At 45.5% G+C, this 144,179-nt stretch overlaps 1 protein-coding gene across 1 annotated transcript; it reads right to left on the bottom strand.

Annotated features, from left to right (window-relative positions):
* Nucleotides 1-24,451: 24,451 nt before the first annotated feature.
* LOC148820749 (uncharacterized) lies at nucleotides 24,452-140,320 on the bottom strand. The gene is made up of 66 exons (XM_088931864.1): nucleotides 139,898-140,320; nucleotides 118,699-118,866; nucleotides 116,178-116,391; nucleotides 115,176-115,338; nucleotides 102,202-102,330; nucleotides 95,488-95,607; nucleotides 94,475-94,603; nucleotides 94,237-94,293; nucleotides 93,152-93,193; nucleotides 91,679-91,741; nucleotides 89,127-89,201; nucleotides 85,386-85,469; nucleotides 85,186-85,242; nucleotides 82,796-82,849; nucleotides 82,478-82,531; nucleotides 80,008-80,061; nucleotides 78,707-78,760; nucleotides 77,686-77,739; nucleotides 77,060-77,104; nucleotides 73,532-73,585; nucleotides 73,139-73,183; nucleotides 72,636-72,689; nucleotides 72,195-72,239; nucleotides 71,630-71,683; nucleotides 70,837-70,881; nucleotides 70,278-70,331; nucleotides 68,823-68,867; nucleotides 68,622-68,675; nucleotides 68,248-68,355; nucleotides 67,957-68,010; nucleotides 67,420-67,473; nucleotides 66,865-66,909; nucleotides 66,077-66,130; nucleotides 65,938-65,982; nucleotides 65,517-65,570; nucleotides 64,935-64,988; nucleotides 64,368-64,421; nucleotides 62,120-62,227; nucleotides 61,716-61,805; nucleotides 61,136-61,189; nucleotides 59,734-59,841; nucleotides 55,449-55,556; nucleotides 54,741-54,794; nucleotides 53,899-53,952; nucleotides 53,504-53,611; nucleotides 52,729-52,782; nucleotides 48,397-48,450; nucleotides 44,546-44,599; nucleotides 44,270-44,323; nucleotides 43,207-43,314; nucleotides 39,949-40,002; nucleotides 38,323-38,376; nucleotides 37,330-37,383; nucleotides 35,804-35,857; nucleotides 35,264-35,371; nucleotides 34,326-34,379; nucleotides 33,549-33,602; nucleotides 31,792-31,899; nucleotides 31,045-31,098; nucleotides 30,300-30,335; nucleotides 29,963-30,016; nucleotides 29,108-29,363; nucleotides 28,551-28,663; nucleotides 28,384-28,452; nucleotides 27,399-27,635; nucleotides 24,452-26,767 (listed from the first exon to the last, which is right to left on the bottom strand). The coding sequence occupies exons 1-66, from the start codon at nucleotides 139,995-139,997 to the stop codon at nucleotides 26,621-26,623; spliced, it is 5,202 nt and encodes a 1,733-aa protein (XP_088787990.1). The 5' UTR covers nucleotides 139,998-140,320; the 3' UTR covers nucleotides 24,452-26,620.
* Between the last annotated feature and the right edge of the window lie 3,859 nt (nucleotides 140,321-144,179).

Here is a 144,179-nt window from a genome sequence, read left to right as displayed (position 1 = left end):
ACTCCAGCTCCCTGCCCAGGGCATGAATGTTTTAGTGCATTTACTCCGCCATCTCTGGATTAGTTTTAGAAACCTTTGCCAGAATTATTATTTTTATTTTTTTTTTACAGTCTGCAAAGTTTGTGAAAATCATTGTACACAACTGTAAATGCGTAAGTGCAATTCAGTGATACGCCTCACAACAAGATTCCCTGGGTGATCTCTGAAAGAAGACGGGGGTGGTTGTGCTCCATTTATTATTTCTAGCACTTTGTAAATCACATTACATTAAATTGCTACATTGTAACCTTATTTCACTCCTATGGGTTTTAGCTGCATTTATAATGCATCATTTTTCTTGTTGTATCCCTTCTGATTTGCCTGAGATTAAGGTGTCAGTCAGATAAATGAATAACACTTGCACTGCCGCTAACCGTGGGGATAGAGCAGACTTCCCCCTTTCTGTAATAATCAGTTATCAGTTTTGATATGCAGTTGCCTAAACAAGACTAATGCCAGCATTCAAACGAGTCATTGATCCCCCTGGCCCATACAGTCTAATCCCACAGAGGAGAGCATGATTACAATGCGGTAGATTTCTGTGCCATAGTGGAGAGAATACGAGCACTTGTGTGCAGAGCACATGTTTTATTGATGTTTCTTCAAGCCTTCCGGGCACCTAATAATTACAAATCTAAATAAACTCATTTAAGAACTTGCAAAGTGACAAAATGAAAGCAATTACAGGCCCTGAGCTGGAGTAGAGCTTGTCTTCCTGCATTTTTAATAATTATTTGACTGGGTCTTTTTTTGGGGGGTTCTTGAATGATTTATGCACAGATCACCATTCAGATGTTTTTTGTTGCAAAATCTGCATTCTCCTCTGTGTGCTGTAATGCAGCAGAGTGGAATGAAATGGGATTCTGAAATACAGCTTTAACACCACCCCGATTAAGAGTTAGGGGGAGGAAAATCGAGTGTTAAAGTGTTAAAGTTTGTTTCCAGTTACACGCCAGTTAATAGCTCTGCTTTCTGTCTTTCACTAAGTCAGAGATCTTGGTGAAAGACACCAGGGTGTAGCAGACATATTTGCCCAGGAAATGTCATTTGTTAAGGTACGGATGGTAATGTAATGCAAAATGCTGTGAAACAAACTGGTATTACTCTTCACACAACTCCTTCACATGATGAGGTGTTTAGATTAATTTACTGATTATTTGTCATGTTACAGTGTGATTTGATTGGACCCTGCTTGGCAGCACTACACCATAAATTAGCCAACACATGCTTATGTGTGACTGGTTTCCAGCTGGAGTGCACTGTGCTTTTGGGGGCTGTTTTTAATTCCTCAGAGTACAGTGCTCCAATATGCCTTTGGAATAGGAGTTTCTATGTATATAAATGTGTATTACATCATGTAAATAAGTCGAAGAGCCATTAATACTAGAAACACAAAGTCAGAAGATTGCTGTGCTCTGATATGCCTGACAGTATTTCGCTGTCCTGCAGCAGGACCTAAATTAATTTCCTTTTCTAATATAATCCTGTTAGTTGGAGTGATACATTCATCCACAAAATCATGCATTCAATCATAATTGCATTGAAAAAAGAAAACAGGACAGCTAAATTAAGTGACTTCTGTTTCATCATCTTTTTTTTCCATTCTAAAAAAAAGATGTATTAAGCAGTGGTGTCACAGACCTGTAATTGAACTGTTCTAAAACACCTGAGGCAGCTGGCCCTGAATTACATTTTTCTTCAGTTAGTTATATATTCATTCACTGAATTTCAAAGCATGAATTTTCTAGTTCAGGAACAATGTTCCTAATATCACTATTATAGGAGTGGGTCTTCCAATTTTATCCTTCAATTGTACGTTTAGATAAGGATTCTAGATCGGATTCTAGAATTTTGTTGATGAACATCTCTCTTGCCTTCTGTTATCATTAATATAATGCCTGTTTAATTTGTTCATATTTCATGCCTTTTTCTGCGGCATGTTCCAAATGGTTAGGATCAATGTCGGTCTTGCTCAGCATATTCAATCCTGCATGTCATACAAGCGTGGCTGAAATTATAACAAAGCAGTTTGGATATGAGGGATAGCATCTCCAAGATTTATTGTGGACATGCTTCATTAAGAAAGTACCTCTCCTTCAGGCATCTAAATCTCCTGTGGCTTTCAACCCACAGCTTATGTTGGCAGCATATTTGGAGGGCCTTTTGAGATGTGGGCACTGATTTTTCTGCATTGTATTTCTGGCTCTTTAAAAACAAAAAGGTGCTTGCTAAATCTACATTGATGGAAAAGTTCAGCATTGCTATGCTTTTTGCTCTGTCTTGCCTTGTGTCATCTGCAGGCTCTGATGTAACCCAGTATTCTGTGCTGCACGTTACAGCCAAAGTCAGAGTTTTTTTTTTTTCAAATTGGATATTACTGCAAGGCTTGGGCAGAATGGAAACAAAAGTAACTTCAAACAGGACAAAGGGCAAAGTCAACGAAAGGGATGTGAACCAAGCTTGCAAATAGAGGAAATGTGAAACCACATCAAATGCTTTTGGAGCACATAACCAGGCAATATCTGATGTTGCTCATGTCATGATTTCCTCCCATCAGAAAAACAGTTAATTAAAGGTTTGTGTTGAATGGGAAAATGTGTGTTAGTTCTGTTGTTTTGTGTTTTTACATTATTATTCTGCTATCAGCACGAAAGGTCACTTTTTATGACTTGGGCTTTAGGTGTAATAAAAAATTGATCGTTGAAAAAGAGACGGGAAAGCCTTTCTACTTATTCCAGTGATAACCTTGATAGAGGTCCCAATGGGAAAACGGAGTGGCCTTGTTAAAATAGGACAGGGGAGGAGAAGAGAGAGTGGGGAAAGAAAATAAAGGAAAGCAGAAAAAAAATCAATCAGGTAAGCGAGTGTCCAGCGCAAAGAGACAAGGACACCGGAGCTCATTTCCACATTCATCACTGCTGCCAGCAGATTATGGGTCATTATTGATTGGGCTGAGTTACTCCTGGGTCTTGGGAGCCTGTGGCGCCCCAGCACTGCTCTGTCAGGTCCCGCTGATGAGGTAGAATTAATCACACGGCACTGATGAGGAGCCTCCGTTGAACAGAAGAAGGCAGCAGGAAAAGAGCATCAGAGGACCACCTGTACGAACAGTTTAGCACATGTGACTTTGGGTCATTTTGTCAGTTTTCCCCAAAAAAGGGCCTTTGTGAGGGCACCCTGAGTGTTTTGCAAGCATCCCACCTTTGAAGGCAATCTACGTTGATTCCTGGAGGTTTGCCTTGGAATCATAACAGAGGCCCACACTTAATATCCCAGAAACTGTGAATGGGATGCTCTCATTTCACTACCATACATTACAGGAATGAGTATGAACTAGAGAGACACTGCAGGCAATACTAGTCTGTTCATCCATTACTTATCTCCATCCTTTGTTTTTGAACTTTTTCCAATTCTGGGTCGCAGGTGAGCTGGAGCCCATCCCGGCAAGCAATAGGCGGGATACACCGTGGAAAGGACACCAGTCTGTCACAGGGCTCCTTTTTGATTAATAACACAGCATTATTGAAGTACTGTAGTAGTTTGTCAGCTGGGTTGCAGAGGCTCATTAAAATCCCTCCTCTTTTACTGCAGCAAACAGTTACTCCCATTTTGAGCTAGGGTGTGGATTGTTTGGGGTGGGGACAACAGGAGCGTTTAAAACTAAGAACATAAACAGCCACAGTGCAGATTCCAAGGCCTGCACCTATGCTGCTGGCCTTAGCTCTCCTCACCCCTGCAGTGCTTCAGTGCGTGTCTGCTGTGAGCCGAGCCAGAAGCAAGGATCTCCAAACTTGCGGGTGACCCTGGTTGATGGTGGTGGGGGGGGGGGGTCGGCTCCAGTGGACTGTGCCTGGGTTTTCTGTTTCACCTGTTAAACAGCCTTGATGCAGCACAGACGTGTTGGATCACGATTGTTTCTCGCCCAGGTCCAGGTCGTAGACAACACAGCACAGTTATGACCTGAGGAAATAACTGCTGAGACAAACAATTTTGGCAAAGCGTCCCCAGGTACCACACCTATACAACTGCTTTGATTTTTCTCTTCAATGTTCATGCTGCCTTGGTGGAGCATTCCCAGGGTAGCTCTTCTCATGAATAACAAGTCCTGCAAAACAGTATTATACAGTATGTGCTAAAAAAAAGCAGTTCCAGACTTAAAGGGATGGACAAAGAAATACCATAAGTAGTAATTAGAGCATAAATTCTGGTTTTGGCCGTAACTCAATTATATTGTACAGCATTTTTATGTGCGTCCCCCAATTAACCTTAACAAGGGAAATCTTTAATACCAAGACACTAAAATAAATGGTCTTATCTGGAATTGCTTAATCTTTTCTGTGCTCCATTTGTCTCCTTGCATCACTAGTGACAGTTTGCATAAATGGCTGACTTGCGTTTTTACCTCATGTTTTTAAGGGAAAAAAAGATTCTCCGATAAAGAAGGCAAATGGAAAACTAAGCTGAAAATCATTTTGGCAAGGGGCTATGAGCTGTAATAGAAGATTAGAAAATGTTTTGTATGGTTCCCTCTTGGTTTATTTTTAAAGCACTGTTAGGTGGGGTGCTTATGACTTTTTAAGTTCTACAGCCTGAATTGATCTTCTTCTCTGTTGTGATCTGTGACCAGATCGCCTTCTCTGAGACCCAATCTGATTTTTCCACCACCTCCAGAGGTATACGAGTAAGAAATGATTAGAATAAAAGTGTCTCCTGCCTTTATGAAGCGAGGCGGGTGTGATAGATAGTTTAATCTCAATTTTCTCCTCGCTTGATTGATATTTGTGCTACAAGTATTTATCTTTTTTAAGGGCTGAAGTTCATCCTTTCCGTTTTTGTTAAATACTGTCTTTTGTTCACTTCTCATGCAATAAATGAGCAAAATAAGTGTAGCTGCAATGTCACAATGGGGGCTGTAGTGCAAGTGTCTTCCATATCTAGTTATCTTCTCTGAGTTTCAAGCAGGTGTGTGAGTTTCCAAGAAACTCAAGCAGTATAGGTGCTGGTTGGGAAAGATACAGGGGCCCATTCTGTACTTGAGCACATTACAATGACATACTCCCTTAAGTAAGTCAGTACTGTTGAATTCCTTTGCGACCTAAGGCCTCTAAATATTTGTTTTGGCCAATCCTGGTGTTCTCAAATTTTTTTAGTGCTCTCCTCCGTGTTTAACAGCCGTCAGTGACCAGTAGGCATCTACAGTATTTCTGTATTATGATTCACCACCAATACCACTGTGGCCACCATGACTTGTCCTCTCTGACAGGATTCAGTCGCCCTCCTCCAAACCTCGCAGTCCCTTTTTCAAACGGTGGTTAATTTCCCTTTCTGGACAGGCTGACCCTTCTTCCCATTATGGGAGAATTCAGTGCTGTAAATTTTCCTGGGCAATTTTGCCATTACAACAGACTCAAGAGCAGAATGAGCCCCATTGCACAGGTATCGTATAAGATGTCTGTGACCAGTATTCTCCAAGCAATGACCATTTGGCACGGGTGGGTTTGAGACTGATCTTGCTGTGCTGTCAGTGAGGGCTACGGTGCATTCTCCTACAGTGTGCGTGGGCTTTAACTACATCCTACTCCTGCCCCTTCCCCTCCCCTGGCACTGGCACAAGGTTCATAGAGGTGCGCGGAATTGATTAAAAATGAGGGATTTCACATGTTTGAGTAGGGAGTGGCAGAGAGACAAACAATTGCCCAAAAATCAATATCTGCCCTACCTGTTATCTAATTTATTGAAGCATGGAAAAGATAAGGAAAATAAATCAAAACAGCCTGTGATCAGGTTACCCTGCACTGTTCAGGTGTTCGTCTCTCACTCTGAAATGTATAAAATTCAGGAAACATGTTTTTTTTCTTTCCCCCTTTACATGGGTTTTCTGTTCTCACAGCGGGTTTTCACTAGCCTGTTTGTACCCCAGTGCATGTGGTCGGAGCACATGCGACACAGTGAATAGGAGTGGTGCCGTGAAATCGTCGCTGCTGAGTTGGTGATCTTCCTCGACTGTTATCGCAGAGCCATGAATTATAGATTGCGTAATTGAGCAAAATAAAAGACATTAACTTCAGAAGCACCTGGCACTGTAACAATTTTGCATTAACCTACGTCAAGCAGGAATAATGGAACTGTGCAGTCATAAAAATACGCCGGAGAGAGTGACAGCAGGTTGCCCGTTAAATGCCTCCGGTAACGTTGATTAACCAGGCCTCACTCATGCAGGGGAAGGCAATTATCATTTTTATTGATCAGTGATTACCAGCACATGTGGGGTGTTCCCAGGACTGATTAGGAAGCCCTGACTTGACAGTGTTGTGATGGGAAAATCAGAATTTTTGGCATTCTGATGCATCAACCCTCAGACACAGGGTGGGAGTGGGGTGTTTATTTGGGGATCTCGAGTTATATAGGTGATCTTTCAGTTGGAATTAAAGATCGGGTAGTAATGAACTCAGCTGTGACTCGGAGGTCTTTACAGTATAGGTTGTATTACACTAAGTCAAACTTGCGATTTTTTTAACCAGGTCTATTGCAGAATAGTATAAAAATAGATTAATTGTTACTTGTTCCTTACAGGCACTATTTTCAATCCTAATTGCAGCACTGGAAAAAAAGAGTTGATTTTTCCTTTCACCCTCTCAAGGAGAAAAACAAAAGTTAATTAAAAAAACCTGAGAATCAATTATAGCCAATTATTAGAACATTCCTCTCTCTTTCTCTCTCTCTCTCTTTGGTAGCAGACATATGTTGATTAATAAATAGACTTGTCTTTCAGCCTCCCTTAGGGACAAAAAAAAAGTTCTGTTATTGCAAAGCACTAAGCACAATGGCCTTGGAGCCTTGAACAAGATGCTTAATATCATTATCAATCATACATCAATGACAATGCACACAAAAAGCATGCTAACATGTCTTTATGTATGTGAATAGAGACAGTTGTCTGCTAGGATGCCTTTTGTAATGACTTGACCATCTACAATTAGACAATCAGCTAATTTTCTAGCAGACTGTACTGCTGTATAAAGCTGAAGTGAAATCATGGCTTAAAGCAAATCAAATGTAATCATTAATCTTCTGATGTCTTTTAATAACATCACGTCATTGATATTGATAAGTCATTGTCTTCTAATGTGATTCTTGCAACTTTTGATTTATTTATTAATTCAACTTACAATTATTTTTGTGCATTTTACCATTTTTAATCTATTATATTTTTATGAAATATGGAATAAATTGAGCAAGTGCGTACAGATGTAAATGAGCTTTTAGGTAACTCTGGTGCACGGCTGTGCACTGTACCTGTTAGTAAACTAAACTAAGATCCTAAAAACAATCACTGTAGTAGACAACAATAGAACAAATCTGAAACCACTCAGCACTATTCAGGAAAACAGGTCAGGTTCTCCCTGCACAGCCACTTGCTCCATTTTATTTGCAGGAAGCTTCTATATAAGTCATCAGAAGATGATAATGGGTGTTTTGAACTTGTTACCTTACTGGGGAATAACATAGAAAGTTGTATTGGTAGACATGGAGCTAAAGCACTTTTAAATACATGCCTTCTGTTCTTAATTCCTGCAGTGTGTACAAGAACCTGGATGTAAATCTTGGAAAGTATTAAGCTGCTCTGGAACTGGGTTCTTATTTGATTCCCTGTTTTTTAATATTTTTCAAGGATTTTCACAAGTGAACATTATTGTTTCCCCAAAGTGGTCTGTCCCTCCTTGATCACCTTGTGAAAACTGGGAAGATCAAGACTAATCTAGCCATTCAGGCATTGAGTTTCTGGTAGACAGTCATTACCCTATTACACATTAGACACTTGTCCATGAGTGTAGAGGAGAAGAAGACAAACTCTAAGCCCAGTATTGAAGCCCTAATAAGCAAGCTGTGTCATTTATCATAGCGAGGAGGTCACAATTTTCTGATAAATTCACGAGCAGTCGGGTTCGAATTTCACCTTGGACTTGGTAAAAACAACACTTGTTCTTGTAGACCTAGTGGCATGATAAGGCAGTGCTGTTGGACTTCACGCAAAGCATTTTCAGTAATTTCCCATCGTATTTACTCTAAAGTACAGCATGTACTTGAATTGACCTTTTCTATTTGTGGGCTTTAATTTGACACACCAGCAGTGTCAGTGCAGAATGCACTTACCTAGAGGTCATTGGGGCATGAGAGAATCTCAGTTGTAGGTTCATTACTCAGGTTAAATGAAGGTCTATTGATTTTATTGGTCCAATCGATTGATTGCTAAATACTGTTCAGAGTTGCTGATCCTGGACCCTGGTTCTCCATAGTCTTACTTCTTGCCAGCAGGTACTCTGGCTGCAGTGTCCACCCATTACTTAATTGGTGTTGGCAAGCCCAGCTGTCAGAGGGAGCCGGCTGCTGGTCATCAAGGTATTGAGGAGGACAGTGTGTAATTACTTGGCTGCTCAAGCTCCATAAATCATCCGATTGGCTTCATTAATCAGTCCTTGCCTGCGGTCCCCACGTGCAGTGGGAGGCTGGTATACTGTGCACTGTGTGTGCCGTGTAGATTGTGGGCTTCTCATGCATTCCGAATGACTTGGCTCACGGAAGAATCCCACTCGGATGCCCTCCCTGCCTGAGTCATGTTCTGTCCTGTTTCCGTGCACACCACATTCTCACTAGGGACGTGTAAAGGTGCAGGTATAACATTGCCAAGAGTCATATTTTTTTGTACAATAGTTTCTGTTATTTTTTTCCTGGATTCAGTTGAGTTTATTTGATTTTTTTTACTAAACTCTTTTTACTGTACTCTCTTCAGCATAGGGACTTAGTAGGGTGTTAGTGATCTTGAACACTGTACATTGTACCTTTTTTATCTCTACAGTGTCCTTCCTGTATTGGCTTTTAAGCTTTGACGAATAAAAGTGTCAGTGTCAGGCCAGGAGATGGAAAAGCTAGGAGGTTGTGTAATTAGCAGATAATTGCATAGTCAATCAAGGGCCAGCTAATGACCTGAACCCTCCAGCTTGCGTGAAGACTCCTGATTGATAGCATAAAGATTTCTTAAGGAACCAAGACCTGTAAAGGTTTTCATTGATTACTCTATCTGTATCATTTAGTTTCTATTTACAATATCAGTTTCTCCTCCTCTCATCTCTTAATAAAGAAACAAATAATACAGAAGGAAATGAAGCCTTCTGTGCACATCTAGTCCTGGTGACTCCTAAAGTATAAAGAATGTGTCACTGAAATGCTTTACATAGACATTTTGTTTACCTTTCACCATTCGTGAAAATCACTGGATTTGAGGGAATCAAACTAAAGAACAGGGGAAGTGAAAAACTTCCCTGTGAAACACTCTTTTACACATTTCAAAAGGAGATTTGCAGAAATGCAAATAAGCATGTTTTTATCTGATTCTTGTGGTGGAGTGTTTTGACTTACTGCTGCTGCTTGTGTGATGAGGCCTGCAGGATGCTGTTCTGTTCTGAACCAAGCGGCTCGTGATTGTGTCCAGCGAGGGCGGGCAGAGCTGGTGATGAATAGCCTGTCCCCAGAAGACAAGGTGTTGGATCGTGGTGGGCTCTGGCGGTTTTGAAGGCAGGCTGAATGAGCACTGCTCTGTAATGAAATTGGATGGGAGAGAGTGTCTGATGGAGCACAGGCCCTGGGGCATACTGTACAGAAAGACCGAGACAGGTTCAGGTGAGAGCTTTGAAGAGTCCCCCGCTCCCTGGAGAGAGACCTTCCGAAACTATGGCACAGCTGCCTGGGTCTGCTGTTTAAAGATGTTGGTGCCAAATAGCTAATTAGCTTCTGTCTTTCTCCCTGGAGATTCTGCACAGATGTCTGGAGGTGTAAGGCTCTCTGACTGTACGCCATGCTTAGTCTGAGACAGATGGTATTTTTCATCTCTTAACTAGGCTTGTGCTGAAAGCTGTGGACTTGTGGTGAACCCTTTATACAGGTGCCAGTGCTGTTTGCTGTTAAGTCTGTCTAATTCACAACCTAGTTGGTTTGATCTTTTCAAAATGTTTTAAAGGGGAACTACAACTCTGTTTTCATATTTCAGGGTTAGAAAGAATCTGCATTACTGAGTGTATTTCAAACTGCAATAACCACAGTAAAATGTACACAGTAACGTGTAAAACCTCCAATTTATATCACACAATCGACGAAATTTCCAGGTAAGCGCAGCGCCATGTTCTGTGATTCAGAACGAGGCAACATGGCTCAGTGAGGTTTTGCTGACAAATTCTACTTACTTGTTAGCTCTGCATGCAGATCATGGATCACATTGGAACATTTCTGTGGTGAAATGTCGGCTGTACAACCTGTATTTAGTCTCGTACGTCACATTACGTTAGGCATTGTGGAGACTAGTGAGCAGAAAGGGCCGCATCACGTCGCAATTCAATTCATGGGAACTCGAATGCAAGTTTTACAACATCATGACTTGCAGTACTTTTACAAAGTTCATGATTTTGTGCTTAGTTTGAAATTTGTACATTTCTTCTATAACGTCAATGAATTAATTTTGTTACCAAGATTTAAAAACCAGCCTGAGAAATTGGGACTGCACTTCCTTACTTCCTTTTTAGACCATTCTGGGATGCCTTTGGGCAATATGTATGATATAAATTAGAACTGTACTGTATTTTTTATAATGTGTGAGCTGGGCTTTTCCTGACTGATGCTATGCATTGATTCATAGTTTAAATATGATGTGTCAAAATACAGAGGCTGCGTCTGTAATCTTTATCGAGAAGAGCAGTTTGTGTAGTTATTGACTGTGAAAGCAAAGAAGTCAGTATTACCAATATGTAGTCCATTCTTAATCTGATGAAAAAGATACAGCAGAGGTATTGTTCAGAGTCTAGTTTGAGCTGCGTGATGCTTGTTCCCAAAAGTCATGTCAAAATTTCGACACAGGTGCTGTTATGATTGTAGCTAAAGTGCTGTACTCTTGCACTTTATATTTAAGACCTTTCAGGTGACCTCTAGCTAGGAGATTTCATATGATATATTAATGCAATGCTCTGCATTTTTTAGTGGTTAACCTGATCTTGAATTCTGCAGCATAGGTGCAGGTGACACACCCAGTCATGCCTATTTCCCTGAGCTGGCTGGTATCTTATTCTATACCCTACCTCAATTTAGGGAGCCCTGGCAAACTGATTTGCAATTCTGAAACATTCTCCATTGGTACCAGCCATTGAGTTAGCTGTTTAGCTTCGTCGCTTAGAGCAGTGTGGAAGGAGGGAATATGAATCATTTGATTCCGTTACAGTAGCACCGTGTGGCTGGAAGATAGTACTCTCTGGATATGCAGGGCATCTCTGGGTCATTGGCAAGGCTGAGCCTGAATTTCAGTGATTTCTTCTCACTCCTTCATCTGCTATTACTGACACATCCCACTGTGGAGCTACAGTGTACTGCTACAGCTCTCCTAGCCAGAGCTATACCTTTGTCACATTAGTCACCTGTAACTTGTGATGAACACAAACATTTTGTTACGACGCTTGTGCAGAAACTTCATGGGAAAAGCCATGATGCAGTGCTGCTGCACTGTAATTAAGTGGAATGAATACTGCTTGCTGCACTATACAGTACATTGTTTTTTATGATGTCCCTTCAAATTGTATTGTACTCATAGCAAAGTGGCTGTTGATTGAACCATTTACGATACTTAGTGTATTTCTGCTGTTCTCTAGACACCTACTGTATGGTAACACATTTGTGACAGCCTTTATGTTTAGTACCCCTAAATTGTAGATGGCACAATTACAGTCCTTGAGCGCCATCGTCAAGCAGGTTTTGCAGGTGTCTTCCAATTATCAACAGCTGATGTCCTTTGAAAACTATTAAATTGGTACTGTACATTAAGCTCATTTTTAGCTTAAATAGGTCATTAAGGGCAGTACTGGAATGAAACTTGCAGACACCGCACTGGAGCTGTGCACCACTGCAGTAAATAGTCCATTTTCTTTGAAATATTAATTTAAAGTTCGATACAAAAATATCACAGAATAGGCCTAATTGCTGTGATTACAGCTACAGCATACAGTAGATCTGTGGAGGTACAGTATGGGATCACATGTGGTTTTCACATACACTAAACATTAAATAACATTATACATGACATCCATCCCTTTAACTCAGTATCAGCTTGTAAAACTATTTCTGTTTTTTTATATTTACCAAGCAGTACCTTTTAAACCTTTGGGACTGTCTGAATTGACCCATTAGCCGGGCCTGCTGTTGCCCTCTGCAATGCGCTAGAGGTGGGTGCACCAAAACCAAGTTTCTGGTCAGACCATTTGAACTTTTCACCTTTCCTAATACCACAGAACACTCTAGCACATGCTAGTAAAAGTTTGCTAATAATTTACAGTCTTCGAGAATCATGGAATGCATGATTATTCGCACTTTGTTTGGGATTATTCAGACTTCTTTGGACTGGGTACTTCGTGTACTCTGTGCTTACTGTAGGACTGTACTAACAAACCCTTTTCAGCATAAAAGGCTGACTGGCTGGTTGCTTTGTGGCTGCAGGATTGTGCTTATCCAGATAGATCTTTACTTGAGCTTGTCCTTGCAAGTCAGGACGCACTTCTCTGATGTCTCTGAAGTTGTGACAGGAAGTATAATAAAGGACAGCATCAGATGTGCTCCCTGAGCTGTTAAATCCATCTCCGGCTGCCATGCCTCTGATTCAGTTGTTCATTACCTAAACTCTTAATCAGAGTTTTGATCTGAGTAATCTGAATATTTTTTATGAATCTGGGAAAAAAAGCCAAAATGCAGAAAATGTTGCAATTTATCAAGTGTAATAGGTTTTAAATGCTTCTTTAAAAATACGCACATTAAGAAATGTAGTTGAAGAAAGTTAATCATAGTGATCATAATACGTAATGTCTTATAATATATTCTGTTTTAAACAAAAGCATATCTATATTTTATTAAACACTGTGGTCATGGATGAGCCATTATCTCCGTCATTATCCTAATAAGCTTATTTTAAAATAAATTAACAGGCTCTTAGTGATCAGACGAACAGTGCATTTATTATATGAAGTCCTTTATTCACCCCCAAGGACTGCTCATTTGTTAATGAGAGTCTGTCCCAGAAAAGTCATACATGCCTTGCTAACAGACATGCTCTCTGGGGTTGAGCACACCAGAAAAACCTAAGAATGAAACACTGTGGCATTTGACCTAGACATGTGGTGAGATTACTTGCACTGCAGACTTTCTACACCAAGCCATTTCATTCATTCATTTCTTTTCACTTTTGCTGTGAAGTTTCGAGCCAGCCTGGACAGATGTTGTGTGTTTGTTACTTGCTGCAGAAGATTGGTCAGGCCTCCGTGTGGTTCTCTCTCTCAGGCCTTCCCCTCACAAAGCTTCCAAATGCGGATATTTATGTTTGCTCCATTTTGTGCATAGTGTTTTGTCATGGTATATTATATGTCAGAGTTGCTTTCATTAGCATAGCTTTAATCTTGTGAAAATGCTTCTCGGTTAAGCTAACGGTTTGCATTAATTGAGTGAACTTACTGAAGAGTACATATCAAACGCTTCAGTGAAGAGTGAGCTGCATGTGACATGCTCTGCTGCCCACTGTGTGGAGCTGGGTTACAAAAGCCAGAATTTGAAGATCTGTGTTCAAGACTATACTATACTAGTGGAGGTAATCCTTAAAATAACCTTGACCTAGATCATTTAGTGCCTTATATGTGATCAGGAGAACCTTAGTTTACTCTAGATTTTACAGGGATCCAGTGCAGCTGACATGCAGTAGGTTTTATATGCTGATGGATATAACATTATTGTTCCTGCAAAGTTGAAATCCAGTCATTTGATTTCATTGTTTTTTTTAGTGTTTTTATTTTTTTCAACTTTTAAAAAGTTGTATTTGGTTTGTTGTTGCTGCCAATACTGTGCTGATTCCTGAGTTTTAGAACTACCCCTGTTCAAGTGTGTCAGCTCAAGTGTTCTCAGTTGGACTCATATCAGTTTATTATAAATATCAGTTTATTATGCAAACATAAGCAAGCAAATTCCTAATTGAGGAAAGACTGTATAAAATTATGTAAAATAATATATTTTGATTAGTATTATTGAAACCAAGAACCAGCTTTCTTGTTTAGAAAAAAGTCTAAACAAGCAAGCAGATCAATTACATGAATCAATGAGCTCCGGTGATTAAGGGCCCAGTTGGAATGAAAATCAGCAGACACAGGCTTTGGAACCACAGCCTTAGAGAGTTTTAAGTGCTTGAAGCAGGTTCTTTAATATTATTCATTTTGTGTGTTGAAGGCCAGAAAGTTTCATTTTTCAGTGTAGAACATTTCTTTAAGCCTAGTAATATCCCTAGATGCTCTTCTCTGGTCAGAGTCCAGCACGACAATATCTTTTTTTGTTAAGTGGTACCCAAAATTCTGTATAAAATTGTGAGACCTTACTTATGTGATCCCATCCCTTGATTTAAATTCTGCTTTTTTAATGTACTGCCCAGTCCAGTTCTGGGGATTAATAACATTAATAAAGAACAAAAGCACCGTTTAATTTTTCTGTGGCTTCCACAGAACCGACATTTCTAAGTGCTTCACAGTGTATTGACCAGGACTGATGGTGGTGTGTCTTTTCCTCTACAGTGTGCTTGAGGTTGGTCTTGCCCATCTGGGTCACAACACGTGACTGATATTCTCTGGTGACCACTCACAATGGACAGAGAAGAACAGATCAGTAGATCATGCCAGTTACCACGTTTCCACAAATGATATTTCCATGCCAGCACGGTGCACACACCACAGGGTGATGCGAACGAGAAACGGTGTCACTGTAACCATGGCAACTGCTGTTGTGTCAGAAGCATCAAGTTGCAGAATTTAAATCAAGTTTTGGTTATTTTAGTGATGGTTTTCAGTTCTAATTCTCAGAAGAAAACCCAAAAGTGAAAGGAAAAGCGCTGTCTTGGTGGCAGAGTTTGTATTTCTTTATGGCACTTTCTTAACTGCTCCTTCCCAACACCGGAGAGACGTATTGTTTCTAGTGGCAGTAAATCAGCTGCTTTTGAAAGTCTTATCCCCATGTTTTTATAGACACTTTAATTTTCTAATCATCCCGCGGTGCTGTCTGTTAACAGTCACAGCTAGCATCAGGGCTGGAGGGCTGCCAGCATACCTCCTTTTAAAACTCACAGGAACAGTGTAGCATGCTTTCACAGCAGTGCCTGGGCTCTGCTGCTGTTCCAGGGAAACATGCTGCATGAGTCTAAACAACACCCGTCCATACTGGCCCCAGTTAACAGTGAGTGCCTCTGTTTCCAGGTCAGTTCTAGTGTCCATCTTTCCACTGCTTATTCCACACCATAGCGCACTCCAGCAAATCCAGGTGACATTGTCCTTTAATAAAGTCAGGATCCTGCTACTGTAATTTAAAAGGTGGGAATGTTCTGGACTCGCATTTGTGACTTGTGAAGCAGTGACCAGCAGTGACTTGGCTGTAAGGAACTATTTTAAGAGCATTCTTGATTGCTCTAAGAAATGGTCTCTGAACAAAGTCCACGTCTCCACACGTGGGTGTGTACAGTATGTGTGCTGGTGTGCCCAGATACATTTTTTTTCCCCAAAACTTTCAAGACTATCGCTAGATAAATAGCAACTCTAAGACATTCTGAATTTTAAGAGCAGGAAAAATGTATTTGTTATGTTTATTGCCATGTGCTCTAGAGATCCAAGATGGAGTGTAATTGGTTGCCCAAAAACCTGTAGAGAACACAAGAGGCCATAAACGTCTGTATACTGTAGGCTTGGCAGTAGCTTAAGCACCACTCTGATGGCGGGGAGATTGGTTTGAGAGAGTGTTTCTGAACAAGGGAACAAGGCAGCTCAGAGGTCCTTGCTTCTTCTTCATGATGCTGACGTTTACTGAGGGGCAGAGCGGCCACCTCTGGGCCTCAGTGGGTTACTGTGCTGACCTTGATATTGTGCTGGGAGGCAGATTACTGCCATCATCATTCCTAGGAGTGTGCGGCAGGATGGCTGAGTTGGTTTAAGGCGGAAGAGGGACGCATGAGTAACTGAGCTCTGCAGACTGAAGAGGCTGTGACACCGGGTCACTGAATTTCAATTGCTGAGCAGAAGAGCTGCTTTCCGTCAGTTCCGATCACTGCCTCGGAAACAGCAGAGTTCAGGAATGACTGCTGATATTCACTGTAGGTATGTGAAGGAATGTGCTCAGAAACAGAATGTTTCAGTTGGATTTTGCTGCAACTTTGGCGATCAGTTTCAGTCCCCCTTTGTATTATTGCCTCGGCTCAGGAAGCCTGCGCCGTGTGCGTTGTTCGTTTTTACTGTAATCCGCTCAAACACCTTGAGACGAAGCTGGAAGTGGCAAAGTGATTGCCTGTAATTGAATAAGTAGTGCATGTCCTTTGGGGCAGAGTAATCACACAATTATGGCTTGTATTGATTCATCGCTTTATTAATAATTAGTTGTTATTGACTGGCCCTTCAGAGTGTCATCAGGGTAATTTTCCAGTCATTAGGATGCTAAACCAGTTGTAAACAGGCTAGATACAGTATAGGAAATATCTGTTTCTTTAATGGCAGTTTGTTTTTACTTTGCTTTGAAGTTGCATTTAAAAGACTGAAAAAAAAGCTGTTAGCCAGAGATAATACAACCAGCTGATGTCAGTCTAAGGGTTTTAGAGCCCTGTCATGCCTGGTTAAAATAAAATCTCTAAGGATTCCGCAGTCTATTTGAATAGGTTCAGCTGAAAAACAACTCCTCTACCAGTACTGTATCTAGAACTTGGCCTTTGGTGTATGTCTGCATGAAGGTGTGTTTTACACAGAAAATCATAAACACCTTATTTTATTAAGCTCTTTTACAGTATACTGTAAATATGCATAGTTTTAAGTTGACTTCTGGCTGGTACAGAAAATTTTGAGTTTTTGTTTCTCAGTGAAAGGTGCTACTGTATGTAAGTTTGCTTGAGACTTTTACAAATGTCATCTTAGAGTTGTGTCATCTTAATGGACATTTATTTTTCCTGAAACTGCTGTTTTCGCTTGTCTTTCTTGGTTCCTGAGATTGTTTGAAAAGAAGTGTGCTGTTTGGCAGTGAAAATTATTTTTCAGAACTGTTTTTTGCAGAACAATAGCAAAACCTCTTTCAGTGCAGATTTAGATTGAAGACAGTGATTTTTCCTGTATATTAAACACGACAGAAAATGAAAAAAACATAATTCCCCCTTCACTTTTGAATACTTTTTCTGCTACTGCAAAGGCTTTGTTTGAACTCACAGCAGAAAGGGAGGGCTGTAAAAAAAAGTTAAATAAAAATCAGAGCCCTGTAAAAATAGGGCAAAATCCTCCCAGTAATAATTAAGCAAATTAGAATCCTAATTATCCTTAATGCACTTAGCTGTGCAGTGAGATGAATCGTGCAATTCTTTCTGGAATATTACCGTCGAAGTAAATAATGTTAAGTTTGTGCTGTAATTGCATCATATGAAGTATATTAGGAGAGCTTGTCTTAAGGGAGCAATAAATAACGGATGCTTCCAGGATGATGGTGACAGCACTAATGGCTCCTTTTCCAAAGGGAACCTGCTAAGTTCCCATCTGGCAGCACGGGGCCAAGCTGGGAGTTCTTCTGTCCCGGCCTCCTGCGCCGAGCTCCGGCACGACCGCGGGGAGAAGCCGCAGGTGAGTCACGGAGGGGACGGCGGATTTAGGTTGTAGCGTTTGACCTTCCTGCTTAACCTGCTTTTTGACGTCGCCGTGTAGCAGCGTGACGTCTGCAGGCCGCTTTTTACCAGGGGCAGCAAACAGGGCCGCTCGGAGGTACCCATTCTTGCTCACGTCTTTGCCCATTAAATAGCAGCCTCGGTTCTGCCTCCAGTCCGCACTTTTGTTTGCTAAGATTCACACTAGAATTTTTTTTTTAATTAGTGTGTTTGTTTTTTTAAAAAAAAACATGCCGTGAAGCGTGGCAGGATCCCCCGTGCAATGAAAGTGATTTGTTTTCGTCATTTTGTGCTGCTCAAAAATGATCCGAGTTCTTTCCATCTAAACATGAGAAAGATCACAAGTGAGTGGAGGCCCTTTGCCCCATGCAGCTTGTTATGTAGTCACTAATTGACCCAAGGATTTCAACCGGCCATGTCTTGTCACTTTCTTCCAGTCTCCTACAACTGACAGGTTTTCCTTTTGTAGCCGCTGGTTTGTGTTTTACTCTTGATTCTGAAGTCTTCTGGGTTGGCTTTTTCTGATGCCTTTGAGGATTTTAAATATTTGTGCCAGGTCTCTTCTATAGTCTCCTCTGTTTAAGCCTGACTCTTCAGCCTGTGAGTGTAGAAAAAGCAAGCTCTTCTTTTATGTGGTCACCAAACTTGTACCCGGTGCAGTGTGGGCTCTGAGCTGCTGCCTGGCGAGCTGTATGTCGGAAGCAGCTATACGAGGATGAGCCAGAGGATTGTTCTGTGTTGCTGAAAGGCTATTCCTGACATGGGCTGGAGTCTCATCTTGGTGGAAGCGGAAGTCTCATTCCTTCTGCCTGCTTCGTGCAGTAGAAGCCAGGATCAGCACTGGCCACATGAGCAACTCAGCTCCTTGTGAGCACGTGCCTCTCTTTTCGCAGTTACAAGCAGAAAAGCAGCTCAAGTATTATTAGGGGTAGAAATAATTACGTCTGGTGAGGTCCTGCAAGATGCTGAGGATCTCCAGGGAGCAACCATGTGCATAATTAAGTAAATGTTTGTGTTTTGCTTCTTTATTCATTTTGTCCCCATTTTGCATCTTTTATAAATTGGCTTCATTTTTCAGTCGGGTAAAGAGGCAGGCTGGTATTTATGCAAACTGAATTAACTAAGCTAAGATATCAATTGCATTACTCCTCGTCACGCTTTGGCTGCTCTGTGCTTTTTTTTTGTTTGTTGTTCCTAGCAGTGTAAACAGACTTAGCTGCTATGTGCAAATCTGTCTGAAGTGCTAATCACAGTCAAGAAACACACTGCGCCCAGTAAAAGATAACTTTTCAAAAAACTTTCCTTTTATTACTTTCTCAAAGAAATGCATTAAGTAATCAGCCGTGTTTTTATTTACGCAACTGCACAGTATACTGTAAGTGCACAGAAGTTCAGAGATCTCCTGCGATTCTTCAGGAAGTGACCAGGTGAAATATGCAAGACTGGTCAGGTTCTAGCATACATGTACCGATCAGAGAATCTGGCAGACATAACTTTGTCTCTTTATGTGCTTTTGCAAAATCTGTCCATCTATACAGTACATCTACTGGATTATCAGAAAACTGCTTTTTTTCTGGGAATGAGTCACTACACCTCAGACATCATCCCAGAATCATATGGTGCAAGGTGGGACTACTCTCTGGATGGGGCACTAGCCCATTGCAGCATACAAACACCACATTTGGAGACAATAGTTCACCTGGACAGCTTGTGTTTGGAAGGTGGGAGCAACCCGTAGCATCTGGGGAAAACCCATGTAGACAAAGGGCAAACATGCAAACTCCACACAGAAGGCACCAAGCTTCAGAACGGATGTCATTCCACCCCAAAACACACCCTGCCTTGTGCTATTCGTTGGGCTTCACGCAAACAGTAGGAGGGGGTATCTGCATTTGTTCCATGAACCGTACACACAGAGGACTGCTGCCAAAGGACTCATTGCAATGCACAAGACTGAAACGAAAGCCTCACAATAGCTGTAAAATTGTACTGCAGCTTTCCGCACATAATTATGGCTGCTATTGTCGATGAGCACAATGGGGCATTGTTCACTCTGTAGCAGGCAGGAGAGTGTCGTAGATGCGTGCCTTTTTAATCTGCAAACAATAATTGTCACTGATAGCTGCAATGAGAGAGGACTGGCGTTTAGATGTGTGTGCAATTAGTCTGAGTGGCAGTTTGCTCGATGGCTTTCCTGACTCTTGTCGCAGCTCTCCTCCATCGTGGAGAGAGGCGACGCAGAAGCAAAAAAAGCACTCCATTGAGATAATGTCGTTTTTAAGTAAGCGAACACAGAGCTTTCATATCAAACGTTTGCCCTGGTCTCGTCTGCACAAGAGTGTGAGATAAATGTTTCATGTTGGAGAGCTTTGCATGGAGAGCTTGTAAGTGATTTAGTCTAGTCATGTCAGTGTATGAGGGCAGCATGGTGGCCCAGTGGTTAGCATTTCTGCCTGGTGGCGCTGGGGCCCTGGGTTTAATTCTGGACCTGGGGTGCTCTCTGCTTGGAGTTTGTGTGTTCTCCCTTTGTTTGCTCTGATTTTCTCTTACAGTCCCAAGACGTACTGGATGGTTAAATGACTTCTGGGAGAACTGGCCATGGTGTGTGTCTGCCCAGTGATGGGCTGGTGTCCAGTCCAGGGTGTTAACTGTCCTGCACTCTGGCTCCTCCACAGCCCTGTATTAGATATTGGATGCCACTGTATGGTAAAAGCTGCTCCCCACAGAGCGATCTGTTACGCAGACGCGTGCAGTGTCTGTAGCTCGTAACCAGGCAGTCTTCAGCCCAGAGTTACCCGCTACTCTACGTCGCCACAAGTGTTTGAGCAACCCCACGAAATTTCTTAGTGCTGCAGGTTTTTATGTATAAATAAATGTCAGGCTTAATAATTCTAATTTATTTCAATGTATGTATTTTTATTGTAAGTTTTTTTGCAATTTATGCCCTTTCAGTTCCCCATGGCTTGTGCTGCATCTCTGCCATGGTCTGGCATGTTGGTTAGAAAAACTGTGTTGTGCACGGGCAGGTCTGTGGAGGGAGGAAAGTGTACAGTACCAGATCTGTACCACAGCAAGCAGCCAGCCGCCTCCACCAAGATTAACATGCAATTTATCCTATTTTTACTTCCCTTTTCTCCCCGGTTTTAAATCCCCCCTCCAGTCATGCTGCATGCCGCTTGGGACTTGTTTCTGCAGCAGAGCTCTGGAGAGCGGGAATCTAGATTGCTCTCCTCAGCTCGCAGCTCGGTGCCCCCAGGCCAGAGCGTCGCCGGTGCTGCCTCTTCCTGGAAAGCACTCCTTTGATTTTCCAGCCGCGAGTTGGGAGGCTTGCTGATGCTGCAGATAATTAACTGAAGCTCCCGAGTCAGGAGCCATGAGGTTTTCCGTGGATGGAATATCGCGGGATTCATTTTCCCTGCATTTCATTCGCTGCTCCCCTTGTTGGTCATCAAAGACAATCATACGGATAACAATGGTGTTGATTCGTGAATACAAAGCCAGGCTGGTTATTCTGTGATAGTATCTAGAGAGCAGAAAACGCCTGACGTTACCCAGTCATCACACTTGTGTACCTCTCAGCTGATAGAGTGCATTGGAGGATTCCAAATGGCGAACATGTGGCTGTGTTTAATTGATCAATTTGTTTGTTCATATCTGTGTTTCGTTAATATGCAGTTTTTTTTTTTTTGCTGCTTCTACATAGAATTATAAATGCAGTACATTTTTTTTTCCTTCAGTGTAATTCTTGTAATGCTTCCTGACCTGCTGGTTCTGGGTGAGAAAACAAATGCATTTGTCCAGTTTTGGGAATGTTTGGCATTTCAGTTAATAAGAGCAGAAACATTAGTGTAGGATCTGTAACCTTTCCTGGGAAAACAGCAGTCTCTTTGAAACAGAACGAACTGTTTGGTGCTTTTCATAGCCTTTGTAATAGATCAAAATAAATGGCGGACAGAGAGCAGGCAGGTTGTCTCACATAGGATGCAGGGCCATCATTTTGCAGCAATCGATCCACTGCTGATTTTACACATTACAGGGCACTCTTGATGAAAGAACAAGGATGCTGTCATACTGTACATACTGTACCTACTGTATGCAAATCCACTTAAAATAGCATATTTGTCAGTGAATATGTCCTGTTTACTCACTGGCCAAAATACTTTGAGCCCCCACTGGCTCGGATGCAGGCCTCTGCAAGCATCAGAAGCAGTTTGAGGTGGTGTGACTTTTACAGTGACTGCAGCCCAGTCCCATTCTGTAGTTCTAGCAGGAGTGCCTCCAGCTGAAGTTGTGACAAGGGTAACAGGTTGGTTATCAGGGGATTGTTCCAGCCAAGGTACTCGTCTGAGCCCTTTAGCCAGCTGTGCATTGCTCGTGTATTTGACTGGGAGTCAAGTGAGTGGCTAGCAGCCAGCAGCCTGTAAAACCTGAAAAGGGAACAGAGTGTGTCCACTACAGGTTAGGTGATCACCAGCATGACTGCGCACTCTTTAGAAGTGCATGGTACACATTGGTTAGTGTTGCAGTATTTATTACCATGGGGAGCAGTGCTCTCCTGATGTAGGCTGCATCATTGCTGTTACCGTTAATTATTGATGCCCTTCTGCTACGCCTGTCATGGGCATCTGTGCGTCTCTCTGGCAGATGTGATGGGGGGGGGGGGGGGGGAGAGAATGTGCATAGTACTCCTCTGGCAGTAATGGCTGTACCCTGGGAATGGGCAGGGGCAAGGGAGGTTTGCCTACTTTTCTGTCTCAATATCTGCTTAGATTTGCATTGCTTTTGTTTGTTACTGCACATTGGCAGAGTGTAATGCAGAACCTCAACATTTTATTTTTCTCATTTGCTGCTGAGGTCTGTGACGTAGAGCGATGCTGCGACAGTGACTCCAGTGCATCTCTAAACAAGAGCAGACGTGACACTTGGATAAGATGATGGTATCCTTAGGCAACTTGGATCCAGTGCCTTTCTCTTTTGCTGTGCGTCAGAAACCTGGCGAATTCCCCTTTTGAGGACCAGCATGCGGTGTACAGCAGTGTGCACTCCTTCGTATTGAGCACAGCTGGAGAGGGTCCTTCTGTGGTGAGCACATGAGTACTACTCGTCTGTGGGATCAAGGAAACTCTTTCATCTTGCAGCCACTCTCACTGCAGAACAAAATGCCTGAGATTTGAATTTTCTTCCCTATAGGTTATGCCTGCTTGTTTTTTTCTCAGCATTGCAGGACAGGTTATGCCTATCTCTGTTAATTTTTAAACTATTTTTCAGCTCATATGTTGCCTGGCCTGATGATGCCTTGATATCCTGGCTTCTTGCAGGAAATGGCTGAATGAGCGCTTCATTATCAGTTAGCTACTAGCTTCCAAACAAATTAATGAGTTAAATGACCCCCTTTTGGTTTTGTAACCTTCCTAATGTTCTAAAATTGGAACTTCAGTGATGACAATGAGAAAAACTGTCTGGGGTACGATTCACAGTGCTGTTTCATTGCGAGGGACTTCGCTAACCTGGTTAAGTGGTGGCAAGAGTGTGTAGATGTGCACACAGAGGGGACTATGCTGGAAAGAATCATGCAGCATTCTTTTTGAATACATTCTAAATGCTCTTTTCTTATTGGCATATCTTTGTACGTTAACCAAGACTCGACCTGTAAGGTTTGCAGTCATAGAGGACTGCAGCCAGGTGACCCTCTAAATCGTAGGGAAAGTGGTCTTCTGTGAATGAAGAAGGGGGTGTCTTCATTGTCCCTGTCTTCCAAAATGTCCGAACCTCTGACAGTCGTGCACTCCCTCATTAAATGAAGCGCTGCAAAACTGCTGAATGGAGTAAATAATTATTCCGATAAGTGGCTGTTGTGCTTTATGGCGGATTACGAAACGTACGTCTCTCAATTGTTCAAAATGCTCCTCGGTGTGAAATGACAGGCGCAGGCGATGTGTGGAGAGAGTCGTTCGCTTAAGTAATTTGAGCTCGGGAAAAAAAGACTGACACTCGGAAAAGTGCCGGCACTGGATAATTAGATTTGATCATATCTGGAAAGTAATTCATTCAGCGATGCATTTTGATAGAATTTACATTATCGCTGTAATTTATTCTTTCATGCCCTTGCATAATCACCAGTTGTGCACTTGGATCACATTACCCATCTGCTGGAGTCTGGGACTTACATTTGAGTTAGTGGGCCATTCCCTGGAGATTTCGAAGAAACTGATGAAAATAACATTTCTACAAAACAAAAGAGCGCAGCAGAGGAACTTCAGGCAGGAGGCCGAGCGCCGTGGACAGCTGGGCTCAGGCAGCGGAGGGAGGCAGAGCTGCGTTCTCAGACCTTGGGGAGAAGCTGAGAAAAAGGGGGGAAAAAATAAACCGGCGCGTTTCAAACAGGGCAGTAAAGCGGGGAGGGGGCGCAGGCGAACACACACCGCTGAAAGCGAAAATAGAGTTCCTCTTCCTAGACGCTAGGGCGGGGGGGGGGGGGCAATGACTTCTTTGCTGTGGAAGCGGGATTCCCTTTTGTGGCATCACAGCAGAAAACTGAACCAAGACACGAACAGAGGGTCAGGAACTAGAGCCCTTTCCGCAGCACTGCCGCCAACACCAGACTCGCGCCGTCCGCGGAGGACACCGTCGAGAGCGAGACGCCGGAGTACTTCAATAAAGAATACTTTATTTCACTTCTTTTTTTTACAAATACAGTTTTTTTTTTATTCAGGAATCGAAGGTTTGTTGTTTTCTTAAAAGAATAACTGTACAGTTTATAAAATTAGTACCACAGATCGACTCTACAAAAGGAGGGTGGAGACAGAAGGGATTTGGAGGTGTGCTGGTAAACAAAATCCTGATGCATTTTTTTTAATATGTCACGCTGGGGAAAAAAAAAACGTTTAATTGCACTTTTTAGTTTATGTACATGTGCCCATATCCAGTGATACGAACTAGTAGGACATAATTTCTTTAAGAACTGAAGTACTACTACAGAGCAGAGGGTTTCAATCTGGGCTACCTGTTTAAAAAAATTGCATGCTGGCAGCAGGTGTCCAGAAAAGGATTTTATTTTTTAAGAAACAATAGTGCATATCTGAATTTGTATCAGTACAAGGCCTGTGCAGGTATCTGTTCAGACATAAAAAATATACAGCACTTCCAGGGGGAAAGCTGAAATTAAATTAAACTTTCCAGTAATTCCATATTCAAGCCCACATATTTAAATAATAAATAACTGTTTGATTCTCAGTTACTTCTTGTTTTTTTAGCACCAAACGTCATCGCCCCACCTAGGGGTGCTGTTGTACCCCTGAGCAAAGTACCACACCCAGATTGCTCCTAATGAATGGGTGCAAATATGAGTTGCTTTACATAAGTGGTGGCAAATCGCAGTAATATTAGCAAGAAGTTTGGTATTGAGAGCCTCTTGGCCTTCCTGGTAGCAAGCTGCAAGTCGCGCTGAGTTTTAAGTTTTGGAAGTGCTGTTAATGGCGAACATGCACCTTTTCTGTTGTACCAACTGAACAACATGCATGTTTTCAGCGTCATTACATTATCCCTCGTATTCAACCCTCTATGCTCTCTCCCCTCCCCAACATAAAAAATATTTTTATGCTTTAGCACCACTGTTGAGTTTAACAGTAAGAAACAAATCAATGCACAATGAAAAGCGCAAAAAAAAGCAAGATTAGCATACAGTACGAAGGATCCTTGAGGCAATGTTGTACTGGTGTCAAGCTGCACTTCAACTGAAGTCTGGGACTCCCCAGGCGAGACACTGAAACAGTCAATACTGATCACAGGTTTCAAACTAGCCCAGGTTAGCAGATGTATCTCACAGGAGAGAATGAACGTGTTGCCTGCTCTCACCATGGGCAACAACACTGTCACGTGGTTGCAAACTGACTGGAAACTGAGTGTGTTCTGGGTCTCACTCCACACCCCAAGACTTGAATTACTCAACTGACTCTTTTTTTTGATTGCACATAAGTACCTCTTCTTTGCAGGCCTCATTTGCCTGTTTTTTTACAATGATGATACATTTAATGAAGCACATCTTTTTATTGTGTCAGCTGTGGAAGACTTTAAAAAATGCAAAATATGTGCAGATATCACATAGGATATCTAAGCCAATGAGGCACCCTAAATTGTGACATCCCCTCACTTTGAGGGTTGACAAGGACAAGGTAATGGACAAGGTTGTTTTGCTTTGATACAAAACACCTTTTGACCAATTTTTGAGCATTGTGCCTTTTGTGCAGCACAGGCATCTGTCTGGACAGAGCACAGAGAAACCTGATTGTTTCTGCAAAAAGTAACATATTCCTTTGCTCCATTTAATATGCGGGATATGTTGCTTTTTGCTGCTGTGTGAAGTTTGTCTTGCCTGTAAAAATGAAAAAGAACTCCAGTCGCTGTGCTGTATATAATTGCTGTAATTATCGGTTTTAATCGGGAGGATTTCAGAATCTTCTTTTAGGGGTTTAAAAATAGCCAAGCAAATTGTCTCTGTGAGCAGACACAAAGTAACACGAGGAACAAGAACTAGGCTGTCGATTATCCCATAATAAAACGTGCATGTGCAGTGGTGCCCCGCCTGTGCAGGGCGCTGTCCAGTCACCTTGCTGCCCACAAGATCAAAGTCGCTTGAATCCCTGCTAGACGTGCAGTGGTCATGTCCCAGTGATCTCACATCTGTGGGCCGACAATTTCTTTCCTTAGTTTATAAAAAATGTAAAAAACATACCACAAACCCACCACAGAATAAAAACAACAAAAAGATATATAAATATTGCTTGTGGCAATCACAAATGTCTTTTCTTTTTTTAACAAAAAAAATCAGTTTATCCCTTTTTCTCTTCCTTAGCCGTTGAAGCAAACAGGACCGAGCTGGAACCCGAACTTCTGGTTGTTGTTGCCAAAGTCCATAACGGTGACATCTTTGATGGGAAGGGGGTCCGGTCTCAAAGAGTTGATTTTCAACACTGAGTGTTCGTAACCTTTCCGGGACTGCAAAGTAAGTAAATGGGAAAAGGGTTTTTCACTGGTTTGTCTCAATACTTAGATTAACACAAGCGCACTGCTGTGAGCAATGGGGAGCTTCCAAGCTGGTTTTCACAAATAGGAACAACTTGTACAGTCAATTAAAGACTGAGTTTCAGGTGAGATAACAAGTAAGACGCAAGCCTTGGGCTCCTGAGGAAACGTGTTTGCCCTGAGTGCAGGTAGGGAGTGAAGTCACACACTGAGGATGTGGTTTTGTGTCACTTGGTCTGGGCTTTCTTGGCAACCCCTGTGACTTCCCAGCTCCCTGCACAGCAGGCTCGTGGCGCCCTTCATGAGGGACAGAGGACCTGTCTGCTCTTTCTCATGGGGTGGGTTGTCACTGTGATCTAAGATGTTAAGACGATTGATGATTCTAAATGTAGAAAAGCAGGACCACCTCAAGTGGTGCACTTAGTTAGAAAAGAGAGTTAAGCAAACTCTGTCTTGGGTAGAATGCATTCATTTCTGTGCGTATGTGCATGCGGACAAATGCTTTGCCACTGGATTGTTCTGCTACGCTTCGTTTACTTCAACTTGATCGAGACCGTAACAATCAAAAATCTTTCCGAAATGCAGTGAAGGCACACGTGCGTACCTGACAGCCGTCGTACACCGCCTCAAAGACAAGGGGCGTCTTTGTATAGGACAGCTCCTCGTCGTTGATGCCCTTGAAGCGCAGCGCCCTGCTGTGGCTGCTGGAGGTAGTGTCGTACCAGCCGGCGGAGTTCTGGCAGTGGTAGGTGAAGGTCTGGTGAGCTGTGGCGCTGAGGAGCTTCAGGAAAGTCAGCTGGACCACGTGCACCGCGTTCCCATCTGCATCGATGTAGGAGAACTGCACAGGGACACAAGACAAATTCATTTCTAGGCCCAGTGTTTCAGTTGCACTTCATGTATTTTTTTAGATAGGGACATTTTTGTCCTTTTAGAAAGTGCTGTGCATGTCCTGCTTGTCAGAGCACTGTATACAAAGCATGTGAGGAAAGTGGACCAAAAAGTGCTCACAAACTGAGCAAAGTGCACAGCTATACACACTATAAAAAATGGGTTCAGTTAACAGAATTAGACTTTCAGGCCTGGATTTATTTACTTTACAGACAAGACGTCTGAGAAAGTGCTTTGTGAAAGTGTGTTATTTTAATAACAGAACTAGATCCCCTCCATGTGTTTTGAAGAAAGGAGGATTGGAACTGTTTGGCTCAGATCTGTCATTAAGCTGCTACGACGCTTACCTGGCAATCTATTATCATGAGATAAAGCCCACACTTGCTTTACTTTAAAATTAGTTACAGAAATGCCCAATAGGGGATTCATTTACAGACGAAGAAATGTCTGTCGAGCATAGGATTATGCCAGGGACACTACTGTAATGGTTTCGGGCTCTGGCCTCCTGACTGAAGGGTCGGAAGAGAGTGAAGGCAATATACAGCACAGTGCTTTACCCAGATTGCCTCAGCAAACCTGGCTCCATAAACTGATTTTGCATGTTAATCAAGGTAATCGTAACCTGTCAATCTGATGGATGAAACGCCGGATGGAATTGGTTTGTCAGTGTTCAATCCATCCGTGTGAAAGGACTGTACCTGTTTTCCTTTCCTGAACTCGCTGAACCAACTCCCAGGTGTTTCCCGATTCCATGCTGCCAGCTTTACCTGGTCAGAGGAATACGTGTCAGTTTGTGCTAAAATGGACATTGAACAGCAGACATCAGCGTCAGATCTCCCGTGAATCGAAGTAGCTGTTTACTCACCGATTCCACCCTCTTATCGGGGAACAGGCAGGTCTCCCCCTGAGCAGTAAAGTTACAGAAAACCTTGAAGGAGTCACGGTGGCACCCCTGGTTAGGGTCGATCCAGTACTCCCCTGCGGGAGGAGAAAGATGCACGAGCAATAAGAACATAAGAGTATCCATCTGATTCTTGAAGGAAGCCCAGGGTATCAGCTTCAGCAATGTGGTTGGACTCCTACCGCCTTTTGTCTAAAAACTTTGCCTCCTAGTTCTTGTGGGACGGAGAAGGCACATTTCAGACTCTTACAATCCTCCGCTTAAGAAAGTACAACACATTTTTGTTCTTGAATGCCCTTAAATTTAATTTCTACTTAGATCCCTGGTAGTGCTCTTTTCAGTGCACTGTGCACCACATCCCTCCACAGGTCAGAGCAACTTTTTCCTTTCTACATAGAGTGTGTTTGAGTTTAAACCTGAAATCATAAATAAGAAGAGGTGGACCCTGAGCAGCCAGGCTCTGGGAGATTTTAATGAACAGCAGAAAGAGACTTTGGATTTAGAGTAAAGAAGTAGCTGACCATCCTTGTAATCTGGGTGGCACATCTGCAGCTCCTTGCAGGTGCGTGCTGGGCTCTCCTGGGTCCCCAGAGGCTTCCTCATGTGCTCCACGTCAGCCTTCATGGAGTTCAGGGAGGCGAAGACCTCCTCCATGCCATCGATGAAGTCGCTACCCTCCTCCGCCAGCTGGTCACCCTGTACTGTGTCCTCGGTGTGCCGCCGCCTCTTCTTCCTGCCCTGCACCGGCAGAGGCTCAATCATCTGGGCCGGAGGTCCCTGCAGCAAAGACGTCCCACTGATGATCACATCCAGCATCATAGGCATCCCCTCAATAGGGCTAATGGAGAGCCACAGCCCTGCACCTCTCATAGGGAACTCAGACCCCTCAATGTTCAGACCTATCAAGACAACTTAGTCTTTAAGACCTCATGTAGAATGAAAACCAGACAACCCTCTGAATCCCACGGATAAGTAGATCACCTTTTAATTCATCATCTTCTGTAAAAATTTGGAAAAGTCAACTAGTTTAACTGTGAGATTAGTTCAACTAGCCATAACACCTTAAAATTACAAGCAGTTTCCTAATAAGTCCTACTGTCTTTTCCTCATGTTTCTGAAACGCTTCACAACAAAGTTGAATCATTTGCTGGAAAAATACCTACAGACCATGCAGGTTTGACATTTTTTTTTCTAATAATCTCCTCCATTTTATAATTCTTCCCTTTCACTCTGCTCTCTCTTTCCTCATCTCTGTTCTCCTTTCCCTTTTTCTCCCTCTGATGTTTCATTCTGATTTTATAGAAGGCCAATTAAATCACTTCCTATCTCTTTCTGAATGACAGGGAAATGAATTTGGATCTACCCTTCACACTCACCGGGGGTCCAGGGGGGCCTGCAGGGCCTGTGTCTCCTCGAGGGCCAGTTGGTCCCTGAAAGATAATCGCAGAAGACCTGAGTGTCGTCTTCAGAGAACAAAAGAAGACTTTCTTGTACTTCCTAGCTAGTACCTCAAAATACAAAGGCACAGACAGAAGACAGCTCTGAACAGCGCCAGTTGTGCCTCAGTGCAAAAGATCATTCAACAAAGAAAAACTATGGAAACTATTTTGCCGAGGTGCCAACAGAACGGACTATGACTTCACTGGATATTGTACGTAGTTATTGAGCTTTCTAGAGGTGTTATCCTGTCTGAAAAGCACAGAGATTACATACCGCGTTTCCTTTGGAGCCCTTCTGCCCAAGAGGACCCTGACAGAGAGAGAAAGGAAGGTTATGCCATGAGCAAGGGATTCAGGTTCGAGAGAAAGGGCGACTGTTACATTAAACATGTAACTGTAAACAAAGCACAACAACTGTGTTGGGGGGAGTCAATCGAGGCAGAACCAGGTAGGAGAGGTGTGAAACGAATGTCTGGGTAGATGTTGGTTATATAATGTCATGTTTACTTGTACTGCTTGCATTTTTCGTAGGTTTCTATGTGTGTAAAACATAGCCGCGTTGATGCGAGACAGTTTTGATTATAAGTCAAAACTAATAATCTATTAGTTAAAAAGTATCATCGTATTGTAACCGGGAATGAAATTAGCTTAAACACGTCTCCTTGTAAACCTTGTAAAGCTGGGAGCATGGAATAGTATATATTGTTGACTTTACAGCATCAAGGCTGTAATAGAACAAGGCCATTTACAGTATTTTATTACTTTTAAATAATATGCAAAATGGATCATTTGCTTCTACAAACTTTTTGGGGGGGCTTACAAGCTTTATTCAGTCTGACTCAAAAAGGTGACAAGAAGAAAAGTACAGTTTGTATTGACTTCAGTTTAAAAACATCTCCATTATGTCATTTTAATCAGTACAGGCATTTTACAACATTCCAGTGGGGTTCTGAAGTACAGAAACCTGGAGAGGTTGGAGCCCCTTTAATTCTCACATGTAAGGGGAATGAGATACTTACAGGCAGGCCTGGGGTGCCAGGGGGACCAGTGGGGCCAGGAGGACCAACAACACCCTGCAACACAGACAAGCCAGTGACAGTGTCACCCCATGATGTCAGTCTGAACCTCATGCTTACACATGATATCTTCTATAGATGTGCTTCTCACTCCTGCTCCTACAAAACCCCAGCATTACAACGGAGCTCTTCACCACTGAGGCTGATCGATTTCTGCTTGGTTGTTCAACTAGTAATTAGTGTGAACCCTGACCCCATCTCCGGGGTTCACACCTTCTTCCACTGTGTGGCCTTCCACTAACTTGACCCCTGCTGAACACAGGATTGCTTTTCTCCAGATGTTTGTTTTTGGTAAACTGTCATCCCCCTCTGTGTCTGGACACCATTGTCTGTCGCCTGTTAAAGAGCTGCTCACACAGATACAAGGCAGCAACCACTTAAGAAGTGAGGTGAGAAGAGACAGCACTGGTTTTTGCTTTCTATATTTTTCAGCTAAATGCCCGCTGCAGTGTATTTCTGAAACCTTATACTGAGTGCAGAAATGGGTTATTACCATCTAACTAAGCAACAGGTTAGCGTTTACTCAAGAAATAAGACCTTTTCAGCACACTCCAGTTTCATGTTTCTGGAGTTATAAAACTGGTCTGCAATTCAGAGGAGTTACAGGGAAGTAGCTACCCGCTAGCTCTTCTTGGCACTTTAATGTTTTCCTGTGGTCCCTGTGCTGTGGTTCAGCACGGTGGTGCTTACCTCATCTCCCTTTGGTCCCTGTGTCCCCTGGTTCCCTGGCAGGCCCCGGTCCCCTTTCTCCCCCATCTCTCCTGGGGGCCCGATCAGCCCAATGAGACCGGCATGACCCTGGGGGGCACAGTGAACAATGAACAGGATGTGCCAGATCTCACCTGCACGCATCTTGCCGAGCGACCCCTATACCCCGCAAACCAGTGGCACCCCTGACAGAATTTTTCAGGTGGTAGCAGGAGGCCCTAAAGTGTTGGATAAGCTGAGAAAGGAAAGTTCTAAGGAATCGCAGTTCCTTACAAGAGCAGACTCCACCCCCACCACGTCCTTGACTCTTGACCAGTCTTCGTCGTTGGGTTCTGTTCTGGGAGAGGGAGGCTCCGTTCAGCTCTGGCACCGTCAGCGCTCCTTCTGCTTTAACTCCGACAGACTCAAAGCCATTCTTAACACCGCCCACGGCACTGTGCAAAGCCTGATAAACCTCTAACACACCAGCGCACAACTCAATTCCACCTCTGTATACCCCGCATTAACAGCTGCTTCCTATATCACCCAGACTCTATTCAGTATAAATACAAAATGGGAAACTAAGATTGTATGGGCTTAGGCGTGTATGCTGAAACATTAATATTTTCTTAACAATTTGGGGAATCGATAAAAATGGAAAACAAAATCTTAAGATAATTTAAGTTATAGAATTTATTCTGATTTAGAAAACTGTGTACAATTTTGGTCACTGCATTATTAAAAATAGATCTTGCGGCCCTGTAATCAGTCCAGATAAGAGCCACCAGATGTAGCTATGTCCTGCATTGACAGGCGGAAGCAACTGAATCTCTCTTGCACTGATCAGAATAAACTGCGAGGAGACCCGATGCACGTATTCAAAACCTTCAAAGATATCAACATTCAACCCAGATGACTTCTTCAGAATCAACACAGAAACATAAACCAGAGGCCACAAGTGCAACCTACTGTATGTGGAAGTGCATATAAAACCAAAGAATAGGGGACACTTTACCTACTAAATGAGTTAGATTGTAACTTGCAAAGAAACAAGTTAAATGTTTATTCCAGCTGAAAAGAGAAGAAAGGAAATAAAGTTTCGGCTGTATAGCCTTCTTCGGGTGTGAGCAGACTGTAACTTGTTTGTAACCTTATGTTTATGTTTATGCTAAAATGTTACTAGGTTTATATTAATGACTTTGAAAGTGTTATTTGCAACCCTTAGACTAACGTAATTTTACAAAAGACATAACCTATTTTTTTAAGTGTAAATGTAAAACATTATTCAGGATGCTTTTTCTAAGAATCCCCAGGGACAATTACAATGTTTTATTTTGTTTTTGTCTGTTTTATGATGAGTTTTATTTACAGTGTGCTTGGAACTGTAATTGAAAATTCAGCTTTTGTAGCTCTGTGCTGCATCACTCACTTTGGTGAGTTTACAGTGGTTCCTTGATGTTTGTCAGTGGGGAGGGAATGCTGTCAACAGTGTGTAAAGGCAGTTACTCAGGGCTGGGGAATCCTGGGAGAGTGGCAGCAATAAGACGCTAAAGACAATAGTAAGCTGCCAGCAACCCAGGTTTCCACTTATGGAAGATGCAGAGAAATGTGCCTCTAAGGCTTTGATGCTGGTGAAAGGTGAGGGGTAGCACCAACATCGGTAATGTGAGGGTGCTTGCCGAGGATCTACGGCTCTGTTAGCTGGCCTCTGGTGTAAACTGCGACACAAAGCACGACAGGGGAGAGGGAGGCAGACCCACCTTGTCACCTTTCCTTCCTGGATCTCCTTTCAGCCCCGGCAGACCAGGAGGACCCTTGAAGCAACAGAAGCAGATGGACAGGATGACTTCCTCATCACTAAATCACACGGGGTTGTACTCTCTTACTGAACACAGGGCCTCATCGTCCAGTTACCAGGGTTATTTTTGCACTGTAGCATTTCATTTCTAAAAGTCTTTATGTTTTGTTCTTGGTTTTACTGGGTTTTAGTTATGTGTATAATGTGTGTGCTGTTGTATAGCACATTGAGTTTCCAAATAAAACCATTGTTACCATTTTGACTATTATGTTAGAAGAATGCATGCAATATTTTCTGTGCTCACCCTCTGGGATGCAGCAGAAATCTCATGACCTGTAGTACCCATATGGGCAGAGGTCTGATGACCTGTAGTATGTGTATCAGGAGAGGTCTCACAACCTCTGGGGACATACAGTAGCAGAGGTCACATGACTTTTAGTATGCTTTGCTGCGGATGTCATGACCTTTAGTATAGTTGGTAAAGGTCACCACAACCTGTAGTACTGTCAACACGGGTCACATGATGTTTAGTACTGTCGCAGTAGTGGTCACACGACCTTTAAGACGTGTATCAGCACAGGTTACATGAACTTTGGGACACAGCAGAGATCACACAACAAACTACAACAGTGTCTCCTAAAATTCTGTCCACGGTGCAAGGCTGGTTACATTTTCTCATTGACTTCAATAGAATCTTCACATAACTTCACACTCTGAAGTTGATTGAGGTTGACCGTACCAGTGGTCCAGGAGGTCCAGTTTGACCTGGAGGTCCATTTAGCCCTTGTTCACCCTGGAAAAACAATGACAGGAGTAGCAGAGGTCAGCAAGGGTGTCCTGAAATCAGTGTGAAAAGAGCCTGAGGAGCCAGAGCTTACAGCCCAACTATTTCTAGGGTGTACATTTATTCCAACTTGTTTAACAGTTTAGTTTATATGAGGACACCACTCTGTGGCACATTGTTCACAGCATGCTGGCTCAGAGTCACTGTGCTGTTGTTTTTACTCATGTTCAATAACACTCAGATAAATAACAGAATGCACTTGGTATCAGGTTTCCAGTCCTGTTGTTTATAATGTGATCTCTGAAGGAGACATGCCAAAAAACCCTTCAGTCTAACTTCTGTTGCTTTTCAACAAACTGTCGATTTGTACAGCATGGAGCCCGGCTTCCTGCCATGATGAAAGTTGAAGTTGCGCAGCTGTTTGAAAAGAGCAGGCTCCGAGCTTGTGCACACACCGTGGGGGCAACTTTCTCAGGTGATTTTTCCCTTAAAACATCATGCAGGAAGAAAAACTCCGCAATATGTTAAATCTCAGACATCAATTCTACAGTTCATGTCCTGTCCTGTACTCCTCTTTAAACCCACCACACAGACCAGACCTGTTTATTTACTGTGCAATACAAGCCAAACTGAAGCAGTTAGAGGTTTCTTAGATATGTTTTTTTCCCCTCTAACAGCCCTTCAGGCTCTTCTGTGCATCTCGTCAAGAGGCGCCTTTTTCTGACAGAAGTGGAAGAGAAAGAGCGACTCTTGAGACAAGAGGGGAAGAGGTGTAGAGAGCTGAAGGTGGCTGGGAGAGCTGTGAGAGAGTGCTGAACTCGGGCAGGAGACAAGGAGCTTGTTTCTAGCTCCAGGTGGGTCTCTCCCTCAAGAGGGGCGTGCAGTGTACTTACCGCAGGTCCCGGGATGCCACGCAAACCTTGTGGGCCAGGTTTGCCAGGGTGCCCCTGGGGCCCCACTGGTCCCGTCTTCCCCACCAACCCCTCAGGCCCCGATTCCCCCTGCGAGACAGATAGCAGAGGTAACGAAGGATAATCGTTGTATATAAACAGCTGAATGATCTTACTTTCTCACAGTGCTTCTGTGTCTTTGGTATAAATCTTGGCTTTGTCCATGACTGTTTGCACCAGCTCCTGCTTTTGATGCCGGAACAAACCTGAGCTCCCCGATACCACTGTGTTTGTGCCTGTTCCGTTCTGTATTTGGCGTTTTGTCAATGTGGTAGTGCTCCTGTGTCAAGGCTGCTCTGGACATGCAATGCACTAGATGAAATGTGTTACTTTTTTATTTACTGTTTGCTGCTGTGCTGTTGTTCTCCGGTAATCATAGAGGAGCAGCTGTACTGCTTTATCCCATGCAAAAATGCACACACATTTCAGCATCCCCCACAAAACTAACAAATCCACAGAATTTAAAGGCTCTTCTTCTCTTACCTTGGCTCCCTTTGCTCCTGCCTTCCCAGATTTTCCAGGAGCTCCCAGAGGACCCTGAAGAGAGATGAAGAGAGAGACCTCGGTCAGACAGCTGCATTACACACCTACAAGTTCACACATATGTATTAAAACCACTGTGAATAGACAAATGCAAAGCTTGCTGTCTTTTATAGCTCCCAAAGATTGTATTTCTTATTCATGTGATTCAAAACACAACAGCACATGACTTGTTTTTTACCACTGTTTGTTTGTGCTTTAATTGTGAAGTGCAAGACTAACCTCTTCCCGATCTCCTTGGTTCTGTTTGTTTTCTGTAAGAACTGATCTTATAGGAGAGAGCTAAGAGCCAGTATTTACACAATGGGCAGTGTGACAGGTTTCGAGGCAGTGCAGGAAACACAAAGACGAGCAGACTTTCCAGGTTATTTATGATTCGAGGCATTGATTGGAAAAAAAACATCAAATGAGGAAAGCAATTTCAAGAAATAAAGTAGACCTGGCCTGTTCTTCCCTGGCAGAGTAAGAGCAGCAGTCATTTAAAAAAAAAGCTTGATTGAGTCATTTGATCTGAAAAGTTATACACCGCCACAATGTTTCAGGGAAAGGCTTTAACCAGACTATCCATTCCTTTCTGATTTAATTTCATTTTTGACGAACCACAGCACCTGTCTGCCTTGGCACCTCTGAGTCCTCTGGTCCTCTGGTCAGAGGCACCTTGAAGCGCTGTAAGGAAGGGGAGCCAGTCTCCTCCTGCAGCCTAGTTCACTGTCAGTCTCTAGAGAGCAATGCAGTTTGTTTCCCTGGAAACAAGCCAGGAGCTAGAGGCCTGAAGGAGCAGTTTATATTGTCTGCCGCTACTACAACACCCACTTGTTAAATGGCCCATTATAGGTGTACAGTGATTTTCTATGGTCCATTTCTCCTTGAGACTTGTTTTTTGCCTTCTTAACTGATTTCTTTTCCCCCAGCAAAACCTACTGAATGCCTGAGACATTACCCACTTCCCTCAGCTGACTGACTTGAAATTGCAGAGGGAGGAAAATTGGGGTGGCACAAGCCCATAGATGAAGAGGACAGCCTCTCAGATCAGAACCATGTGGGGAGGGCAGCCTGATAAAAAGTCTCCCATTCCAGCGGAAACCCTGGCATTGCATCACACTGGAGGACAATCAAGTCACATGTGCAACAGGCTATTTCAGAAAGACGTCTACTGCTTGAACCCTTTGCGTGAGAAGAGTCCTGCAGGGCACATATAGGGAATCAGAACTGCCTTGGATTTTTCCCCAAGAACAGCTGGTACAGTAGGATACTGCCAGGTGGTGGACAGACAGAACTGGGCAGTATAGGAACTGCTGGGCAAGTGGGGGGATGGGAAAGTGTTGAGAGACAAATTGTACAGGAGAGACAAATCAACATTCAATGTTTTCTTCTTAAGGAGTGTGATACCTTATGATCTAAATTAAGGTGCTTAAGCATCAAGGGGAAAAAAGTCTGCACAGAGTTTTGTGTGGGTTTGTGTCACTTACTCTCTTTCCTGGGGGCCCAGGGGGTCCGGGCTCTCCGGAGGCTCCTGGAGGGCCCTGAAAGGAACACAGAGGCAGAGTGAGAAACTGAGGGAGCGAGAGGCTCCAGACATCCCCAAAGGCAGTATCATGGTGTGGAGTAAAGTGTTGTCAAAGCAGGAAAAATGAAAGATGGAAACTGACTTGCAGATACAATGAGCAGCATCTTGTCTATAGGAAAAAATAGCATACTTGGGAACCTGAGGAAACTATAGAACTTCAAACATCGACAGCAGAAATGACAGGAAGGAGCCCTTGGTCAGCACTAACTAAACACAAGCCTGGGCTGGAGGGTCTCAGTAAATGTTTTAAAACGAATACGGAAGAGTTTGTGTATCGAAGGAACAGACCCCCTGAGAGACAGCAGTACCGCCGGAAACGTGTCAATCCAGTTTGAATTTCCGACAGCTGCTTCTCGGAAGCCGAAACACAGGCAGCAAGCTCCTCCGCAGGAGAGAAGAGGAGCACAGCTCTGGTTTAACAGCATGAGAAGAGGCCGGGGGCCAGAGGAGCAAATAATAGACACTGAGCCTGAGGCCAGAGCCGACCCTGCATGGCACCACGGTGCGACAGCGCTCAAACACAGAAAAGTTTCACACAGCCTTGCTTTTCAAAGTAATTGTGAAACCTGTTCAAATAGAAACTGTCTACCTTGAGACACTTAAACCCCAAAATATACCGAGATGCACTAAAACCACAACAAAGACTACTGGTTACAGTAGATATCTGCTGAGTTTTAATGCCTCCCAGTGTATTTTAGATGTTCCTTAAAGCAACAACTACAACACACATAAATCTGAGCATTTGCAACTATTCGGACACATGAAAGACTAAAACACAAAAAAAAGGGATTAGATTTCTTTTTGCTCGAAGAAAGCGATTTTGTTATTGACTGCCAGAGAGCAGCTAGGTTTCTGGGAAAAAAAAGGGACAGAGTACAACATAAGAGAAGCTTACAGGATTCCCGGGATCGCCCGCGTCCCCCTTGTCTCCCACGCCGCCATCCAGCCCCTGGGAGAGACAGAGCCGGAGAAGGAGATCAAGAGGCTGGTCTCTCAGCGAGCGCTCCCTTGCGCACTCAGGCTGCGCTGAGAGTCCCGTCACGCAGGCTGGCCACTGCACTGGCTTTACATGTGCTGCACGTTTGTTGGGTCTTTTTTTAGATGGGAAGTAAATTAAATAATGAGACACATTGTTTTAATTTTATGAACTACCCAGGACAGAGTGCTTATCAAGTAATGTGTTGTTTCCCACCAGCTAACAGGACTGCTGAAATAGATAAATGGGCCTGTACAGAGAGGAGACCATTACATTGAATAATCATTACCCCTTTCGTACAGATGTCACGGAGTGCATCAGAGAATTCTACAAAAAAACAACAATGCTGAGCAGCTCTTCCAGTCAGACTTCAGTTATACTAGACCACAGCATTTTTTAAAACTGTTCAATACAGGTGAAAATAGAGAAATTAAAAAAAATAATAAGAAACAAACTACTCCTGTTCAACAACATACAGTAGCTACAGACACATCAGCTCAACTCTTTCCACAAAGCAGATTTGGCAGGCGTTGATCACATCTATGGGACACTACAGCTTCCTACTGTTTCTCTGCTACTTTCAACCCAGTATGTGGAAAAAAAAAATATGACTTGGATGAGCTACAAAGAGAAGAGAATTTGAAGAGGACACAAGCCAAGCCATTTCTTGATGAGCAATTTATTTTGTAACATTAATTGTTTAGGAGACCGTTCTCAAAATGTTTCGTGAGAGTTATCCTATTCTGATAAGAAAGGTGGATCACAAGGTTTGAACAGTAACAGCTAATAACAGTGTTCTTTCCAATATGCACAGGGTGATGAAAGGGGGATTATATAATAATGACATTATGATATGGAAACTTTCTTCCTTTTCGGGATCAAAACTGTTCTAACCTCGGTTTTTCAGATCATTTGACAAAAGAAAAAATTACAAATCAAAGAAGTAGAAAGGTTCGTGCATGTACCAGGTGTGTAATTATTCTACCATCTGGATGTGATTGAAATTCTTCCTCATTAGTTTTTAATGACTATTCCTGCCTGTATAATCATGTGAGGGGATTGTTCAGCAGTTGATGTGTCTCCTTTCACTGGCTGTAGGTCAGTAAATGGGAGGAGGTTGTTTCTTATTTGAAGTCAGGTCGCAGGCTAGGTAGGGCTGCAGGTCAGAAACCAGTATTTTCTGCAGGTACTGTACCCCTGAAAGGGACAGTATAAAAGATACTCTGAAAGAATCTACAGATTCCTTACTCTGGTCACTGTAAAAGCATACATCGTGGCATCGCTCGATGCGTCAGATCTTGTGTCCTCACAGATTGACAAGTGTACGAATCTCGATGTGTTCTGATCTTGGTGAAAAAAAAACGTGTTTGATGTTTGGCTGGGAAGCATTCTTTGTGATGTTTGGAAATTCTCCCTCTGTTTATGTACTGCTGTCGATGAATTCATACTGTGAAGCATTGAATTTTATATCTTGAAAACCCGGAGCAAATGTTGCTTGCCGGCCACTGGAAAACAGCGTGGATAGTATTCCTGGGATTTACTCACATTGACGCCTGGCTCTCCTGGTGGACCGGAGTCTCCTGGGAATCCAATGGGACCCTGAGAGAGAGAGAGAGAGAGAGAGAGAGAGAGAGAGAGAGAGAGAGAGAGAGAGAGAGAGTGTCAGGTGTCAGTGGTGTATACAGTCAATCCAGCTCAAAATATTGGCATGCATTCCATAAAGCAGTCATTCTCATTAAGCACAGTTTGTGCCTGGCAAGCTGCAATGTCCCTGCTACCCTTAATACAGCTCTTCCCAATTATTTAATAATGAGTCGTTTTGTGCTAGGATTTATCTTTTCACTCTAAACACTGATAGAAATTAGAGTTCATTAGAACTAAGATCCTTCAAAACATCAACATAGTATCCTACTGCTTAAGCAAACAGTGTTCGTTAGATGCATTTCCGTTTGGCAAGGCTTTTGAGAAAAAGCACTTATTTTCGAGAGAAAAAAATCAGAGCAAGAAACTGTTTGGGAGCAGGTGCTGTGCCTCTCTGAGCAAGACTCTCATCAAACCCATGCTGTCCTGTTCCTATAAATACTCCGCGCCTCCTCGCTCCCACTCTGTGCCCGTGTTAATCCACGGACGAGGGGAGGAAGGGGGCGAGTTGGTGAGATCTGAAACTCTATTGACCTTCTCTTCGACGCAGCAGAGGGAAAGTGAGAGGAACAGAGCATCCAGCTCACCTCTGACCGGCCCTGCCATCACTCCGGAGTCCAGACTCAAAGCAGAGCCTGTGTTGTCAGAAAGGGCTCGTCTCCGGTTTCATTTCCACCCTTTCATCACCTGCTGCGAGGCTTCCTCCACACTACTTTGCTCTGCGTCTGTATTTAAGGTCCTCAAGAACAATTAGGCTCTTGATTTTTTTTTTAATTTGGAGTTTTTATTTTTTTTACTATATCCCTAACTTATGAAGAATCTCACTGTTTAAGACCGTTCTCCACCGAGAAACACAGTGGAAACACGGGTACAGGCAGGATGAGGACCAGCAGGCGTGGTCTGAGGCTGGTCAAAGCAAACGAGCAGAGTTTCACACATGTCTGCTGGCCAGAATACAGACTTCAGCTCCAGCGAGACCGAGGGAACGCGCAGGCGCTAAATAAGACGCAGGAGTCTCTAACCCTGCCCCCAGGTGGCACTCTTCCTCTTCGCAAATTCCACTCACACAGTCGTTGGCGACACAACACAACTACCAGTAAACTCGGCCTGCATTTGGAGTGGGCGCCTCCACTGCTGTAGCCCCCTAGGTGCCCTGTGGTCTCAGTGCCATTATATACTGGCAAAAGATGGCCTGGAATGGTCCCAGGAGGTCTCTTACTCAGTGGCCATGTTTCAGCATGGAGTGCCATCTTTAGCACCACTCCAGCACTGATAGACACACCAGAGTTAATGTTTATGTCTGTCAGGTCAGACAGCAATGTCCTTTCTTTGTGCAACAACAGAACTGAAGTCAGGCTGAGAGCTGCTTGAGGGCTCCTTCAGAACTGAAACACACCTACAGTAAGTTGTTGTTTACAATGGGTGGCTGGGCTACTATTAGTAGAAAAGTTTCAGGTCGTCTCTGGGGAGACTCTGACAATGAAACTGTCAGAGAACAAGGCATTTGGCGCTGGAGTGGATTCTGACAGAGAAATACAGTACATGTACAAAAAAATATATCCATTGGATAGGATACCAGGAACCTCCACTGAATGAAGGGCTGAACCTCTCTGCTAACAGCTTGAGTAGGCCATGGGCCCGTATTCCCCAAGGTTCAGAAATACTCACAGCCCGGTGCTATCCCGTTCTTCCAGCAGAACTGTGTGGGACTGACCCAGTTCCAGCTATTTGCAACAGGGCTTCAACCCGAGATGTTGGCCATCCTGTTCCTCAAGATATCCTGCCCCCGAGTCTATACTGCACATTCCTTACTTCACAGGTTAGATACCTCCCTCTCTCACCCCGGTGTTTTGTATCCTGTCAGCCTAACCCAGAGACTCTTTCGGGTGAATTTCTGTCCACACAGCCCTTGTTCATGAAATGAGGTTAACTGCGTGGTGCACTGCGCTGACATTCTGCAGTGACTGAATGGAATGTGATGAATATGAAACCGTGATTACACTAGACAGACATGTATACAGAATAATTTGCTCTGTGTTTTTTTTTTCACGTAAAACCGTCAAAGCAAGAGAAAATAGAAAAGCCGTCCTTCCAAAGCTCAGTTAGCTGCCGTCTGCACAGGGTTAAGCAGCTGACGTTAAGACGAATTAATGAGAAGACGAATGTGACAGCCTCCTGTTGAAAAGGCTCTCTCCAGAGTGACTCTCTGACAGTCACTGCTCCTAGCACTAGAGAAGGCGACAGATTAGAGATGGAGGGTGAGAGGGAACGAGACTCGGTCGTCAAGGAAACTAACGAGCTCCATGATGTTCAAAGAAGGAAGGGGCAGGCCGGGCAAGCTAGGCAGCTGGGGCAGCCGAATGACTGAGTGAGTGACTGAGGGGCTAACTGAGTGCCTGGCAAGCTAGCTGAGTGACTGAGCAGCCCTATGCAATCGCAGGTCACTGCTGTGCTTGTCTCTTCCTAATAGGCAGCCTGTCGCCAAAACAGGTCTGAGCCATAGCAGGACTGCAGCCTGCTTGCACACGTCAGTAAATCCCTTTCATTAAGCTGGACGCTGTCTACTCAAGACGCTGAGTGCCAGATACACTCTTTGAGCCACTTGACTAGAGATTTGATTGAAAATACAGACCCCTAAGGCCGAGAGCAGACTTTCATTACACTTACGGGCAAAAGGACACAGCAAAGATTATGAGGGCAGCTGATACAATTCATTATTTGGTATTCAAAATCTTTCAAAGGCATCAACAAAGTCAGTCCACTGGACTTCTATAGGACTGCAGCCAGAGGACACGAGTGGAAAGTACATGAAGTACAAGAGGTACTTCTTTACACAGGGTGGTAGGAATGTGGAACAAGATGCCCAGCCATGTTGGTGCAGCTGTTAACCCTGGCTTCTGTGAAGAAAAGGCTGAATGGGATCCTTGGATCAATCAGTTACTAACTACCAAACATTCTTGAACCTTGGTTCTTGCTTGGAACCTTTCTTAGGTTTTTATTAAACTATTTGACAGCTGCTTGATCCAAAGCAACTAACATTTGTGCATCCAGGCTTTTCTGTGTGCAAAGCTTAGCTCAAAGATACAACAGCAGCTCCCGTCCAAGGATCTGAACCCGCAGTCTTCAAGTCACGAGTCCAGAGCCCTGACCACCACTACTTACAGTGTTTCCTTTGGGTCCGTCTTCCCCAGGAGGACCTTTGACCCCGGGGGGACCAGCAGCACCAGGTGGGCCCGTGTCTCCCTTTTCTCCAACTTCTCCCTTAGCACCCTGAAAATGCAAGGTCCCAGGAGAACAATGGATCAATACAGGAGCACACACTGAAGGAATGACTACCTGTGGTTCACATCAGAGGGACAAAACTGCAGCTCTCATGCACGTACTAGAAGCTGTGATCACAACAACCACATGCAAGACCAAGTCAGTAACCCAGAGCCCACAGAGCAGAGCTGTCCACTGTACCCCAGTACCTCAGCACCACCTGCTTTCAATATTGAGCCTTTAGCAGTAATCATCTGCATCAGGCCCTGTGGGATGTGCATTGCCTGGACTCTTGTTTTGTGTTCAATGCTGACCTAAGATGTCATTGGGATGTGAAGGTTTTGATCAGGCTGATGTAATTTAGTAAGAAATAGTTCCTTGATTAAAGAGGTTTGAATCAAGTGTTGAGCTATCAGTGTGTGTTGGCTGCAAAGGAAGAATTAAAGGTTAATTCCTTGGCAGAAAATAGAAGAAACACTGTGTTTCAGCTATTGAGATTAACCTTTACTTGCTCCTTCATAGTTCCTAGGTGTTAGGAAAGCAGGCAGTACCTCTGTCGAGTGACTCTGGCAGTGAATGGTTTTTATTTGGGCTGTGGGAGATGAGTGATAATTTGATAATGCAAGCTCTGCATTTCTAGGGTTTACAGATAGTGTCTCCACACTGGCATTTAAAATCCATTTGCTCTGAATACATCCTTTTTCAAGCACAGTGGTTGGCTCTCTATAAGGGAACACAGGAGACCGTTTTTGCTGTGTCCGAGAATAAAAGCGCATAGACATGGCCTGTGTTTTAAAATTGATCTCTGAGAGAACGACAGGCCTCAGTTCTCGTGTCATAAACTGAATTCAGATCCACAGCGAACTGAACTGTGGCTTCTCATTTCCCCCCACGGGGCTGTGTGTGACAGTGAAAGTAAAGTGGCGGACTCTGTGTTGCAAACTAGGAGCGGCCGGTCACTCACGGTGGGGCCTGGTTCGCCCACTTGCCCAGGGTTTCCTGCTTCGCCGTCCTCCCCCTGGAAAAAACCAGCACAGGTCATGGTCTTCTGCTTGCACTGGAATTGGTTTCGTTATTAGGAAGCGTCTCTCAGGTGCTGCACTGTTCTGCCACACAATGCCTACGGGTGTCAATCTCTGCTCTGGGTTAGAGCAGTGACCATGAAGGTCGGAGTTCACCTCTGGAGGCCACAATCCCTCTTCACTCTTCTCCCCGACCCCCTGCCCATCTGGGGACCCACCTTTTCTCCCACGGGTCCTGGTTGTCCAACACCTCCAGGCAATCCCAACGGACCCTGGAAAAGAGCAGGCCGTGCATGACTGGATGAACCTCTGCTTAGGCTCCCAGTATCTCGACTTACCCAGGAATACAAGCTTCTGTCACGACTGGAGTATATTCCTGGGTGCATGACTGTCACAGTAAAATGAAACAGTTAAATTCTTGTGAAGAGTTCACCATAAGATTCCAAATCCTGTGAAAGAAAATCTTATTCAGACAAGCACAACACAAAGCGCTTTACTATAGCAAGCAGGTTTTGTCTTCATACATAACGAGGCAGGGCGCAGTCTATATAACACTGCACAGCTCTCATTCATCAACTGGAGTAATCCAGGACCTCCAACAGCTAAGCACAGATCAAGTCTGGGAGGGTGTGTGTACGCAGGGTGAAATTTTAAACATTTTTATATTCAGCTTAAAAATAGATCCAGGGTGCAGGCAACATCAGGAACATCTGGATTCCTAATTCCACTTGCTCCCCCGACATGCTCCGAGACAGCAGCTCCCAGCTCTGCACCACAGCAGTGATAGAGCCAGTCTGTTCCTATCAGCGCTGTTGCACTTTGTGCTGAAATTTTTCATGGCACCACAACAAACACCCTCCCCTCACCTTGGCACAGCACCCGATAACACAGCAGTGTTGACAGTGCCAGTCAGGGGCAAACTGCTTGTAAGTGGCAGACAGGTGGCTCAAAAAACTCAAGACTCTGGATGTCTTGGCAACTGGTTCCAAAGCATGAATCCCTGGACCTGAGGGGCAGTGAAGGAGGCGAGGGAGGGCAGAGGTGCAGAGGGACTGTGTTTATAGAGCTGCAGAACTCCACGAGGCAAGGCACCACACCGAATCGTCAGGACAGGACGGGTCATTTTATTTAATGAAACCGGACGGGCACTTGATGAAGCATCCAATGCTGGGAGCGTGAAGTTGAAAGTGTTCAGGACTGCTGTTTACACAACCAGAGCACAGCGCCCTTCAAGACGTGCTCTCCAGACGTGAAGCCCTGGTGCTCTGTGTTCTCGGGACCACTGGAGATCAGAGGAGTGAGAAATCCACTGGCCCGGCCGACAGAAGACCAGCTCAGGTTCTTGAAGGGGTGGGGCACTTTCACATTCGCAGTCTTGTGCATTGTATGGGTTGAAGAACAAATATGCAACGGAAGAGCAAATTAGTAAAGTAAAAGATCAGCAAAGTAAATGGTAGGCCATCTTCTGGAAGGCTTTGTGAAATGGAATCGGTTCTCTTTGAACTACTAGAAAGAACGGGAGCGAATGTCGCCTGCAGGCCCTCTGCTGTGACCGTGCTGACCGGGGCTGTACAGCCTGTCACTTATCAGGGTCCGTTCACTTCGTCGTGCTCTATGGGAACCTTCAGAGTGGCTCCGGCAGAGATACTTGCTCCCCTCTGCCTTTTCAGATCCGCAGATCTGCGAGCACTGCCGGCGCTGGGGAACAACGCGCAGTTTTCCTTTAAATTCTGCACGGAGTTGCTGGGAAGAAAGGATATGCCCTGTGAAGCGTGTATCCCTTACTGCACGGAATATTTAATACTGACTAGATCATCTCTCTCGGCTGAGGGGTTCGGTGCACGGGAATTATTTTCCATGCAAATCTGTTTTTCTGTGCGAGAGGCGACTGCTCGTCTTCCCTTATTTCTCCCCTCTGCCTTCCCCACATTTTGAAACACCCATTTACATGGCTGATGTAAATTAATCACGTTAACCTGATGTATTACCCAACTGGGGAGCAAAACAAATGAAAAGTCCCACTCCCTGGCCTCCCAATCCATCACTCTAATGACTGGAGAAACACAGCCCTGTGTGCTGTAGTCCCAGTGAGAACGCTCCCAAGAACAAAGGCACTTCTCCTTCGCCATCCCTGTGCTCCCCTGCTGTTTATAGATTTTTATCTATTAATCTGTGGATGTGTATCTTCTTAGCCACCTATCTGTCCTCCTGTCTTAATGCAGTAGCATTGCTGCCACCTTTAACTATAGCTTTAGAATTTAACAGTACTTAAGCTATTTATTCATCGGTCACCCATGATGTTGTAGATTATAAATACAGCACCCGGCACAGATACCTCCTGCAACTTTACTGAAACACTGATTCATCCTGGCAAGTGGTAGTTTCAGGCATTCTGGCAAATTAACTTATTTAAGACACACGGTGTCAACACTTAACGTATGTCTCCTAATGTACAGATAGTAAATCGAATTCAGGCCCCACAGGTTAGAAGGCAGTTTGTTTTAAAAAAAGAGAAACGAGTGTGGCTGTGTCTAGGGTGTGTGCGGCTGCTATTCAAGTGATGCTATAGCTGAAAAAGAAATGACCTTAGGCACTGTTCGTGTGTGGGGAGTTATGGATTGTGCCCTGCTGCCTCTGAGCTGCTGATAAATCCCTGTGATGGCACGAGCCTGAGACGTCAGGGGTAAGGACTAACACTGTCGCCGCAGGCCCCTGCTATCTCCCAGCCAGTCTGGAAGACAACCAGCTGGCTTTCCATTAAGAGTGCAAACCAGCGAGGATATTGACAGGGAATATATTAGGAGTGAGAGAGCAGTCCGCGGGCATCTCAGTTTATTTCAGTGACTTCAGATTCTGGTCCTTGGGCTGAGAAAGGTCATTAATCACTCGGCAGATAGGCAATCAAATTTAATAATATTTATTCCTGACACTGTTCCTATCTAAAGGAGCAGCTGGGCAGATCATGTTCAGTGCTCTAACAAGATCTATGGCCCCTGCGTGCCTGCTTAGTGTGCTCTCCTGTAGCCCTGCTCTGAGAGAAACTGCAGCTGATGAACAGTGAGCAGTCTCCTGTTGGAGACGCATGGCAGAGCACGAAACGCCAGCACGGAGGGGTGCCTGGAATGTGTGGTGATAGAGAGGTCTCTCAGCCTGTGCTGTCCTGTACTTGTTAAGGGTCTTAGAGCAAGCATCGTTGATCAAGATGGGCTTGCTCTGCTTTGCAGCTTGCAGGTTTTGACTGTACCATAAGAAGAAAAAGGAAAACAAGAAAAACATAATACAACAAAGGCTTTCTAATTGCCACAGTGTTCTGTTACATGATAAATATATGCCTTTGTTCAAGCGACACATACTGTACAGCGCTGTTGTACACAACACGATAGTGCCCAAGTGCTAACACCGCTGTGCCAAGCCAGACCATACTCCAAGGCCATCCAATGAAATACAATGCAAATCAGCTCGTTTCCATTCCTCCTCAGGTGCAAGGAGGTCCTCTCCTACTGGTTATCTCCATTTCGTAGGCTTTTGAACAGGAATAAAGGGAAAAATGACCTTTCTTGGCACTAAATACAGTACAGGTTTTGCATTCTGTGGCTTTGTATCTCTTGACTGATGGACACTGACTCCATCAAAACAGCTTGTGAGATCAGCTCAACACCCACAGCACCACCGACTGCCTGTATCCTAAACACAGCCTTTTGGTGTAATGAAAGGTGATTAAGGTTGTGCTGCGGTATATCTTCTAAGGGCTAGGCCATCTAAAAATGCTGAGGCCCAGTATTCATGTCTTCGCCAGTACTACTTGCCTGACTTACAGTACACTGCTTGCTAACCTACACTGAACTCTGGTCAGACTCTGCAGAAGATGAAATACTAAGCAGCTGTCACCTACTGTACAACCTACTGTACCTACTGTGGACATTCTTGGGCGCACCACCTTGATCTTGACCTTGTGAGAGCACACCATGCTGTGTGTGCTCTAACTAACACACTACCCTCTAGCCTCCTGCTTTGTTCAAATAGAGCTGATCTGCACATTGGGACAAGAAAAGGAGCCAGATAAACTCACCTCTCCGCCGTTGGGCCCAGGCGCTCCCCGGGGGCCGTGCTGCCCGGGGGGACCCTAGGAGAGATCAGACAAGAGCAGAAGAAACATCAGTAACCAGAGGAAGGTGCTTAACTTACCACAATTGCTCGGTTAGCTTAATGCTGGCTCGAAGCTCAGGGAACCAGGTGTCTCAAAATCAAACGTCTAACAGGGCAGTGTTTGATTTCAACTTTCATTATTTAAAAACTATCCCGTCCATCACTTGTCAGAGACCACTTGAATCTTAATGGGTCATGGGGAACGGTCACCTGAAAGGTACAGAGCACAAGGCAGAACCTCACTCTGGATGAGAGGCCAGTCCATCGCAGGGGGACACGACTGGATGTACTCATGTACAACAATGTGCTTTCTAACACCTTTGTCCATCCCGGGGTTACAGGGGAGCCAGAGCCTATCCTGTCAAGCAACAGGTGCAAGGCAGGATATGCCAGACCATCGCAGGACACGCACAAACACAGACACAAACACACACACACACTCACACCAGGGCTAATTTCCCCAGAAACCAACTACACTACTGGCATGTGCTTGCACTGAGGGAGGAAACCAAAACACCTGCAGCACACCCACACTAACATGAGGAGAACATGCAAACTCCACACAGACAGCAGCCCAGGTCTTGGATTGAATCCAGGGGCCCCGCTTTGCAAGGCAGCAATGCTGACCACTGCGTCACCATGCCACCTGCTCATATCAAGGGAGGAAATGCAGAACAATGCAGAAATGGGGAGAACCTACAGACCCCATACAGTGAGGCCGCAGCACTTTTGTCCACTATACTGCATCGCATGAAAACATCACTGTTAAGAACAATTCTCCTGCTGCAGAACATGCACAGTAGATCCATGAACCAAAATCAATATGGAGATTTTGTGGTAGCGGTTTTCTCAGTTTTTTAAAGCAGCAACCTTACTGAGGCTGATTTAGAGTGGGAATACAGCAACAGTTTTGATTTTTGTACCCTATCGCCCGTGAGTTTGGAACTGCCAGTACCCACATTCCCGCCTCTCTCTGTCTTTCAGACCACTAATCCCAGAGTGGAGAAATGGCACTTTCAGCGCTGTGGGATCATGGGTGAACAGTAGGGGGCGCTGCTGTGTCATGAGTGGGCCTCTGTGACTCAAGCTTGCTCAGACCTGATGGCAATTGGCCAACCATGAGCCATCGTCTGGTTGGCACATGTGACTGCAAACTGACTACGGAGATCAGCCTACGGAGATCAGCCTTTGCTCCAAACGAGCATCATCCTTCAGGACATATTCAGTCTGATTCCCCCACAATTCCCCTTGCCTATCGATTCCCTGCTGTAATCCCAATCATGTGACACCCATTGGACAAATCTCAATGCAAAAAAACCTCACTCGCCTTAAAAAGGTGGAAGTGAATCAGTTGGTGTTACTTTTTCACTTTGTTAGTTTTCTGAAAATGGGCAAGAAAGAATATTTAGAGGTGATACAGACCACAGCAAAACAACATAGTGGCACTGTCAGTGCTGTTTAAAAACCTATCCAGAGCTCAAAGTGAATTGCACAAGCATTAAGCCTGACATCCCTCAAGGAACACTCCGTTTCAGACAATGTTTAATCTTGACTAATCAAGGCAACCATTAAAGTGAGTTTGTTATTTCAATGTACTGTAACTCTTTCCCAGGGTTTTGATCGGAATGATGACCATCGTGGATCAATGTTCCCACTTTTCAGGACTTTTTTTGTTTTCCAAAGCTGAAAAGAAACTCGTTTACGGCGACGAGCTTTCAATCAATCTCGCCTCTTCTCGCTTGCCAGTTCTGGTTAAGAAAGAGCTCGCTCCTTTGCACAGCGCTATGCGACAGCTGCGCACAAGTTAACAGATAATGAGTCTACAAGCCAGGGCAGGAACTGAATCATTAATCGGACTCAGACAAAGAAATCAGATGCTGAAACTCTAGACTGTGTTCCTAACACTGTGCTACATTTCCGCTTTTTTATGTGAAATCTTTTATAATCTGGTCATGCTCTGAATGGCAAATACAAATCTTCACCATAGACACAACCTCATTCAGCCCTGCTGTGCGGTGTATGGGCTGATAGTAATGTTCTTGTTTTACTGTTACAGAATTGTGGAATTAGAGAATATTCTAATGTCTATACATCACAGACACCAAGCGTCCCCTGTTGTTTTATTAAGCCAGGTTATATTAAAATTTCTCCTACACCGTATTCTCACACCCCTCCTCCACAGACTCAGTTATCACTATCCTGCCAGCTCCTGGCACAGAGCACAGCACCATGTGTGTCCCGTATTATTATCATCAGTGTACAATTCCCAGCCGGGTTAGCAACTGCATATTGACTGGAGCAGCAGGGCGGGGCTGAGGAGCTGCTAACCCACCCAGGTGACCTCAGTGACTGACCAGCGTGTGGCCGTGGTGACCTCACAACCAGACAGTCGTCAGCCTGGGAGGCAGGGCACAGCGGTGACCCGCAGCAGGGCTGGACCTGGGGCTGTAAGCAGGCAGCACAGCAGTGAGCTCTCCACAGGTCTCAGAATAGCCAAGGGTACTTCGGGGTTGGGCATCTCCACAGGTACTAGTCAAGACCTCAAAAAACAGGTGGTGTGACATTTTCCAAGATGAAATAAGATCAGAGGATAAAAGGAAAATCTGGTATTTGTCTCTCCCTGCTTGAGCATTTTTTCATCCTTAACCCTAACATACTTCTTGTCCGCCTCCATAATGCCCAGTCACAGTCTGTGTCAGCGCTACGGTCCCTCAATGGCACTGTCGGATGCTGTTGGCTTTCTCTCTGTTCTCCATTCTGCTGGTGGGTATCCGCCTTTCCTGATAAAGACTTTGCAGATCGGGAGCAGAAAATCGTGCTTGGCGAGGAGCTGGGTGTTTCAAGAAAACAAATTCGGAGTTGCAATCAGATCAGTTCAGTGCTGTTCGCCTGTAGGCTGAGGGCTGCCCTTTTCATTTTATCAAAGGCTTGAAAATGGTATTGCAGCTGATCATCTTATCCCTTTTGCTTTGTGGGAGCTTGCTTCTCCTGCCTTTTAGATTCTTTTCCCCCTCCCTGTTCACTTATTCGATTTGCCGTTCTGTAAGTTGCGGACGCTCGGATTGGGATTCGCTCCGGCGCCCCCCCCCCGGCGATTAACCCTGAGGGTTTGACATGACTCCGGAGCCTGCAGCAGAGCGATCCGTCAAATCCTCTTTATTAAAACGGAACAAGATTGGGAGGCGGAGGGGAGGAGAAAGCGCTTTCCTCACAGCTGCCTCGGTGACACTTCAGAGATGTCCAGCATGGCGAGACACGGAAACAATGAGGAGATGAAGGCTTGATGGGGGAAGCGGGAGGCGGGATCTCCGAAATCCCATTCCTATATTCATATATTCATCCCGCTTCTGCACTGGTAGAAATTAGTCAAACGCCTGTTGATTGTTTTTTTCTGCAAGGGATGCCCTGACCTGGGACACAGCGCCCGAGTGATCCCATCCCTGACAGCCCTGCCCAAGACTGACGCTGCAAGGAGAAGCATTTCACTCTCGCCACACAGGAGTGAGAGGCCCCTGCCAGACCTGGCGGTGCTCTGTCACAGGATTTTGATTTACGGAGCAGAGTCCTGTGTGAAGGCCTGGCAGCAGCCTCAGAGGCCTGGGCTGTTGAAGAAGCATCTCTGCCTCGCATCCTCCTAGCTCCACCTATGACCCACAGCTCCCATCCAGTCTGCCCTGTAATTTATAAAGCGTGCTGGTTTGAGCAATGCTCCTGACAGCTTTCCTGGTACTAGACCTGCTAAGTTTCCTCTTCATGATCCTTGCATTAACGAGCACGACTGCTTCAGGGTTTCGATTGCTTGCAAGCTCAAGCTAATCGCAAGCATCATCATAAAGCAGGTAACACACAAAGGTTATCTGGGCATGCTGCCCAAATTCCCCCGGGCTCTGCCAGTGGATACATCCAGCCTTGCCAGCTTTCTACTCCAACAAGGGCAGCCTCGTTCCGAGACGGATGGAAAAACACAGTTATGGGTTTATCTGTGCTGCAGATATTTAGGACGGGTTTGTGTTCCAAGTGGAAACTCCTACAAGGAATCCCTAAAAAGACATACCTTTTCTTTAAAAGTTCTGCTTTAAAAAAAAATAATGCCACAAATGATAATTCATGAGATAAAAATGTCAATTAAGAGGAACAGATATTCAGTTCCAAAGAGTTTCAGTTTCACATATTCCCCATTAACACGGAAAGGGCATTGAACATCTATCTTCATCAGACCTACTACATTAATAGCGAGAGTTATAACCATACTCACCATCAGCCCCGTGTGCCCACTGTCTCCTTTCTCTCCTGGTGGCCCTGGCATACCCTGTGAAAAGAGGAGCACAATAAACAATAAACAAGCATGAAGCTGAGAGAGGAGGATGGGGTACATCCATCAGGACTGCTAAACAGCACAGCACACACTCACACAGACACACAGAAGTAGGATGTACAGTATCAACGAGGAACTGCAGTCCCATTTTCCCAGACCAGTTATTAAATCTCGGTAAGAAAATAAATTCATTGACGGTATAGAAACATTTTACTAATTTTGAATTAAGCGCAAAATTGTGAACTTTGTGAAAGTGCTGCATGATCACCATGTGGACACAAAATGCTCAAAGACCTGCCACCTCACTACTGTCAGTGTAGCCCCCCCCAAAAAAAATCACGGCTCATTGTTGTTAATGAAAAGGTGGAGGAATCATATTTGCATTTTCATTTAAACTGCACCTGTGTGTGCACGCTAGACTGCAGGGTCACAGTTGCCGCTCTGCAGAAAGAAAAGTCTGCACGCAAATCAATACCCAAGTTAAGACAGGCCTCATCTCTCTGCAGATACTGGGCTGTAACCGAGCGCTTCGTGCCAGGCAGTCTGCACCAGAGACATGCCTTCTGGTACTTTAGTGGGCTAATTAGGGATTGCTGGGAGGACAAATGCTTGAAGATAAAAACACTGACTAAGGAATTGCCGCATTTGAGGAATGCGGTATCTTCTGTTCCAGCTACAGACAGTTTTGGTTTGTGTCTTTCTCAGCAGAGCGCACCTGCAGTCCGGTGGGGCCCTGGGGGCCAACGAAGCCCCGTAATCCTTCGTCTCCCTTCTGTCCGTACATCCCTTGCTGTCCCCTGGGGCCCGGCTCCCCGTCGATACCCTAGAAACACATGCGAGAGAGGGGTTCAGCTTCATGATCCAAGACCTCCATAGCCATACTGTACAGTGACATTCACAATCAGGCAAGAAAAAAACGCATCTGCTATAATATACAGAACATCTGTCATAATAGATAATATTATACTAATCAATAAGTCACAGTCTATAAAGAAAAGTCTCAGATGTGAGATTGCTGTTCTCTGGTGAGTAACCCCACACACACTTTGCAGGTACTGCAGTCCAGCCGCGCCCGTTACCAGGTGACCCACATGCAGAGAGGACACTTACCGGAGGCCCAGGCTGTCCGATCGGACCCTGGCTACCTGGGGGTCCAGAGGGCCCCTAAGAGAGAAAATGCCAAGATTAGAAACAGCAAGAGTGCTTCAGTGACTGCAATAATTGAATGGCATGCTGCAGTGCCTCATATTTTGGGAGAATCCAGCTTTTGTTGGGACTTCACTTGAAGAGGAATCCAGTTACCTCAAGTGCACAGATTAAACGGGTCTGGAAACAAAGAATCACAGTGCACGGCTGTTTGAGGCGTGCCAGGGCCTATTAGCAGTGACAGAAGCTGTACTACTGAGACAGAACAGCAAATGTGTCTCTCAACACTCTACACAACCACCTACTCAATCCTCCCTTCCTCAGGTTGAGCCACTGCGACACAGCTTAGAATAACCGACAGCGCTGTTACTTTGTGACTTGCCAGGCGCCCACCGCCCAGTGTGACATTGCTGTAATGCCAGTGACTGATGTGTCACTCCTGCTCTCGGGGCTGAGCTTCTTCACAGAGCTGGGAGCAGCCCTGACAGACGAGCCCTCTGCAGGGCCACAGTTTTCCCTGTACCGAGACAGGGATCGTTACTGGAAAGAGGAGTCTTTCAGTGACTCCAAACTGAGAAATTTTAATAACTCAGCAAACAAATGATGGCAATCTCGGTTTCAAAGCAGGGCGGCATGTAATCGATACTGAATTTCTCTCACTTGCGGTGCACCGTGAAAGCCTCTCAGCCATTGGGACGCTTGCTCTTGTACAAAGAAGACCAAGCCTTCAAGCCGATCAGTCCGCCAGTCCGCGGTGGATTTTTAGGAGTTACGTTTCGCTCCTGTTTGTCCTGAGGAAAACTCACCGCTTCGCCCTTGTCTCCTTTGCTGCCTTTCTGCCCGGGCCCTCCCATGTCGCCCTGGAGAATGAAGAAACGGGGGCAGTGAGATCAGAGTGCAATACTTCTCACCTTCACGCCTCACGTCTCTTACAGCCAGATCTTATCAATGCCTGTGCCTACACAACAGCGGCTACAGAAAATTAAAGAGTGCGATGTGAGGTTTCTCTCTGTTGGTAATGTCCAATTTCAGGTTTTTTCTCTTTCCTTCTGCTTGCATTTCACTTCTTCTGCCTTTCGGTTCTGTTTCTGACACTTCCATTTGCAACAAGATTTCTCAAACCATTAATCCTCATTTGAGTCTCTCTCTCCAGCTCACCCCACCTGTGAACGCAGGCACGGTTCACACCAGTAGCTGCTACGGTATATTACAACGAGCAGGTGTTATTGCAGCGCTGCACTGCCTGGGTTCGGCCTACAAGCAGGAGATCAGGACTGCATGTGTTTTATTCGCTCGCAGGGTGACATTCAAGAGTTTCCTTGCATGCGATTTCCTTAGAGTGCACTGGAAAAAAATACCTTAAAATTCCAAAACTAGCAAGAAACACTGTTCTGTAAGATTCTTTTTTATTTCCTCACTTCAAAATAGTTACGGGGAGTGCAGCTGACTGTTATGAAGACAGAGGAAAGCTAATTCTGCGATTAAAAAAGAAACTGCAAGCGACCAGGTGTTACCTTGTCTCCGTCTTCTCCTGGGGGTCCCTGGGGTCCCACGACTCCTGGGAGACCCACCGGGCCCTGTGCCCCATCCTGGCCAGCTGGACCCACAGGCCCCTTCTCACCCTGTGGGAACAGGCCACGAACCAAAAACAGGACATCAGGATTGATCCATGGGAATATTACGATAGACTTCTAGAATCAAAGTCAGCCATTATAAACTACAGCTTGTCATTTGACTGATGATCCTAGGCATCTTTAAGAGGCTAAAGAGCCAACGATAAAGGACCTTACAGCCTGAAATATAAGCAGGTCAATAGGAACGGCAGAGGCCAGTGATTACTCCTGAACGAGAGGGACTGTGATTTTTCTTTCCGCCACAAGAAACAGCTAAACCTTTTCCCGACAAGGAGGCGCAGGGGTCTATCTTCTCCATCTGGCCTGTTCCAGAGACCTCAGCCTTCGCTAAGACAGATCGCTCCACGTTTCAATTCAGAATGATTAAAAATTAAAGCCAATTAATAACTTCTAACCTTCTATATTTAGCAGGAAACCAACTTGCAATGACATCTCGCTCATTAATCTGTCTGGGTATGTCTTTCAGATTAACTGACTGCAATTAATAATAAATACAAACCTTGGATTCTAAATTTGACGTTTTGTACTGTATATGTAAATAAACACATTAAAGCCACCTTACAGACTCTATTTCTATATTATAATGAAAACACAGCATGATAATAAACAGGACTCTAAGGCATACGTGATACCAACTGAAGTACTCTATACAGCTTTTTGCAAGGCGATACATCGCAGTTGCTGTTCTGCGATACATCTACATGTAAGACGGCTTTGCTGAGCTGAAAGAGCCAAGCTCCAGCACTAGGGCTGTGGCCCCCTGTGCAGCACAAGGTCACAGCGCTGGGCAGGGAGGCAGGGCGGCAAGCAAGCCGGCAGCCTTCAGCTTTGCAAAGAAGAGGTGGAAGCAGAGGCAGAAATATACTTCACTGATCCAGCTGCTTTTCTCTTCCCACTGGCAGCAAATTAGTGCTGGATTAAGCATTAGGGACTTTCCGCTGTGCTTGTTACTAGCTCTGCAGCAGCGAGGGTGAGCTGGAGCACCCAGAGCACAGTGAAGACAGCCACCCTCACCCTCACTAATCACTATGTGCACGCAGCAGCACACCTGCCCGACCGTCCAGAGAGCAGCAGCTCATGCCCTGCTTCCGTTTTTGTCACTTCGCGCGCCCGACCTACGAACGCTGTGTTACAGGTTTACCAGCTCGCGGTGCGACAGAGCTCAGCAAGAGCACGCGGAGAACGCTGTAGGACTCGTGAGCATAATGAAAGCAAAATATGGCTGAAAGGTGCAGGGAAGTTCGAATTAAGCATGAGCATTCCTGCAGTGAGCGTTCTCCAGCTCTCCTCCTCCCCGGTTCTTATTAGATTGTGCATGGCACTGTGACACCCTGCCTTCACCACGGCTCTGTAAGCCTTCAGAACAGAACAAGCCTCTCTCTGACATCACTGTGATCTCCTACAACGCAATACGATCACAGTGATCTTCCATTGATTCTGAAGTTGATATTTAGGCAGCGAAACTCAGTGATGACAGCAGGCTATGAGGTCAGCCAGATGTTACAACACTGTAGCAGGAAAATGCAAGCCAAGAACAGCCCCTGGATGCCCCTGTTCCATGAGAGCAAGACGTGGCTCTTTTGATCAAGTGACCTTCAGGAAACACCTGCAGTCTGATATTAAACCTGAGAAGATCCCTAATGTCAAGCAGCTTTTGCTTGCTGTATCGATCCAGTGGCTTTCCTTATGTAATCAATGCGATTGATCGAGCCATCTACTCTCTCTTCTGAACTTCACTGGCAAATGACATGCAGTTTACATGGCCACACTTTCACTGTGAATAAAGTATGCTCCTCAGTAATGTGTGGCATGACTCCAGGCCAGGTTCAGTTTGCTCCCTGGAATGTGTAACCTGAATTTTCGCTCACTGCTGCAGTTTCAAGTTAAAAATGTACAGTACACCCTTGTTTTAACAGACTGACAGGCGGGAAGGGGTGTCTTTTACCGACGGATAAAACACTATTAGGCAAGAAACAATATATACAGTACTATATGAAAAACTGTTCCTGTGCCTTCTTATCATAAATGTTCAAGCTTTTAATTTCATATCATAAATATACTGTATAAAACTTGCTAAAGCATACAAACCACCAACAACATCCATGTTAAGCGACTGACCCTACCCCTTATATTCATATTCCTGTATTTCACACCTATGTAGTATTTATTTTTACTTTGTTTTACTGCAATAAAACCGATTTTCATCGCCATTGCAGGGAAAGTCAGCTTATTCTGACAATTCTTCTTTAGCAGATATTGTCTGTTACATCCAAAGTTATGTTAAAGCCTAGTTAATTAAACCGAGGGTTAACTGTATCAATAAATCAATATATTCTGCATTTTTAACTTCTCTTCATCTTTCTGACCCAGAACACTCTTTGGTGCGAAAACTGACCCCTTCTAAAGAAGTATAGGCTAACTGTATTGCCTGCATTGCCACCTAGTGTTAGCACACAGAACTATTCATAAAAAGTGAAAGTGCGTTTTTATCTCAGGTTTTCTCAACCCCAGTCTGTAATAGTTTACAACAGTGGTACAGCAGCAAGGTAGGCTACAATGTTTGTGATCTAAACCAGCACACTGTGTCTGTTTTCTATTTATTATTTGATCAAAGACTTAAAGGGGAACTGCAACGCTATTTTTATATTTCAGGGTTGAAAGAAATCAGCACTGATGAGTGCATTTCAAACCACAATGAAAGCAAAATGCACACAGTCATGTGTAAAGCCTCCAATTTACATCACAAAAGAGACTAAACTTCTAGGTATGCGCAGCACCATATTGCTGTCATAGGCTGCGATTCACAATAAGGCAACAAAACTTCCAGTTATGTGAAGCAGCACTATTACATTGTAGAGACAGAGGCTTGTGAATTAATCTCTTTCAATCCGATACAAATTCTGCTCTCGACTTTAAGATGGTTTTGCTGACAACTACTACTCTAACTTTGGAACATGTCTGCTGCACAACTTGTACTTATTTGCTCGTATATCACAGTACATTAGCCATTACAGTGACTAGTGAGCGGGAAGGGTCGGTGTAAGTCACAATTCTCACAAACTCTCGCTCTCGCCCGTTGCGAGACCAGCAGCTTGCAACAACATGGCGACCATACAGTACTTTCATAAAGCTCATGATTTTGTGTTTGATTCAGAATTGTGTAATTTTTTCTATACCATCAATGAATTTATTTTGTTACTGAGATTTAATAACTGGTCTGAGAAATAGGGACTGCCGTTCTCCTTTAAGGCAAATTATTCTCTTTTATCATCTCAAACAGGGGCGTCCAGTCCTGATCCTCGTGGGGTGACATTTATAAAGGTCCCCGAAGAGCTAGGAGAAGCTGTTGAAATGGTCCAATTAAAATCCAGTAACCAGCTGGTTTAACTCGTTATGATCTGATTTGGAATGAAAACACACAGAAACATGGTCCTTCCAAGGACAGGACTGGACACCCCCTGATGTAAAATCTTTGAGATCGACATCATTGAAGATCTGGTAGAAAACAACTCTCATTGATCATGTACAGTTCAACAGGAGGGCAAGCACAGAGCCATCGGTGCAGGAACAAAATACAGCATGGATTAATTCTGCAGCGCTCCACAACCACGCACTGGCATAAAGTCAAGAGCGAAACACAAGCTAACCAAAGCCCAACAACCAGCTGGCTTTGTTTCTGAAATTTCACTGACTGTTTCTATTTCTGTTTCAGCCTTTCAGAACAGAGCAGAGAATTTTACCCATCAGCATCGAGCGATCAAAAACGCAAATCCCACAATAATTCAGAAAAGGGAAAGTTGAACACAAATCCTGTCATACAACCAAAATCTTTGGTGCAAGATTAAGAGTAAACCCGAGGGGCTCGAGAGGGAACCCAAGTCTATTGATCACAGATTGGTTTCTGTTATTTGAAGAGAAAAAAGAATCTCGGTTATCGATCATTTCCAGTAAATCAAAAAGAATCCACATCTTTAAAGAACAAAAATGATCTTCAGGAACCCCACTGACCCTGCAGTAGAAAGAGGATTCTTTACTAGCAGGGAAAAGAGAAAGTTGGCAGTGTGGAAGTATATTTCCCTGCTCCTGAAGGTATTTTCAGATTTTACTAGACAGCAGTAAGCGGCTTGACTCTGGCAGCCAAGAGGCAGGCTGCTCGGACTCTTACCGGCTCTCCCTTCTCTCCCATTGGTCCAGGTGGGCCGACGTTGCCAGGACGACCAGGCTGGCCAATGGCACCCGCTGCTCCGGATGGTCCTCTCTCTCCTGGGACTCCCTGTCCAGGAAGTGAGCAGCAGCACATGTGTCAAGATCTGCTCGTCCGGTCCTTCTGCCCGTCTTCTCCTCTGTCCAGGGTCTCACTCCCTGGATCTGTCTCCATGCTATGTTGGCACCAGCTTTGTCAATATAAACCTCAGTTTGTTCATTATTAAAGGTCTGTTTTATCAGTTGATACACAGTATTACTGAAATACACTGTTTATTCACTTAACCAGTTATCCATACTCCATGTTCTTTTTCTCCCCATTGCAGAGACTGGCTTTCTGACATAAAAGCTGGACACATGTCGTGTGGCCCAGTAGCAAAGTTTGAGCTGGCCGGGACTGTGACACAGAAGAAATAACCGGTACTTCTGCAGGTCAGAAATATTCTTTCCATCCAGTCATTTAAATACACATTCTTTCCAAATCTGTCCCTTTTCCCAATATGGCTGTTCAGGCTGTATCGAGATATAACAACAGCTCACCAGAAATGACAGACCTCTAGAGCTTAGGGAGGGGGAGAACACTGCTTGGCTCTCCAAAACTTAATGATAACAAATAACACACTCATTTCACAACTATACTGAAGTGCACTGTGACTTCTTATATCCTTATACCGCTCGCCCAGTTCCCCCGGAAGAACAGCAGCTCCTGAGCTGATGTTTTTAGAGGAGGGTTGGTCAGGGGACTTCCTCTCTGGACAGCGTCTATCCATGTCAAACACCACCAGCTGGGTTACTAGATTTCACCGTCTCCCCTAGGTACAGCAGCCCCCATTCAACATTTTACCACATCAACTCTGCACTGCGGTCATATAGCTTTCCCATGTCTCAGCATGCTTTAGCACATCTCGCTAAGCTTTCACTTCACTGTGCTTCTGCTACGTTTTCACTGCACTTCACTGCTCTCTAGCCTGTTTTCTACCAGGGTGGACCACAGCAAGCTTTTATAAGGGAAGTCATCCTGGCACAAAGAAAACGAGCTATTGTGCAAGAGCTCATTGCTGGTGACGGTGATGGTCAGCACAATCCTCTTAAATAAATCATGTTACCGATATAACACGAAGGTGGGTCACAAAGCCTGCACCAGCAGCAAGCAGACCGCTGTACAATGACCCTGTGGGAAAAAGAGGCGGACAAGCAGGTTCCCAGACTCGTTCATGTCGGTAGTGTGAAGAACTGAAGACAGCCCCCACAAAGAGGCTCAGGGATGGGCTAAGCCTGACCGTCTGGGGAGGCACAAGTCTGCAGTCTCCCTCACATCAGACACGACACGGCGAGAGGGAAACTGGAAGAGCAGCTGCACTTACGACTGGACCCTGAGACCCCATGGGACCCTCTGCTCCTTTCAGCCCTTGGGGACCCTAGAGAGAGGAAAGACAGCAATCACAGGGGAGCAGGCTCAATGAATCGCAGTGAGAGGCTGTGGTGACACACTGGCACTGACCATGCAGACGGCACTCACTCTCCATCAAAGCCTCTTTGGCGCTTGTGTGTGTGAAGCACGGCGAGTCTGGCGGTGCAAGGCCCTCAGCAAACTAAGTGCCATCAGCTCTGAGTGGCAATCAGCGCTGGAACTGATACTAAGTGGTTTTACAGATGAGAAAGTGTAGGCCGGTTTAAAAAACTCATTTTGCTTTTATTACAGTGGTGCGCTGCAGCTGCAGGCCTTGCAGCTCTTATTAGAACAATTTAAAAGCAATACCGTACAGGAGGGCGATGACAAAAAAAAAAGTAACACCAAGCAGATGAAACGAACGAAGAAGCCAGCACTCTGGCATGTACAAAGCCCGATCATTTCTGAGCAAATCAAACCGTCTGGAATCTTGCAGCTCTCTGCTTTGGAAGGTTGCGGTAGCGGACGAACTACAAAACCCCAAATGCAGTTACCATGGCTCCAGGAATCCCTCTGCTGCCTCGGAATCCTCTCAGTCCTGCGGGGCCATTTTTCCCAGGAATGCCAGGAGGGCCAGGATCACCCTTGAGGAACAGCAATGTGGAGCAGTGGTTAGGGCTCTGGACTTCTAACTAGAGGGCTGCGAGTGTAAATCCTCAACAGGGCCCTGATGTTGTGCCTTTAGAGAGCCACTTGACCTGGTAAAATACCTCATGAGAGCCGTGCAAGTGTGTCAAAATCTACGCTGCTTTGGTCAAAAGCATCAGCCAAACTTAAATGAATAAGAAAAACGTCTTAGGTTTAGATTGCAACCACAACAGTAATGTATGTACAGTCCAGAGGCAGGCATACAAGTGTGCTAAATACATTGAACCCCAATTTCTCCCTCTCCTCTCACCTTGGCGCCCTCTTTGCCAGCTGACCCTGGTAAACCCTGCTCCCCAGGAGGGCCAGGCGACCCTGGGTGCCCTCTGTCTCCCATGGGACCGGTCTCTCCCGATTTACCCTGAAAGCCAAAAAGAGCATTGTTGGCAGGACACAACACGGCACGCTCCCTATCCCCACCACGTGCCTGAAGACCCCGTCACGCCAACAGCCTCCACCTTTAATGGAATTGCATCTCTGCATTACCCTTGGTGTGCAGTGTGTTTATTAGGAGGAAAGGGAGGTAAAACCCTCACAAAAAAGGTCTTTAATTCATCCCAAGAGCAATCTTCACTGGAATCCAATAAACTCCACCTAAATCCCCTCCAAGCAGCATGCTTGTCTTTGCAAACTACAGATGAGAGAGAGCTGTCATTATTTGCTTGTTTGTGCATGGTTCCTTGACATAAGCCCTTGTCATTCTCACCCCCCACACTCTGTGCGGTACAGCAGCTCTTCCGTTTCTGCATTTTAACTCCCGAGATAAAGTGGAACTGTACCAGCGAGGTACTTAAAACAAACCCTAAAGCCGCACAATGTGTGTCAGCAGGTGGGGTACAGCTGCTTAATGGCATTATGAACATAGATCACAGCAAGCATTTCCTATATTGGCACTGGCAAATGAACCAGCAGATTGTCAATGTTGTTTTTTCTTTGCTGCAGAGCAAAATGTGCTGCTTAAAGTTGCAAATCTGGGCAGTCCACTTTAGGTGCTGCTTGCTAGTGTTTTGTGCACTGCCAATGAATGCAGTAGCAGCCCATTCTCCTATTCTCAAGCAGTATCCTTCCTCAGAGAGTGCTTTATACAGCATTAGCCTTCAGTTAGCAAACTCAGCAAACAAAGAGTATAATCCTACAGCAAAGATTCCTCCTAATCCCAGACCAAACAAATGAGAGTACCTTTGCAAATTAACATTAGAAACGTAGCAATGGCTGACCCTGGGGAATAATCCTGATTGGATGTGGAATTTGTCTCTTCCAGATGTTGCGCCAAACTCAATAGAAACTTGTTCCAGCAAAGAAGTTTATTTTCCAGGCCAAACTGGAGGCTTGGACTGTCCACTACTGACCCGACGACTGCTCATGGAGAGATGGCTTTGCCGTCTCTTCACCCAGACCCACTAAGATGTAACTTGTACTAAACGTTTCAACAAAACTGGAAAGGTGAAGTCGTTGAGTACATTACATTTTAAGCACTCTCCAAATAACTTAAACAAAATGCACAGTATTATGGCAGTTTTTTGGGTAACCTGTTTTGGTGTGATAAACAGCCAAGGGGCTCCTAGGCGGCTCGACACTAAAGGTTCTTGCTCAGCACAGCTCGAGTCCCACGACTGAGACATCTCTGGATCGAAGCTGGGTCATGTGACAAGCTGACTGTGGGAGGACTGCAGGAGTGCCCAAGCAGCAGCTCTCAGGAGGCAGAGGGTCTGCAGGATTCTTGCTGAGATTGGCTGGCCAGGGCCACGGCTCTCTCGGATCTCAGTGAAAGAGAGCCTGCATGTTCGCAGAGGCTTCAATGAGAGATGCGACGCCCTGCTTACCAACACTAACCTTCCTGCGAAGCCCTGTGGAGCTTCCAGTGTGTCAAACGAAGAAGCTCGCCCGCGTCTCCCTTTCACTGCCAAGAGTGTATTAGAAGCACCTGGAGAGCCGGGTCTTTAAACAGCTAGTGACTCTAAAAGGGGTGGAGGTATAATTAAAAAATATGGAACCCCTGATTTCGATTCTGGACCCGGGATGCTAGTAAGAGAGCAGCATGGTGGTGCAGTGGTCAGCACTACTGCCTTGCAGCGCTGGGGCCCTGGGTTCCACACCTGGGGTGCTAGCATCATGGAGTTTCTATGTTCACCCATTGTCAGAGTGGGTTTCCTCCGGGTGCGCTGGTTTCCTCTCACAGTCCAAAGACATGCTGGTTGGTTAATTGGCTTCTGGAAAAACTGCCCTGGTGTGTGTGTGTTTGTGTCTATGTTGTCTGTCCTGCAATGGACTGGCATCCCATCCAGGGTGTATCCCACCTTGCTCCAGGTACTTGCTGGGATAGGCTCCGGCTCCCCCATGATGCCGAATTAGATAGAGTGTTTAGAGAATGGATGGATGAAACCCATGATTATGAGTAAAAATGTTAAGGACAAGACATTTAAATATACTCTGACCCTGAGAACATGCCTACAGAAAGGCCCTGTGCAGAGCAGGTGCAGTAATTCCAGGGAGACTCTCACCTGCGGTCCCACCACTCCAGTAGGTCCGGGCGGACCCGTCTTCCCTTGGAAACCCTGGGGGAGACAAAAGAACACATGAGCTCGGCTAACCAAGGATCTGATCTCACCCTCGGTGTCAGTCATGGGCATCACTGCATTCCCTCTGCTGGGAAACGACAAATAAAAACCAGTGGCCCGATCTCATCCTTGTATCTAGACCCTCAAAAAATCTAGCCCTCTAGCCCTGCACTCCTGCAAATACCAGTGCTTGAGCCCCAGAGTCAACAGACTTATTGATTAAGAGACGTGTCCTGTGACACAACCTTCTATACTCATCCAGATGCATGCTTGTACACCACTAAGCATACACACAACTATCAGACATGAGTATCGTTGCACTAACGTACAATTCTGTCCAGGTTTTAACCATTTTTGAGAGCAGGGACAAGAAGGGCTTGAGATGGGAAAACCTGGAGAAAGGAGCTAATATGCTAACATGTTTATTTCCTGTGGCCATGCGTCTATTTGTGCACGGAGGTCCTTGTTTGCTATGCTTGTATTGTTTCTCTCCACCCGTGGATGACTCACCGGCTCCCCCCTCTGGCCTGGATGTCCTGGCAGCCCGTCCTTCCCTGCGGGTCCCTGATCAACATTAAAAACAACACGAGCATTCATCTGCGCTCATCAGCAGTTTTGAAAAAAACATTGAGAGGCATTTTCACTGCAAAGTAGTGAGAAATCATTTTGCATATATGTTTTTCATTAAGAAAAACTAATCACATCATTTATACACAGTGTGTCACTCTTTTTAATAACCCAAGTGAGCTGAACTGTAGATGCTGCAGGCTTGTAGTTTTGGATACGTATGGATGCTGCTGCCTTTGTTTCTGGCGAACATCTGCACGTAACAAGCCCATACATATTCTGATATATGAATAAAAAGAATATTTTTTTCAAAAGTTTGCTAAAGTTCTCTCATTGAGACAGTCTGCAAAGCTGATGACTGGACATAGACAATGGACCTTGTTTTGAGTCTTGTCTTGGGACAGCAGCTCACACTAAGAAGCAGCAAGGAGGTGGGGAAATTCCCCAAGCACTGATCAAAACGAGAAGGCACAAGCCAATACTTGGTACAGATACTGTGCCAAAACATGAGAAAGGCTTACTTACATTCGGTCCTTTGGTTCCAGCTTCTCCATTGCGCCCTTGAGGTCCTTGTGGTCCCTTTCAAATGGAGAGCTAGTTAACACACAGTTCACAGACTCATGTCACCCCATCAAGATGGCATCAGCCTGCCTGCACCCAGAACTTCCCCCAACAGCACCCCACTGTGGAACTGGGGAGAACAGAAGCATTTGGTGTAATCAGAGGTGCACTGTATAAACTCACGGCAGAACCATCCCATTATACAACACCCCCACCCAACCGCAATATCAGCCTTCAGCACAAGTGTCTTTGCAGGGCCAAGACCTACCAGGCAGCACTGCGTTTCCATCCGTTTTGTGCTAGGCATTTTGTTATGTGCGTGTAATTTCAGGGTAAATACAGCAGAGCGCTGATTGACCATAACTGATAAGCTGACTACCCTTACCCTCTCCCCTGGAGATCCAGGCGGTCCATCATGACCAGAGGAACCCTGTATAAGGCAAAACCAGAAAGGTCACACAATCTCACCCACGCCGGCTCCATTTATTAAAGAACACAGCATCTATTTTGAGAGTCTCTCTCACCTTGGGCCCAGATTTTCCGGTGGGACCTCTCTGCCCTCGGCTCCCTCTGGCTCCCTGGAGGGAAAATGGAAAAGGTCGCGCCTAAATGCAAGAGACTGTCCTCGACTACCCGTCTCACTCTGAGCTATGAATGGATTTCTGACAGTTTCAGTGTCACTTTCGTTTCAGAGACAGGACTGCCATGGCTGAATAAGGGAGGGTTTTTCAGCCTATACCCTTCTGTTCGCTGTTATCCCATCCCTTCCATCTCCCCTGAAAATATTAGCAGTCACAAACAATGAAGATAAAACAGATGGAACACCCTTAGTTGTCACACTATAGCAGGGAGCCCCAAAGTTCTTCCCTGAAGTGACAGTGCAGCTGATATCACAGGTTTCCTTAAAACATCCAAGCACAAGACCACAGGAAGAGGGCTTAATTATTGTAATTAAGACTGTAAACGGATCAATTTCATCCCCTTGTACTGGTATGAAGCAGCTGATGATTCTATGCAACCTAAACAACCTTCTGGACTACATCTCTCAAGGACTGGATGCAGAGTACTCTACACCGGCCTGTGGCAGGAGATAATCAAATAGCATGTCTCCAGAAGTGTTATGTCCTCCCACTCAGGACAGCCTGTGCATCTCTCCTGGCTCTGGAAACGTATTTCATTACAGAGAATCAGTAGAAATTAAATTAAATTTACCCACGTATATGACAATATGTCCTATGCTTCTAGCCTCACCATGAGCTCCCATGAAGAGCCCACCAGCTAGTCTTTAAGACAGTCAGAAATCTGCACTTACTGTGGGGCCTCTCTGTCCACCAGACCCAGGCTGACCAGCAGGACCCTAAAACAAAAGTGGAGAGTTAGCAGCCAACCAGCAGACCGCAGTCCCACAGAGCACTCCAAGCACCCTCTTCAGGAAGAGGAGGGCCTAGCTGCCCTGCGGCTACTCACGTGAACCCCTCCATAACAGTGCTGGAGCAAGAGGATGAGCGGCTTTCTGTGACAGGAGTAGGGAACGGCGGGAGCACAGCTGCCCGGTCTGCAGGATGCCCACACACAACTACAGCCAGTCCGAACTCGCTGAAAAACTACATTCCACAGAGGTCCTTCCAACTCCATTGTTTCTCAGTACGCCCGGCCTCCTGGCGTGATACTCCCGGTTGAGAGAGGCTGCCTGAGCAGTCCCTGACACCCCTCGGGGCCTTGCAGACACAAACGAGAGGAGGCCATTTGGACCCTCCAGCCTGTTCGGAAGCTGGGAGTCTTGCCTGTCGGGCACCTGAGCTGGTCGCAGTGTGCAAAAAGCATGTGTCAAGACAAGACAAACCACTTCGCTTTTTCACCCACTTACCCTTTTCCCCTTTTCTCCTGGAACCCCCCCAGGACCCGGGAACCCCAGCGATCCCTGAAACAGAAGAGAGACGTGCTGTGGGGCCGAATCGTGTCACACTACAGCGGTGTCACTTGCTATGTTGATTTTTAACAAAGCCATGTGCGATATGGCAAGTCTTCATCACGGGGAAAAAACTGCAAGATCTTTCAAAAGTCACGACGGGCCTCTTTTATTTGGCAATAAAAGAGTACAGGGCTCCGGACAGCTGCTGCGATTCAATTACATTGCAACAGAAGAGAAACAATCCATGCAGCAATTCCCAAAGGATACTGTAACAATTCCTCAAAAGTGCATAGAGTGAGGCTGCGTCACATGAAGGTGGTAACGTTCATTTTAAAAAAACAAGAGATCCAACTGGCGATATAAAGGAGATTCTTCTTGGACTGAGAGCTGACCTCCCTGCGTCGGGGGTGGCCAGGCTGGGAGGGGGAAAGACAAGCAATCAGGCAGCGCTGCTCTGTGGAGAGGCTACAGGAAGTGATGACATGCCCTCACCTTCGGCCCCTGCCGCCCAGGATAGCCCGGCAGGCCCGGCACTCCCAGCTTGCCCTGGAAAAAAGAGAACAAAGGAAGAGCACCTCATCTACAAGATGAAAACGCAGGGTTTCACCCACACTGCCCTGTGATACTGTAACAGAGGGTGTTTTTGGTCCAATGGTATGACGTACTGTACGAACATTCACACCAAACCCGCTCAGTCTCCCCATCCCACTCCAAAGTCATGGAGTCATGGAGCTCATGCCATATAACTGAAGTGTCACGTTCCTGCAGGGGTCAGTGTGTTACCTTCTCTCCTGGGGACCCCATAGGTCCAGGTTCTCCGTTGGGCCCCGACTGGCCCTTAGGTCCCTCTGTTCCATCTTCGCCTCGGGGCCCCAGCACACCCATGTCACCCTGTAGGAAGACAGGGGTACAGCCAATGAGGGAAACTCCGATGCCATCGCCCACGTTCTGCCCTTTTGCCATTTTAATAAATTAGTCAGCAGTACAGACAAAGATGTTGCATGAAGATCAAGACAGCTCTTTCCTGCTGGCATATGCATTTGCTGTGGCCGTGACCTTGGTCCCCTTGTGACTCGGTGCATGACCTCCAAGTAACCCCGACACGCGCCCACATGACCCACATTGTTTGGGACTGCATGTTACAACGGGTGTCTTACTCTGTCTCCCTTCAGGCCCATGTCACCTTTGAACCCAGGGAACCCGTCTTCACCCTGCAGGACACAAGAACATTTAAACATGAGAAGAGTCAGAGAGGGCTGAAACTCCTGGGAGAGCAGAATTTGATTCTTTGGTGCTTAACTTTAAACGTCATATGGAAGATAATTATGTTTTCACGGTTCTTCCTCACTTCCTCTTACCTTCTCTCCTTTGTTCCCCTTCAGACCTCTAACTCCATCAGCACCCTGGACAGCGAACAAATAGACAGGTCAGCACAGACAGAGAGACCGTGCATTTAACAGTTCAGCACCAGCCCGCACAGAGAGAGACAGAGAGGCAGCAACTTGAGGAAATAATCTCGTGGATCCTGGGCCTTTGTGAAAGCAAGCTACTGCCAGGGGAAAGGAAAGTACTTCAATCAGTCAAGCAATCAATCACTCAGTCAATTAAACGAATCAATTAATTCTTCAAAAACAGGCTGCAGTAAATCATGCCAGCATAGCCTGGTCTTGCAAGATCACCACACATAACTGCAACAGAGATAATTCAACTTATAATAGTACAATAAAGTACTGTGACAATGAACCCTGTGAAAGGGTTTGTTGAAAAAAATGGGAGAATCGAAAGAAAAGACGAACAATAAGGACTCAATCTTTTTGTATGAGCAGCTGATCTGTACTGCTGGTTACCGTGAGGGCAAAGACAGTGCAGCCAGATAGCAGAGGGACTGAGCGCTGTGTGGCCGGGTTCAGTGACTCCAGTGACATGTAGCACGCCAGCCCCTTTTCAAGCACACCAGCCCCTCTACCCCTGTATTCCATCGAGAATGCATGACATGCTGTGATTCAATATGGCATTAAATCTGCACAACACCCCTCTCTGCAGGGATCAGAGAGCGCGTTACAGAGAAATTTAAAAATTCATAAAAGCTAATTGACTTGAAAGCCATCTGAAAATTGCTCTCCTTGTCTGGTTCAGTGGGCCCCAGAGAGACATGCAAATCCCAAATTCAGTACTGAAAAGCGTCAGATGATTTGATTTGAATTTAAAATATGTGCAAATGTAACTTTTTAAAAAACCCAGTTAGAACACCTTTGTCTGTTTTTTTGGTCCCACCACCCAGGAATCTAATTAACAGGAGTCAAAATCAACGTTCCTCAGCGGACTGGGTGCTCCAGCACAGCGAGAAGCTGCGAAAATTCACATGAAGCTAAAAGGCGATTCTTCTCAAATGAGAACAAATGGGGGGAAAAAATGGTTTGATTCCATTTTGTTTCTCAGTCAAACCGCTTTTGTAATGGACGGTAAATGGACCATTCCAATAGCTCAAAGCCCAGGAGGGGGCAGGGAATTAACTCAGATTAATCTCATCACAGACCCTTGCAGACCCTCACCTCATAAATTTGGAGAAATTGCTTTGCACATTAAAGACATGTCCTACAAGACTTGATCTCTGTTTTTGATGACTTGATACAAATTAGTTAGAGTCACTTCTTCCAGACTAATAGGTCATTTATAATTATTATTATTAGTCAGGAAAAATGCTGTAATACAGGCTGGGCTCTGTATTACAAATTCAGTGCTATTTGAGCTACAAGCACTTTGACATGCAAGTGTCAGGTGCCCTTTTTCTGAGCCCAGACAGATCCTCTCACCTTAACACCACGGGTTCCAGGATAGCCAACGGGACCCTGTGCGCCTGGTGGACCCTGCTCAGACAACAGGAAACCAGAAAGTGAGGTTAAAGGTCAAGGGAAAAGACGAGCTGTTTGGAGGCCATTTTTCGCTCCAAAAACGAAAAGGAAGATTTTGTGTTGCACAGTTGTCCACATTTGCTGGGCTGCGGTTACGTTTCTTTATTTCTAAACTGTAGGAGGACTTTGGTCTGGAAAATCCTAAAAGAAAACATTTTTTAAATATTTAAACCTTGAGGACAACCTAAATAGTTTTAATTGTCTGTCCACTGCTGTGCAACCTGCTCCTGGCATGTCTATTGATTTATTACTTATTAATCTGTCCACAGATCGTTTCAATATCTGCTATCTACCCGTCTACTCCAGTTTAGAGAGTACCCAAGCTAGACACAAACACAAGAGGAAGGCTAGACAAACCACTGATAATCAATAGCCAATAATCCTGCATTTATAACCGTTCATATAGACAAGTTCCCATAGACGTAAGAAAGAATAAATCAATGTGTGGAAAAGACTTCACCTGAATTCCTTTTTCTCCTGGTGGACCCTCCCTTCCAGGATGACCCTGTGAACAGGAAGAGAAAACCACTTCCATGACCTCCCTGCACCAAGGTGGAACAAGACTGTCAACCCCACCCCCAACCAATCAGATCAAAGTTGACAGCTGTGCTGCTACAGTATGGAATTCTGGGAAATATGACAGTATGCTCCTACCCATATTCAATACAAGGCATTATAGCAATGGGATGGATTAATGGATTAATTGGCATTAACTGCATTCAATAACAGAATGTACTGTTAATCTTCTTGTCTTCTTGCTCCTTGTTTTCTGAAGATAGCTTTTCATTTTTATGAGGTGCAAATCTAGCAAAAGCCAGTGCTGTTATCACTTTTTAAAAGGAATGTCTTTTGGATCTTCAATGTACAGAATTTGGAAATATAAATTACAGTATAGTGTGATACAGTGGCACAGCAGTTAGCATTGCTGCCTTGCAGTGCTGAGATCCTCAGTTCAATTACAGACCAGTGGTGCGTAATTTGTGTGTTCACATGGGCTTGTGGGAAAAGTGGCCTTGACGTGAGTGTATCTGTGTGTACCCTGCGATTGACTGGCATCTTGTCCAGGGTGTACCCTGCCTTGGAAATTGGAATTTTATTAAACATTTTTATAAATTAGTGTACCAGAAAGCAGAGAAAAGCAAGAAGACTAGAAAATAATGTTGTAATTGTTTTCCATTTTTCCTTTGGACTAACTACACTTTCAGAATGTCCCAGCATTTGCTGTTCATCCCAGTATTATACCAGATACTCACTGGAGGGCCATCCATTCCAGGGAGCCCCTGGAGCCCCTGTTTCCCCTGAGGACCCTGTTAATAAAAAAACAATTATAAGTGCTGGCCCCTTACGCAGTGATGACAGAAACACTGGTTTCCACCAACTCGAATCTGTGTGTGTGCTGACCAGATGAGCTCATTAAGATGGGCCACTGTGCTCACTTTAGTTCTTCAGCATTAATAAGGCTTGTAATAGCACATATTTCACCTCACAGCAGGGCATAATCGGTTCCACTGCACCTGTGATAAGACAGCCAAGCTGTCAGTTCTGGCCAGTAGAGTCCTGGACTCATATGCAGTTTGCTGTTACTGTTGCAGAACAAATAGAGAGGCAGGTAATTTTTAACATTTACGGGCCTACAAGCCTAGTCTTAAAAAAAATATTAATAATAGAATCTGCACCGGAAAGCAAGACACAGATGGAATTCAAACACCAAAAAGAAAACAACTGTGTGCACTACCTTGGCAAGTGATTGCTTTAAAGAACAACAAAGAAGTCTGCCTGATGAACCAGACTGTGACCATGCTGAAGGACAGCGCTCACCTTTTCCCCTGGCAGCCCTATAGGACCCTGAGGCCCAGGCAGTCCCTAAGAAAGACAAGAAATTCAGGTGCTGTAACATACAGAGCAAAACAAGACCAGATGCCCAAACACTACTATGCTGCAGGTCGCTGGGAGCCTGGGCTTGCTCACTCCCCAGCCTGTTTACAAGTGGAGCTGAACAACATTAGGGTTCCAGTACCTCCCAGACACTCCCAGAAACACAAACGACAAAAGACATGAAAGTGACGTCACTTAACAGTTAACATCAGACACGCTGCATTAGACTTCTAACAGGTCTGAACTGCTGCACAGTTTCACAGTTTGTACAGCCTGATGGGCTACACTGATGATATACGTTTAGTGTAAGACAGCCTAGTCCGTTACAGTAGGTCTCAGGTGATAATGGTAGGGAAGCTGATGTTGAGTTAGGGTTGGCCGTACCTGAAGTCCTGGGTTACCCTGCTGGCCGGGTGGGCCTGCCTCGCCTGGAGGACCCTGAGGAGAAAATTGTTTGAAAGAAAATTAAAACCCATAATATTTCCCCCCTATCCACGTTTTGTCAGAAAGCTGCTTTGCAGGGTGAACATTGCAGCGCGGCTCCAGAAGGCAGCATTAAGAGCTCACACCTGCCTTGAGCCCAGTCTCACCGGGATAGTGTGTCTTTGCATTTCTGCGAAAACCATAGCACCTGGAGGACACCCACACAAAAACGAGAGCATGCAAACTCCACTCTGGCAGGTGTCCCAGCTGGATTCAAACTCAGGAGCCAGGAGCTGTGAGGTGGCAGTGCTAAACCCACACCCACATGCAGCGTTTCCCTGATGAATGAAAGACAATTACTGGCAAAACACCAGGCTTCTAAATCCAATTAGCAAGGCACACTGGACGTTAAAACAAAGAACGAAAGAACTACAATAACTACAGTACATCAATAGAACACCTACCAAGTTTCCTTTGGAACCCTGAACCCCATCAATTCCTCGGATACCCTGTGGCAAAAAAAGTTGGAAATGAAAAGGTTGTGTGGCAGAGTGAGAGAGAGCAACAGTCTCTCACACTCGTTCAGCTCAGATTTTTCAGCGAGTAACCCACAGAGTTCTAGTTTCCTGTCTCATGGCAACATTAGGAATCAGTCTCCTGGTATCTGATCTTAAAGCTTAATCCATGTACATGATATAAAACACCTCTAACAGCTGAACGCTTCCCTTAATTGACATTTGTAATATTGTAATATTGTGGATTGTGTGAAACGCATGCCGTGCTGATCCTTCTAGGAAACCCAGGAGAATCAGATGTGTTCGGTCAATCAATGAAACACAGTGGTGCTGTTGTCATACCGGTTGTCCAGGGGGTCCTGGGGGTCCCCTCGGCCCAACCAGCCCACGGGAGCCCTGTAAAACACAGGAGGGTCACAATGAGAGTTTGTGAGCAGCGAGGCAGTGGCTATTGGGAAACACTTCAGCACCTCTTCCTGCAGCATGCGAACATACAGCACACAGCAACTTGTTCCTTTTCTTAACCTGTTAATGAGCCCTTCACTAAATACGTTTACATGTAGACATGTGCACATATATAATTAAAACATACATATTTAGGTGTGTGTAATGTATGTTTGTAGGCATGGAAACATATTTACATGCATGGGACATCTCTCTTTGTTTTTTAATTGTTATTTGAAGTGCTTAAATGGCTGTTAACGTGCTAACATGCGGGCTATTTCTGTATTACAGACAACAGGACAAGTAATCCATGATAGCAAACCAGTAACAGAAATACTGCAGGACCTTAGGAAAACAGCAGTAGCGATCAACTCAACATTTCTCCAAGACATCTTTACTTCCTGTGCCTTGTAAATTACAAAATGTATTAAAATGTACTCTTTGTTACCTTACCATTTATAAAATGTTTTTTTCTTTATGTTGCCTTGGAAAAGCCAGATACATAACAAAAAAATATGTGGGACTCGCAGCTGCGCCTGTTTACGTCAGCTCCCCCCAAACCTAGGTCCCGGTGCTGGGTTTAAAACAAAAGCTGCAGTCTTGAGTCTTTTTAAACAACCTGCCAGAGGGCTGAAGAGGCTCAGTTCCTTCTCCCAGTATGTCTTGAAATGTACATGCCTTTTAGAAACCAGGATTCGTGGGATTGATCCTTATAATCTTCCTGGTGTAAAAGAACACACATTATCCAGTAGATACTGATGTTACCGCCTATCACAGACCTACAGTGAAATTTGCCTTTTGTAGAAGCAACTTCAGGTGGGGTGTTAACAGTGCTCATTTATACTTAAAACAACAAAAAAAACTGCTTTTAGCAAAGATATCTGCTCATTTCTAAAATCACTATGACCCTTGGACTGTGAAAATGAGAAAAATTAACAGTTGAAAAACCTGACCTGACCTGGTTTCATTCCTGACCTGCATAGTATGTGACATTTCAGGAATACCCGAAATTCAGGGATAACCCTATCAGAAACAGACACTGTTCCACGTGTGGAAGTCTCTTGTATAGTCCTAAAGCATATGCAATGATCACTTCTAAACACCCACTCATGGTAATAACAGAGAGTGACTGGAGCTGTAATCAGACTATAAAACATCCTTCAGAACTACTTGGACTCAGAGCACCACAGGAGATGCATCTTGTGTGTGTTCTCTGGAAACTGCCCTATTCCATTCAAATTAAACCTCATTTCAAGCCTTCACTTGACTGTGCTGTGACCTCTGGCATCTCTTACACAGTGACCTTCACAGTCAACAATGAAACTGTGATTTAGGTGGGAACATTAATACAGGGCTGTCTATGGTTTCTGAACATCAACAGTTTTTGTTGGCACATTGGGCTGTATGTCCTGTCATGGACTGGGGGAGTACTTTGCTCAAGAGGACAACAGTAGCACCCTCACCCAGGATCTTAACCTCCAGTTACAACAAGCCCAGAGCCTTAACCACTGTTGTACACTGGTGCTCTCCGAGTCGAGTGGATCCTGACCCCTTTGGGGGAGACAGGGTAAGACAAAAGGGGAAAGGTGTGAAACTAGCAGATCTTGCAGATCCTGGGGCTGAAATTAGGCTCGCCTTTACAATTGAGACAATCGCAGGCCACAGTGACTACTGGCCCATTCCTCCGCCCGTCCGCAGACACCCTCTCCCCAGCACAGATGAGCCCCGCAAGACGAGAGTCTCTGTCCTCCTGCCAAGACACCTGTTCACCGGCCACATCTGCAATCAGCAGGGAGACCACCGACATAGAAATCACAGTTCAGCTCGCTGAAAATAAAAAAGCTGTCCACACTCTGCCTAAGCAATTTGACATTCACCCCATTTCTCAAGCTCGAGGTGGAAAAAACAACTAAAAACCAATTTACAAATCACTACATGAAGTGCACTCGTCTCCAATACATCTGTCTCCCAGACACCTCCCTCCACTTCCCCCACACACCTAGAATTCTACAAATATTCAACAGCAGAAGCAGATTAAGGAAACAGAATGCTACTGACTTGAGACAAGATTCTTCAAATGCACAACATAGTTTTTATTACCTCTGGAGATAAGAGGAGAAAAATCACTGCCAACGTCCGCTCGAATTAATAAAAGTCTCTTTCGATTTTTATTAAAAGGGAGTGACTCAGACTTGTGTAATGTACTGGTTTTGCTCGCCGCGCTGTACAGCCCTGTATTGCTGGCTAATTCTGTGAGAGGATTAGTAACACAATCATATTCCGATGTAACAAGCCGAGCCTGCAGACATCACATACTGAACTCCCTTCGCTTGGCCCGTGGAGGACAAGCCAGGAACAGAATGACAGGAAGCCGCTAGGCTGGGCTTTTAATCTTCTTGACCTACCAGTGGATCTCAATATGGAATTAAAATTTGGAGTGGATAAAGAGGCTACACACATCTGGAAAAATGGAAATGAGGTAGGGGGAAATGGTGGCCACCCCTGTGAAAAGCTGCCACTGGCTTCAACTCTGTGGCACCAGCGTGTGCACGTAACTGGTGTCGGAAGCACTGGTCCTCACCCGTACCTGTGGGGGGCAGCTGTGGCCTCCGGGTCAAAGGAGGTGGCTACACCTGGGCTGTGGCAACACACTCTGTTTTTTTTTTTTTACACTTTTAAACCTTTCCCTGTCAATTTCTGCAAACTGCAAGGCTTCTGCTGCAGAGCGACATTTATTTACTTGATGCTCTGTTTACGCATCATGGGATTGCGACAGCTAGCCCAGACAACCATGGCTTTTCAACACACAGGGATGGAAGCAGCGCCACCCAGAGGAAGCGGTTCTCGCCAAGGTTAATAAATGCAAATTCTAGCCCCCGGTTTCAATGTGTTCCGGCCAGGAATTCCACCGCTCGACAGCAGAATGCAGATGGCAACATGGAAGGGATGTCCAAAATGAGACAAGCACAGAACTGGAAGACATGCAAATCCTGGCACCTCTCTTATCGGGTCGTCAATTCTTAATGCGGGGGCCTGTCTGTGCCGCGATGAATTAAACACTGTTGTGACTGCAGCCCAGTGATCTGTGTCTGTTGCCAGCTTGGGCTCCATGAGAGACGTCCCCTCTCCCTGCCAGTGACTGGCTGCTGGTCATGTGTCTCGTGTGCATTCAGCCCTGTGTGCAGCGCTGATCCGAGGCACAAGCTCCGCTGTGCGCGGCCAGGACATCATGATGAAGTCCTCTATGCACCGTTATTCATTTAAATTCTCCGCCAAATGCCAAGAGCATTTCTTTTTCCCCACTCTGACTTGTCAGCTTGCAAACACAAAAGGAGGAGGATCAGATGCCCACTGTGAACTGATATTGGATTCTTTCTTTTTTAAATCAATGTGTTCCCGCGGCAGATGCACACAAGTCTCACTCACAGGCTCGCCAGGCAGCCCTCTGGGTCCAGATGGGCCGTCCGATCCCTGCAACACAAGAAGAGCAGAAATGTTGAATAGCTGCCAGTCAGGGCCAGCGCACAGCCAATACTATACATGTTATTCACAAGCTCACAAGCCTCACAAGACTCACAAGACTCTGCAGCAGCATCACTGTCTTTCATATTACTGACAGGTGTTTGCATGCAAATGACCAAATATGCCAACTCAGGCATGAGTGTGACCCGGATATTCTAACAGGGTATCTCACAGCATGTAATTAACTAGGCTCACTTAATCACACGAACCTCTTCTCCTTGCTGTACACTGTTTGTTTTGCTTTGTTCCAGTGATGCTCAGAGCTGCTTCATACATTTCCATAAACATTTGCTCTGACAAAAGCCCGCTTTCAAAAGTTTCTTCAGACAATGCAGGGGTATTTGTGACCTTGTGATGTCGTACAAATCGCGACGTCATACTTGCTCACTGCTCAATCCATTAGTAGGAGGAACTGCGTTGCATGAGTTAAGACATCACCTTCATCGTTCTGATGTACAAGTAAGTACCAGTATAAGTGTCTTCCTCAGTGAGCTGGCTTCGGTCTGCAAGGCTAACAGTGAACTTCTTACCTTCTCCCCCGGGTCTCCTAGTGGTCCCACTGGTCCGGGCTTCCCCCGGTCCCCCTGACAGAAACAGGCACAGCCCATCAGTTCCACAACACATCCCATTAATCGCCTGTTGGCCTGCAACAGCCACCAACTCGCTCTTTTCCGGACACGGTGGAGAAACACTTTTAAAAAGCCGAGGGCCTGCCTTGTTGTTGAATTACTACGGCAGATTACTGGAGACGTTTACAAGGCTTCTACTGTGCTGTGACAAATTGACACGGCGCTCCCAGCGAGCAGAGAACAATCTCTGCTCGTTACCCTCCAATGTGGAAGGATCGCAGCCGAGAGTGGGGCTCTCCGCTGTGACCTCCGGAACTTCACACCTTCCCAGCACTACTTCTTAATTCACTCGTACTTTCATTCTCTCTTTAGGTCACAACAGGGCATCCCAAAACAGGCTCAGACAGCTCGCTGAATAAAACCTCATTGTTTACAGCGTATATGAACAGTTTAAAAGCTCCAATTAAGAGAAGGACTGCTTTAATTAAAGAGTCAATTAAGTAATTGAGAGAACATGAATAGCAGTAGACTCTGTATGAACCTAAGCCAAGTGTACAGCACTGACGTCCTGCTTAATTCCTTACCCAACATTACTTTATTCGCCCACTGTACTACTTCTAAAGTAGCATCTGGTTCAAAGGGGACCAAACAGAGTAGAAGAAAACATCCTTAAAAATATGTTCTTGCATTCTAACAGACTGGTTCACACTGTCCTTGTTCTAACAGTGTGGACTTAATGCCTGAACTACAGCACATGGTTTAAAACAGCCAGTGCGTCACAGAAGATGAGAGAAGAGCCTCTTCATGAGCTCCTCTGAAGAGTAAAGAAGAGGCTCAATAATGGGGGAAAAGGCTTTAATGAAGGGTGCCCCTGGGGTTAATTACAAATGCTTTTATGCTGCCTCCGGGGCCTTGGCCTCAGCAGGGTACGCTTTGTAATTTACACCACGCGGAGTAACAAGGGGGCCTTCTCTCAACTCACCCTGTGACCTTTATCCCCCGGGAGCCCAGGCAGTCCGTCAAAACCTCTGTCCCCCTGCAAAAAAACAAAAACAAACAGCATGGGCATCGATAAAACCCACAGACACACCCCCATCAACTCATGAACACTCACTGCACCACCTCCAGCCCTGTCTCAGCGCAACGGGAAACTCCAGCACTTATTGGAACAGGAGTCGGCTTGAAAACGATCACTGTCTCTCTCTCTCTTCCCTTAATCAAGCTCACAGAAGGACTCCTGCATTCTGATAATGCACTGCAGATAAGAGCACAGATTCCTGGCGGTGCCTCAGATCTGTATTTAAAAATAGACTGACACAAACAGAAATGCACAAACTCCTAGGAGCAGGCGTAATGAGGAGTTAAGAGGCTGGCCGACGAGCAAGGCCGCCCAGAGAAAAGGAACAGGCAGGGGAAGAGTCAGGAATGTGGAAGGATTTGAGGACTGGGAGGGAGAGATGAAGAGGAGACGAAATATTGTAACTGAAAATGTATGGCCTGGAACCACAAGGGGGGTTGGTGTTGGTTTTGAAAAAAAATGCAGACATATCAAGTGAGTTTAGGAGGGACCTCTGCTGCTCAAAAGGACCCTCTTCTGCTGAAGTCGGGGAGATGAGTGTGGAAGCAGATCAAAAGAAACAAAGAGAGAGAGAGAGGGTGACCTGGCTGGGGGGTTAGAGCGAGGGAAGCCAGTTCAGCTGGCATTCCGATAGATAATGTCTCTTAATTGGGTTTTGGAGGTAATAGCTAGCCAGACCAAACTGAAATCTGCTAGCCTGATGCCTATTGAAATGTCCATGGAGACTCTCATCCAGAACTGAACGTCAGCAGCAGCCACAGATGATGAGGGAGGCTACAACAATCCTTGTACATTCACACTCTTCTCCTTGAACACTGCTGCCCTGCATAGCGATCCAGAGCCTGGCTCATTTACTCAGAAATATGCATACTACTGTATGTATTGTATAACATAGACATAACCTCTCTCATAAAATGTAAGACCCTCATATGCACCCCAAATCAAGTCAGACTGTAAAATAAGAAGACAGGAGCTGGTAAGTTTCAAAACATGGTGACTTGGCAACATGGCGGTTTGGGAAGCAATGTGAAGGGTTACAGACAGTTGGGCCCTGCAGGAAGGAAGAGCATGATGGGAGCTGGGTTTGGCAGGAAGAAAGAGGATGATGGGAGCTGGGTTCGGCAGGAAGAAAGAGGATGATGGGAGCTGTAGAATGCAGGGGGAGGAGGAAGGGAGATGTACTCTGGTCAGTATGACAGGCTTACCTTTCCTCCAGGCTCTCCGGGGACACCTCTGATCCCATCTGAACCCCCTCGGCCCTGATAAAACACAGAGATGCCCTGGCATGAGTACTGTAGATGATCACACAGACACCTGAGAGGGCAGCTTTTAAAGCATTTTGACACTGTAGAAAAAATTTGCTTTTCCTTATCCCTCTCCGAATGAAAACCATGGCAGGTGTAGTGGCCCTAGGAGATCAAGCCCCTTTCGAGCCGCTGGCATGCGGAAAGAGTTATCAAGAGTCATCTGCTCTTTGCAGAGGGTCCTGGTGATAGCAGCAGCAGTGCAGCCAACAGTCTCTACAAGTCATTTTGGATGAATGATATTTGATAAACAGGGTTTAGTTCATGTTCAAAGCCATTTTAAGTGGAACAAATATACATTTTCATAAATCGACTGTACTCAGTCCAATTTGTATATTTACACTTAGAAAACAAGGGGTTTCAGCAAATCAGGAGCACAATTTTGGACCATAAAAAAATCTATAGAAATCTATGTTTTTAATCACTGCAAAGGTACAGATACACTGACAAAAGAATGAAAAACAAGTTTTTCAACAGAAACAACAGAAAAATTGTTTTTCACAAATCTTCAATGCTGGGATTAAATACTCTGGGTATATGTCTAGTCTAGAATGTGAAACTCTACTTTGGTGACAGCGACAGATAATTAAACCACCCACATTCTCAGACACTATTAACACCTGTCTGAAACATCTGTCACTGAAGGAAATCCACTACGAGATACATACATTTTTAAAGAAAGGTGATATTTCATCTTTCCTTTAAGAAAAAAAACAAGAAATCACATTTAAATAACAAATGAAAATGTTCCCATCTTGCAGAAATCAAAGCTCTCAAGCTCTTGTGGATGATCTATTAGCATTTACTAAACATTGCACAGCAATTACAAAAATACAAGGCATAAGAAGTTTAGAACATATCAGTAACTGTCCTAATTTGTTTGCCTCTGTTCAAATAAAGGACTTCAGACGTTTACCCACAAGTAATTAATGAGGTTCTCTACCAACTCTGCAGCTGGGCTATGAATTATACATCAGATCTGACGGAGGTGTGAGATACTGTTTTATTTAATCATCCTCTTTGCAGAACAAATTTACCTCCAGCTTTTCTGAACGTGATGTTATATATGGAAACCTACAATGAACACTACCAGATAACAGTTGCATTAATGCTAATTCTTTGTTTTGTTTTTTACAACTTACATACAGTACGGCGATCTTGAACAGGCCAGAGAAAGGAATGGCAGTGCATTTTCTCAAAGCGGCAGTGCATAATCACAAACACAAGCCTGTGTCTTTGTCACTGGGCGCCTGCCACTGAGCTGTCCTGCTGGGAGCCCAGCAAGCAATAGAAACGCAGACACTCCAGTGCTCTTGCAGGTTACACAGGCTTTCCAAGACCCTGAGGAAAGTCTCTCACCAAACTCTAGACTACTGCTCAGTTGGGGTCTTGGACTTTCTTTTTGCATTGCACTTAAACCTGAGCCTTGGGCGGGACAGTGGCGCAGTGGTTAGCATTGCCACTGCACAGCGGTGTGGCCCGGCCCTGGGTTCAATTCACCCGGGCTGCTGTCTGTGTGGAGTTTGTATGTCCGCCCCATGATCATTTCCTCCCACAGTCCAAAAACATACTGGTAAGGTTAGTTGGCTTCTGGGAGAAGTGAGAGAGCGCGTGTCTGTGTCTGTGTGTGCCCCGTGATGGACTGGCATCCTGTCTAAGGTGTGCCTTGCCTTGTGCCTGTTACTTGCCAGGACCATCTCTGGCTCCCCTGTGACCCTATATTGGAAGAAGCAGGTAGAAAATGGTTAGATAGATTAAACCTGGGCCTGCTGCTGCTGTGCCAGAATTTAACCACTCTGGGTTCCCTGCAGACCACTCAGCAAAACAAGCCCAACAACGGCCATGTCACAAGCACTACTGGATCATGTGTCCCAAGCACTGGAGCACATTGGCCTGGGGCTGCCAAGAGTAAGGTGGGCTGCCGACACGCCACTCCTCCAATCGGAGCTCTTGTATGGCACCGCTTAAAAGGGGGGCTGGCCTCTCTGCACGTCCTGGGTACAGGGGTTGTCAATGTGGGATGTCAAGGCACAACTGGTGACTCCGGATCGGGTGGGTGTGTAATAACAAACCTTTAAAAAAAGCTCAATGTCCTCACATTGCCTCCAGGCTAGTGAGAGCTCAGGATTCCTCTCACAGCTGAACCTCTGTACTGCTGGTCTGCCCACAGCAGAGCCACGAGAGGCTGTTGCAATTTACTGATCACTACAGCGGTCAGTTTACTGGAACCCGCTGTGTACACAACCACAGACTGGATCCCGACCTTTTAGTTCAGAGCCTCAGAAAGACCCAGCTTCCTGGGTAAAGGAGGAAGTCTAACACCTGGTTCAAATGGTCTGGGAATCCTTTTCTTTGACTCTTTGTTTCTTACCCTTTTCCCAGTTTTGCCATTTGGCCCTGGAGGTCCTGGGGGTCCCCGGGGACCCTGCAATAGGGAAAAGGAAAGAAAAAACATTCAGCCGCCGTGCAACCAGTGTACAATGAGTCGAAGGCACACATCTTGCTGGAGAATGAGCTGCACAAACCTGACAGATTTAAAAGGACACTAGCAAGCGTTTCTAATTACTGATTAATTTAAAACTCCTGTGAAGTCCTGTTATTTGTGTGTTTGCAGCATCATTCAACTGCTTGTAACACATGCACAGCACACATTCAATATACATGCACACACAATAAGTTAGAGCCTTACATGTGGTCCTTGATCTCCTGCCTCACCTTTCAGGCCCGTTGGCCCAGGCAGACCCTGAAACAGAGACAAGAAGTGTCAGAGAGCAGGCTTTCCCTTTGTCCAGATCCCTGTGCCCAGGAGGCCATTACTATATAATATCAGGGCTACATTGTCTCTGATCCCTGCCTGGCACCTCAAAGGATCATATCATCTTTTACTGAATGCTTCAGGACCTTTTCTTAAATGCTTTTGGAGGTCAATGACTCTGTATTGTAATCTTATACTGTGTTTTATGACCTTGATGTCTTGCACTCTAATTTTCATTGTATTGTTACATTAGAATTGAGCTGGAAATGCAATGACATCAGATTAATTTCCATTACACTAAAAAGCTTAATTTACAGTTGGTTATCAGTATATAATGTTACCTTATTTATACTGCCATTGTAGCAATGAAATTTAAGTCTCCCCGGAGAAAGCCACTAGCCAAAACAAAAAATATCTGGTCTGGTTTATACAATAGGGCTGGACCAGTGGTGCACACCTCCAGGCCTCGCAATGCCTGCAGTGTTTCATTCACCTCATTAGCTTAAATGATCTCATTTAACAATTTTCTAAAGTCTTTACCTGTTGGATCGTGTCTCTCGGGAGACAGGGAGCTGTCCTGCTGTGCTTTAAATTTTCTACCTAGAGGCGTCTGGTCAGCTGGAACAATTCTTGGATAAGGCACAGCAAATTTCTCATAGGGATGAAATTAGATACCTTGTTTATATGAGTAAAATAAAACAGGAAGTCTACCTGACAACATAAGGTAGTCAAGTCATCCAGGCTGAATTCTCAACTGTGGGCTTGAGCAATCTCCCTGAAGCTCCCCCGTTAATTCAGTTAGTGAAGTAATTGGTGCAAGGGGCTGCCATGTCCACCTCCCGCATATACAACATTTGGGGTGCATTTGGGATGCACTGAAGATGCCTTGATTTTAATACTAAAGCAAAGGCTGAAACGCTGGGATTTGTGCCTTGGGTAACTGAGCGTGCTCTGCCAAGGTGCTGGTCACAGGCCGGTTTTGGCAGAAATGGTAGTTGCCATGGAAAATACTCGATCCAACAGGAACGGCTACAGAGAAGCAGTCACAAAGACATACTGGACTGTAACACTTCGCAGGAAAAAAAAAAAGATGAAAGGAAAAGGCAGGTGATATTCCTTTAAAGATGATCCCATTTCCAGTCAAGCTAAAGGAAAATGACTAAATATTCAATCAACTACCATCTGAGGTTCTCGGGCCATTTCTACGGGAAACTTATAACGCTTATAACTTGAGGATTCACAAAGCAATAAAGGAAATGAATGAGCTCATTACTGCGAAGGTGGAGCCTGGGCCGGCAGGAGGGCAGACAATCTGTTCCCCAAGAAACGGCTCCTATAAAAACTGCGCTCTGGTCTCAGTTAACACTCGGCATGAATAATGGGGACGCCACATGCAGGAGAGGAGCAGTGGCTCAAACGGGGGGGGCGGGCTTCTCGGCGTGGTGATACAGCGGCATTGACATTTCGGTAATAGACCTGCACTCCCTGGACAGCTTTCAAGCATGAGTGACAAAAGGAGCAATGACAGACAGGCAGAAAGCGGATTCTGTCCGAAGTCTCGAAAACAAGCTGAAGGCTCTCCGCAGCCAGAAAGAAAGAGATTTATCTATGTTATTATCAGGCATCAGCTCCACGAACAACTCGATTACACCCAGTGAATTTATTTCATATATAAGTAATGCTACTGGCAGCGAGTCACAGCTGTAGAAAATATGTAAGATGAAGAGCCAGAGAGCAGAGGGTTACAGGAACAATCCATCTTGTTCAGCCAGGTCAGACTCCAGACTCTAGCAAATATGGCTGCGCAACGGCATTTGCAATAGGCAGCCAGCAAGTGGCGCTGTCTGCCATTACAAAAATGTAGGAAAAAAGTAACCCTGGTTGCTCATCTCTTTTATGATGCAACATTTAACAAAGTGGGTTGCTGACCTTCAACTTCATTTACCACCTGGACTCAGTGGCCAGATAATCTGAAGTGAAATGGAGAAAATGTTTTTGAAAACAGAGAGGAAGAGGCTATAGGTAAGGAGAGGGAAATTTGTTGGTTTAGAATTTACATGCCACATGGAAAGGCTGTAGTGCTGAAGGTCCTTTGCTGAACAAGAGAAAACAAGAGTGGTGCAAAAGGTTTAATAAATAAAGTGAATTGTAGAAACAAGATACTTTATAATGCTATTAAAACAACAAGATAGTTATAGAAAAGAAGTACAAGGATCTGGAAGAATTCGCAAGAAAGGAAATTATGTGAATGTGAAGAGAGAGGGAGACAGCAAAAGATCGGGAAAGGACAAAGTTAAGATCAATAACTAAAAATAATAACTTACCAATGGACCTGGTCGACCCGTCAGCCCAAGTGGACCTGGAGGCCCCTTCAGTGAAAGCTGTAAGAACAATGAGAGTGTCTGACCGCTTGCACTGGTGTTGCCGGACTGTCTGGAACTCTAAGACGTCAGGCTGGCAGCTCGTAAGAGGAGGCGGCGGCACGCTGGGCTGTGCCAGAACACGCTTTCCAGCTCCCTCTCACCTTGGTCTGCTGGAGGATAGCCTGGGCCTGGGCCTCCTGCGCTGAAACCACAGGTCCCTTCTGCCCATCTCCACCGAACTGGAACTGCAAGAGAGAGGAGGAGAGCAGGAATAAAAGAGAACAGCAGAGGAGTCCAGATGAGGAACGAGGAAGAGAAAACAAGAAAGGAGAGAGCAAAAAAAGAGAAGAGTGGAAAACGAGGGAAGAGAGAAGTAAGAAGGAAGGAAGAGAGAAAAGAGGAGAGGGGAACATTAGTGAGGTGGGATGGGAGGGTTGCAGAGTGGAGAGGAGGAGAGCATATTAAAAGAGAAAGATGAGAGAGCGGAGGAAAACGAGAAGCCATTAAATCAGGAGTAGGGCCTCGCACACTCAGCCACTCAGCGCGCCTTGCAGACAGAGACTGCAACATCTAATGACACAAAGACGAGCTGCACTAAGCCTGCCCTGAAACATCCCCTCAGATACACTTCAGTGCATTAGGAGGATCCCAGCTTGCTCTCCATTCGGATCAGAGGAGCTTGGAAGGCAGCCTCACCGCAGACACAAACAACACAAGTCCTTAACAGTCCTGCAAGATGACGCTGGTCTTCAGCACGGATTCGGCTCTGCCTCTGATAATAATTCTCCAGAGGGCCTGAATGGAAAAGTTGTTTTTTTTTCTGTTCAGATTTGCACTCTGGCATGCAAGGAATTAAAACAGGGATCAGTAGAACACTCAACTGATCAGATAATTAGTTCAACACAGCAGGACACTGTCAGCTAATGCAGTTACAATTTTAAGTGCCCTGACGTCTATTAGGAAAAAGGGAAAGTGCAGCAAACCGAGAGCAAAGGGCCATGGCAATTTTGAGAAACAAAGTCTTCTGCAATCAAGAGTACAGACAGTCCTAGAACTTTTCTTTTTACTTGCTGTGTAAATTTTCTTTTTATGTTGGTGAAGAAGCAGACAATTTTGACACCTTCATTTTCCCAAAGTAGAAATTCTTTCATGTTCCTTGTCAGTGGTTCCAGACTGTCAGATCAGATCTAGTTTTCTTGAAACAGTTCCTTTAGCTTAATCCAAGATACTGTTTGCTGCTTCACTGAAATACACAGTTCTAATGAAGGATGGGGGAAAGTGGCTTCAATTGCAGAGCAGTCCGATCTTTTCCAGGTTTTACAATGAGTTGCAGGGCAGTTGTATGTTTCAAATCAACATCATACTTTCTAACTTATTTTAAACCTACAAAGATGTAGAGTTGAAATTATACTAATTATTCAATATTCTGATTTTTTTCTGCATCAGAAACTATTCTGCCCAAACAATAGATAAAACCTGAATTAGGTCAAAAATGCTGTACACCGTGCAAAAACCTGAAGGTATTTAATTACCTGTGGGATGATTCCAGTTTTTATGGAACTTTTACTTAGCACACAGCCCCATCTGGTGGATGTAAGTTGCAATTGCGCTCTTTGTCGTGTGCCCCCCGTCCCCCCCAACATGCCCACATCCACATACTAATTTCAATAATCCGTTCTGAGGTCAGAAAAGGAGCTAGAAATAAACTTGAGCATTTTTTTTTAGTTCCGTTTTATGAAGCAGAGCATGAGAACGAACACGTCTTCCCATCGGTTCTACGGCCTGAAAACACCTTTAACGCTCTCACGCGGTGCCAAACTGTATGCTGTATGCCAAACAGTAGATCTCAGTACTAATTCATAAAAGCACCAAGTGGGACAAACAACCCAAGCGTGCTCTGTGCATCAGCAAATGGCAGTACAGTAAATTGCGGTCCTGCAATTTCGTGTTCCTATATCTTGGCCATTGAGAACCATCATTGAAGGATTCATCATTTTCAATTGCTGAGCTCTTAATTAGGTCACAGAAGGAACTATTCACTTAATTGGACCAGATCAGGTCTAAAGAATGAACGACGTGTAGAGACCTCTGCAGCCCCAGAGGAGCGACCGTCAGGGCAGACAGGGTCTGTTCTGGGCTGGGCGCAGTGTTCCTCCCGCAGCATGGGCTGGTTCTGAACGACCTGATAAACCCGTGTATCACAATTCTCAATCACAAACGCCGATCTAGACAGCTAATTACAAGCCTGGTCCTGCAGACACGCAATTACCCACAAGGGGCAGCAGTATAGAACCAGAAAACACAGAGTGAGACCAGCACACTTGCAACAAAAACATAAACATCACACTGCAGGAGTGAGAACCAGCATCATTTACTTATTACTGTCGTATGCGTCACCAGTCACAATTATCCTTTGGGGGAAAATAATCTATTAGGCGGGTAATTTTATTCAAAAACTGATATCATTACACTCGGATTTCATTGTATTTATGATGTGGTGACCGCCCGTCTGTCTGCCTGTCTGTATTTTTTTGAGCAAGTTCTCTGTGGCTGCAAGAGTTTCAACAGTTTGTGTAGGTATTAACCCCGATCAACTCTGCGCTAGACAGGCCAATCAGAAGTGCAGGCTCACCAGCAAATCCATTTGTTTCCATCAGCTACACAGATAATAAGAAAGCTCCTGGAGGCTGTCAGTGTTGGATGATGTCGCAGTCCATTCAGGCTATCTTAGAAGACCCCATAAATTCAACACATACAGGCTGAGATAGGGAACATCTCAGATGTCTCTAACATTTCAAAATATTGTCACTGGGGAAAATGAATCTGTACGTACTAGAGCCCAAAATGCCAATTTGATAAATTCATTGTGCATAGCCTGGTGAAACTGTAGGGTCGACTGATAAAGTGTTTTTTTTTCCCAGTTGGTTCATCTTTGCCTGAATAAATTGCTTCAACCTGGGAGGCAGGGGGCATGCAGAACGCCAGCCCAGCGTGGGACAGTGCGGTTATGGGAAATGGAAGGAAGTGGAATCAGCTTTGAAACAACTTTATATACAGCAGCCGGTGTTATGGTTTACATAAACACCACACTGGATAAAGACAAAGGATAAAGGTGTGCTGGCACGCTTTGAAAAACATCTCACGTGCACAAAACAAAGAAATACGATAAAGGCTTTTTAACACGTGCACTTCAGGGCTTCGCTGTCTGCTTGCTTACGGAAAGCCTGAGTGCAGAATTAAGAAATAACTATTGATCTCAAGTTCGTGGAACTGCAAGAGTTACTGCAATGCCTAATGTAACAAACAGGATTTTAACATTCTTGGAATGTGTACCACAGTGAGGAAGATAAGAAAGCCGAGCAAAGAGATTTTACCCTCATCCTGACTGCTGACATCACATGTTCCTGCCTTAAGGAACCTTGCAACACTAGTGCATGCCCCATGCTTGGACACTATCTTCCTCTGCTTTGCCACACTATCCCAGTGTGTAACATACCTGTGAGGTCTATAAGTAAGGTCTATAAGAGTAATGCCAGAGCGCGTGCAGTAGACCAAAATTGAATGAACCGGACTGACCCAACAAATGCAGTCGTTGTCATATCGGTTTGTGTGGCATGGCTACGGTCATTCCAGATACTGTTTCTGGGAGAAAGGAGACCTACTGGTATCAAGACTTTAGAATAAGGACCACATCAGCTACAGGAGTTATGATGGTGCTGTATGGATCAAGCATGATTGCACTGTGAACAAACATCCTGCTGTTACCAACTTCGGTACTATTGTCACGAACTTTAAGGCATACAGAATTGAATCATGAAACTGCAAATCACTAGTTGGTTAATAAGAAATATTAATTTCTTTGCATTTTAGATTTACATACTTTATTCAGATATTTTACCTACCGGTAACATCAGCAAGGTCCCTGGAGGACCAGGAATCCCATCTGCCCCAGCAAGGCCTGGCCGACCAGCAGGGCCCTGTGATGAGGAAGTGACAGAGACAGGAGAGAAGGTGAGGATAAAGGAGGGAAACAGGATGCGGATATTTAGCATTTCATTGATTTAGCAGATCAGACAAACCCTCATTAGAAAGGAACCACTTTAATCTCAATTTTTACTGATTTAAGAGTCTGCAAAACTCTTAAATCAGATTAGCAGATTGCTTTGTCTTAAGTGACACCACCTTACAAAGGCTTTCTCACTGTTCAGTGCAAGGAGGTTGACACACCTGGACTTCAGAACAGCTGTTCCCTGGTTTACAAAATAACGAACAAAGAGCCCACAGTAGTGCACAGTACACACCTTATACCCACATGTGAAATACTCGTTTTCACCAAGTCCATTGTAATCTTGTGGGAAAATGTATTAAAATAAGCAGGCTGAAAGCTCATGCATTCAGAAAAGCAGACTCAACTGTGACTTTTTACACTCATTTGGACAAAAACCTTTTAAATTTTGCTATTTAATTGCACAGCGTGGGAAAGCGCCCTGTGCAAACTTTTTCCCAGATTCCTGAGTACGTACAGTAAAATAAAAAATGATGCATGTACACATATCACACCTCTAGAGACAGGCAGTGAGACAGCGCAGACAGCTGCCCCTCCAGGAGCGAAAAGAACCAGAGAGAAGAAAAAAAAAAGAAGAAACCGAAAAGAAGGAATGAAAAAACAGGTAAGATCTACCTCCAGATGGTGTGTCAGTCACCTCTACTTTTCAAATGAATTTCTAGCCCCCAGGCAAGAGCAGACAGAGAGAGAGAGAGTGTATGTGTGCTGGTGAGAGTGTTACTAAAAGCAAATGAGATCGACTTGACAAGCTCCTGTATCTCGGAATATAAATCACAGCAGCCAGGCATTCCATCAGATAACATTTAGCACTCTGTCTTGTCTGAGCACCAGCCGCTGGAATGGAATAGGGATTGGAGGGGGGCGGGGAGAGGGGAGGGAGGGGTATACAGCATGTAAACCCCCCCCCTCCCACACCAGGAGAATGACAAGCTCAGTCATGGTTAAGGCAGCCAGGCTCAGCTGCACTGCCCAAGGTCATGTTTCTGCAGCCTCCTGGATTTTCCATTTGACCAGCCTGTGAGTGCCTTTGCAGTCCAGCAGGAGGCGCTACACTACAGACAGGTGTGTGGGTTCAGGCCCAAACCACTCCAACATCTTCTGCTTCAGGCAGAGGATCAGAAAGAAACAATTATCTTGTCCGATGATGTCATTCAAGAAAGATGTTTTAGTGGCGTCTCCCAGTCCTTTCTTGACATCATATTAAAATAAAACACTCAACAACTGGGCCCCTTCACTGACAACAAAGCAATTTTGTTTAATACTGAGCTTTTTCCTTGTGAGACCACTTTTCCACAGAGGTCACTGACAAGCAGCAGACTGAAAAACATTCTACTCAGTAGAAATAATAATTAAAAGTGCAAGGAAATGCATCAATCTGTCCATATACTGTATCATTTGGTCATTATCAAATCTGTGCAGCTTTTTTTCCCCCGTATGAAACCATCCAGGTCTGAGAGTGAGAACATATCTAATGATTGAGTTGCTGTCCATATAGACCCGTGTAATTTTACAGTTTAACTATCTCCATGCTGTAATGCAAAGCTCCCTGAGTATCTTTTTCTTACCTTTGGTGAGTCAAAACCAAAAACCATCTGCTTTTTTCTGAGAAAACATTATATCGAATGATGTAATATATTAATTGAAAAAATATTAATAATTATCCCTGGCAGAACAAGTACTGCTCCTTCTCAGTCTGTCAGTGACCTGCAAGTCTTACAAACAGGATCATGCTGTCCTGGCAGTGGACCTCAACAGCAGCTGTCGAAGTGCAAGAACCACAACTGTGTGTTTAAAGCTTGTGCTACAGCTACAAGCTCCTTACACATGAAAAGGAAGTGGACAACAAGTCGGGGTTGTCAGGGGACAAAGAATGACTCTGGTCAGGCCAAGGATTCATAAATGAAAAAAAACAGTAATAAGGGCCAGACGCACAATAGCTCGTACTGAAAAGGAGATGAAACGCAACAGATTCCCCCACCAGAGCTCAATAAGTAAAGGATGCGAACATCAGGCCACCACATGGAGATCGTGGGGTCTCGTGAGCCCCTGTCTGTCAGCGGAGAGCCCCGCTGCGACTCCAGCAGGCTCAGTGACGGCACTGCAGGAGGCTGGGGAGGGCCAAGCCAGGCCATGCGTGCTCTGCGTGAACAAGACCACCTGAGATTGCAAGACAGCTGTGAGGCCTCTCGCGAGCCAAGCCGATCTCAGCTTCGTTTCATGTGCCTCCCTGATCTGGGCCACGCCACCCTGCCCCCTTTTCCACCCAACACCCACGGGCAGCGCAGGCGCCCGTTGAGCTCTGCCTGGAGTGCACGGAAAGGGGGTTTCTGGCGTGTGATGTGGCATGGACGGGCTGCGTGAGCCCCCAGTTCAGCAAGGGCCACTCACCAGGTCTCCAGGATCTCCAGGCGGCCCCGGGGGCCCCATCGGACCCGGGGGTCCAGTCGAACCCTGAAACAAAAAAAAACACAAGAAAAGAATTCAGCAAACAGTGTGAAAAGACGAGCAACACCTCAGAACAACTCTCACGCAGGTCTGCGTCATGCAAGCACTGCGCTGTGACATCAAATCCTTTTCCTCTGCCACTTACACGTGATGGGCAGATTCACATCGATTACAATACAGAGGACAAAAAAAATAGTTGAAACTTAAGAGGCTAGGAAAGACCGGAGGCAGGATAATTACATTACAATTTCATTCTGAATTTCCCCTCTTATTCTTCCTAAATTCATTAAAACACATAAAGTCACACTACACCTAATATGATGATTCCTGCTCTTTTTTTTTTCCATTTCTTCCAGATTATGATCAAACATTTCCAGTTCACAGAAAAAAACAATCAAATCCTCGATTTGATAACAACACATGTTAAAGGCATTTTGTCCCGTTTAATGAACATGCTGGGCAAGTACTGTATGTGCTATTTGCATACATTGTTTGTGTTCCAAAGGTCCTCATTGCTTCAGTGGATTCTCAGGCTCGACCACACCATTGTCCTTGAATGGTTAATCTAGGTTCCTATTTCCCTCACTGCCAATCCATCACTCTCCCGACAGCCTGCTGTTTACATTCTCCAGACAAGCTCCCATCAGCTCCATCACTCCAGCAGGCCTCCTCTTTTCTCCGTACCAGTTGAAAGTAACACCCCCACTGCACTTATACTGTATGTATCGCTTCTCACATCTGGCTCGAATGATAACTTTCGCATGTGGGATGACTGAATCTGTCAGTAACACTACCAGCCTCAGACCCAAAGCAAAACCTAGAAAAAAAAGCAGCTTTCAGCAGGATGCAAGAGATGTAGCTCCAGTGTGTCTACAGCACATGATGACGGCGACTGATCTTTCCTCCTGCTGTTGGGTTAAGCAAAGGAAGGCTGCAAACTTTTTCATGCGGGTGACACGATGAACAAGCTCTGAACACCTACGCCCTGTTTTCAGGTTGGGAGTTTTCTGGATGTTGGGAAACACAGACTGGTTTCTAAATCAAAAGCTCCGACTTGTTCAGTTTTCTGCCACGACTTTAAGAGCTAAAAAAAAACAGGTCCCATTCGCGCTACAGCTGTTGTGAAGTCTGCCTTGCTCCGAAAGGAAAGCACATGTGGGTCATTATTGTGGCGGCGATGGTTTTACTTTTCACATTTAATTTTTTTGTGTTTTAATACCGATGCGAGCCGACACTGAAACAGCCCTTGCAACACATGGCTGAAAACAAGACTAGGAAAGCTGGGGCCCAACTGCAGGCTGCCATGAGTACACACTCTGCGGTTACTGACACAGCAAGGAGCAGAAGCAGGACATGTGATGTATCTAGCTGTGTGAAGGCCGAAGGGTCGCGTGTGGCTCAGGTGCTCACACTCACCTGTGGTCCAGGTGGGCCTAAAGGCCCCTCCATCAGCATCCCCTGCAGAGCAGACACACAAATGAGACGAGAAATCAAGACAGGACACACACAGCTCCAACAGCCAACCTCGATGTGAATTAACAGGTTGGATCTTTCCTTTCTTTTCCCCAGGATCCCAAAACTTACCGGATCCTTTGAAGCAGTCCTGTGACACAAACTGACCACTTCCCCCAGTCCACTGAAGCAGCGGAGTGTTTTAAGCGAAAGAAACTCAGATGGAAAACCTGGATCATTAGCAGCAATGGTGCTTAATGGAACTCCTAATGGAACTAATAAGCTGTTTGTATGAAACCTTTTCCAGATTTTCATCTCCTCAAGAGACATTACTTATAAACTAACCGTTGAAAGGAAACTCTTCAATAGCTAAAAATGAAGAGAGCTAAAATTGATCCTATTATTAGTTAAATTCAAGATCTGATCGCATAACAGAGAGCTCAGCATGAAAAAAATCCAACGGGTGTGGTGGTCAACCAAGGACCAGAACTGGAATCCCCTGGTCTGGAGGACAAAGAATCCATACTGGACTGGGATACTGGCAAACTGAGGCAGGCATGGTTAGACAAGTGGGGTGAGCAGCAGGAATTCTTCCTTGCCTCACCCTACAGAAGCTGTGTAGCAGTCGGAGCCACTTCTTCCCAAACTGGCATTTGATCTGAGCTGCCAGAGTGGAGAACTGCTCCCAGCAGCTGTCCACCTGAGAGCTCAAGAACCTGAGATCTTATTAATACGATTCCACTCATTACTGGTTTAATTGGACAAACTTCTTCCTGGTTCTGTAGTTGTCAGAGGCGTAAACAGACCTGTAAAATCTGCCGTTTGATTAAGAGTTTTCAACACTCATGATAATCAGCTCATCTTTACAACAGAAGTATGCCTACAATAAAATGTTAGCCCTTAAGCACAAAGCAAGAAACCAATATGGTTTCAGCTTTCTATTACACACATTTCACAAGAGAGCATTTGAAGCTGGAGATGAGCTACTTTGACAATAATCCTTTCCCCAGGAGACTAAAGAACTGCTGAAAGGTAAAGGGAGAGTTTACCGGCTCAATGATAGCTGGTTCGCCCTTCTCCCCCTTCTCTGGCCTCCGTAGCCGATCCTGGAGGAGAAGAACATGCAGGTCAGGCAGTCATTACCTGTGTCTTTAATCTTGGACCGAAGTGGTGATCCATGTACTCTTCATAGCAGATGTAATAGACAATCATCTACTCTCTCTCTATAGTTTTACTAGCCCCGGAGAGGCCACAGGTGGGCTGCAGCAGCCCAGTAGAGATCCCCACCTCCACCTCCCTGGTCTCCGCCCCCTCTCGCTCCACCAGGCCGTAGCGGTCTTCGTATTCGTCGTAGTCCTCATACTCCACCACCTCGTACTCCCCCTCCTTGGTCCGCCCGTCCTCATACTCCACCGTCTGCACGGAAACAGAAGGGGCCGTCCTTTGAGCTCAGGGTCACAGCGGGCCCAGAGCGGTCCAATTCACTGGCACGCAGAGGGAGAGAAGCCCCAACCACCCTCACTGCCAGCAGCCAATAAGCTGGTCTCAGGAGAAAGAACTCAGCAATGAAGCTGCATGAACTCTATTGACAGGATTCACTCTACTGGGACGTGTTAAGCTTCATTTAATAGAAAAGCAGCTTCCTATTCATTCACAGGCTCAGCTCTTTGAAAGAACTGGAGATACTTAACTTCCGTCCTTTATTGTCCCAGCCGGGAGACTTGCATTGCAGACAGGTACATGACATAACACATTCAACACACAAAACATAATTCTTTCAACACAACACGAACCTGTTCACAAACAAGAAACATGCCTGCGTGAGATGAGAAAAAGAGTTAGCAGCTGAAGTGATCTTGACAATTTAGAAAAACAAAACAAATTGGGTCTTCAGTGTGAGAGATGGATACACAAGATACATGCACGAAGAATTAATAAATAAAAAATGAAATATACAATCAGTTGTCCGAATTGAGCAGGTTAATAGCCAATACAGACCTGGATGTCAGCAAACACTATGGTACTTCTGGAACGCAGGCTGGCCATTTTCCTTGTTAAAGAAATCTTGTTGGGCTAACTTTACGGAAAAGGGCCAGAGATTCCAGCAGTAATGATTTTAATGAAAAAAGAGTTGAATTGCACTTTTGGAACAGACTGAGAAAGGCCTGCCACCAGCCTTAACCTTTTGGCTTTTAATGCTGACGCAGCCTGTAATCCAATGGATCCTGGCTCCACTCGTGCAGGGATACACACCACCAGAGGAACACACCACAGAGGAGGAAGAGGAGGAGGAGGCTCACCTCGTACTCCGTGACGTTGGGACCCACGGTGACCGTGGAGACAGGGATGTCCTCGTAAAGCTCGTTGTAGTAGTCTTCACTGAACTCTTCCACCTCGGGCTCCTTAGGAGGCTTCTCCACCTGAACACAAGCACTGAGCATCAGCGTGGCACCAGCATGGGTGTGATGGGACCAGGAAACAGAGGGCAACATTCTTCCCTACTGTAAGGCACCCTTCAGGCAGACATCACCTGAGCTGACCTCCAAGCACTTCACTCTGTGCATCACTTAGCATAAAGAGGACAGGCCACAAGGTTCACAGAACTTCCCCTGATCTTAAGAGCTTTGCGTACTCTGCTGTGGATCAGAAATAATAAAACCTTCAAGAAGTTCATCAATAGGAGACAATTGGCACCATCTTGTTTGTATCTTCAAATAGGGACCTGCTTCAGTTCTGAGGAGTTAAAAAAATCCGACTTTACCATTGTTTTTCTTTGTGTTTTAAGGTTACGAAAATGTTGCCTGGTGTTTCACTGTTCACTCTTTTTTGGAATCGGTTGTGATAAATTTCTACTTCTAATGGTGTTAGACATTAAGACAGGTTGTGCGGTATTACACTGTAAGTTGCTGAAATTAGTTATTATGAGAAAGGGGAAACGGAATTTGGACAAGCGGGACAATATATATTATGTCATCTCACGATGAGCTTTCCGCTTCAAGAAACCGAGTAGAGAAAATTTATTGAAAATCAGTTTTACTCAAGTAATCTTTTCAGGGTTGCTTAAAGAAAATCTGGGCACCACACTGCAACTGTGACAGCACATACTTTTTCAATCCCAGATCCAGCCACTCAGTGTAATGCCAAATTATTTTTCTATTTTCTTCTATAACCCTATGTTGGGATATTTTGCCTCTGTGAATATGGCAAATCGCACAGACCGGCTTATTGCATTATTCAAGGACAATCACAGAAGCACTACGGGCACCTGGGGCTGCAGATACTGCAAGTGACAGAATGGGATTGCTGAAATGTTGTCAATTATGAAACAAGTCCCTCTCGCCACATGTGGAATGGGACTAAAGATGGTTTTACTGATGATAATGCACAGAACCTTGGCTTTCTGGTTCTCACAGTGCACATGAGGCATTCTATTTGAACCATTTTGCTGTGTGCACATCTTCTTTTTGCCTCTTCCCTACAGCACATAAGCTAAGGGTGAAGTAAAAACAGGCTCTGTTCTTCAACGGGCAAAGATTTCCACTTTAAAATCCATTTTAAATCAGGCCATGTCAACAGACAGGCAGACTCGAGATTTCACAAACCAAAGCTAAAGATAGAATTTAAAACAAAAACAAGTAACTTCTGTCTTTGCTTCAAAACATTATAAATCCTTTAGTTTTGTTGCAACAATAGTACTTTTGGCCAAAAATATGGTACTGATGCAACATGTTGCAGGGAATATTTTAAACATGCCTGCATTGTACATACACACACAAATCTATCACAGGACAACGCAGTTTAACACTACTCAAAACACACAGAAAACACTCCACATATATACACATGTACTGTACTTATGTATAAATAAATAAATATGTCACATGTGTATATATATATTAATTCTAGGAATGAATATTAAGGCACTCTTAATATTGCTCAACTCAGCACAGTTAACTCTGACTGGTGCAACAGGCACATATATGTATCCTATAAGGATATATATATATATTTATATATGTTATAAACCATACATATCGTATTGCTGTAAGGATCACACAGGGTTCTAAACCTCTAATTAGAGTGGGGTGATGTCACTGTCAAGCCACTGTAACAGTGACACCTGTGGGAAGGGTAGGGAAAGGCAGCTGTCAGGAGGGTTTTCTGGTCAATCATGACTGGATTAGAGGTAAAGGGCTGGGAGGGGTTCTAGGGTTAGGAAGCGTTACAGGGAGTCTACAGCAGTACGAGCTAGCAGGGAGGTCTAGGTTAGAGCTACACCATCAATGTCCATTGTCTTTACTTCTACCTCTTCCCTAGCCACCAGGGACTCAGGCAGTCGAGTGGCCACCACCTGGGCCTCGGATGTAGATTCAGGCAGTGAAGAGACCTCCACAGAGGCCTCTATAGCAGATTCAGGCAGGAGAGTTGGCAGCACAGGGAACTCCTGTGAAAGCTCCGGCAGTGCAGGTGTGGCTACCAAAATGGGGGTTTGCTCAGTCTTTGGTAAGACAGTGGTTTTCTCGGGGCCCTCATCCAAAAGTTCAGGCAGAGCCGTGGTCAGCAAGAGAGACTCTTCCACAGGAGCCGCAGACTCTTTCCTCTTCTTTCTGGATTCTTTCCTGCCCTTTTTCTTGGAAGACCTGTTCCTCTTCTTTTTGGATTTGTCCTTCTTGTTTTCTCGGCCTTGTTTCTTGTGCTTTCCCTCCGGCTCGTCGCCGAGGGGGGCGTCTGCCCCTTTCTGTGCGGGGGGCAGGTGCGGTTTGGGGGCCTGGGGGTAGGGGGTGGGAGTGGGGGTGGATTGTAAGGATGGGACAGGGCGTGAATGAAAAACATAAACAGACCAGTAAAACACAAACTCTAAACAGGATGAAAGTAAAAAATAGGAAGGGACACTGTTGTTTATTCGTATAAACATTATTCACACTAGGATAGCTGTCCTTCACACACGCACACAAAAGACAGCAATATAAAAGACAAGGTGAAACGAGAACAAGGCATTCAGCCCATCGATGCTCATCATTTTACTACGTGCAAGTGATTCTATCACACCATCAGTCTTACATTACGGAGAATTCATATCAAATTTCCAGAGGAATTCTGCAGGACACCTGAAGATAATCTATAAGATTTTCACCCCAGAATACCACCAGAAATATATATCCCATTTCCTATCTGATGAATGTGTTGGTAAAGCCCAGAAACAGAAGACAGGAAGAGTGATCAACAACCATCAGAGCCCTGCCATGTGCTGCTGTTACTGGGCTGTTCACTACATCAGCACAATCAGTGACAGGATATATTAACAGATGTCTTCTCTTGGGGTCCCTAACCTGGATTTTGGAAATAATGAAAAACAGTAGCAGCAGCAGAAGCAGCAGCACCTTTCGTGGGGTATTTAAACTCCCATAAATAGAGCACTAATATAAGCTACAATATATACAGCTGTGTGCTCATCACAGCTGCAGATATCCAAGTTTCTCTCCATCATATTTGCAGGGTTCAATGCAAATACGAAGGACAGAAACTTGGACCCATCTCATTCAATGCCTCCCACACTTCCTCAACCCATCCCAGCTCATTCCGAGCAGGAAGGGGGACAGAGAGTCAGATGGCTCCACAGAGACAGCCCTGCCATTGTTCGGTGTCTGTCATGGCTGGAACCACATCCCAGCTGTGCCCACACGACAGAACCTCAGCACCGTTTTCATTTAATGCTTTGGTACAACTTGATGTTCTCCAGTCCCCTGTCATTTTAACCTCCCTGTCACTTGATATGCTCCACAATAAGAAACCAATTAAGATGTTTTTTTTAATAAAATTGTCATACAAATTTTGCCTGCGTAGATGGTATGGAGGCTACTTTTTGTCACAGATGCAACCTGTGACACACTAGCAGAATCTATATGTACAAGATCCGCATCTGCGCCCAGATTGTCTAGATTCCAAGTGTTAATGTTAACTCACAATCTTTGGCAGACACATCCATTATGTTTATGAACATTGACAAACACTGTTCTTGTCTTTGCGTGCTGTAGGTAGGAAGCCGGGAGAAAATAATGACTTATATAGATTTATAGCCTAGGCTATCCCTGTGCTTTGCAGATATTAATTTCATTATGGTTTTGTTTATGGTTTTTGGCCTTAAACATATCATTGCTCGAGTTTGCATAGCAATAAAAATTTGGAGAACAAGGCTTGATCCCCATTTTGGCAAGCACAGCTGATCAAAAACCTGATACGCATATTTTCTCTACCTTCTTTTTCTTGGCTATGCATGACTGCTTCTGGGAATGTAGCTGCCTGTCTCATCTAATTCCAGAGCAGCCCAGGGGAATATGGACAAGGAAAACGCAGCAGCTCCGACTTGGCTATGAAGCCACCAAGAGCACAATGTGTGTGAAAATGACGAAAGACTGATGTCTCAGATTAGCTCCTTAAAAGCAAGGCATATATACTGTATGCATATCACACTTGCACAGTATGTCCTGCTTGACATGTGGGTGCCAGACTTATAGCCAGTCCACACATCTCAATGTGACAGGGATTTGCAACGCGGAGATCAAAAATGTCGTAAGTGAGAGGGGTACTGGGAAATGTGTGTGTGGGGAGGGGGTCTTCTGGACCCCATTTGTTCAATGCCAGAGCTCTGCACTGAAGCAGCTCAGGCCACGTCAGACTTCCCCTCTCAGTGTTGGTCGAACAGCGGGCAACTGCTACAGCTCCTAAATGGACTGAAACACAGTCTAAGAAACTAGCAGCAGGGGGAGGAGGTGGGAAGGTGGTAGACAGGCAGTGCCCGGGCCAAGGATAATTAATCTGAAACCCCCTTCCTCTGGGCACGGATCTCGAGTGTGGAACAGCTCCCTCTGAGGAGGCAGCCAGCCTGCTCTCCAACCAGGGAGCCAACTCTCAGTGTAAGCTCCCCTCCCAGCAGTGGCGTCTCCAGGATTTTATATTTGGGCTGGCAGACGGGTGGCAGTTTTAAACGATACTGTAGTATTTGCCTTGTAAAACAGCATGTGCTACTAAAAGGTGTACTACTATTCTTCCGTGCACCAGTTACGCTGGTAACCCCTGTATGACACCGCGGGCGAGGCAGAAATGAGGCACAAGCCAGAGCCAGAATCTCGCGCAACGTTCACTCAGCCACATGGGAACAATCTACAAAGATCTGCCACATACTTGCCGACACAGATAGGCAACATCTGCACACTTCAAAAAATATTTAAGACACGTCATAATTGTTGCCTACGTTTACGTTTTCGAAATTGAAGACAACAATGCGATTTTAGGTAATGCCTAAAATGGGGTGGCAAAGCCATTCTGAAGAGTGGCCATACTTAGCTGCCACCCCATGACACCCCGACACACCCTGGAGTGTAGCCCCTATGTTCTCCGAAGGCTGTACCAGTGATCAGCAGCCACACTGGGGAGATATGTACTCAGATAATCTACTGTGGGTGTTCATGGGCACTTCCCTTACACAAAAAACAGAAAAAAGTATTCTGCTGTCTCTGCCAGGGGTGTACAATAACCCAATGGAATGAAACACATGTATTATTACTCTATACTGCACATAAGTAAACTGTGATTGAAGCTTCAGAGCACATTGCTACATTACAGTTCTAACAGGTCTTAAGAGCTTAATGAGTTCCCCGACTCATTAAGCTCTTAAGAAACCTGAGAAACCTTAGGATGACTCCTCCACTGGGGGGTTCACAAAGTTGACTGCAAGTCTTCCTGGGAAAAATAAGAAGTTAGCGAACTTGGCTTTGAGCTCACTGGGGTTTTATACTGCGATTTCATGCTCAGTGCAGCATGCTCAGAAACACCCCATTACGCCTGTCGAAAGTATGTTGCTGGCTGCAGCCTGGAGTAGCCATAAGTCGTCCCTAAATCAGGACTGAAATTGTTAACGGGCGATAGCAAAACCTTATACATGGCATTTAACTAAACAACGACAATACATCAAAGAAAATATTTTTTGTTGAAAACAGGCACTTTCATTACTCACAGGGTTGATATACACTCTTGCTACCGAGTATCGTGCACAGAATAAACAAAGAAAATTACTGACAGACCTAACCACATATTTGCATTAAAGGGGTGCTGCTTAATTAAAAGGGCAGTGAAAAAGTGCTAGAAAAATTAACTAGTTACAGGTGGCAAATACTTGTGAAAATATAAGCTATGGCTTTTTAGGAACTCTAAAAAAACTGAAGAAGGATATTAGTCTCACTGGTTTATTATTGTTGCCTTATTAATGTGTTGCCTTACTAACGATTACTAATTTGTGTCTGTCTCTGTCTGGGAATGGACAAAAAAAGCATGCAGGGTTTTAGCAGGAGTACAAATACATTCTAAAAATAAATCTCATTCACTCTTCTACAAGCATGTGCTAGAGAAGAGATTTCGCACAGCACCACAAATAGAATAGCAGTGGGAAAGCAGGTCACTCAATCAATAGGCTAAGCAATCTATCTATTCACAGGGTCTCACTGGAAGATGAAGTATTTCTCTTACTATCTGCGTGCAAGGGATTCATTCCTGTAAAACATGGAACTGTGCCACATGTGGTACACATTTCGGGTACGGTCGAACAAACTAGACTGTGATGCCCGATGATGACAGACAGTGAAATCTCATGTTCTTGCCTCATTAAGCTGCTATGCCCTAGAACTCCCTTGGAGGCAGAATCCTGCCAGGCCCAGTAGCAAACAGATATTGATTTAATCCAGGGGTTTGGCCCCAAAAGGGACCCATGCAGTCCCACTTGCACTAATTCCTATAAAGTGACTAACTGCGGAATGTGCTTTGGATGGACACCTATTAAATACAAAAGCCGATGCAGAGAATGTGGTCCTGGAAATGGTACTGGAGGTGGACGCAACAGCAGCTCCACTGTTGGGCCCAATCTGGGCCGGTCCTCTGCATCTGCCCGCCCCAGGGCAGTGTGCTGTCTAGGCAGGTGCCACAGGGGGGAACGACCCACCCCAGGGACAGGAGTCTCTCACCTCGGACTGCCCAGGGTCCTGGGACAGCGTGGAGTAGGGCAGCGGGGAGTCGCAGTCCGGAATGTAGTGCTCACAGTAGTCCACCGCGGACTTGGGATCGTCCAGGATGAGCAGCTGCTGGATATCACCCTAGACGGAGAAAGGCAAGAGACACAGAGTCACCCCGCAGCCAGCTCAACAGGCCTGCATAAAGCAGCCTGTCACCTAACCCACTCCGTCCTTCCACTCTCAGTCCCCCTGTCGTCCAATACTGGGCCACGACCCAACACCATCCATCAACCGTTTGTCGTTTTTCCACAGCACTCGGTCATTAAAGAGCACCACTCTAACGCGTTACTAAGTGGTACAGAGAACAGAGAGAGAGTACAACAGGTATCTGCAAAACAAAACTTCAAACAATCTGCCTGAAGCTAACCCGTCATAGATGAAACAGTTGGTTCAAAGAAAAGCTTTCCGTTTCAAGAATGATCACCAGAGCTTCAGGAGGAGCAAAAGGAATGCAGAAGTTCAAAGAAGCTTCCAAAGGTCGTAGCAGATTTAGTTAGACTATGAGATTGGTGACCAGACAGGCAATGTAAAAAATGAACTGTTGCACAAGAAGTGGCCAAGACAAATATCCCTGAGCAGGAGGTACTGTACAGTGCGCTTTCAGAGTTTTTTTCCACGACTCCCTTGCAAGCGTGAGGGGAAACTGGGCACAGCTCTTTCAAAGAGCTTTCCGTCTGACCATCCTTACAGAGACATAGGACTGGGGTTTCCATAGGAACAGAAAGGCAGCCAAGGCCTGCTGTTTGGGATTTAATCCTCATTTGTTGTCTTCTGTGGAATGGGTGGGGGGGCAGGGCAGCTGGGGTTTCGTTGCTTTCCATTCTCACAACGGGGGCTGTTTTGTTGTCAGGGGTTACCGGGACACGCGGAGGGCCTACGGGGAGGAAACGACTTTCCTGGCGGCCTGTCAGCGACGAGGACGCAAAGACAGAGGACAGGAAGAGGCTCTAAGCCACCCGAAGCCACTGCTCAGCGTCACAAAGGAACACTGAAGGGAGTGAAGTGGGCAACGCAGGACTGTCCTTTGTGCCTTTCACAGAAAGAACAGAAACAGTGTAGCTACTCGGCTTCGAGGAACAAATCCCAGCTGGAAAGAGAGGCCTTAGCGGAATTTTTATAACCTGTTGTTTGTGATGGAGATGGCTGGTAGGAATTCTCGCTGGAGTATGCTTGTGTTTACTTAGGTGAGCCCGAGTGGGAGCTGGTGAAATTCTTATTGCCTAGATTACAAGCAGGTGTATGGGACTGGGCATGGGGGAGTGTGATTTCAGGTAATCGGGCACAGATGTCAAGACATTTTTTTCATTTTGTGTGGGTGTCCAGCAGGCATGGCGGTTATCTTCATTATACGTACTTATTCTTCTGCACCAGTACATATCTGTCTATTCACAAACATACTTATAAATAAAATATCCCAATGAAATAGGCAAGTGTCACACATCTTTCAGTACATTAAAATCACCTGCAAAACTGTATCTTCCCCCTTCTTAATAAAAAATCACTCATTCACAGTGGATTAGTGGTATGGAAAATGCAGTATGGGCACAGAGCTGCAAGTTGTGTAGACAGGGACTACAACACACTGACTTATTAGACACAATGGCCAACTTATCAGGGCCACTGAATAATGTGTTGAGCTTTCTCTGAAAACCAGTAACAGCTTAAACAGCATCTCTCAAATGGGAAATTGTTCCAGCAGAATCACCTTCAGTTGAGGCTGCAATGAGTTGTACGGGTAACAATAATAATTCCTTGCATTTCTACAGGGTTTTTCATCCCAAAATGCTTTACATGCCAGACAGGGGGCACTTCATCTAGTTGAAATGCATCCATCTGGGTGACACACAGCATCCATTCTGCACCAGCAGTCCCACTATAAAGCAGAGCAGGTGGAAGAGTAAGAAAACGCTTTACCAATTGAAATGAGACGGAACTCTAGATAGGCCAAATTGTACATTGACACTTGTACATTGTATCAGCCTGGACACTGATATTAAAAAAATAATAAATAGGAGGCAAAATGATCTTTTTTATCTTTAAGGCATTCTCCCTATTTCTGTCATTACTAGATGTAATTAGTCAGGCTGGGTCACGTTTAGCTGGGTTAAAACAACTGCAAAACTTTGTTGCCACATTAAAGAGATCAGCTTCCCCCCGTAGGAGGAGAAAGTGTGGCCTTTGGCAGTTGTCTGCCACTAGCTCTTCAAATCAAAGCAATCAAGGCACCAATTCCGATCGCCATACAAGCCATCTGACTCTTTTGAGAAAGTTTTGTTGAGAAGTGAGAGTTCACATTTCCTTCATTCTTGCTATCAGTAGTCCCCAGAACATGTGGCGAGATCCTGAGCTATTTAGTCTCTACAATAATGAAGGCAGCAATACAAAGCACATGGTTGGACATGTGGGGAACTAAGGAGACAGATGAGATACTGTATGGGCAGAGATAGGACCGACAGACAGGCAGTTTGACAGATACACAAGATGGGCGTACAGTTCGAGACAGATCAAGACAGGCAGAAAGATAGATAATCAGACATGTGAGTGAATAAATTGGAAAGAGACTGGGAGATTGACTACAGTATCTACAGTATATCAACTATAGAAACATGGGTATTAAATACTCCAGAAGCAGGACCTGAAGGACTGTGAGCAGTAGTGTCTGAAGGCTCTCTCACTATCACTTTGAAAGCAACAATAATTTTTACGAGGCGTTGAGACTCAGATTCACCATACAGTACCTCTCTACAGAGCTAGATAAGTGAAAAAGGCAGTTTGTATGGGGCTGTATTCCAGGAGAAGCAAGAGGCAAGTGAAAACTTTAAACTTCTGCAGAGAACAGCCGCCGATCACCAGTCCTCTAGGAAAGGTGTAAACTTGGGGAGGGAGAGGGGGGTTCGTGGTGTGAATGGGGTATTTTAAGACAACATGAAAAAGGACTAAACTGGGTAATCAAAATGTAGCATAAAAGCTTAATTTTTCAGTGCAATTGTGCTGTGTCAGTCACCCGCACTAAAGCTGCTCTGTGGGTAGTGTTCAGGAATCGGCCACCCCCTCACACTGCAGTGCCGTTCCCAGCATGCTGTCTCCTTTACGAGACGTTTTCTTCTCGTCACGCTCAGCCAGACGATTGTGAGCCAATTGGCACCTCCGCCATCCTGAGCCGGGAGCGCGTCTTTCACGCTGGCTTCCGAACTTAACACCTCTGGTATTGCAATCAAAGATGAAAAGGGAGAAAAATACCCTTGCTTTTCCAAAAGTGAACTCTTTCCAAAGCAGACCAGCTGTGCCCCCCCACCCCCGTTTAAAATTTTTACTTTTAACCGAACACCTTTGTGGATTTTATTCATCTACTAAAAGCTGAACGTGCACAGTGGAAAACAAGAGCTGAGCAAACATGACAGACGGGGCCGGTGAGAAGAAACCAGGGGCACAGCTTCCAGATGCGCCCCGTGAACACAGGGGTATCTTCACACCCCTTGTGGTTTGCACAGCTGCCTCTGTCTGGAGCTGCAAGCTTTGAACTTGGGTCTGTAAAGAGACGACAGCAAAGCTCTGCAGAACTTGGAGAGACATCAACCAACAAACAAACACCGGGACCAGGAATCCTGCCAGAACTGTCCCATATTCCCGTAAGTCCAGAGCTCAAGTTACCAGTTCCAGCCTACACTAGTACAACTTAAAAGAAAACACGGCACAGTACGAGAAACTACATCGAGTTACCACAGTTTTCGAACAAAGGAGAACGGCCGTCTTGACACTGAGAGACGATACCCTACAGTTTCTTTCAATTCATTTTGCTCTCTCTTGATAAGAAAGCACAGAAATGTACACTGCGTGGTTACAGTGTCATTTCCCTTAAACTCAAGTGTGTTAAATCTGAAAAGCAACAGGATCAGCAACAGTAATAACAACAATGTTAATAATGTAAGAGGGGTGACTGGGGGGCTGTGTCAGCATGTGGGCTAGGAGAGGTTAATTCCACACTGAAATGAAAATGTTCCTCCACAGGCAAAACAGGAAAACACACAGAAATTATATTTATTTATGATATGGTTTCTGCTCCTGGCTTCATTCTAGGTACCAAAACACACGTTTCAGCTCTGCTAATAAAGCAACGCACTTCTAGGTCTCCCTTTTCTGTGAAAGCTGGCAGATGTGTTTCTGCTGCGGAGCTGTAAGACCACTCACCGAGGACAATACACATACATGCACGCTCGCAGACAGACACGCACGCGCGCATGCTCACAGACAGACACGCACACGTGCACACGCTCACAGAAACAAACACGCCCGCGCACATGCTCACGGACACAAACAAGCACACACTTCACGGACACAAACAGGCTCACGCACATGGTCACAGACTTGCGCACGCAGAAACACACATGCAAGCAGACACAGACATACTGTATATGCACACAAGCACATCTCAAAGCACGCAATCCAAAGATGGCATAAACTTAAAGCATGTCAATATCAACATTCACTCATGCACCAGGAGGTTCCTCAGCAAGTGTGAACACAGTGGTCTTGGCACACCAGCCCTCAGAGACAACTCTGTGGAGATCGGCATATAACGCCGGCCTCTCCAGTGAGAAAAATACTTGTTTTCCACCCTCCTGGCACAGCAAACTCTGGTATTCATTAGATGATTTTTTCAGCTACGTCAGACCAGGGCCCTAATGACCCCTGCTTGTGAATTCTAAAAGCAACGTTGCAGGCTGCCAGCTCACACAGTGATCTATTACAGTAACACAGTACGGGGTCAGGGGAGCTGGGTGGTTCAGAAGCTGGCATCCAAGCCAGATGGCCCGGGTCCAGAGGAACCCAGGTTCTAAAAAACCGCGCCAAGCTACTATAACTGTCCGAGCCATTGTCCTCCGTTGATATGGCTGTCTGGGGGCCTGACTTGGACACACGCCAGAGCGCTTTCAGGCCATTAATACTTCAACAGGGGTACAGAAAAGCAGTGCATAACTCACTTCTGCCAGCTCTGTTTTTGTTCTGGTTCGTTTCTGCATCTCAAGCGAGCTGGAACCCCGGCGCTTTCGCACGGTCGTGTAACACAGCTGCCAGCCCTGGCACTGCACCTCCACTGTGACCAGAGGAGGGACGCGGCAAGGAAGGCGCGTTTTTCCCTGACGGCTGGTGGCATCACAGCCTGATTCCCCGGCCGCCACACCATGTGGACTCAGGAGATGACTCTCAGAAACCTCACGGACGCCTAGTTAAACGGGCAAACCAACTGCCAGCTCTGCAATAACAAGCGTTTCTCCTAATGCTTCGTGTTGTAAAAACACAGAGGACGGGGAAAGAGGAGTCTTTTACTCATACGCTTCCCTCCACACTGACAGCTTTTCAGAACCACATCGTAAAAATGTGTCATGTAGATTTTTACTGTTGCCAATTTTTTCTTGCTTTTAAAGAAAATTTAAGTTAGTACAATTATGCCATCGATTTTTGGACTTTATACCTGAGTGCTATGTAATCCATTAAAATCAGTAATCAAAAAAACTAAAGGTAACACTTGATGTTAGTAATTAACCAAAGCAACAATCTCTTCAGATACTTTATCATCACAGGCCATGGCACAAGCAGTACAACCTATCAGCAGCTTCTATGTGATGCTATAAACCAGGGTTGTCCAGTCGCAAACCTGGAGGACCACTGTGCCTGTAGGCTTTCTAGGACTCTTGAAAGCTACAGCACATGAGGATCTGAGAGAAGTTCTTATATGAGTCCAACTGAGCCAATAACGAGCCGGTCATTAGGAGCTGCACTGGAAGTTGAAATCTTTCATCCCCTATGCAAACTCCGTATCAAACAAATGTAAAATAACTTCTTATCTCCTGAAGCACTGCTGTACTGTATTCTCTGTTGGTGATGTCTATCTGTTTTTGTTGTATCGTTGTGTTGGGACTCTGCGGTAAAACAAGTTCGCCCCCAGGGTATAATAAATCTTGAACTGGAAACCTGCCGACAGTCCAGCTCCAGGACTCCTTAACACCTCCTGCTGTAAGGCGAGTGTGGATAACTCCTGTCCTTGAGGGACATAGGCCTGCAGTGCTGCCTGGTTTAGCACAGTGCAGTGAGGCTGTCCTCCCCACTGTGAGCCTCTTCTTCTCCTGAGTTTGTGTGTTTGAGACCCTGAGTGCAGAATCGGCTCATTCATTACAAAGACTGTGTAATGTGCAGGACTGCCTGGGCTAGATCACAGGAGGAGACCAGACCAGATGACCTGCACCGCTGAAGGCTAAAATTTAAAGAACAGGTCCACACCATGTGGAGAAACACCTCAAGGGATCCTCCTTGGTTCTCTTGTCTTTTTCCCCCCATATAAAATTCCTGGCAGGAGGTGGAAAATCGTACCTGCACAGGCATGTCATCCCGGGAGATCTTTATCAGGCCCTGCACAGACACACGCCTGCGCACACAGGCGCACAAACACATTCACAAGTGAACATAACACACACAAACACACATACTTTATATGGGTTAAAACATGTCCACCAGCCTGGACACAAGCACTGAATACAGGGACCAGCTTGGACACAAGCACTGAATACTGGGGAGCAGCCTGGACACAAGCACTGAATACTGGGGAGCAGCCTGGACACAAGCACTGAATACTGGGGACCAGCCTGGATATAAGCACTGAATACTGGGGACCAGCCTGGACACAAGCACTGAATACTGGGGACCAGCCTGGACACAAGCACTGAATACTGGGGACCAGCCTGGATACAAGCACTGAATACTGGGGACCAGCCTGGACACAAGCACTGAATACTGGGGACCAGCCTGGATATAAGCACTGAATACTGGGGACCAGCCTGGACACAAGCACTGAATACTGGGGACCAGCCTGGATATAAGCACTGAAAAGGTCCCTCAAAAATTCTGCACACAAACAAACAATTCAGAACACGAGTCCAACATGTTCTCAGAAATTCCTTCACTACATCTTTAAGATCTTCAGACAGACGACTGAAATAAAACAGGGAAAAAACAATGGACTACATCGCAACTAATCCGAACATGTAGAGCCCTCTCTTACTGTCAGGGATTCAACTGCCTCCTTCATAAGCAGGAACAGTTTACAGGCAGAAGCAGCTCTAAGAAACGCCAACTACCGCCTCCTCACAACACATTCCTCATTCAGCGCCTAATTAGCTAATTTGTTAACCTCGTTAAGCTGTTTTTCTGCATTTTTTCCCTTTATTTTCTTTTTGAGGGCTGATTGTTCTAGCAAAACCCAACAGGTGCCTTCCCTCTCCCCCTGGTGTGAGTCACACAGTCCCCGCTCCCTCCCTCCCTGTTTTCCAGTGCCAGTTTGCCCTCATTCTTCCTGGCCCCACTGGGCCGATGACGCCCCTCACCCCCAGCTCTGACCAGGCATTCCTTTGTGCCCCAGTACACAGCTGATCGCCTGTTCAGCCCCAGAGCTCCAGCAAAAGGTTTATTCCATGCTGAGAAGAGAAGAAGAAAGGAAACACAACGTTTCAGCTGTGGAGCCTTCTTCGGGTGCCAAGACAAGCTCTTCTTTACACACAAGGTGGCACAAAGCTGCCACCCTGCGAAGACAACTGGTGGAAAAAAAGCTCAACAAGGCCGGTGACGCAAGTGAGGTGCACTCCTGGGCAGGGACAGAGAACCCCAAGATCCTCAAGTCCAGAGCCACAGGCCGAGTCAGTTTTGTAATCTGACAGCACCCGATTCCCTACAAACCCAGTTTACACACCTTAATCACCAGACCCCAGCTCTAACTTCACCAGCAGCAACACTGCTCACTCTGTTTTCCTCTGCTCTTCTGCTAAACCTTCCACTGTTCTCCCTCAAAGCCTGCAGAGAGCGGAGCATGGTTCCACCACAGAAAGAAAAATCCAAGAAAAAAAAATGCTAAAACAACATGGACATGTCATTAAGACGTACTAAAAAAATCCAACAAGCTTTCACAAAGAAAAAAGTATTTACTAAAAGGTTAATTAAAGCAAAGCTACCAGCGCCTGAAGCTTTGAACACTAGCAAACCTGTTAGTCATATAAAAGCACGTCCACAGCCGTGAGATTTCACTGTGGCATGATGGTTAAAGCAGACCTTGAAGGCTTTGTTCTTCGCATCACTTCTCCTAGCTTTTTTTAAATTGAAAACATTCAGTCTCTCCAGCTGCCCCAGTCATTCGCAAAAAGCTTTTAAGTGAATCTTAACAGATTTTCCTCAACTCTAAACAGAGTCCGATTTATCGAAAAGCTTCTGCCTACTACCAACGAGTGCATGTGTAGGCTTTTTGAAGAACAGTGGGCTTTTACCAGCTCCTCCATCATCCATCATCAGCCAGACCCTCTCCAGCAAGCGCAGGGCACCAGCAGGACTGAGAGCTCACAGAACCACCAGGCCATTGCACAGACCCAGAGGGAACATGTAGACTCCACACGGACAGACAACTGAACCCACGGCTCTGGAGCTGTGAGGCTGTGGCACCAGCCACCCCATCACCGTTACACCCTTAGCATGTAATGAGTTCATCACAGTAGCATAAGGTGCACAGTATTTTCTATCGGAAATATGAATCATATGCCACAAAACCACAAAAGCATTTCTTTCTGTTGTTCATAAGAGACCGTGCATGCCCGAAGCTGCACTGAGCCTGGCCGTCTGTTTGGGGAGACCAGAGGCAGCTGACGACGGAGCGAATGCTTGCTAGCACCGGGGGGTTAAGCATGTTCTGTATTTTCCTGCAGGAGAAGTGCAGCCGGTGGTACAGTCACAGCTGACGCTCCTCCCCGCCGTCCATGCCAGCCCCTGCTCGTTACGGAGAAACGAGCCCTTTTTTCAATTACAGGAGCCGTGCTGAGAGCGCCACCTGGCAAAGCCGCCCCCGCCGCTGTAAATCTGCCAGGGCCGACCCTGCGCCCCGGGAGAGAGAACTCCCGGCCAGGTATTTCCAGCCGGAGTCAATGGCTCCTCATGCCCTGCAGGCATCTCGCAGTGCGACCAGCGCCTTTAACATGCCCCCCCACCGTCGCTTCCTGTGCCCACTGCTGCCAGCTGGCCTGCAGTACCGTCCAGTCAAGCTGTGAGAAGCCTTGAGGTACACAACGCACTTTTCCTCTGACTTATTCGCTCAGCGGGCACCCGTGTGCCGGGTTGACCAACTCTTCCGGAACAATCTGTACGATAAGGGGACAAACGGAAAGGGCTTCGCCCTGCTGGCACTGTGCAGTACTGCTGCAGGCCTTTGACATGGGAAGGAAGGAAGAAAACTGCACAAGACAACTCCAAGGAAATCAGCCCCTCCCTTGTACAGCAGGCAGGACAGGGAGAAACAGAGGGCCCCTCTGGCATGCTGGGACTCGAGCCCTTTCACAGAGGCGCTGGAGAGCCTCGCGAGGCATGCTCTCCGCTCCCACTTGGGGCTGCCTCGTCACTGTTGTTTTTCAAACGAATCTGAGGTCAACTCTCCCGCTCCAGGCCAAAACAGCAAAGCCCAGGAATGTGCTAAGGGTCCAGTTATCCCACGTTGAGAGACTGAGCTGGGACCTTTGTTTGGGCCCAGTTTTGGAGCCTGCTTGTGGGAACTGGCCAAGCTTCCTGCTCCTTTCCCATTCTCCCTAATGCCAAAGCGGAATTGCGTTATTTTAGCTATAATGTGGTCAGGTCAGGGGCCACATTTTTGGAGTTCTGTATAAAAAAAGCAAAACTTTACAGCGCCGCTTCTCTGAATTAACTGTTAGCCACGTTGTGGACTTCAGTGTCCTTTGACCATGGAAAGAAACCCAGAGGCTTTTGCCCGAAGACTGACTGGGACCAGTCTGCAGCACGCCTCTGTCTGTGTATGTTTCTGCTGACTCATGCTTGCAGCTCAGTGGGTCGGTGAGTCAGTGATTTGTTTGAGCAATAAAGTTCAGCGCCAGCACTGGAACACGTAGTGAAAGCATGGGAACAGCACGGTGAAAGTACGGTAATTAAGTACACACCATGTAGGAAACAAAAATGTATAATTCCCATCCCATATTTATCCAGGATGAATCCCAGGGAAAAGGCAGGAACAGTAGAAGGACTGAGAAAAGGGCTGATGAACCTCACAACGTCCGAACTACCAACTGGAGGAAATCCTAACCCAATGGCCGAGAGGTTGTCTACTGTTTGTTTGTATATTGTCTTGATGCACTGTCTGCACTTAGTGTTTTTACACTTTTTTTAACAATCGAGAGACTTTCTGTAAGTAAGAATTCCATTGTACCAGTACATGTACCGGTTACATATGGCAATAAAGTTCAAGTCCAAGGAAGAGCATCTCAGAAAGCACTAGCGTCTCCCTAAGAGAGCCGGGAATATCTTCCTCCTCTCCTGAAACCTGGTAGGACGAGCCTCCAACGTTTACAAGACAGTCAGGGATACGCTCACCCAAAGATGACATAAAGAAAGATGGGCTTTTTAAAAAAAAAATTAGCTTCCTAAGCTATAACTCCCAAGCGCAGGGAGCAAGTAAAGACACGCAGGGTAAATGCAGATTAGATCAGTCCATGGATGGTTATATTTTATTTTTTTAAACCAATCCTTATCCTTGATGTGCAAAGACAACGATGACAGCTCATTCATTTATGGAGCTGCTCTCAGACTAACTAGGTCAAGGCCATTAACCCCAGAGGGAACACACAAACATACAGTATACTGTATGTCAGGCAGCTCTCACCCATCAGAGGAAAGTTTCCTAACCCCTCTGTGAAAGCACTGTAGGCAGTCTGAGTTTTTTCTAAAAGATTTCTATGCATTTTTTCTAGACTTTTTTTTCCCCGATTTCCACGGAGTAATTAAAGAGCTCTGGGTATAGTGCAAAGAGCAGTAAATGTGATTGATTCAAAGCAGGTTCTTCCACACAATTAATGGAGCCTCACCTCCAGTCCAGTCATTAAACATTGATTCGAGTTTAATGGCATATTTCACCACCCTGGGATTCATTACAAACGTGAAAAGAATGAAAAACTCACTAAATCTAGCTCAAATTGCAATATAAAGTAATCGTTCCACTAGGGCACATTACACAGTTCATTCCTCCTCCCCAATTCAAACGCTGAGCACCAACAGCAACTTGCTTAAAATCTGTCCTCCTCAGGTTCTGGCTTACATGAAGATGGAGATCAAATGTGTGCAGCCACACTGACACACGCCTCTCTCAGTACAATACAGCAAACCTCTGCTTGCGAACAGCACAAGCCAAAGGGTCACCTCATGTGAAGGAAGCTTAAAAGTCTTCGACCGGCAAAAACACAGGATTGCACATTTCTGCCCAGGAGCCACACATTCTGCTGCCCTTGGATTATTCTGGTGTGTACGTATCGAAGAAAGCACCGACAATGAGGTTTTGCTTTGCTCAAGCTGCGTATGCATTCCTCCCTGACAAATTGTCTCTGGCATGATATAGCACCTCTCCCCCCACACACACATACTGTACACTCCACTTCTGTATGTCATTCCCATTGCGAGGTGTGCTTTTCCAGCTGTGGAAATTACAGAGCCGGCGCTCTGCACGCACCGGCCCGCTCCACCTCTCCCATCAGAGTGGGCTGGAGATCGACTCCCCAGAGCACGACAGCCACATGCACCCACTGAAACACAGCCCCACGGGCTCCTCCCCCCTGGTCCCGCAGGCCTAGCTGCCCAGCTGTGCAGGGCCAGCTCCACATTACCAGCCTGCAGGGAGGGCCTGCAGCTCCCAGCCTCATGGGGACCAGTGCTGTCAGCCACAGGAGGGCTGGGACACCTTGCATTCCTTCTCTGTGCAGAATGAGGACACCTCTGTGCACAAGTAGCTTTCAGAAGCAGGTTTAATTCATTAAACTTAACTTTGCTAATTCACTGGGAGTCTTGATTCCAGTAGATCAATAAATATGCATTGCATTTATTTAAATACTGCTTCGCTTTTCACTGTGATATAGGTCCCCATTTCAACACTGCTGTAACAGGACACGAGTCTCTGTGCGCTCCACTTTAAGCTCAATTGTATTCTGACAAACACTGCACACCATCCATGAAAAAACATTTGGGAATTCTTGTCCAGCAATTAGGTACTAATTTTGACAAAGCCTTTCAAAAATGTCAACAACAAATGTTGATTTTGTCCTGTGGGATTGGGATATGAATGCATTTCACACAAATCGAGCACACAGGAGCTCTCCAAACCCTTCCTGTTCCAGTGCTGAGCACTCTCAGTGCACGATGAAAGAGCAAACACAGTGTGGGCTCCACAAGCGCACACTCATCTCCCTGACCTGGGGAAACTGGCACACGCCCACCTCCCTGACCTGGGGAAACTGGCACACGCCCACCTCCCTGACCTGGGGAAACTGGCACACACCCACCTCCCTGACCTGGGGAAACTGGCACGCTCTGGCAAACTTTGAGGTGAGCCAGCCGTGGAGCAGTTTTTGTTTTCTGTCTTAAAAGTGAGAAGCGCACAGGTTCCTAAAGGAAACAGTCCCCACAGTGCACTCCAGTCCAGCTCGGAGCTGAGGACACGGAGCAGGACCTGTGCTCACACCAGTGAAAGAGGGGCTGGTGTCTCAGCTGACAGTGACAGCACTGAGGTGATGCTAATCTTTTGGTTATAGGTTCAGCACACCGCTGCTGCACACCAATACGAGCTGAATTTACTTTAACGATAAAAATAATGAAAACAACATCTTCTGGGTAGCTTTAGATAAAAACCAATGTCCCAGGATGGTGGGCAAGCACACTGTGCTGTAGGTGGTACAAGTTCACAGGGCACTGTTCATAAGACTAGGGGTGTGAACCCCCTTGTTCTGGCTAGACTCCAGGCTGGGCTTGTACAATCTGGCCTCCCTAAAGCTCCCCCTTAATCCAACGCGCTCCTCTATGCAACAGCACTGTGAGCACACTGCACTGAGGCCGGACGCTGCCCCTACCTCAAAGACTTCCTCATCCAGGAGGCGGGTCCCAAACACCGTGACGCCGTCAGTGCTGACAGAGGGGTTGTCTCCTCGGCGAAGCTCCTGGCTCTCCAGCTTCACGCAGTCCAGATACAGGGTGACCGCCTTCCCTTCCACACTGAACGCTATCCGGTGCCACCTGGGAAGGGACAGGCACTCCGCTACACTGTATCCGCATGCTTAGACTTCTGCCGCTCCAATTCGCAAACAGAAACACAGGATCAAAAGGCCCACAGGCCACCGATTTCAAAAACACAGCAGCAACTGCTGGAAGCGTTACTGGGTCTAAAACATGTACAGTATTGTCACGTTAGTTGCACTCTGACATGTTTCTAGGCTCCCTGCTGACAGTCAGCATGATTCTCTGTGATCGCTCGTTGGTTTATACCAAAGTCTCCAACCCCGGCCCCGGAGAGCCCCCTGGTTCAGGAGGGAACATCGGTCACCATAAAATCACTACTTTCTATAGAGCGGGGATAATTTAAACTGTGATCAATTCTGCGGATGTTTTGCTAAATCAAGTAATTTAGAGATCATCTAGGTCCAAACTGTGATCCCAACCTTTCAGCTCACTGGGACTAGAATAATTTACAGGTGTTCCCAATCAATCACCCAACTGATTGACACTGGTAGACACTGAAGGGAAACTGGTGATTAAACTGTCTTTTAAGAGAAGGGTTCCCAATCCTACTCCTGTGGACTCTCACACCTGCTGCTTTTCATAGCTGCTCTTTACTCAAATTAACCCTTCACTGAACCAGCTTGCTTGGATGGAACCTTTGTAAGTTACTTTCTTCCGCTCAAAGGTTGGAGATTTGAAGTTACTCTTGAGTTCAGACTAAACATTATGTCTGTGAAGAGTTCAATAGTTTAACTGAGGGCTCATGTGCAATAAACACCAGCAGGTATGTGGGTGCCCAGAACCTGGACTGGGAACCCCTGTTTGAAGATACTGTGTGGAAGCCCAGGTGTACCCACTTTCCATCGGCCAGGTTGATCTTCTTGAAGATGGGGTATTCCTCTGGGGTAGGCTGGCCGTTCTGGTCCTCGTAGAGAAAGACAGGCGAGCGCCCGATCTCCAAACCCAGCTGCTGGACGCCCTGGTCATCATAAACAGACAGGAGGAAGAACTGGGATCCCTTCTTGGCTCGGACTGTGGCCATTATGGAAAAAGCCTCAGGGAATGCAGTGTCTGGTGAGGAAGAGAATGCAGTGTTACCATCCAGTCTGGAACAAGAACCCTCTGGGGCCCCTGCCCAATCCGCTCCACCACACACTGTGATGTACAGGTCTTTTTTGGACAGGGATATGAGTGTCAAGGCAGATTTCTTGCAGTAGTGCAGGACCACTACTGTCAGGTTAGCTCCTGTACTACATGTAACGAACTACAGAGACACTAAGAAAAAGCATGCACAGAAATATACCTGCCACTAGACAGCTGCCCTCCAGAATATGCTAGTGTCAAATTCACGTGATATTTATCCAGAGTTTGAGCATTACTGTGTAATTTCCATTAGGAGGCAAGGATATTTTATTACAATAATGATATTTATACACTCCACAATGCTGCATTTCTCTTATGTTGATTAAAAAAACTGCACTGATAATTTCACGAGTCAGAATGAAACTGTCACTCAGGTCTTATTACAGACGTTCTGGGCACAACCAGGGGCAAATATTTCTGGATAAATTTAAGAGAAAAAATAAAATATTAAAAAGCTGCTCTGTTTTTCCATTTGAGGTTAACTGATTACATGGGTATTTGTTTTTTTTAACAAAAAAGGTTAATTATGATAGGACTCTCTGTGTCAGTTCCAGAATTTGTGATTTATGACTGGCAAATTACTTTCTTTTGCCTTTGTTATAAAAATAGAAGTTTCCGTGTATTAAAAAAGGGAGCGATACGTGTGAAGAATGTGATTTCCTTGGGAAAACAAGCACTGGGTATGTAATTAAGAATAATAACAGGTTTGGGCCTTGAGCTTTTATTTGCCCTGTTTCATCTCAGTATCAAAGCAAGATCTGAACACGTGTTTATTGTCGTAGACTAAATAATGAGAAAGAGGAATGCTCTCAGTCCCTCCATATTTGTGTGTGGCCTCCCAAAGGAAAGGTCCAGGAAGCCTGGGATTTCAAGCTGGGAAGGAATGCTGGGACAGCAGGAGAAGGTGGAGAAGACACATGGGAAAGATGAGCACAGCTCCGGCCTAGACCAGTGGCAGGCCTCTGCTCCTGATGACTGAATCGGTCTTATTGATTGCGGGATGGAATCAATTTAATGTCTCGTTCCGTGTTTTCACAGCCGAGGCGCTCAAACAGCACTCCGGCCGGCCGCGCCCATCACCGCTTCTACAGAGGAGCAGAGCCGGAGCAGACAGGGCGACCCACTCCCACTCGGGCTCTGGGTCACAGAGGCTCCAGCTCCTGGGCCCGCCAAGCCAGGAGCCTTTCAGAAGAAGCCCGGCAGACAGGAAGGGGCTCGAACAGACCAGAGACTCCCAACACCCCGACAGTTTAAAGAACAGCGAAGGCTCCCCAGAAACAGCTGGCGAGAGGAACAGAACGGAGCCCCTCGGGTGCGGTAGGTCACGGAGCCCGCACTTCGCTGCAGTTCTTCACAAGCAGACAAGGAAACCGGGGCGTTCCTCCGCGCCTCCAGGACCACTTTATCTCCAACCCACACAGGTGGGGAACTGTTATCCCTGACAAGCCTCCCTCTTTAATTACATTTATAAGCAGTCTCTGACTTATGGATCCGTCAGCATCAGCTTAATTAGATTTTCCACACTCTGAGATGGGGAAAAAGAGAAAACGCAATGCATCTTCATGTTGCAATGACCTATAGAAACAACATGTGCACCATGCATATATACACCCCCGTTAAGATATAAAGTACATATAAAACACTGGTCAAATATACAGTTTATATAAAAGATTTATAGCAAGATAAGTGAAATAATTATGGTTAAATGATGAGAACAGTTAAAGGTGAGAGGAGAACACTTGGGCCCAACAAGCCCACAGCTATGGTACACAGCTGCCTACTGTTCCAAGGAATTCCACCCAGCCTGTCTGTGTAGGACATTCCTTAAGGCCTGGGAATGAGTAGCAAGATCTGTAATGTGGTGAATAAAGTAGCACACAATATTCGAAATGAGGCCTTACTAGTCTGCTACACAGTTTTAACATAAATCATTCCCATTTTTCCCACTCCAGAAATCTCCCCCTTTTCCCTCAGCTCTTCAGCAGCACTGTAATAAACACCGGCTGCCATCAAGCATCTGCTTCAGGCCCTGCATGGTTCATTAGAAGGTCAGGCATATCTGGCTTTAATAACAGCGGGCATTAACGTGGATTAACACACGGAACACTTTTCTCACTTGCATTAGGGATATGAAACTGTAACTGCTAGAAAGCCAACAGGTTCAAAAATCTCTCAATCTATCCCCATGATAGGAGTCAAAACATGATGTTTTATTCCCTCCCCCACTCACATTACCTGGGAAGAGCTGCTTGGTGGGTGCACTCAGCTGGATCTTCTTTTCTATCCTATAGGCCATGTCTGCCTCCTCCATGTCCTTCCGGGCTGTGCACAGCCCTGCCGCCATGGAAACGCCCTCCATGTTCTCCGATATGTCCAGGAGCCTCAGCACGTCGATGGGATTGGCTGTCAGGTTGAGAAAGGCACAGGTACGTAAGGAGGTACAGTACCATTAAAGCACAGGTGCACCCCACTGCCACCAAGCCAAGCTTCTCAGGCTACACTGAACCACATGACACTGTACAAATACAAGCTCCAATTACACAGAGCTTTTTGACATTTCATAATAGGCTAAAGCTGCACAGGACTTTGTTGAGGAAGGCTCACAACCTATACTATTATAAACTATTATAGCTTTAGGACCATGCTTTGGGAAAAATATTAAAATGCAAATATGAATTAAAATAAAGAACATGAATATCCATCAGAGTTTTTGTCATACACAACCCTGCCCTGGAGATCACAGGCGGCACCCACAGAGGTGGAAAAAATATTATTCAGGTTATTTTTACAGATTTTTCCAAAACCTTTAACTTCTCACTATAATACTGAACAGAATGAGAGAAAGAACAGTTACAAACGAGAGGAGGCCATTCAGCCCTTCTAACCTGGCTAACTAAGAATCGCGGCAGTTTTCCAGAAACACGGTCACTTTATGTACAGGTGTGCCTCCTGTTCCCAGTTTTAATGCCACTTTCAATAGTTTCTACATGAGCCCTCTGGATGTGACCTAAGCATGCCAACATGTGATCCAGAACCAATCTGCAGCAGCACTAGCATGGCTGTTCAAACACTTTGGTTTTGAAGTGTCTGTAACATTCCCTACATAACTTTGGAATGCTTTAACAGACAGCAGTGCTAAAACAGACAGGACATTCCAAGATTTGTGCTTAGTTTTCTCATGTTACAAAGAATGACAAGTAATCTAATTGCGCAAGATCTCTTTTGCACACCTTGGCAATCTCTGGGGATTTGAGTGCTAAACAGCTGTGGAAAGCCCCCGCTGAATGGCTTCAATGTGGGGGTATCTCACAGGTGAGCTACTGTATAATAAAGCCCACCCCTTGCAGGGGAACCCTCCAAAGAGAGCGCTGTGTCTGAAGGAGCAAGGGCCTGTCTGCGTGCAGCCCAGCTACAGCGACGTCTTGCAGACAGACACCCAGCAGATCGCCAGGTGCATGGAGCAAATAACTGTTATTATGGAATAAACAAGCCTGCCAGGAATATGTCAACGCCAGGCCCGGAGTTTCAGCGCCAAAAACTGCAAAGAGCCCTGCTCAATGGCACCTGCCTTTGATGGGGCAAAGGAGGTGCGGTTTCTGCATCGAGGGCTCTCTCTGTCTCTCGCCGATCAGGGCAACATCACAAGCCTCCTCAGATCAAACAAGTGGAAGTCTGCGGGTTCCCACTGTCTGTAAAATAGGGCCCTTTAATTCAGACAATGAACAAATCATTGCATCGCTCGCTTAGCATCTTAAACGCTTTGATTGCCAAGAGTTTCAATATGCTAAACCATAACGGCTGGAGCTTTTATAAAAATTACTTCTCACTAGCCAGCATTTGTTTCATTTAACGGCAAACCAAGAAGACGTCTACTTTACATCCTCTCTGAGTTTTTTTTTTACTGGCACCCGCAAGCAGAAGCACTCATCGCAGCAGAAAATAAAATGATTTAGAAAGAAGCCCCCGGGGGCTGAACTTCACGTTGCAAGGCGGAGAAGGAAAAATCTGGAGCGCAGGCTGCAGTGCACTGGCTCAGCAATAGGATTCAGAGCACTGTGTAGCACCATCCCTTCCAGCTGTCTGGTCTCATTCAATCAGATATGACTTTCTCTTTTTCATACAAAGACTACACTTTGCAGCAGGGTCTTTGCACTGTGGACCAAACTTGCCCTGAGATATTGAACGGTTCGTTCTCACCTGTCCCATGATCCTTGTTCTGGAAAGATCACACCTGACTAATCCTGGGGGCGAACGCGAAACACTACTCTTTTCACCGATATAGAAACACGCAAATCAAAGCCAATGAGCCAGCCCCAAGCCTGCCCTCCAAAACAATCACCTGAGATAAACATTCACTCTGAACACAGAGATAAGAAAGATTTAAAACAAACTAATGTAATGACGATACCACATCGACAGGAAGCCAGCTGTACAAATTAAAGGCAAGGAAAGCCATTGAAAGTCAGGGTAATAACCTTTAATTCACAAATACAGCACGTTACTGCTGATTCAGTAAGAGCGATTAGAGAAGAGAACGTGCACAGCATGTGCCTGACACTTTTTAATTACCAATACACCTTTGACTCCAGCGGTGCAGCCACTGAGTTGTGGTTAAAAGCTCTCTAGTACAGCCATCAATGGACTTGTTCAAAGCTTCCCTCCTATAAATTATACAATTAAAAACTAAGACCAGAGCTTCATTTAATGCAATAAATAAAAGATTTCAGAATCCCTCTGAGCTCAAGATTAAAAGTCTTTATATTGGCAGGTGGCTTTTTTTTTTTAGCAACTCTAAGCTATCAATTAGGCCCTGGCAAAACTGGAAAAAGGCGCATTATTAATTTTTATCCTGCAATGCTCATCGGATCACACAGCACAAAGATGAAAGATGCACACTTTTTCTCTCTCTCTCTTTTTCAACAGGCTTCCGCTGGGCTCATTTTTACAGTTGAAAATTGATTATGGCGCTATCCCATCCACCCCCGCCCGCGCTCGCGTCTCAAGACGAGCCTCTCTGCTTCGGAGAAAGGATGGGATGACAATGGAAGGTGACGTGCCCGGAGGCAAGAAAATTTTTCTTTTATTGGGACCGGCTTCTCGTCCTTAACTAGGTTCCAGTGTTTCTCTTGTCCTTGCACATTTCTATCTCCATATCCGTGACAAGCTGTCAAACTGCAGATCCCTGCGGGAACAAGGAGTTCAGGCAGAAAAATCAGAGAAAGGCCTACAGCAATATCAGGCCTGTTCCCTCTCACCCGCCATTGGCTCATTCATGTCAAAAAACAGCCTCAGTTTTGCCTTCACACTTCAATGTCCAAATACCTGAGTTTTAGGTAGCATAAACCACAAAATCTATATAACTAAAACCATAAAATCCTTACATCCAAGTGATTTGTCACTGGCCAGCATGGATACTGTCATTGTTGAAGTGGTCTTCAGAAGAACGCTTGTGCAAAGATCAGAAACTTCCGGCCTCTACCAAGGGTTAATGCCTTACACTGAGACTGTACAGTGCTTCCTCTGACGTTACAGAAACACTAGACACAGTAGAGACACCAGACAGGACTGGACAGTCTTGGAAAGCACACCCCTGCTGTACAGGATCCGGCCTGGTTCAACACAGCAACGTTGTACAGTGTGACGGCAAAAATCAGGATGGTCGCATCTACCTCATGAGAGCCAGCTCACCCACACCTTCCAGCACCGCCTCAGGAACACATTCTCCTGGTACTTTTCGCTCCCTCCAGTAGGAGGTTCGGTGGCACTCATGAATCATGGAAACAGACTGGCTGAGATCTTCACGCTGATCTCTGAAGGCCGAACTGAATCTCGGTTCTCCTCCCTGCGTCAGACAGCTGATGGACCAGGCCAGCTACTGCACAGAGTGCAGCCCAGCCGGACAGCCCCAGCCAGCCCTTCTCAAATAGCTCATACTGTACATACTGTACGCAGGCAGGAGCCACTACAGACATATTATTAATGAGCAAACAGACAAGCCTCAGGAGCACCTTTAGAGTACCAAGGGAAGAATCTATTAATGTAAAAAAAAAAAGACTGGAGAGGACACACCCTCTCCATCACTGGTGCGTCTCCAGTGGAAGCCATGACACAGGGCTGAGGCAGCAGACGTTTCCCTTGTTGACTCTGCGACCTACAGCCCCACTGGCACACCCCTCACATCTGTGGAGCCACATTCCTCACTCACCAGCTACCAGCCGGTCCTCTGTCCCACTCTGGGCTGCCTGGGGCCATTGCTGGTCTATTATGTACATAGAAAAGTCTGATAACTGCTGTAGACCAGCCAGCTGGTCATGCCTCTCAGTGCTGCACAAACAGCTAGCACGCCAGTTGATTACTGTACTAAGGGGGGAGCAGAATTATAAGTACAACATACTGCAGGATTAGAGAAGGTGCTATATACTGTACAGTGCTGAAATGTGTACTAGAAAAAGAATAACTTTCTTTTCCATCATGAACAGTTGAGCTCTTCAAAGACAGCAAACCAGACTTTTTCCCAATAGGTAAATTAGAAGAGTGATTTAAATAATTAAATATCGACCACCCACCTCAGTCGTGTGCCAGTCACCAACTGCCTACCCCTGAGATTTACTCTCCAGTAAAATCAGTACATTAAGACCCCCCGGGGCTGAATTATTACATTTTACAAGCTCTACCATCGCTGAGGCCGTTACAAACACGGAGGAGCACATGTTCATTAAGACTGGGTGGTCTCTGCGCTGAGCAGGTCATATCTACAGCAAGGCAGAGGAACGAGGATTCTGAAGGACTTCTGATAACCACTTTCAGAAAGGTCTGCAACAGATATGAAGAAGGTGAATATATACACTATAACAGAAGAATTATACTGGGACTACTACAAATCGCATCACGGCCAAAGGTTATGCATGTTTGATAGTGCTAGGGATGCTGTATAGGAAACAGTGTGGACCGTGCACTGCAGATAGTCCAGAGCGTGTATGTGCGCTAAGGGTAATGTAGATGAGGAGCCAGCAGCTCCAGCCTGAAGGGGTCTTTAATTCTCACTCTGCCTCTGATCACATTAATTAATTGTACTAATTATTTGTCCAAGAAGTTGAATCACCCGTTCCTTTAAGCCTTCATCAGTTGGTAATTGAAATGCGCCTGTACAACCTGCTGGAAGTCTTGCCCATCTCTGATTAAGGCAATGTATTGTGGATAAAGCAGACTCTGCCTTGCGAACAGAGTACACAGATAATAGCAGGGTAACACAAACCCCAGCTGTGTGCAGTAGACTATGGTGACAGGAGTAGACAATTAACCATACTATATATAACACTACCCATGAAATTACACGGGTCATCAAACGTTTCTTATAAGCCCATCATTTTAAAAGCAAGAACGCTCCAATGTAATTAAAAGCCACTTTAATGAAATTTGCCTTTCGATTCCTTAATGAGCCGAAGTACAGATTTTCAAAGCTGTGTAAAAAATTGTTTGGAGCCAGGCTTCCTCAGCGCTCGTTAAGTATGGAAGATAATTAATGCTGGCTTCTTAATAACCGCAATACGTACATCGACTAAGTACTCAACATGTGATAAATGAAGTGCTTTGTTATATCCTACCATAGTAGGAAGAAACTCCATTCTGCAACAATTGAACATGTTTCATAATCAAAATGATTGATCAAGTAAACATTCAGCCATGAATTCTTTAATGACAAATGCAGCTGTCACATGTCACGCTTCCACAGTGACTGGGGACACTCCTGTCTAACGCAGCTCCTAGAGAGCAACAGCTTAGAGCAGCACCTCGCTGCAGCTGGAGCTAACACAGCTCTTCCTTCACGCATGACGACAGCGAGCGCAGCTGCCGATTCCTCTAATACCTGATTATTTTCACAGTTTGTGAGCCGAGCCACAGCAGTCAGCTCACAGGATTGCTGCTCTTCACAAGACATGCCCGAGGACCTGACTTTCTTTAAAACAAAAAAAAAAACGAACAAAACATTTCTCTCTTGGCGTTTGGAGGATTGGAAATGAATAAGAATGAGACCAGAAAACTAACAGCTGAGGAATCCAGTCTAGGAAAAAAAACAGACACACACGGGTTAAGTTCACATAGCATGGTCTGCTCTTCGGCGTTTCATTCCCATCAAGATAAAATATTTTCACAGCAGTTACGGGTACATGGCTTGGCCTTTCATGAAAGAAACCACAATTTGCTTCAGCATCAAAGACAAAGTCGGACGTGCTCTGCAGCTGCCCCCAGATTTGGACTTCAGGACTGCTGTCACGGAACTCAGTCCTGTGAATAATTTATTACCTCCGATAAGGGGCGGGGGCAATTTTCAGGGCACTCATCATGAGCCAGCACACAGCCTGAATTTGACCTCAAGAAGGAGGCCACAAGGAAAGCCTTGACCTCTGCATCCCCGAACTGTCAGGGTTAATAGCATTAACTCACTGCCATGTAATGTGCATGAGTGTTTCAAAGCCCCACTGTCTGCTCTGCTTTTCTTACATGGAGCACCAAGGAAACTGTGCGAAGCCAGAGAGAATCCACTTGCTGATGCTAATTTGCAGAACGGGCACGTCGGCATAGCTGCAGCCTGCACACGAGCTTCTGAGGATATCCGATGGTCCGGTGGGAAAATGGGATCTCGATTAGCACCAGATCTCACTTGCAGGAAGACAGATGTGCAGTCTCTCAGGACTTCTTAAATTGGAAAGAATGGTACTAAAAAAAAATCAGCAATGAAATGATTTTAAATTTGAGCAGAACCATTATTTGCACAGAGAACTGAAGCCAACACTTATCGAGATACTCCTAAAATCAGCTTGATGTTTTGTTTTTTTTTGGGGGGGGGGGGGAGGGTAGCTAACAAGCAAGATGGGCTAGAATGGCTGTTCACTGCATGGAGCATGGCTGTATTTTTTTGAGGGACAGGCATGAGAAGTCAGCTATCCTGGAGTTCAGTCAAGATAAAAACGTAATACAGGCAATAGGCTCACATGAGCAAAATTGGACCTTTTGGTCCCTCACCTTCGACCACCTCACGTGAAGGGAGCAACAGTCTGATAACTATCTAAAGTATTCTGATTGAGAACAGTACTGGTCATGGCAATGCAAAAAGGCATTTTAACTTCTCATCACTCTTTAGGAGCAAATGCAACATACATACTAATTATCGCTCAGAGTGTAATGGAAACACTGAGCTTTAACGTATGCATCTGGGCTGGGGAGGAGAGAAGTCATGTTTCTTCACAGATGTACAATAAATCACGCCTGAAATTTTTCTTGTGCTGATAACGCAGACGCCTGAGCGTGATAAGTCATGAAGCGATGGTGTTCAGAACAGCGAGCGGGTCCAATGCGCCACGGGTTCAATTAATGCCGAATGAACTCTGCCTCAGCCTGATGCAGATATTTCCACAGGCCCAAAGCTGTCTGCCACCAAGAGTGCCTGACAGCTCAGCTCAAAACAACTTCAGTTAATTAAGATGCACGTGCTTTGCTAACTTTGTTGTGCTGGTAACATGCAGACAAAAAACACACTCAGTGTTCGCAGGCTCTCCCAACGGACGTGCACTGATAAAGCTGTCACAGCTCCTTCCCTCCAGCATGGGGAGGCAGAGAATGGCTGTGGCAGACACCCACAGAGCAGTAGAGCTGGTACAGGCATCTCAGTCAAAAGGCTTGACACTCAGGTAATACACATGGGAGAGAATGCAGAGCACAAGCAGGATCACTGGGAAGCTACGCGAATCCTGTAAGGCTTGACAAAGATACCCATACGAAAGGCTGAGACATGCACCCACTCCGTTTGAAGTCCTAGATTTTTCAGAAAGCAGTTAAGGATCTTCGTTAAGCTAATTTTACTCTAACAACCCCCCTGGGCTAGTGTAGTATAGTAGTTGTGTGGCTAATGGAGCTGTGTGCTAATGGAGCACAGGATCCCACACGTGAGCTCAGATGAACGAAATTCAAACCCCTTTCACCGTCTTCTACGGATAAGTGCAGTAATATAGTATTGCCACAAAATTTGGCAGAGGCAAAGATTTAGATAGAGATGAGGGGCTTTAAATTTGGGCCCATCTTCAGAAATGTATGCAGAGACCTCAGGGCTGCCAGTAAGTGGAGGTTAAGTGTGGGGTTGTGTCCAAGTGGGAGATATAAATCACACAGGCCATACAGACCCCACTCCTAACGTCTGAAAGATAAAAGTAATAAGATCCCCGCTGCCTTGCAGATGTAGACACAGAAGTAAGACATCAGCTTCTCTCAAATGAAGCTCACTAAACAATTTTCAATATTGAACTTTATCAGCTTTTTCAATTAATTCAAGTTTTAAACCAAAGCACGTGCAAAACTCAGGTGTTTGAGCTTATCATTAAAATAGAGAAAGGAGCCTTCAAAACTGAGCAGCAATCCTCCCTTTTCATGCGATTAATTCAATTCCGAAACCCTGGAGCACTGAGCATAGCCACTGAACTCTACTGTACATGAAGCACACCGTACGCAGACATAAATTTTACTGATGCAAATTCCTGTCTTCAAAGCCCTCATCAGAAGTGCTGGTCCGTGGCAGCTGTCCAGGTCCTGTGGTTTGGCTCCCATCCCGCAAGAACCTGGAAAACTTGCTGTGTGTACCTGTGGAAATGAGATCGCTCTGATGCACCGGGGAGACTCTCAAACACTACCGGTGGCCAATCTCCGCACGCCAGCCAGGGGAAGACTTAGTTGCCCGGCCATCTCTGGCCAGGCAGTGCCCCTGCTCGGGACGCTACTTCTGCACCTCCTGTTTCATCGTGAAGTATAAGTGAGGTGTACGTTGACGTTTTCATTGGTTTTGTTGATAAAACTGTGTTTTAGTAAGCTACAAACACCCCCCCCATTGTCTCTGCAGGTTTGGGCAGCTTGTCAAAGCTGTAAAAACAAAAAGAACTGCCTTGGGGGCTGGGGGTGGGGGAGGTATGGAAGGCTGATATATAACAAATCTCAGCAAATCAGCCTCTATTACTTCCAGAAACAAGACCGCAATTGTTTTGTTTTTTTAAAATCTTTTCCAAGCCGGAGATCTCACGGCGGTGAGTCATGACAAAGTGGAAACGGGCCGAGATGGGTCTTTGGTGCTGCAATGCATCTCCCCCCTTTGGCGGAGACCATCTGAGTCGAGCCTCTACCTTTTAAGGTAACGATTTTTTTTAGAATTTTTTTGCATTGGGCAGCCAGGTCTGAATGAGTGTAGGAAGAGACCTGAGAATCAAAACATCTACAGTTTGAACAGTCTCTGCTCTGTCAAATGTTTTAGACTCTAGTACAGATGAAATAAAAAGAATTAATTAATTTTCATCGGAGTGAACTTATTGATCTGTTCAATGATTACTGCCATTTCTTACACAATCCACTGTTCAAATCTATTAATGCACTAAAGATCTGTGAATCTTGGAGGTGTTCTATGAGATGCTCTGTATCATAGGTATTAATCCAAAAGGCTAAATCAACACTAGAGACAGCAGACTGCTTCTGGCTATCTAGACCAGCCCAATCTTTTGCATTTAAGATAAAGGTGAATTTGCCAGACAGTAATTGAATAAGAGGAAAAAAGTAAACTGTCTCAATGAAATATTAAACAAAAACATTTTAAAAACACATAAGTATAATTTCAGTGACAAAAGCTATAGCCATAAACAGCAATGTTTAGTGCTTACAGGCCATTAAAAGCAGTGCTGGCCTTCCTACATGTTAATTCCTTGCCAGTCAAACTATCTGATTCCCATGCTGTATCCTGGTTGCATTCAATTGTTAAATACTTACTGAGTACCATTAACATATATGTTATATACTGTATATACTGTATATGTGTGTGTGTGCACATCACAACAGTAGTCTCAGCTGGACACGCTGTATTTTGTCTTGTTGATCACACTGTACAATATGGCCATGTTTACAATCTCTTCGAATCTAATATAATGGGTTCTTTTTTGAAAAAAAGTCTGCGGTTTCCATATAATATCTATATCAGGTTTCCTAAAAAGAATCGCACGCTGCTGTTGCCAAGAGAAGGAACAGGCTAAAAACACAGGGAAAAGAAGCATTATAAAAGGGTGCAGCTGTTGTACATTCTACCTGGGAAAAAACGGTGCTAATTCTGCTGTTCATTATTCCGTCTCTTAATCTCTCTTCATTATAAGATCTCAGCAGTTTTTAATTCTAACCTCTTCTGACAAATATTACAATTACTACAGGATACAAACTGGAAAAGAGACAGGGGGAATATGTATCAGACGTCAAGCACTACCCAATTTAGAATTTCAGTCTGTGCATTTTCTACCATTATTAATGGCTTCTCCACAGGTTAGGAAGGAAAGGAGGAAAATGCACTGACAGGCAATTTCTGCAGTGGGTGCTCAAATGCCCCACTACACACTCAGCCTCTTGCCCCCAGGTTTGAAATTCAAGTAGGAGGAAAGGCTACAGGGGCCTCCCAGTGTCTAGAGCTCAGGTTGAACTCTGTCGTGGGTTTGAGCCTAGGTCATGTCACAAATTAACAGCGACCAGGATTCTCCAAGCAACTGGTTGAGGACCACCGAGGGTTCAGTGGGATTAGCTGGCCAGGAGGCCTGTGGCTCTGTGGCCTATCTGGTGCTTGCAGACATGTGGTGCTGTCTGGGAGGGGCACGCTTGTCCTCCAGGACATGGCTATGGCATCTCTGATGACAGGTGGCTTATAGGTGTGTGGGGTGGGGCAGAGGCGTCTGCCTACACTTCCTCATTCCTCCCTGTCTGTGGCCACGCGGTTCGTAGACACAACTGGCTGTTCCAATTCGAGCGAGATAACAAGAAATCAACTACTGTAAATTCAGAAGCATAAATAAAAAAATCTGAGTGCACTGTTGCTGCAGGAGCCACGGTCGGGGGGCAACAAGCACTCTGGAGGTTTATCAGAAGAGCTGCTAGCTTCATGGTCTGCCCACCTGCCACCCTCTTGAGTTAAAAGAGCCCCCTCCCCCCCCCGTAACATCACACTCTCCAGAAAGACAGGCAATCAGGAGACAAAAGCCCCAGGACTATATATAAATTGCTCCCTAGGCAGGTCAGCTAATCCTTTAACTACTGAGCCCAATGCGTTAATTAATGGCAGCAATCGTGACATGTGCAGGGAGAAACAGAGACAGCCTATCATCAACTTGTTCCACCTAGATCAAGTGCACTAAGTGCGTTTGTGTGTGTGAGCGCGGGCGCGTTTGTCGCATTCCAGCACCACGGGCTGGGAGTGTGAAGAGCTGGGGTTTGCAGGTCAGGCCCCCTCCACATTCGCAGACGAAGGAACAGAAGGAGCAAATCAAGAACAAAATGAAGAAGGGAGGAAGGAAAGAAAGAAGAACGCTGGTCGGTGGGGGGGAATTCCGTCCGGCAGTCTGCGGGCTTGGGCAGGGCAGGCTTAATGAAATTACCAGGGACACGACCTTCTGACCTCTTGGAGTCTTCTTCCAGGGGCAGCTGGAGAGCTGGTTGGGAATTCCTCTTCGCTGGCTGCGAGGGCACTGGACCGCAACAGTGCAAACAGCAAAGGCACAGAGACGGACCGCCCCCCATTGACCCTACCCCGAAATCTATCCTAGCACAGCACGCCCTCGAGGAGGGGGACTCCCAACATCAAACTGCCCCCCCCCCATCCCCCCACGGGGGCCACTCTCAACACACTCACTCCCAGGACGCTCATGCTGACCAAAAAACAAAGGGAGCTGCATGTGCTGCAGAGCTGGCCTTTGAAGGGGAAGGTTACTGTCACTGTTAAACAGCTCCCCGGAGCAGTAAAGCAGTGCTTAACAGAGTAATATCAACAGGAAGCCCCGACAAAGAAGCCCCTGAGGGATAGCATCGCTAACACACTAACACAAACACCCCTTGATCTCCCAGCTGTCCCCCCCAACTGCTCTCTGTGACGTTTTAATTTGCGTGGAACATAGCGGATAAATGTTTTACATTACTGGCTAGGACGGATTAAAGGCCACTCGATAAAATAAAAAATGATCAACTAATGGAAGTCTGCAGATATTTGTGCAATTAAGAAAACGGTGATTTCAGCTCCAAACACTGATCCAGAAAGAGAAATCAGTTCAATCCACGGGCCACAGTCAATATCTGTGTCGAGCTGTAATGATTTCTAACAATGTTCCACATTTGATTTGATTGGTTTTTAATAGTATTTACTACAAATGCACATTTCTTATGATCTAAGTCCCCTGATTTATAATGAAAAGATACCCCAAAAACCTCTTGCCTGCACATTTTCGGTATTGTGGCATCATGGACAGACTATCCTGATACTGCCAGGTGACCACGGGCAGCATGTGGGGCACACAACACCAGATCCCTTATTAAAGGGTTTGAGACCGCAGACACACTAAACAGACAGCACTGGCGCACTGGCTACAAGCTCCACTAACTTATCATCACTCAGAGCAGCATGACAGGAAACCTCACTCTCACTTATCATGTGGACTTTTTTCTCAGATCCTAACTGTGGCATTCCTGAAGCTGAGGGAAGTCCACACGCACGCCTCTCTCTCTCCATCTATCTCTTGCTCTTCCTAAATAATCTCACCACCACAGTCTGCGACTGCATAGCGGGAGAGCGGAAAATGTGCGCAGGTGACCCTTTGGGACTGGAACCTTTCCTTTCAGTCAGGCCACGTTCCTCTTTCAGTGCAGGCTTTTCATTTCCGGCAAACTCGCATTACACGATCATAATGACACGAAATCCCCAGAAAGTGTGGGGGACAAAATGTCACGATGTTTTACAGTCTGGTTTCCATCTGGGTTGTTTCGTTTTACTGTGCTCCATTATTTCATTAAGATTTTTGGCAAGATTGTCAATAACCATGTGTTAGTCACGTATGACTGATACACAACCACTTAACAAATGCTGCACAGCCTGTTTATAAAGGCTTGTTACCTTTTTTGTTAGTAACTAGGCTAGGCCACAACTCTTCTACTGACAAGGCGTGTATATGGTATTTACAAGTGAGTTTAAAAGCTGTGTTTCAGTAATAATTAAGTAATATACACCTTACAGGTGCCAGTTAGGCTGGGAGTTACCTTGTATCCAAGGCTGCAGTACAGATAATGTGCTGGGATGTCTGTACGCTCACCAGCATGCCTCCCGAAGTCTGGCTTTGCACAATACTTAACTCTACCGCGCTCAAGCTCTGGAGAGGCAGCCAGCACTTCGCCTGCCTTTGTCTGAAAGACAAACCCCTGCTTTCCAAGACAAACACAACCACAGAGAAATGGCCCGTTAGCTTGAATTGCTAAAAAAACAACAATGGATGACCTTATTTAGCTGAATCGCTTCCTACAGGAAATGTTTACTTGTTGTTGTTACTTGTTGGCAGTGGTATTAATTATTTATCAGCCTGATATTTTTATCCAAAGCAACTCGCATGTGCTGTATGTATTTCTACATGGCTTCCCAGTCCTTTTCCAACAGACCCCAGTGTTCGCAGGTTTTCATTCCAGAATGACCCTTGGCAGCTTAAATCAAGCCCCAAACTGAACTAATAACCACCCTGATTTGACGTTTTCAATAGTTTTCTGTTCAAAAAGTCTTGCACATCTACCAATATTTCAAGGTGAATTTAAAATCTCTTACAGCTGTAAAACTGAAGAAGATTAAAAAGTATGTTTTGATTGAGGCACAAGGTCCTAGACGTGGAGTCTCTGGGCTGTTTTAAGGGATATAGTCATTCATGTTCTGATTCACATGGCCAATTCACTATTGCACTCTGCCTCCCTGCCAGGATCATCTGACCTGTGACCTGTGATCCCAAGTCCAGCTCAATCTTTTTTTCCCCCCTCTGAGGGCTCCTTCACTTGACTTACAAAAGCTGAAACTGCGGAGGTCACTAGTGTTTGTCTTTTTGCTTCCGGGATTTTTTTTCCCCCCAGTGTTATTGTTTAGAGGAGACAGGAAATTCAGTGATGCCAACCCAGTAAGAAAAGGATAACAGCTGACTGGAAACTAACACACCTAAGTTTTAAAAAAAAAATGTTATTTAATCTCCCCTTGTGAGGCTGTCCCTCCAGTAAATCTGCTTGTTACTTAGCCCATATTTTTAACCCTGTGCTCTTCCATGCCCTGGTCTTATCTTAAACCTGGCCTAAAGGTTTCCCCTAGATCTCCATGCTTTAACACGGTATCGGTCTGCCTCACCGCCCATGAATGATCTTTTAACACTGCAGTAAACTCCGATATGCTCAATAGGATACATTCTGCACAGACAGCGTGGAGCTAAAACAGCATTAAGTGCATTAACTTTTCTACATCATCAGAACATGTTCTGCACAACAATAGCCTGTGGCTGCTGACAAAACCTGGCCTGGCTCAAAACAGCTGTGCAGCGGGACTCTTGTTCGTCTACCCATAGCTGCCCAATGTTTGCCTGTACGATTATGCCCAAAACCACATTTCTGAAACACTGAGCCCTCCAACCTCCCTGTTGCCTCCTGGGTCTTGCATGAGTGGTTTATGGGCGTCATTAGAAAGCCAGCTGCTAAAGACCTACAAATGTAGTTAAACGAGTTCATTTAAGGTAATTAACTGGTTGGGCTGAATGATTCAGAGCAAGGGACAGAATGCGATTTACCACTGCCCTAGCCTCTGGAGATTTAATCTCAGCATCCTCCTGCTGTTTAGTCTGTGCTCTGAACTTCACTGTGAGAAATCTCTCTCTCGGCTTGTTTACAGTCCCCAGGCTCCGCTCACAGTCCTCCTCCTCTGCCGTAAAGCCTGGCTGATGACCAAGATAGGCGCGCACAGAGGCAAAGAAAGACCAAGGCTCAGTCACTCTCAGCAAGAGGACACAGTGAACCTCTGCCTGTCACCTGTGCCTCCTGCCCTCCCATGGACAGACACTAACCTGACGACGCCAGGCAGCTTCCTGCCGAAGGAATCAATCCGCACCTACTCCCCCCCTAGCAGGAGGCGCGATCCCAGGAAAAAAAAAGTGGGTTATGTTTGTTTTTTATGCCTCACACAAGAAAACTCAATTGTATCCCCACTGGTGAGAGCCTGCAATGTAAACTAGCTTGATCTGCGCGGAATGTAACAGAAGAATTTATACCCGCAGCATGGCAGTTTTGGCAACAAGCAACAAGATAATTTCAACCAATTTGTTCAGCAGCAGGAGGGGCAGAGACCACAGTTTAGTTAGGCCAGATTACAAATTTTACTATCAATAAAGCACCAAACTCTGCTCAAATAGAGTTGGAACAGATGACAATAAAAGCACCACTGTTCTGATTAAATCAGAATCCAGCTTCACTTCTACAGATACTCCCAATCAAGTGTTTGGAGTTGTGCATGAAAGGAACCTTTGTTCCGAGGAATGCAAAAATTAGGCGAAGTGTTACAGCAAAATGGAAGCAGATGAGATTAATTCGAGAGAACAAGACGGAGGCTGCTTTCAGGACCTCTCCTGTAGGCAGGACGTGTCCCAGCCGGTCAGGCAGACTTTCCTCATTCACAGCTTCTCTTGACAAGTTGCGCAATTCTAGGTGTAAATCAGGCCCAGCAGGCCCCTCACTGAAGCCCTTTCAGCCCTCTTAAGCCCCCTGCTCCTGATGTCTTAGCATGCATGTCATCAGATCTCTTTGGGTGTGTACATTCCAGGGCATCCACCTTATTGACACTCCGAACAGGGGCAATCGCTGTACATATCTGGCAACACTTACAAACTTCTTGGCAGGCCTTCCTTGGTTGTCTCTGGAAGTGTGTGTGGGGGGGCTAGGTCATGCTGTATGTTCTGAGATGGGAGGAAGCCTGCCAGATCTAGGTAACGTCCATATCCCAGCCACATCGGCTCATCGGGACAGAGCTTATCCTGGTTTCAGTGTCTTTCAGTGGATAAGAGTCACTGCGAGTCTGGAAAATTGCACCAGTTATAAAACCACAGACTTATCTACTATGCTACTCTAGGCCCCCCTTCAAGACACAGATATTGAGGTCATTTAATTAAAACCAGACACATGTGACAAGTGGGAACCACAATACTCTATCCTGATCTTGTGGTTTGATCTTTAGTTCATAGATATTCCACTGAAGCCAGATGTTTCAGGAAGTGTCCAGGGGACAATTATTCAAGTCACACAAGAGCTTTCGATCTATTGGTAAATTACAGTGGTGTAACACTCATATTCTTCCCCCAGTCATCACTATATTCAGCATTCTGAAACCTATTAATGGTCTACTCTCCAAACATTTAATACCATTGCTTGCCTCTTAGTATCACAATTTGTTCTCGGATAACTCACCATCTTGCTTGTTTTTCTCCATTCTGGGGTCCCATATTTTAACAGAAATCTGCAAATACGAACATGTCTCATTCTGCACTGTGCTCTTACTGCACTGTTTAGAAGTCTGGTCTTCCAGCCGGCATGTTTTCCTGTATTTGCAGGAGCAGAAATAAAGTAATGGTGGAGACCTAACTGTGGGAGCAGCAAATCTGCCTTCCAAGATTCCCTTCCAAAGTCTTTCAGCTGATATTTACTCAGTGCATACAGAGCTGTCTTACTGCAACAGGTTTTCCTGACAGAGATGCACTGTGGAAACAGATGAAGGGGATAATCTGCTGCTCATTGTAAAAATCTTGTTTCTTAAACAGTCCCAGGGGAAAAATATTCACTAAACCTGGATCATCAATCTTCTGCATACACCACCCTATCAAACACCCTCATTCTGTCTGCAAGAAATGCATCCTGAAAATAATGAATGTCGCTGTATGGTTTGCAGCAACGCCCTCTGAAACAGCTCAGTGGGTTTACGGGTTAGACAGATTTAATTCCTGAATTCCTTGACAGGCGCAGTGCTAATGCCCTATCACTACTGCATGTGCAGTTGGAGGAGAGCCTCTGGAAGCCAGATGTTTGACGCAGGGACGGGGGGGGCTGTAGAAATGGAACAAATGAGCTGTTTTTGGATAAAATATGAATCCATTTCACCCTTTAATTCCAGCCGCCCCTTCCACATGTGCCCACCCTCTCCAACTCCAAAAAAAAATGTCTGCCAGCCTGATTTGCCGCCACGATCAAAGGAGTATAAGCGCTCCCCTTCTCGTACAAGTATCGACCAGGGATCTCCCAGGGCTGTGAGACCAAATAAGAAAAAGGACCTGCGCCTGAACACATCCCACGAAAAAAACAGACATGACGAGCAAAGAAAAAATAGGGGAACCACAGATCAGAAAGCCTGGAGGGTGCAAGTGTGTGTGCCACATGTCGTCCCTACTTCTGTCTGTGGTTAACTGAAAACACCAGACGGACTTTACAAGAGACGCTTGGGAGGAAGGGCACTGTAGATCCTAATCTCACACACGTCCGCTCACCTATGTACTGTATACACAGTAAGTCTCGCACCAGGACTTCCTCTCGTAACTCCCGCCTCCCGGTCTACACCCCTGCAGCAGCTCCCTGGCTCAGTCCTCGCTGTCGTGAGGGGCTGGGCTGTCATCCCCTCAGCTTGGCCAGTCACGCCAGACACCTGTACACATGTGCTCCCTGCTTTGCAATCATTAGGATCTAACCAAGCTACTGAAGTAGGACTTACTGCGCTTGGTTATCATCAAGGCAATGTGTTCTCCGAAGGCTCCATAGCCAGAGTGCAATTTCATCAGTGTGAGAACAAACACTCCCGCATTTCACTCAGGCTGATCGTTTGTTACCTGCAGTACACATAGTAGCAGCAGGTGAAGCATCTGTTGTTGGAATTTTCTTCCCCCTCACTGAGAAAACATAGGGAAAGTGGGATTGAGGGAAAGAACACAGAAGGCGAGGCGGATCTTAAAGAACAGGGCTGCGCTTGCAAGCAAGCCTGGCCCTGCTTTCCGTAGGGCCTTCTGCTGCTTCCTTCTGCAGCAATGGGGGGGGTGAAGGGCGGCTGCTGTCAACAGTCCCAATTTGTTTCATCACCGTACGGATATCTGAGGCAGCCAGTGCAGTTACAGGGTGACTGACCACACCTCCAGTGCACCCCACTATAGCATCAACCAAGGACTCGGGGACACCAGCAGAACCTCAGAGGAGGTGCACCTGCGCGCATTTGCGGAAAGAGCAGGAGGTGTCTGGAATGAACTACACAGCCGTGCCTGTGAAGTGGATGGCCTGGGAGTCTTCAAGAAATGGCTGGATGCGATCATCAGGTAGGTAAGTTACTCACAATCCAAGAAGTAAAATGTAAAGGGCCTTACCAAAGATTTGCCAAAAATTATATACTTTTTATGTTCTTACAGGATCTGGAGCAAATGGCACGCTCTTACATGCCATTCAATGGGCGCAGTCCACAGTAGAACACAGAAGTACACACATTTAGGGGAACCTGTGTCTTTATATAGCACAGCTATGTGACACTGTCTCTCCAGGGACTTCCTTCTCAAATCAAACTGTCCCCCCAACACAAACTGGCAGGGACCTGCACAGCTCTTAGGTGCCAGTGAAGAGAGAATGGATTATAAATCACCTTATGAAAATAATTACCTTAAGAGAGTGATTTTCATCTGCTTCATCCACCACTGAAGCCCAGAACCCACCTGCATAAAAGCCCAGCAGCCATCCTGCGCCAACAGCCCCGCCGCACAGCAGATCAGAGGGAGAAGGGAGAAGCTCATTCACAATTGCAAAGCTAAACGACTCAAGCCCAGAGCTGGGATCAGCCAGGACGCTGAAGTTAACACCCAGGCTCTTACTAAAGCCATGTGATCTTTAAAGGCCAAGTAGTCTGGGCTTCGGTTTAACATCTGTATTGAAGTACGGCACCTCCTATACCCCAGTGTCCAAAGTAACCCTACTGGGGCACTGCTGTGCAAATCCTGGTTCAGAGGAAAAAGCGCCACCTACTGGTCCACCACCTCCATCACTTTACCAACACCAGCACCTGCAGGGAGGGACTTGCTCTTCTCACACCGGCATGTGGTATCTGGTCTCCTGGTGTAGCTTCTCCCCTCATAGCAGCCGCGGCCAGAGGCTTGTCAATTGCACTGCTGGCTCAAGCACAGAGGGGTTCACCAGCAGCCCTGCTCGCGTGTCCCTGGCCCTACAGCCGAGAGAGCTTGAGCACTCGCTAGCTTTACTCTTGACCTTACCTAATGTCAGAAAACAAGGCCCCATAAGTCTATCAATCCAGGCATGTGCAGAGCCTTCGACGCACTATTCCTGCACTGACTGGAGGTATCCCAGTGGCTCCATACACATAAAGGCTACTGACCCCACAGGAACACTGCACAGTTACTGCTGCTTTATAAAAACTGGGATGTTCAAAAACCCATTTTGTCTGCCCCAAGTTTTGACTTAACACTCGGGAAGGAGATGGAAAAAAATCTCAAAGTCTGGAGAATGCCTTTTGCTTGGAAATATGCGACACATCCTGCAACATCACAGACGCGAAGGCGTTAAAAAAACCTTTAAACGCAGAGATGCTTCAGTGGGTCCGGCAGCAGGTTTTCCCTGATGTGAAAAGCCATCACCCCCCGCAGCTCCGAAGCCGAGCCCTGCTGATCGACTCGCCGCAGAGGCGAGAGGATATCTGGGGACACAGCCTGGTGTGATAATTCAGATCATTAAGAATGTGCCCTTCCTGGTCTTTAATTCTTCCAAGGACGGATGCCCACACATTTCGGAACAGGTGCAGCTAACTGCAATTAAGGATCCTTCCGGACAGGGGGTGCTGCAGGTTCGGGAGGGGTTAGCCGGGATGTTTCCTGAGCGCTCCCGTGCTCCCGTGGCAATGAGCCATTTAAACACTTGGAGAGCCTGTGCAGCCATATGGACAGTCGCCCTCGCCTGTGACGTGCCTGCGTTTTAATTATCGCTGCGCTGCAGTTGAGCTGATCAGGTTGTTGATTTTTTTGTTCCCCGAAGGGAGGCCATTAAAAAGTGAAATGGGATTAATTATCACCTTTGAAAGGACAATGATGGGGTGTTAAATGACGGGATTGTTAAATGCCACCCCGGCCAAGTATCCTTTAAGAAGCTGCCTGAGGCGACGTGTTCCGTCGGCGCTGGAGAAGCTAATGCCCCACTGCGCGCACTCCAGACCTGACCGGACCCCGGGGGAGCGGGGGGGGGACACAGCCGGTAAAACACATTGTCCAACACCCTTCCTCCGCGAGTCACTGCCGAACCAGTGAAGGGTTCAATTCCTTCACTTCGGGGGGGTGGGGGTGACAGGGCGCTGGAGGACACCTGCTATCCGAGCTATCCGAACGAAGAGACGGGGGGGGGGGGGGGTCAGCAAAAAACAGAGCTCACTGCCCCGTGTCACCCCCTTCCGACCGATAAAAACCGTGTAGCGCACAAGCCGCGCCAACTCTCAATCGCGATGCTTCTTTAAACGCCGCGATTTAGACTCGTCTATTGGATGAACACGAGCTGCCAAGAAGAACTGAGCCCCCCCCCCTCCCGCACACTCAGAAACACGAACGGTTTGACTCTCGCCTGTGCACGCCGGCGGCTCCGGTCCGCACGCTTCCTCACGCCTCCCAGCCTGGTCATCTTGAAATGAACACTTCGGGTTTACCACAGTAGAGCGACGTCAGGCCCCTGAGCTCGCTCAGCGATCTCCACTTTTAATCCATTTATACTCTTGTTTCCTGTAATGCAACTGCAACGACCTAACGACATTACTGCGCCACAGAATGCACAATGATAGTTGCGGTAGGGTCAATTCCAAGTATTCTGTAAAAATCGCGTCATTTTGTAACGTTTCGTGTCTTGTTCGATTGCTAACGCGCAAAAGTCACAAGTCTAAGGGAAATGACCCCCCGGTACTTCTAAAATACTTCAGAATTAAAAATACTTTTCATCTCCTTGCACCTTGTGCAGCAGATTTACAAGATACAGTAACTTTATGTACCAAATACAGTTCTCTGGATCTTGTAATTAAAAAAAAACACACTAGGTGACAAAACACACCAGGAAGTTCGAAATAATTAAAGAATTCAAGGTCAGATTTCAGACCTTTCAAAAGCATCTTCGAGCGCCTGGTGAGAAGACGGGAGAAATCAGGCTAAAACCTCTCGGATTCTTTCGGAAACCGAGCAAGTTCTAACCAGCAGCCAAGCGCTGAAGATGTGCAAGATCCTGACGAAAGATAGTCTCTTTTTAAGCCGCAAAGCCCAGAATCAGAGCACCGCGGCGTGACCAAGCACACACAACTTAGGCTGCGCTCGTCCAACTATTAATTCTTCTGTTAATCACCTATGGAATTAAGACCGTTCACAGTCGCTGCACTCTGAAGTCATACATTCCCAGCCTTTTGTTCTGAAAGTGAAGACGTTTAAAGGTTGAAAGTCGCCCGTCACAACTAATAAATTACAGCAGGCTCAAACTATGGGAAATTTATACTGATACAGATGCTGTGTAACCTTAAAAAAACAAGACATGGCTACAATTTTACCTGCTCTCGCAGTCGTTGTCGCTTGTAGCAGAGTGATAAGAAATAGCTGCGATAACCGCATCCAAATAGCTGTCCTCGTCCTGTATTTCCACCGACTCATTTTTAAAAAAAAAAACAAAAAACGGCAAACCTGTCGCTGGGTCCGTGAAAAGCACAAAAAAAAGTTGCACAAAAAAGTTTGAATTCAGCTGCGGGACTTGTCCTCGGCCATGAGCACGGGCTCGAGGGGACCAGCACAGCGCGCAGCACGAGAGCTCTGTCACTCCTCGACTAGACCCGCTTTCCACCCGCCGCCGGCCGCTTCTACTTCTGCATTTAAGACAAAAAAAAGTTGCTTCGGGAACCTTGAAGTTTATTTTCCGAGATCCTCTCTTGTTCACTCTCTCTCTCTCTCTCGCTCCCTCCCTCCCTCATTCATTCACTCTCTCTCTCCTCCCCCCGGACGGTGTCAAAGTGGGACTCTGATGATCCGCAATGCCTCCAGAGGTTATCCGTCATAAATTACTTTCCTCTCTCACACACACACACGTTCGGTCTCTCCCTAGCACACACAATTACACACACCAAACCCCTCTTTATCTTCACTCAAGGGAGATAAACAAAGCAGCAGCCTCTTGGTAACACCCCAGTCTCCACAAAACGGCATTTATATCGAAGTGGCTCCATGTCGTTACTATACAACTGACTTGGGAGTCGGAAACTCGTCTTTCCCACATTACGATCAAATTTAAATCCTGGAAAACGGTTAAAAGATACATCATCATTTTTATTGCACGGAGCATCTGAACACAATTGAATTATCTAGCAATTATTTCAAAAAACTGTAGTGTGGGGAGAGGATTCTGAAATACCATCATTTTAAAATCCAGGTGCTGTCTTAAGTGCCTATACAAATGTGGACTCGTTTGTGGCAACTTCAGCACGGTGTGTCCATCTAAAATTACACATGCAGTAGGAGACTTCTATATGCATGTCTCTATGTCTGCACACTTTCACCTAGTATAGACTTCAGCACAGCAACACAGCAATTAGAAAGTAAACTATATTCTATAAACTTGAAACTAGCCAGAGGCAGGACCAGGTTAGATCACAGCTTCAGCCAATATATCCCATTCCACACCCAGTAAATGATGGGGGACCTCAGTTTGCCAAGAGGTTCTTATTAATACAGTACGTAGAGAAAACCTGCCACCAATTACTGGGTCTGCAACTGGCAACTGGCGGGTCATATTTTTTTACTTAATCCAGGCCCAAGTACTGTTTTGAACCTGGACCTGCAAAACAAAAGCCTTCTTTAAGACCGAGAAACCGTAAAAATAATAATAATAAAAAATAATCATGTCTATCCAACCGCACAAGGCACATGGTTTTTCTGAAGAACAAACAAGAGCCTGGGTTTGAATTATCCATCCATCCATCCATCTTCCACCTTTTCATCCAATTCAGGGTTACAGGGGAGCCGGAGCCTCTCGCGACATCCAACGGGCACAGGGTGGGGTACGCCCTGGACAGGGCAGGCCCGCCAGTTTCATTTTGACATTTGCGTGAGTTTCCTCCAGGTGCTCCGGTTTCCTCCCCCAGTCCAAAGACATGCTGGTAGGTCAGCTGGCTTCTGGGAAAACTGGCCCTGGAGTAAGAGTGTGCGTTTGTCCGTCTGTGCTGCAGCCCCCTGGGCTCCGGCTCTCCCGTGGCCCACAGCTGGAAGGAGGGGTCAGAGGATGGGGGGATATGGCTGCGCACCAGAGGAGCCCATGTGGCCCATCAGGCCTGTTTGGTCATGAGTAGCCAATTGATGCAGAGGAGACCAGGAATCGGGAGGCTCCACACTCCCACAGCCCTCTGTGTAAAGGTGCACCTTCTCTTCTCAGCATCTAAACGCACTTCAGCACAGTCTCCACTGGTGTCCCCCGGCCCACGTTTCACTGCTGGTGCGCAAGCAGTCTGCTGGGCTGGCTGCCGATACCTCTGAGGATTTTAAATGGCGCATCTTCACCGTGGCCCCTCAGGACTGGGGATCCAGCTCCTCCTGCCTGGCAGCGTAGGAAACTCCTCGCGCTCCGGAGTTTGTCTGGCAGCCCGGGGCCTTGGGCATCTCGTACGCACAATCCTGGAGCTGTCAGAGGCCAAGTGAGGTCAGTGCTTACAAGGGGGTCTGCTTTCACATTACAGCTCGCTCCTGCTGTGAGCATGCCTTCGTCAGACACTGTCGCCTTTTTCAGAGAGAAACAACATCCCGGAATCACAATTCCAAGCGTGTGCCTATGTTCCCTTCAGTCAAGAGCAGAGAATGGAGGCTCCTAGAAAATATTACAGCTCAAAGTCATGTCCAGCTTTTACCAGTCTAACAACGCAGTATAGGGGTCCAGACACCCCTTGTACAGCTAGAGCTAAGATAGGATCACACACAGACGGGAGTTATCCATTTCCTTGAGGGCCTGTCTTGCATTGGCAAGACATTTTTTGGCTGGGTGTCCCATGAAAATAAAGGGTGTTGTGGTCCAATTACAAGCAACTTATGTCAAAAAGCAGGCAGTGGTGTGGTGCAGTGGTTGGCGTTCTAGACTTGCAGCTGGAAGCTTGTAGGTTTAAATCCCAGGTGAGACACTGCAGTTGTACTCCTGAGCAACGTACATCCCTTTACTGTATACATGTGTGCGCATGTATGCTGCTTTGTATATAAAAGAGTTAGCTGAATCAAATAACAATATAGTACTTACAGTATCCATGCTTGCTTTTGGGGTAAGGGCAATTCTTCACAACTACCACACTGTCAAAAACACTTTTAGGGGGATCTGGTGGGGGGTGGGGGTTGAGAAAATGCCCTTCAGTTCCTAATATCAGCAGCTGTTCTGCCCGAACAGATTCTTTCAAAAAAAAAAGTTGCAAATGAGTGCTGACATTGCTCCCCATTCCTCAGGCTGAGGGAATGACAAACAAAACTCCAAAAAGTGCCGATTATTGCAGAACCCCCCCCAGTTTAACCCTAAGGTAAATAACTTTGCTGCTCTTCCGTACCGATCCCCTTCTCCACCTAGGAGGCATGTTAATCTTCCCCAGTCCAGCTCGCATTCCAGGCAGGTTTTAGCAGATAGTTACCAAGAGCAGAGTCAGGAGTCTGAGCTGTATGCTAGAAATACTTCCCGTGCCACGGATGTGTATCTACACCCTCTCGCAGCTCTCTCAGGGCCCCGAAGGATGGCAGGCCGAGCTGCAGCTTGCCTGGCAGGGCCACTGCCTCACCGCAGGGACGACTCAGGAAGGGCCACCCGAGCCCCAGTGCATGCATGTTGCTTTGGATGAAAGTGCCGGTTGTGATCCAATTACAAGCAACTTATGTAAAAAAAGTGGGCAGTGGTATGGTGCAGTGGTTTGCGTTCTGGATGTGCTGGGAAGGTTGTGGGTTCCCCTCCCAGCTGAGACACTGCAGTTGTACTCCTGAGCAAGGTACCCTATTGCTATTTGATTTAGCTGACACTTTTATCCAAAGCAACAGATTTGCACACATGTGTGCAGCTGGGTATTTGACTGGAGCAATTCAAGGGAAGCACCTTGCTCAGGTGTACAACTGCAGTGTCTCAGCTGGGAGGGGAACCCACAACCTTCCAGCTGCACATCCAGAACACAAACCACTGCACCACACTTCCTACTTTTTACAAGTTGCTTGTAATTGGACCACAGCACCCTTTAGTTTCATGGCACACCCGGACAAAAAATGTCTAGCCAATGAGATGAGATGAGATGAGAACAGTAAGCGGTTGGAAGAACTGAACTTTTGCACTCTTACACCCAAATAGAGAAGATTACAAGATTACAAGGGGACCTGATACAAGTATAGGTACTGTCCAAGCAGTAGTACTGGGTCTGATGTCTGGACAACAGATGGTCACCACATTGGGTGATGTAATTAGTGAGGTTTCACATGGATCTATACTAGGACATTGCTTTTCCTGATTTTTGTAGATGGTCAGGATTCTGGTACCTATAATAATCAAGTCAAATTTGCATATGATACCAAATCCGATGGATTTACCCAACGCATTTTAAAACGTAGAGAACTGCAAGGTTTTTCATGTGGGTAGCAAAATCATAAACCATTATAACAAATTCTAAAAACAAAATGAGAAACATGAAGCTACTTAGGAAAGATATTTAGATGTTTATATTGATACACCGTTTACATATTCTAAACTTGGCTTAATGGAACTGAAGGCAATGTCGTAATGTCCACTGACAGGCACAAGGAACTCAACCCTTTCAGTCTTGAACAGAGAGGTTCACAGGG

The sequence above is a fragment of the Atractosteus spatula genome, chromosome 14 (genome assembly GCF_055471065.1).
Source record: "Atractosteus spatula isolate fAtrSpa1 chromosome 14, fAtrSpa1.hap1, whole genome shotgun sequence".
Taxonomy (NCBI): domain Eukaryota; kingdom Metazoa; phylum Chordata; class Actinopteri; order Semionotiformes; family Lepisosteidae; genus Atractosteus; species Atractosteus spatula.
Note: the sequence above shows the minus strand (reverse complement) of the source record. Positions and strands in the feature narration are given on the sequence as shown.

Coding starts and splice junctions, on each gene's coding strand:
- LOC148820749 (XM_088931864.1), bottom strand. CDS start 139,997: ATGAGTCGGTGGAAATACAGGACGAGGACAGCTATTTGGATGCGGTTA. Junction 94,294..94,474: donor CGGAGACCAGGGAGGTGGAG/GTGGGGATCTCT, acceptor CTTCTCCTCCAG/GATCGGCTACGGAGGCCAGA. Junction 70,882..71,629: donor CTGGAATGGATGGCCCTCCA/GTGAGTATCTGG, acceptor TCCTGTTCACAG/GGTCATCCTGGAAGGGAGGG.